We start from the raw sequence: 136,181 nt of genomic DNA on the forward strand, positions 1-136,181 counted from the left end.
AAACATGCTGACATTCATTGGCACTGAGTCCTAGAAGATGTAGCTGGCCAAAAGATTTCAGCCTGAAGGAAACCATGTGCAACACTTTTGGGAGAACATACCAGTCATCACTCAGGAAAAAACTGCTTCTCAGATGATATCACAGTCAGTCTTTATTGCCTATTGTTTGGAGATAAATAGCTGTTTTTCTCTAATGAGACATGATAAGTGACTTTCAGGGCTTTCCCCAGGAAAGGAAAGGATTTCAGAAAGAAAAGCTAAGTCATCTGCCTTTCCCTGGCTATATTTTGTAAGCAAGTCAGACTACATTCTTAGGATTTTTAAAACATTTTTTATTAATTTTTATTCCTTTTGACATGTTTTTATAGTAAAATAACAGAGAATAATGTATTACAATGCATATAGAGTGAAGTCCTTCAACAAGCTGCTTTAACACATTTGCTTTCTTGCAACATAGCCATCTCTCACTGAAAAATGGAAGTTTCAGGAATTATGGCTCATTAAAAAAAACTCAGAACCTCAGAAAAAGCAACCATGAGTGTGTTTTAAGACTCTTCTTCTAAGCCTCAAAATTCCTTACAAGTAAAGGAATGAATGTGATTCCTATTAATGAATAGAAATTATTTTTAAAATAACTAACAAACTGTGTTGGCTCAAAACACCCATCTTCTGATACAGCTCATCAGCTAGGTATGAGAACTGGGTTATGTGTACATTCCTGCTGGACTCCTCTAGGAAGGAGAATGGGGAAGTTCTCTGATGGGAACTGGGGCTGTGGCAGTCAAGTGGGGAACTACACCAGGACCTGATTTGTTGAAACCTCAATCCCTGGACTAAGGAGAATTTTGCTTTTACCCCAGTTTTTTCTGACAAGGTATCTCACTGTCTGTGGACTGTTTTCCCAAGGTCTGGGATGAAAAGGGAGCAAAATGATGAATTAGAATTTCCTTCTCTTGTTTTTGTCAAGTTTAAAAAAGGGAAAACTCAACTAAAATAGAGGCAGCCAGCTTGAAAGATTTAAAACTGGATCTAATGGGTCTTTTCCCAGAGAGAAGAGGACAGACTGAGAAGGTGGAAAAAGGATCATATTAACAGGATGGCATAATGGGAGGGAGAGCATGAGAGCATTGCCATACAAGCATTCACATTTAAATGCAGAAGGAGAGGGCTAGTACAGGAGCTTGAAAAAAAAAGAAATCAGCTCCCTATAGTAAAAGCTAAATAAAAGGTCATTTATATAAAGAACACTTAGGGAAAGAAGAAAAGCATTAGAAGGTGAGAAAGGCAGGAGAAGCTGGAAGCAAGTGGAAAGGGCAGAGTGCCTCTGGCCAAGGAAATAGCTGCGGCTGCAATTAGCTAAATGGTACAGGGCTCCGCGCTGCGATGGTGCTGCGGCTCTGAACGCTCCACGCTCACTGCTGCTTCTAATGGCAGCAGGGCTGGATAATAAAGGCTGTGCTCTGGACTGCCAACAGGAATTCATTCCCTTTAGCTTTGGTGCCCCAGCTATATTTTAACTGAAAACTGCGAGTTTTATTTCTGGAATAACAGTAGCAGATATCAATGGCACTGCCATGGATTTATATCAATGCTTTTTGTGTGGGGATCAATCATTTAGACAGGATTTGCTCTCTTCTCCACAATCACTCCTTGCTCCCATGAACATGTTCAGCCTAGGAAAGATAAGATAGGGGAAGGCAGTTCTTATGCAATGAGGCATCTTAAGCTAAAAGCAATGACTAAAAATTCCACCTCCTCTTATGAATACTATGTAGCTACAACAAACTTGCTCCTTGCCTGTAAACAAGCCAAAAACCCTTCCCTAATGCCAGGGGATCTCGGTGCATTCCCTGAACGTTTGAGTGGCTGTGGGTGCCTCACCACTGGGCAGCACTCACTGCCAGAGAGCAGCAGGCACAGATCGATGGGGTTAAGTGGATTTCTCTGTGCTTGTCTGCATGGACACATCCCGCCCTTCCCCTGCCTCCCCGCCTGCTCTGCTCTTACTTCTCTCTGGGGACACCGCTTGCCTGCTTGTCCAAACAAGCTCCAGAGCCTGAAATTGCCAGGGAGTGAAGAAAGAAAAGCCTTCCTACTTAGGAGGGGCAGGGTGAAGGGAGACTTGTCCTATGCTAAATACAGGGAAGAGAGAGCAATTACTGCAATATCATTTTCTGCTGCATGTGGCAGGACCGCTGGCACAGCCTGGTGACAGACCATAAGGATTCTCTGTCTTAATAAGCAGCAAGCATGTCCTGGGGAGCAAATGTCTCATGTAAATATGTATTGGCATGGGGACAGGTGTCACACAGGGCTTGCCATCAAAGGAGAGGAAATGCAGCATCATTTGGAGGGCTGCTTCTTTGGAACTGCAACCACAAAGGAATGAATAATAGGATTAATTCACTTAGCTATTGATCTCAGATGCACACATTTTCATTTAACATTATGAGAACAGCCAGACTCTCATGGTTCATAGCCTGTGGGCAGCACAGCAGAGACAGCATTTGCAAGCCCTTTTCCCCATTTGCTGATGAGGTAAATCTTAGCAGCACGTTCCTTATGGTGAGCCGCTGGGGAAGGATCTCCTATGGAAAACAGCCTAATGTCTGGACTGGTGTGACTCTAATGCTGCTCTCTACAGATGTACTCTGAGCAAATAACTGGTGGCCCAAATAACACGGGGACCTACCCATGGAAATTCTACATAGAAAGCTGAAGAAAGGAGGGAAGGAAGAAAACAGAATAGGCTGATTTAATTATGTCTGGACATACATGCACACAATATCTCAGCTAATCAGGGAAAAAGTTCAGATACAGCTTCCCCGTATCGCCATAAACATTGAAGATCTATGACAGTGAGAGAAGAAAGAATATGGTGCAGGGAGACATTAAGACATTTTTCAGTAGTTTCATCACATGGAACATGAGGTCTGCTCAGGGTCCCAAATAACTTCTTTGCCAAATTAACCTGCAAAGTTAAGTTTCTCATAACTAGCTCTTACAAAACCACCCTGCCCATAAGCAAGCGGATGCAAGGGCCAAAAGTAAGTGTCAAAGGTGGTAAAGACCATGCTGGGGTCTGTGGAGTCACCAGGTGACACCAGCAGAGATGCTGACACCTTAGATGATCCCGAACTGGGCCAGCTCGTGCAGTTCCAGATGGCTGAAAGCTTCCCATGGGCAAATCACGGTGATATCTGCAAAAGAGGGAAAATGACAAATGTGTTCTCGTAGCCCAATGCACTCCTTGGATTTATTTTTTTATTAATGGAAAAGCTGATTTGCTCAGGAAACATTAACAAAACTGAGATTCCGTTTGAAGGTTAAATGGGCAGATGAGCATTTCCAATCTGGTACTACCTGTCAGACCAAACGAAATCAGTGTTCTTTCTCTCTGTGAGCAAAAGCAAGCCAGCAGTTCCTAGTCTCTTCAGTGACTAGGTAAACTGGTGTAAAAGTTAATTCCAGTTATGTGGTTTCTCCTGTTCTTATAAATTACCTGTAGTCAAACTGTGATCTCCTTGAAGACATGTGCAGTTTCAGATCAGATGCTGAATAATTTGGCCTACAATATTCAGGATCTATAACTCTCTCTTCATCAAAACTTCAAACTTCTGACTGGCTACAGCTCATCCAATGCATGCTTCTCAATCCCAGATGGGTACATAAAATTCTTAAAATTAGGATTCTGATGACAACACAAACACTTGACCATCTGGGATTTAGTTTCTGTGATTTTTTGGTATTAATAGCTTAGCATTTAGCATTTATTTGAGAATCTCATGCTGCTAAAATTCTTAGCCAGAGTATTAGCAGAAAACAAACAAGCACTTCTGCAGCCCAGTGTAGGTAGTCTGAAGCTGAAACATACATAAATAGTCTTTTCTTCACATAGTGTATAAGCATGAATGTGGCAGCTTGGGGAGGCAGAAGTAGTCTTCAATGGTGACCCTGAGAGCTGCAGACAGGTCAGGGGAACAGAGGCCACCCCAGAATCCTCTCCCATGATCAAGTTAGTCTACGCTATGCTAAAGCAGGACATGACAACATCCTGCAGAGCTTACCTGTGCCCAGCCCCTCCATGCCTGGGATGTCATCTCCAAACCTAGGAGAGGAAAGAGCAGGTAAGGAGTGAGTTTGGGGCAGCAGCAGGGAAAGGGGAGATGCCCCAAGCCCCCAGCCAAGGAATAAGAATTGTGGGTAGGGAGCAGAAGAGGAGCAGAAGAGGAGCAGCTCCAGGCTGGAGAGCCGAGGGGGCAGGGGAAAGCCATCTCCTTGCCCAAGGAAGATGCACAGAAGCACAATGTAGCAGTGGGGAGTGACTCAACTAGCACGGTTTCTTTCCTCTCCAAAATTCCCTTACCCTCTTACTCCTTTTTTGGGGGGCTTGCTCTTGAACTGCCTTGTCTGTCTCTGCTTGAACTTGGGGGGTCCCTTGCGCGGTGTGGTGGGGCCGGTGGGAGCATCACCGGTGTTGAGGTTGGCGGCTGGGGTCTCGCTCATCGCTGGGCTGTGGGCAGCTGGCACGGGCCTCTCTCAGATCCCTCTGTCTGCAAGATAACAGCAAGGACTGGCACAACGCTCTGCTTATCTGTTCTAGGCATCAGTAGTCAGATGACAGAAGTATGGAAAATATAATTGTGACAGGATTAAAGATAATGGTATTATAGATAAAGAAAGACTGTAATGAGTACAAATTAGGCAGGGTAGTGCTGCCTTTCATCTGGCATGCTGGAATTAAGATGCCAAACAAAGAGCACTTGAGCTAAGGCCAAAAAGACATTTACCCCATGGTGCAATGTCTTGCAGAGCCATGGAGACTAACACCTCCTCTTGCCTCAAACACAGCTGCAGTCTTGGAGACAGGTTGCTGCAGAAGCTTGCCCCATAATTTAGGTAAAACTGGAAGTTTAATGCCAATGCTGGAGTTTTTTAATAGCTAGCTTTGGAATAGCATTGCTAAGGTTTTTGCTTACTGCTTCAGGACCTGACTACTGCAGGAGCCATGAAGACACATGTATGGCTTAGAGAAATATCCTGTCCTTGGGAATCACCATGATATTCTTCACCTGTTCTCATACTTGTGCCTAAGCATTACCTTTGGAACACTGATGGATGTGGGACGCTGGGCTGGAAGGGTCCTTTGTCTGCGTGGAGCTGCAATTAGGGCCCAACATTTGTCAATACCAAACTCATGGGAAATAGCACAAGATTGTTGCAAGATTGTGCAGAAGGCTAAGGCATCACACTAGAGACTATCTTTCAGGCAGAAGTTAATTTCATAAATTTCTCAGGATTTAGAGGAATAAAGCCTGTAACTTTGCCCAGGATATGTCCACTCTGGTATTTTTGAGCACTATATTACATGTGCTGACCCCTCTTCACTACACTGTACATGACCCAAACTCCACAGGGGATAAATAGTTATCAAGGAGCAATTTCTGTTTGGGAGACATGTCTCCTGTCTTAGACAGCAGAACTACTGCACTCTGAGCCTTTTGCTTCCTTCCCAGAGAGGACAGCTATAACTCTCACCAGTGCCCAAAGGGAAGCAACCAGCCCTTCATCAAATTTTGTGCTAATTAGTATGCCATTAGTAATATAATGGTCTGAACAAGTGCAATTATGGATAAAAATAAATGTAACTTCTTTCTTTCTTTCTTGAAGTCACGTTTTCCCCATGACTGTTATATATCTCCTATCTCCAGGTGATGTAATCGCTGATGGAATTAACTTCAGGATTTGGTTCTAAAGACTAATCTCATTAGGTCACCATAGTACTCTGGCTTAATCCCCAACATCACCTGCCGTGACACTCTGGACTTCTAATCTCAGCACTATAAATGTCATCAAAGATTTCTTTCCTTATTCTAAAGAGAGTTCATTCCTTTATCCTGAAATAGCCAGAACATTGGAAAGCAAATCCTTATATACAAGGAGAAAGATCATCTGAGCAATCCTCCTGTGTCACTTCCACATCCATGTAAGGTGAAGAGCCACATTTCTGTATCTGTGGCAGTCTGGAAATACTTCATCCAGAGCATCTTTCCATCTGTGGTGGCAGTAGGATGGTTCCAAATAATGGCACCTAGAGACAGGCTAGTTCTTCTGTCGCTTGTGGTCAGGCTTCTGTAATATCCCAAGCAGGAGACTGGACAGGTTCCAGCAGCCCCAAATGGAGCAGCAGATGGTTGTGTCTGAAGCTGCAGAATGCACAGATGCTATTCCCCCGCGTGTAACACAACGCTTCCTAAGCACACTCTGTGCCCACAAACACAAGGACCAGCTCAAACCCTGGAAGTTACTTATTTGGCTGTCTTCTCTGCAGTGCCTGAACAGTTGCCCAGTACTTACAGCTTTTTCCTCACAGCATGGTGGCAGGACAGGCAAACACTGTCACCTTCTTCTTTAACAGAATGAGAATGGAAATGCAGTGATAGGTATGATCTGGACTGTACTGCTGGCAGGAGAGATGAAATCTTTTGACTCACAGATTTTTAGGGCCAAACTGAGAGATGAAGGCATTTTGCCTCCAAAACAAATACAGAATTTTGTCCCTCTCTGTTACTCAGGATAGGAGGAATTCAGATGATACTGCCCTACAACAAAATGCTTTGCACCAGAAAGCTGCTCCATAGCAGGTCTGCTAATGTGCCAAAGTCTATTACTATGTCTCTTTCTCAGATGCAACTCTTACCAGCAGGTCTCTGTCTCAGTGCTAGACGCCACTCCTGAACTAAGAGGGACATGCATCCACTTTTAAGCACCATGTTACTTGGCACCCTCCTCAAGGGCTACTCCCAAAAGTACAACAGAAAAAACAAACCAGCTAACAGATTTCCATCCCTTAGGACTGATATTCAAAACTTGAAAGATGTATTTGTGCTCCATCTCCAGCTGAATTCCTGCCCGGCTTCAATAACCTCTGCTGTGCACTGGCATGTTACCTTAACCACAAATATGCCTTTGAGGGTGAAAACCTCTTTAATCCTCAAGTCCACATTTTGTCCCCAACTTCACTCAACAGAGGAATAGCTAATGGGAAGACTTGGCCCTTGAAGTTTCTTTTTGCCTCAGTCTGAAGTAGTTGTATCCATTTACCAGATATTCAATAACCCAGGATTTGGTAGAAAAAAGGATCTGCGCAAATCACACTTCATCCACTCTCACCTGCATGAATTCAATAAAGAGCACTCAATGAAACCTTTAGCTAGGGACATTTCTAACATTAGGGAAAATTCTAACTTCTTCCTTACTAATCTCCCTTTACCTCTAATTCTCTCCATGCATCACTACAAAATGACAGAGGATGGAAAGCAACCTTAATGCCACATAACATCTTTCCTCTTGCCACTGAAATCAAGCTGCCTTCCCACCATGGAACTTGTGGGACTTGCTTGCCACCATTAGAGTCAGAGAATCTCCGTTCATGCTGGAGTGGGCCCTGTCCCAGAGCATGGAAACTGCCCCAGTTCCCACACCTTGGGAACAAGCTGCCCCCACACACAGCCAGACAAGCACCCCAGGATCACAGACATGATAGAAATGCCAATGGCAGCTTCTTCCCATGGGAATTTCACAGCCTTTTGTCTTACCATACCTGCTTACTTGGATAGTCCTTGGTACCAGATCAAACAGGTGGCTTGACAGACGTTCTGAGTCTCCTCTAGACCTCTGCAAGTGCTATGCTGCCTTCTCCCAGTGTTTCCTGGTCTGCCAGAGCTCCTTTGCTCCTGCCAGCAGCAGCACACAGCTCCTGGGCAAGAGCTGATGGCTGTGGGTGCAAAGACTGTTGAGGCATAAGATCCTCTGCCATGCCCTTCCTCTGCTCCCTCCTCTGATGAGGTGTTACCTAATTGCCCCTGACAGCATTTCTGCTCAGTCGAGGGCTTAATCCTCTAGGTAAGAGCTTTGCTTGCATCTGAATGCTAATTATACCTAATACACATTAATGGGCTTATCTCAGTTGCGTCAGAAATCCCACCTCGGGGTTGTTGGCCAGGTTAATCATCCTTCTTTTAGTTTTATTTAAATTCAAAGGGGCTTGAATACTACTGACGAATGCTGACTCTTTAATCTGCTCCATCCTTAATCTCTGACTCCCTGTGGAAAATGTCTCTGGCAGATAATGTAGATGCATCACTTGATCTTCTTTTCTTTTTTCAGACCATTCTGGTGTAGGAACTTATCTTCCCCTGTCCAAAGCTTTCAAAAATACAGATTCCTCCATGTGCACATGTCTTACACTGCCTCAGGGTGTCAGACACAGGTCCTCCATGAGCCATGGCCCTCCATGCAGACACTCTTCTGTGAGTAGAGAGGAACCAGAGGGAAACATCCTTTTGCTCACATTCTCTTTATGGGTTTTTTGCATGCTCGGATCTTGGCCTCAGGAGAGCCACCTGCATCATCCTTTCAGGTTTTTGTCAGGGAGTATCAAATCCAGGGCCTTTGAGGAGTCTCACAGCTCCAGCCTCAATTGCTTGAGGTGGCTGATCATAGTGATGGGAAGAAGTCCATGCAGGTTCAGCCCTTTCTGCTCCTGTGTCTTACACAGGATTTCAAATCCTTCATTCTGGCAGCAGTTTTAAGACCAAGAACAGGTGAAAGAGGATGCAGTCTAAGAGACAGAAACTCATTTCCAGTAGAACTATATTCCCAAGTGGGATCACTTGGAAAGACTATCCCAGTTAAGAGAAGGGATTCAGTGGCAGCAGAGGTACAGCACCATGTTATGACCTCCTCATTGCTGTGCCCTGCAGGTGTGGCTGGGCACTGGGGCAGGGAACACCAGCTGCCTGTCCCAGCTGCTCCCTGGCAGCCCCCCAGTGCTGCTCTCAGCAGCCTCAGCCAGCTGAGGACACAAACCAGGGGGTTCCAGGGAGCCCCAGCCCAGGGGTTCCTCAGCAAGAGAACTGAGCAGCCCCTGCTTGTACAGCCAGGTTTGAGACAAACCCCTGCAGCAGCACCTGCCCTAATGATAGAGGAAGCAAAGCAACCACGCAAGAATCACAACTCCCTCTCCCAGCTACTCGATCTGTTCACGCTCTCCAAGCACCAACACCCAAATTTTCCCCCATGGAGTTTTAATCTGGACTTTTCTCTCCCCTGGGTTTTTCAGCCAGTTCCTTTTCCATCCCCCTGCCCCCCTTGCTATTGCCTTGAGCTCCCAGGGAACACTCACAGTGCCAAGGGCTCCTCTTGCAAATCATTCAACTCCCGTCCTCCAGCCTGGGCAGGAAGAGTCTCGAGGTGTCCCTTGTCCTCCAGATATACCCTGTCACCAGGTGACACCAGGCCATCCCTCGTGGGCGGTGTCTGCACGGCAGGGCTGGAAGGGGGGAGCACTGTGGGACCAGGGCTGGGCAGGCACAGCTCCAGCAAGGTCTGGAGGAGCAGCAGAGCCTCAGCACACTCCTGAGGGGTGATGTGCCCCTTCCTTCAAGAAGGTGGTGGCTTCTCTGGAGCTTCTGGGGGACATCTCTGGAGAAGCAAAGAGAAATAAAGAAATAACCTGGTCTTTGAGGGGTGCTGATTCTTGGAAACACAAGTGTCTGCACGGGCCAGGGAAGGGAGGATTCCCTATCCCTCTCTTGTGCTGGTGAATGCCTGGAGGGGTTTCCAGTGAACCTCTCAGAGGTGCTGCAGGGGTGAAGACACACCTTACAGAGCCATGCACACAGCTAGGCCAGTGCCATCAGGACTGAGTCTGCTCAAGGAGTCCTAGGGAATGCTGCTGAGTTGCTGCAGGGCTCAGGGGAAGCAGATGGGAAGGCAGGGGCAGAATGGGAACCTTTGTGTTGCACATGGGTGGCCAACCAGTCACTCCTGAGGCCCAAGGTGTTGGCCTGAGGGAACAGCCAGGTCTCATCTGGGTACCAGCACCATTGTCACTGGGAGGGGCCCTCAGAGGCAGGGCACAGGCCATTCTCCACCCCACCAAAACTCCAGGTGTGACAATGCACTCTTTTTTGGGTTTTATACCCAGCCCTTGGTATCTCCCATGTGTTCTAATAGCCTGCTGTAACTGCCTGGAAGATCAGTGTCAGATATGGGGAAAGAGTTGGTGGAGTCTCAGGGTGAAAAGAGAAGGTCCAGAGTCCCGCAAAAAGGTGCTAGGAGATCATACTCATTCTCAGCTGCAGCAGTGCCTCAGCCATGGCCTGTAACCTGTTAATCACAAGGCTAACAACCCTCAGGGGCTCTTGGGCCTGGTGAAGCACCTCACACTTACCCTTGTTGAGCATCCTCCTCACTGCACAAGATCAGGCCTGGCAGGACTGAAAATAATCCCAGTAAATGGAGCAGCACAGGAGAACCAGAGCAACACAAGGGCAGAAGGAAACCAAAGTGCGGAGTTGTTTATGATGGATGAGATTTGTGTTTGGGTGAGGCTGGAGGAGGGGATTTTGGAGCAGCCAAGCCAGCCAGGGGTGTGACTGTGTGTGGCCAAGGAGGGACAGTCTCTCACTGATGTGACAGGCCCTGGCAGGGAACACCAGGGCAGCACGGCACTGGTGCTGAGCAGGAGTCCCATAGCTGGGGCCTCTGACCCTTCAGATGCTGAAGTTAGACAAGATAAATCCTTCAGTGAGACTCAGCTTACATTAAAACAAATCAATGAGGTCCTAGTCCTTGAGTGGGCACTGAGAAGCTGGGAAGTAAATCCCAGCTGCAGCTGAGAGGCTTTCAATCTAGCAGAGAAGGAGCAAACACACATTCCCACACATTTGAGACAATCACACAGCTTTCAGAGGCTTGTGCAGTAATTTGTGGGCACAGGAAAGAGAACGGGGGCAGCATCTTGTTGGCATCCTCTCTTTCCCTGTGATGACTAGAGCTTGTATACAAATGTTGGAGATTGATTGCACTCATCCTCTTCTGACAGCAGAAGTGATTACTGTGGGCAGGGACCTGCTTGTGTGGATATAAAGAGGTGCAGCCTGCTGGCAGCAGACTCCCTCCCATCCCTGCTGCTCATTCCCATGCCTCCATCTGCTGCAGACAGGTTTCCAGGGGCTCCCCCTCCCTTCTATGTAGGTAAAGTTGCTGGGGAAATCGGCTGTACAGCCCTGTACTGCTCTTTCCTGAGGCTTCAAAATTTACATATGTTCAGGCTGTTTGTTTTCAAAATACTCCCTTTGTTTTCCTGTTTTCCCAATGAAATCTGTCTTGTTTCCCTTTAACAAAAAGTGGACTGTGGGAAAAAAATATTCCATGGTGTCACATGAAGATATTTTTTTACCACTGACAAAACATGACAGAAACTCCCTAAAGGGCTCCAGTTCTCATGTTCTTTCTTATCTCCCAGGATTATCAGTTCTCTCTCTCCATCCATACTCTCTCTCCCTTCCCCTCACAAAGTGGGTGGCATTTACTTTGCAGAGTTGTGGGTGCACAGCTTCCTTTCAGAGCAAGAGGCACTTGCTTCTGTTTGTGCCTGGCTGCTGTGCCAGATGGGTGACAAGTCCTGCCCAGGGACTGAGAGCCCAATCCCTGTCCCTCCCTGCCCAGGCCTTTCTTCCCCAGGAAGGCCAGTGCCAACTTTTTGGGCCACAGCAGCTGCCATTGGATCCAGAGCAGAACGCACCAGAAACCATGGGGTCCAGGTGGTAGCAGGAGTGCAGTCCTTGTGGCCTCAAAGGAAAACTCAGGAGCTTCATCACCTCCAGCCAGATTATATTCTGTTCCAAGGAACCACTTAAAAAAAATCTCCAAGGTTTCTGACCCTATTTATGAGCTGGTGTAGCCATGGAAACAGTAGTTATGCCAGAAATAGCAGCTCACTTGAATGACAAAGAAAACACAAGTTTACAAGACAGTGATTTTTCCAGAGGCTGACTGGGCTCATGGGACTGTGGGAGGAAATCCCAGCTGAGGCACAGACTCAGGGACGCAGCTGATAAGGGCTGTGGTCAGTGTGGGCCACAAGAACTTTTGAAATGTATCTCTACAAGCTTGTGCCACGTACTGGGAGACTTTATGCATTATTGATAGAGATTTATCACTTGCCACAAAGATATACCTAAGTGAAAGTGAGCAGAGAATTAAGCAGGCAGTGAAATGTTGGTTTCCCTCCCGAAGACAGGCAGCCTACCAAGGGCCTCTGGATCCCAGGTGAAGGAACCATGGTCAGACCTGGATTTAGAATGGGACTGTCTGTTGGTCTCACAGAAGATCAGTGAGGTTGTCATGTCAACAGTGTTTTGGTGAGAAGCTCATTGCAGTAAGGTGCCTGCAAATGAGGACTCAGAGGCTGGAATCCTCCCCCTGCAGCACTGACCATGTTCCTACGCCTCATGCCATTTGCGCTAGTGTAGAAAACAGGGACAGATACAGGGGACTGGGCTTTCCCTGCGCAGATACTTGGTTGTTTGACTGCATGCTAATCAGTGCATTAAAAATGCAGAGAAGAAGGCATGCTCGTGGAGAGTTTTATCATTTTTCCTTCGGGAAATCTCACACAGTTATTTTGGTGTTGGGATGAAAGATCCATAACAGCCTGCAATAAACAGGGTGTGCTGACTTTGGGAATCTGTGCCTGCTGCTGGATACAAAAGCTATGTTCAGTGTCCCTGAGCTCAGCTTGCAGAAGAGCCTGATCTTGATACTCCCACTCATACTCTGGAGGCTTCCCTGGCAATAGGGCAGAGAGCAAAGAGGCTGAGGTCTGTTTTTCCACTGCCAGGGCTGGAGAGGGAGATTTCCACGACCAACGCATAGAAAAGGGTCCTTTGAGGAAATATGAATTAAGTGATAAGGTTTTTCTGAACCATCATCAATGGCCCTGTCTGCGCTACAAACTGGGTATTGGGGATGTAACTAAGTCCTCAATCCAAATGGCCACTGCAAAAGCTTCTACAGGAAAAATGAAGTCCCTGCTTTTTTTATTTGGTCAAGGCTGTTCTACTTGCACATGTTAGAACATCATTACAGGCCCCAGGCTTCCAGGCACAAATGCTTTAGGACATTCTGGGGCTTTTTATAGCAGATGATATAAAGCCATGTAGTCTGTCCTACACTTCATTAGTTACCAGAGTTATATTTTCTTCTCAGCAGCAAGTCTGGCCTTTCTTGGAACAGATAGCCAAGTCTTAGCATCTCATACTCACAAGACTGCTGTTAGCATGATTTTAGTAACTTACAGAAACTTCTACCTGATTGGCATAAATAAAAAGAAAACCAAAAGAAATCCCTCCGCCCCTCTCTCTCTTTTTTTTTTTTTTTTGATAGCCCTTTTTACCATCAGATCTCAGGAGACAGAACTACATTTTTATCATTCTTATTTGTAAATATGGAAGAGATGGTGGAGAGAAAGCTCATGGACCTGCAAAGAAGATTCAGTCATGCAGGCATCTGCTGAGGAGACTGATGCTCTTGGCCATGCAGCACAAAAAGCTCAGTGTTTCTAACTGCTTTGTGATTCATTGTCTAAGAGCATCCCCATGCTCATTGCAAAGCTGTCCCAAGAGAAGGCAATATCATTAGTGAGCATCCTTTCTGTGCACTCACTTTGCTTAATGTCTGTATCCAGGCTGTTGGTGATGACAGAATAGGAATGACTTTGTTAGATTGTTTTATAAAGCATCCTTTCTTTCTTATTTTCACTCTACCCACAATTAAAATATCTGCTTTTTTCATTTATAAGATTATTTTTCTCCTGAATGACATGTACAGAACAAGCTCAACATTAATATATTGAAAAAAAACTTCGCATTTTTCCCTTTTTTATCAAGCCCAGGTAGTTAATGTGGTTATCTATGTGACTGCTATAAATCACAGTTTGTGATTGCCCTTAAAAAAATCAGAGTATCCATAGTATTTTCTCAAGACCCTTATTCAGATTTTTCTTTTCTCATAATTGATTCCTTCTGTGTGAATTACATGCCATGTACCTGTGAACAGTGATTAAATGGTACACTAGCACTCTCTAAAATCACTCATTGAACTAAACAGAGAAGTAATACTGCCTTGTTAAAAAAAAAGGGTGTTTTTATTTAAATAGAAATCAGAAAATCAGATTGCTCCAGAGCTTTGTTCAGTTTAAAACAGTGTAGCAAATGATTCAGTGTCACAGGGCTAAGAAGCAGAAACTGTACACAAGTCAGCTCCAGCTGTCTCCTTTCCTGACAGCTCTTTTTCTCATCTTTTTTTTTTTTCTTCTTCTTTTTGAATGATTGATTCTTTCTCCTTGGAAACCAGCATCCCAATAAAGGAAGGCTTTTCCTAAACATTTTGGTAAAATGTTTCTTTCTTCTTCTTAAGGGGCACATATCTTCCCATGGCTTTCACACCACGCAAGAGGCATTCTTCCTTCCTCCTCCTCCACATAAAAGCACTGCTGTGCAATCTCATTCAGTTCAGCCCTTTGCCACCATTATTATGATTTTCTTCATGTAGCAGTTGAGGCTTTCAGAAAGAAATGATTGCTTCTGGGGAGCATCTCACACTCTTCTCGGGAACATTTGACTAATGGGCAGAGGAGGCAGCTCTTCTGCTCCATTATCTTGTCTCTTGGGGTGCTGCTCACCTCCCAGACACATGGATGCTAAATGCTGTAGCTGCCATGTGATAGCAGATCCCTGGTGGATGTAACTGTGGAATAGAAAAAGCTAGGGGATCAAAATCTGAATAAATTAAAAAAAATATTTTCTCCTTTTATTGCTTAGGTGTACTGCTAATACAAAGCCTTCTGGTTTCCCCTCAGGATCTTGCACAACTGCAGAGCTTAATGTTGTAATGTTTGTTTGTTTGTTCATTTGTTTTTGTTTTTGATGGCCTTTCACTGTTAGATTCCAGCCTTTTTTTTTTAATTTAGATCCTCTACACTCTTGTTACCCACTGGGGGCACACACCTACAAATTGCTTTGAAGCTTCTTATTGGGAGGCTGCTAAGGATATTTCTGTGCCAAGGACCCGGAATTGCAGTTTGCTTTCTGGTCCAGTCAAGCATCAAAAACACAGCATAGAAGAAGTGAACTGATTAGTAGTCATCATTGCACGTGGGGCATGCACATGTTGCACAAAGGATGTTCTGACAGTTTTGTATCCATGAAGATTTATTTGTGGGACACTGACAGCTGATGGTGTACTTCATGTCTTGGAATGCTGAAAGTTATTTCTAGAAAGAAAAAGAAAATAAAGGAAGAGAGGGAAAAGGGGGAATTTTTCCCCGCTGGCCAGCTGTGAAGGGCAATGATGGGGTCCCATAGGAACAACCTCATCTGAGGGCTCTCTCTGATGCTGCAGATGATGACAGTGAAAGTGACCAGTAGGATGATTTCTTTCCATGCTTTCCCTTGGTACAATTTCCATCAAGACCCACTTAAAACTTCTATGGTTTATTTCTGGGTTTATTTCTGTTGGATCTGGGAGGAGAACGTTCATCATGTACAAATGTTGCACATTCATTGCTTGTTAATCTTATGTGAATATACAAAACTGGATAATATTTACTGAGAATTTCAATAGCCACTGGCTCTTCTGTTGAACACCACATTTGTTTTTCTCCTTTATACACTGAAGTCTGCAATATCAAAGAAAAAGAAGGAGTGGGAGGAACAGCAATTCTCACAGCAGTTCTTGCACGAGAATCCACTATAATAACACTGTGGGGGTTTATGGAGGCAGGGCTGTGAGAGCAATAATATGTGAACAGCACAAGTGCAATAAAGGAAAAACATTGCCACAGAGAGAGTGGTAATTATTGTCTTATGGCTTTGAGAGATGCTATATAGCTGCAAGCAGCATGCCCTGAGCTACAGGGATACAAGGCACCTAAGAGCTGGCCAGAGGCTGGACACAACCTGACTAGAAGCTATAAATTCTGGCATGCAATCAAGTTCCTTGTTGAGAGTACTGTTTAGCACAGGAATGTCAGGGCGCAGCTGGCAAGGGAGATTTCCCAAGGTCAGCAGAGGAGGAGAGGATACCACAGCTCTCCTAATTTAGTCCCAGCTTCAGCTCTGGCTGTTTCAGAAGAAAGTCACAACACAGGGAGGAATGCTTGAATAAATAACTCCTAACACCCTGCTTGGTGATCAGCTTAGAACTGAGATTTGATTACACTTGCTGAGATTTGACCTTACATAACCACCTGTTTTCTGAGAGGCCCTAAAATAATCCAGTCCCCTTTTAAATCCAGCTCTGGTGGGTGACTTCTCTAGGACACCTTCACCTGCAGAACACTGACTTCTGCCACGGCACCAAGTGAGGGATGGAGAGCAAAAACTGCTTTCCTGCATGCCAGGCTCTGGAGAGCAGGGGATGCAGAAAAGACACCTCTGCCTCCCCCATGACAGGGACCATCATCTTCCTTCACCAACCCCTGTGCTCTCACTCACCCCCTCCCACCAATTTAGCTCTCCCTCTCTGTCCTCACTGAGCTGCTCTGCCCATCCTCAGCCTTCCTCAGGCTAGACTCTGAAGGAAACTGGCTCTGTTTTGCCCCTACCCTCTCATCCCCCACAAAATCCTTTTCCTTCCTCTGTCTTCCTGTTTCCCTTGCTTCCTCGGGGGATTGTGAAGTGACATGTGAAGTCTTTGCACACCTTCAGGCTTGTGACAGGGGTTATGGGATTAGCACTTTAACAAGCCTGAAAGCTGCTTAGACAAGTATTAAATCTCCAATCTCTCCATCTTTCAAAGAAATCACTGCTGGAGGAGCTGAAGAGGTGGAACACACACTCATGTCTTCAGGGGTCAGCTCTTCATCCAGCTGAGAGCCCTCAAGTCCAGTGGCTAGGTGGTTTGAAAGAATTCTCATGGGACTTGGGGTTGGAAAACCGAGTTAAACCCTTACCAGGGGCTTTGTGTTGGCACCCCAAAGTGCCTGCTCTCTCCTTGCCCTCCATGCTGGCTCCCCTGCCTGACATTTTATCTAGCTTCCATCCCTTCCTTGTCTTCCCACCCCAAGGGCTGCACACTCCTTTGCAGCACTTTAGAAGGGGTGAGTAGCACCAGGGAAGAAGAAATTAGGCACCACCTCTCCTAGGCACACCAGGATCAACCTTGCTGACTTCTAAATGCTGACTTCTAAATGCTGACTTCAATGCTGACTTCTAAAGCCAGTCCTGGGGCAACTTGTGCCTGTGTTTTATTCAGAGATGAAGAATTCATGCTTCATTTGCTGTATCACCCTGTTTATCCCACTTAACTGAGAGTCAGAGAAGGCAGTGCTGGGATTAGCAGAGTTGGGTGGCACCTCGTGGTGCAGTGAATGCTCCCCACAAGGCAGGGAAAGCTCCTGTCTGAGCTCCTGGACCTGTCACCTTGCCGGTTCCCATCCCCTCGTGACTGCCTCAGGACAGGATTACCTCCTCCATCCCTGCAGGGAAGGGATCTCTGCCTGCAGAGAGGGACACCATCTGGGGACACCATCTGGGGACAGCACCTAGGGGGCACCCATGGCCAGAGCTGACACTCACCTTGCTGCACCTGATGATGAGAACTTGCTGAACTGTGAGATCGTCTTCCCAGCGTGTCACCTGCACCCTTCCTGGGACTGTAGAAAGCTTGAGGAGGAGGCAAAACTCATGACAGTGACAGCATTCAGCAATGTTATTCACTAGACAGAAATCATAGTTAGTAACTGTGTACTGAGTTCAGTGAAAATACAAATTAGTAGTTCCAAAACAAATCGTTTTACAAGATCAGCATTAAAGGTATTACTTTGTTGAGACTCTTAAAATTTCAAACATGGATTCCCTACCTGGACTGAAATTTATTTTTATTTTTCCCCTCAGAGCTTCCAGCCTGGTAAATTTCAACTCCAAATTAGACAGTTTTTGAATTTACAAGTAGGTGAAAATAACAGATTCTAACAGGTAAAATTTTACTGGATTAGTCACTTCTAAAGGTCATAAAGTAGTTCTGTTCCTCAAATGCAGTGAGCAACCTGTTCCACAGAAGATGGAGATGACATTAAGCAGCACAAAGCTGCAATGCACCACCACTGCAAAAAGTTCAAATCTAGAAATACTGGATACCTAATGGCAGCAATCCAAATTCAAACAGGAAAAAATGCCTGATTTTTTAAAATCATACTGTTTTTAAAAAAGTCAAGGTTTATTGTTTCCAATAGGGTGCTACAGACATATATGACTTCGGAGTACAGGCTTTGTAGTTGAAGGATATGCATTTAAAATTTTGCATAAACTTTTTGAAATAAACTTAGACATTAGAGGTTGATCACACCTATTATTGTGGTGTATTAATTGTACAATCAGCTGTAATCAATGGGGTAAAACTAAATAAGACCTAATCATAATATTCTAAGTAAAAAAATATTATTTTCCAGCTGAGAACACATTTGAAATTTTACCATGTTTTTTGCAATAAAGCAGGTACACCTTATGAGTTGTCCCTGCCTCCTTCTGTCACAGACAAAAGAACTGGCTGGGGTTGGGCAATGTCTGCCAAGAGATGATCTTCATGGCATGGCATCAGTTTGTCACAGATGAAATACTCAGTGGCAGGGATTTGCTGTCAGTGATGTCCTGCTCCATTGTGGTTCAAACCTTTCCTTCCTTCCAGCAGAGCAGTGACGTGGTTGCCCAGCAGGATGCTGGATATGCTGACCCAAAGGATCATGCCTGGCTTCTAGGTTCCCATCTGCTTGGCATGGTGTGATTCCAATGTCTACAGCTCCTTCTCACACTGCTTGTGAACAGGAAGAGGAGGCACAGAGCAGTTACATGATGTCCCCATGATTACATGCTGACTAATTTCTAATTTAGGAGTAAAATCTGTTTCCCCTGCATGCTAGGCAGATGAAGCCATGTAGGTTGAGTGCACATACATATGGTGGCACACAGCTACACATCCCTATACCTTTATGCATATTTGTGGATGAACTGATCTTAATTTATGCTCACATGTGTTTAGAAATACCATGTAAATATCTACACAAAGGCACGTGCACTCTGGTGTTTAACTAAAAAGAAGCCCACAAAAGAGACCAAGCTAATCTCAACTGTTCTTCAGCAAGAATGATTGCAATAACACTACTTACAGTGGCACTGTACCCAGTGGATAAAACCAAGGGAATTTCAAACCAAGCCATGAGTGAACAGGAACCTCAACCCACACCTCCTCCCAGCTAAACTGTGTTCAGTTTCTAAACTGAAATCAGAGACTTAGCAAAGAAACCAAGATGAGAAACTGTTGTACAAGACAGAGGGGCTTCCTCAAATCTTTCCACAGTAAACACATCCAACTCTTCACAGCTTTGCCAGGCCAGGACTGCTTACATGAACAATATGAACTGCCATAAAGTGGCACTGTAGTTGAAAGAATTTGCTCTGTTCTTTCCTCATCCTCATCCCCATCCCACTCAGCCACTGGCATAAAAGTTTAGTCCCATTTGTCCATTATAAACAAGTATGGGGAAACCTATCTGGGTTGAAAACTCACCAATGTATACTCACACATTTGCTTACATGTTTTTTCCCTGGTACCATTTGAACTCATCTAACTACTGCATTCAAGTCAGGTCCCTTGTGCTGGCCCAAGGGAAGGGTTAGTGTAGCAGTGAAAAGGAATGGCAGAGAATAAAATAATTTTTCTTGATGGTGAAACTAATTAATGGAAGCTTGAAATGTTTCTGAGGTTATAGCCCCTGATAAATGGGAATCCATTGTCAGACAGATATATGCTCTGTTTTTGCCTTGAAATTCATGAGGCAAGGATCATTGTGCCACCCATAACCTAAATGAAAGAAATATCTGGCTGGAAAAATCAATCCCCCCTGTTCTGCGATCTCTTAATCCCTGAAGAAGATCCCTTTCCCTCAGTTGTTCGCAACCTTTAAAAATTTGTGTACAATAAACACTTTTAATGGATATGTGGATCTGGGGCAGTGAATGTAAGCCCATTGGCAATAGATATGCTTTCCTTATTTTGCTGCTGTAAATGCATTAAGAGCAGTGTATCAGTCATTGCAGGGCCAGCTTTGTCGTTTGCAAAACAATAATCTAATTTGTGGTGCACTAAGGACTATGTACATGAGGGATTTATGTGACTGATGAACTAAGTGGGCACTCCATGAGGGGCAAAGAAAGAGGAAATCTGCTGATATTTCACAAAGTAAGGGGTGTAAAATCTTTCCGATCATTTAAGCAACCCTGGGAAATAAGAGCTTTTTCTTCCTGAGGTAGCTGATCTTGGAAACTGCTTCTGTGAGAAGGGCTGGGAGTTGGGAACAATAAGCTGATTAAGTGCAGCAGGTAGCAGGAAAAATGAGGTTCATAAGAACCTCCATTTCCAACACTGCTTATCTTCCCACGTACGCAGGAATACACAACCCGATTCTCCGCATATTTTAATCGGTGTAAATCAGCGCCACTTTTTGAAACCGACCATAATTACAGCAGGAAAATAAACAAAATAAAAGCCTGGGGAGGAAAACAAAGCCATCACCCCCTCGCTCCCGGGCACAGCAGCCCGAAGCGGCGCACGGCGAGCACTCCCGCGTCCCCGGCCGGGCTCAGCTCCGCAGACAAAGCCCTGCGCACCTCTGCGCAAAAGGAGCGGGCGCAGACAAAGCGGGGCAGGCGGCGGAGCGCCGCAGCATGCGGGGCCGCCAGGGCTTCCTCTGCTGCGGGTGGGCTGCTGCTGCCGCCGCTCTTGGTTTTTTTTTTTTTTTTTCGCTGCGTGTGAGTGTTATTTTTTTTTTTCTCTCTTCACCAACTTCCTTCCTGCTCCAACTGCCAGAGCTCGGGGCTGAGCGCTGACAGCAGAGGAGGACCCCGGCCGCAGGCGCCGCTCCGCCGGTGAGTGCGAGGGGCGGGCGGGGGCAGGGGCACGGACGGCGCGGCCCCGGCTCGCTCCCCGCGCTCTCCGCGACCCCGCTCCGGGGCTGGCGCCGGTGCCCGCTCCTGCCCGGGGCGGCGGCAGAGCCCTGCCCGACCCGACCCGACCCGACCCGACCCGAGGGGGAAGCCGGGCGGCGCGCTGCCATGGGGCCGGGCAAGGAAGGGAAGCGCCCCGCGGTCCCGGGCTGTGCCCGGCGCTCCCCGGGCAATGGGCTCCCTTCTGCACCCCGGGGCTTGGGATGGGGAGGCCGGGGCTGGGGGCGCTGCTGAGTCCGGTGCGCTTCTCCCCCTTCGCGGAAAATTACTTCCTCCCTGCTAAACCCGCTTCCTGGAGATTAGCCCTCGGCCAGGGGGTGGTTTGGATAAGTGATGAGCAGACGGAGGGCAAGTCAAATAGTGTCCCTCTGATAGCCCTTTTTGTGCCCCGTGGAGGCACGGGGGGTGAGGAGGTGCCCACCCTCCGCCTTGTGACTGCCCCTCCTGCTGCAGGTGCGAGGGCAGCTGTCTGTCCGCGGCACTGGCAGAGCCCAGCTGCGAGACGCTCCTCCCGCCAAGGCGTGATTCCGTCTTTGCCTCCTGCAGCCATCTCTCGCTACCAGGGACCCCTAGCCCTGCCCTTGCCCCCTCCCTGCTGTTTCACGGGTGCTGCCAGGCCTCAGGGATGCAGGTGACGCAGGACCGTGGGCTGGAGCTGCAGAAAAGCGAGAAAAATGTGGCAGGGCAAGACACCAGGCACACAGATTTCTCCTTGCATATAACAGTGTAGGGTTAATTTTCTAAATTTAGTGAGGCTCTTGGTCTGAATGGGGGCTCCGTATTAGCCTGGGCAGTGGCACAGAAACTCAGGAATCCCCGCAGCAACATGGTGTCTCTGGTGCCTGAGCTCAGGAATGTGTCTCAGCTTGCAGAGAGCACCAGCAAGTAGGGGCAGGAGCAGCTGAGATGGGAGCTTTCCTCTTGGTCACCGCCTGCCTTGGAGTTTGGCAGGAAGGCAGCGTCAGGTCCATGGCTTGGGGAAAAATGCCAGAACTTGGTCTGATCGGTGCCATCCTGAGGCGCCTGTGAGCCAGAGGTTGTTCATCCCAGACAGTCTGGCTGGTCCTGTTCCCTGCAGGATCTTGCTGTTGGCATGGCAGATTGTCTGTGCACCTTTCAGGGAGGTTCAGAACCTAAAAGCATTCCCCCTCAAGTGAGCCACCCCCGGGGGCTGGCAGGGACAGTCTCTGTGGCATGTGTGGTGCAAAGGGAAGGTCTGAGCGATGAGGAGCAGCCAGCAGATCCAGTCCTGACTCTGCCTTTTCTCTGCAAGAGGGCAGAGATGCCTCTTTCCATCCCCTGTGATAAACTACAGAAGGTGGGCATGGGAGGATGGGGGCAGGCAGGCGCCTGTGCTCGTGCTGGTGGCAGATGCAGCCTGGTGTTGTGGAAAGCTCGGGTCAGTGCTCAGACCTGCAGCTGGAGCCCAAGTGGAAGGCAAGCCTTGGCACTGGCTGTCATGGCTAACCACAGCCTCCTCCTGTGCTGCCAACGTGGAATGGCACTGACGGGATTGTGAGGCTTTCTAAGGTGACTCTGCTGGGGCTGCAGGATGCTGGGGCAGGTGTAATTGCTGCTTTAGGGAGGGAGCTTTTGGTTTCCTTTCTCGTGAGGACAAGCTCAAGGGCCTTTCCTATGGTATTTGGGTATTTCACACTCCTAGGTCTGGGCATGAACTGAACCAGGGCTATTCAGCTACTGGGACCTGTTTTTTTTCCTGTTTGTTTGGGTTGAGATTCCCTTTTATTTCCCATGTGCCTATTCTGTACTAGTTCCTCATTCACCACAAAATTGCAAAGTTGTCTTGCAATGGCCATTTCCAATTAAAATAGCTGACTGAATCTTCTTGTTTGTGTGCTGGTCAGTTCTTTTCTGTCCTTTTGCAACGTGCCAATGTACCACTCCTTGATTATTTTTGTTCCCTGCACTGGAATTGCTCTGAGAGGTCTGCATACTACTCAGAGTTGCCTGGCACCACTTGATGATTCACCTTAAACAGTTGATTTTTCCTTTTTTAATTCTTTTTTGTGTGTGTTTCTTTTCTATTTTAATAAATGAAAAAACTATCACATTAGCTCCCAGTTTAACTTTTGGGAGCAGGGGCAAATGTTAAGGCCACACAGTTGCAGAGAAAGACAAATTATTTGTTTGGAAAATTGCAAATAAGGAAGCAAAAGGGGACTTTTTAGTAGGAACAGTCTCAAAAAAGCCTGAGTGGAAGTGAACTGAATGATCTGTGTAGCTTGACCAAATCCTTTTGCTGCCATAGACCAAGGAATGGCTCGCCCATGTGTGACAGCTGTTCCAGGGCACTGCTCTGTTTTTCAGCCTTTCTCCCAGGAGTGGGAAGGTGGCTGGGACCATATGGCTGCCTCCTGGAGGCAGACACAGCACTGCTTACCTCTCCTGCCTGCCTCCTGCCCCCATCCCATGCTCTGCCCCTTGGTTGCTATTTCCCTGCTCTGGCTCCATTTGGGGTGCCAGCCCAGCAGTTTCGCTGCCCGTGTGCCATTCAGGACCAGCCCTGCTGACTGCGGCTCAGCTCTCCTGCCTCTCCCTCCGAGGGCACCGCTGGAGCAGCACGGCTGTGCCTGCTCCTCTGGGCTCCCATCCTGCTCCCTGCTCAGTGGGAAGGGCTCCTGCTGGGTGCCTGGAGTGAGCTGTTCGTGGGAGCGCAGGCAATGCCAGCAGATAGACTTTGCTGCCCGCTTCCTTGAGAGCTTCAGCTGACTTGCTGATCTGAGAAAGTGGCTGTCAGATATTCTATCTTTCTGTGAAATGAGGGTTTTAACCCTTTATGAGAGGGTGGACGAAACATCTGTCCTTGGCTTTATTCGTGTTTCTCTGCACTCCAGCGTGTGGCAGTGGCTCTTTGTGCGAGCCCTGTACGATGGTTTGTAATTGCAGGGTTGCCGGCCACAACTGTGCTGCAGAGTGGCTGTAAATCACTCTGGCTTCAGCCTCTGCTCCCGCACCTCCTCCCTGGGAGCGAATAATGGTGTAGGTCTGCGAGTGCGCGTGGAGCCTGCAGGGAGAGGAGCGGGGGTAGGGGGGATCGTGTTGGAGCCAGAATATCAGCACAGCAGTGTCTGGGTTGCAGCCGATCGCCGTCGCCATTTGCCTGTAGGAATCCCGCTGCCTTCGGCGCTGGGTGGGTGCCTGCCTGCCAGGGCACTGAGCCACACTGTGAGTGCCCCCGTACTCCCAATCCACAGCAATCTCTCTGACTGCCCCCTCCTCTGTCACCCAGACCAAGCCACCATGACTGAGAAGACGCAAGAGCCTCATGTGGAGGATGATGATGATGAGCTGGATGGGAAACTCAACTACAAACCTCCTCCCCAGAAAACACTGCAGGAGCTGCAGGAGTTGGACAAGGATGATGAAAGCCTCGCTAAGTATAAGAAGTCCCTGCTGGGAGATGGACCTGTGGTAGTAGGTAGGCTGGGGCACACTGGCAGGGAGGGACTGCAGAGATGTACTGCAGCAGGGTGCTGTTGCTTCAGAGAAGAGGGATCCTGTTTGCCCAGGGACATGCACTGCTTGTCCTGGAGAACTGGGGATGGGCAGCTGGAAAGTTGCACATAAAGGAAGCACGGAAGATGCTCAGAGTGTTAGGAGTTAGGAGGATTACTGGGGAGTGCTGGCATCAGAAAATGACTTGTGATGGGAGGTGTGTGGGTCTCAGAGGACTTTTGGGTGTTTTGAAGGGGTCAGCCTATGCTGAAAGGTGGTCTTGTTGCTCAGAATGATCCTAAGAAGGAAATTTTCTGTGGTGGAAAGACCACCTCTAGGTATTGTGATGGAGGCCAGAGGGATCCATGTGGAAGGACTGGGTAGACATGTGGTCCTGTTGTGCTAAGGAAGCCTGGCATTACTGGGTGTTAATTGAAATGCAGTTTCTGTGTGGCAAGGCATCCCTATTTCTTCAGTGTCATTCCCCTCTGATTGCATCTAATTTTGCAAGCTGACAGCTTCCCCCTGACTTTTCCTACCTGCAGACCCAACAGCTCCCAATGTGGTGGTCACCCGACTCACTCTGGTTTGTGACTCTGCTCCAGGACCCATCACCATGGACCTTACAGGTAGGCACAGGCTCTGCCCTTGGTCATAGAGGGGAACAACCAAAGGCCCTGGCATGCTCCAAGTCAAAAGAGAGTTTGTCCTTGGGATGCCACAGTGGGTTTTAGAGGAGCTCTGAAGTCATCTTAGCCTTGTTTCTTATTTTAAGGTATACACATATAAATAAAAAAGAAGGAGATGTAACAGAGGAAAATATTGAGGTATTTTCCTTCATCTAGACTGCTGTAGGAGCTCCTGGGTTTCTCTTGCCATCTCTGCTTGCTTCCTTCGAATGACACTTCATGAGCACAGGGGATGTGCATGCATTTGGGTAGCAGGCTGTATTGAAACTTCAGAATCGAGCAATACTGCAGTTCCGGCTCCTGGGGGCATGGGGAGAGAGCCTTATAAGGGCTTTTCTGCAGAGAGAGGAAGCTGGGCCTGGAGAGGCAGAGAGGCTTCCTGTTCACCCAAAACCACCCAAAACCCCTGTGGGGCCCAGGCAGCCTTCCAAGCTGGGCTGGAGCTGTGGAACCAAGCTCTCACCAAGCCAGGCTGGGCATGGATGGAGCATAGACACACTGCTGCATCTGCTCTACAACAAGCCTGTGCACAAACATCTTTGTGTACATGTGCTCAGACCTGTGTGTGCTCAGGCATTATCTTCTGTGGGCACAGATACATACGAGCACCCAGGAATTTCTGTGTGTTTGGTCACACAACTCAATCTCACAAGGATGTCTGCATGCTCATTTTACAGGTGTCATCCTTTGAAGGGATGCTCACCTCTGGCAGCAACCCCACTCCCATCTTCCCCCCTGTGCCTGGTCTCTCCTTGCTGAGACATCTCTAGCTGACACCTTGATTCTCTTCTTGCAGGTGACCTTGAAGCACTCAAGAAAGAGACCTTCGTATTAAAGGAAGGGGTGGAATACAGAGTTAAGATCCACTTCAGAGTGAGTTGTTTTCCTTCCAGTTGCTTCTTATCAGTTGCTAAGGCCAGTCAGTGGCAGTCTGTCAGATAACTAGAGCCAGACTAGTTAACTAGACAGAATGCCTGCCCAAAAGCTGAACACTTGCAAAGCTCCCCTAGCTTCAGGTGTTGTTCTACCCAACAAGGGATGAGGTATTTCCAGGAAATCATTTCTGCTTGCTCATCCCTTGGAGGAAGTTGGTTTCTGTTTGCTCACACTGATAAATGAGTGGTTGAAAAGCCACATGGGTAGTTTTGGCTGGGTTTGGTTTTGCTTCTTAGCCACTGGAAAATCTTTACTCCACACTAAGTGGAAATTAACTGGGAGGGGAAGAGAGAAAAGAGAAGAGAAGAGAAGAGAAGAGAAGAGAAGAGAAGAGAAGAGAAGAGAGGAGAAGAGAAGAGAAGAGAGAGAGAGGAGAGGAGAGAGAGAGAGGAGAGGAGAGGAGAGGAGAGGAGAGGAGAGGAGAGGAGAGGAGAGGAGAGGAGAGGAGAGGAGAGGAGAGGAGAGGAGAGGAGAGGAGAGGAGAGGAGAGGAGAGGAGAGGAGAGGAGAGGAGAGGAGAGGAGAGGAGAGGAGAGGAGAGGAGAGGAGAGGAGAGGAGAGAAGAGAAGAGAAGAGAAGAGAAGAGAAGAGAAGAGAAGAGAAGAGAAGAGAAGAGAAGAGAAGAGAAGAGAAGAGAAGAGAAGAGAATGGCTATTCATGAAGTACCGATTCAGTCAGTAATACTGGGCTTCATGTACACATTAAGAAGATGTAATATTGTAGCACTTGGCTGAAGATGCCTGAATTCTTCAGGTTGTGATATACCTAAATGGGCTTATTTCTCCCTCACTCCCATTAATCAGTGTGTCAGCCATTTCTTCTGTTTACAGCTGAAAATGGAGCTTGGCCACGCTGCAGTGTGGCATCCAGCACTGAACCGATTATCTCTGCAAGTGCTTACTTCAAAGCTGGGCTTGGAAGAGAAGGCAAAAAGGGAAGAAATAGAATTCTCCTGAGACAGATGAGGGAAAGTGTTAATACTGTGGGCTCTGTAGGGCAGATTTCCCTTTTTCTCTGAGGCTTGCTGTCTCAGAGATGAATGCCCCCCAATGCTCTCCCCTGAGACACCTCCAGCTCTCTTTTGTGCTGTGAAATATTTCCATCTGTATCTGTGCCTTGTTGACTGGAGACACCTGAAGCTAGACAGGTTATTCTAATTTCCTCCCTGAGTTCCATGGCTGGTAAGGGCTGGTACTGTGGGAATTCTACCCTGGAATGTAAAAGAATCTGTCCATCTTGTTTTCAGATTGAGTAGTGTACACTGTGGGAAGGCAGTGTATGCTGGAGGGGAGGAGCAGCACTGGATACATCCAAGCTATCCATGGGAGATTTGAGTAAAGATTTATGAAAACTGTCCCTGTCTTTTGAGAAGAAACTTGCCAGCTCCCCATGGAGCTTAGAGAACACCTGGGAGCTGCCCACCCATTGGGGCTGAAGGGATGACTCTAGTTACCCATGATGGTTTCCAATAAGAAAATTATTAAACAGGAACCCCTTGCTTCACTTTTCTTTGTCCTTATCAGCATGTCTTGAGAACCTTACTGGTGTGCTCCAGTCAGCTTCAAAGCTGGGCAAAGGACAGGGAAGTACAAGAGCTGCACAGAGGATGCTAAAGGTCTCCAGGTACCTATGGAGAAGTTGTTTAGGGACCTGTTCAATGTCCCCTGTGCTGAGGCTCCCTTCTGTAGGGAGCCAAAATGGGTATGTCCTTCACGAGGGAGAAAATCATCAGGTACAGAACCAAAGCTCCTCTCCTGACACTTCTGGTTCCTTCCTGCAGGTAAACAGGGACATTGTGTCGGGACTGAAATACGTGCAGCACACCTACCGGACAGGGGTGAAGGGTGAGTAAGAGCCCTGCATGCCCTGCACAGCACTGCTCCTGCCTCTGTGTCCCTCCTCTGGAACAAGTGTTCTGCAGCTCTGGGCTGGGGCAGACGCCCCCTTGGTCCCAAGTCCCACCCTGTGCTAACACTCAAGAGGTGACTTCTCAGCAGAGTGCCTGCTTCACCCAGGTCAGTGGTTCCTTGTTCTGTGCACACTCAGTGTGAGCCAGCTCTGGGCTCTGTATGCTACACCCCAGTCTGCAGCAGCAAAGTCCACAGAGACTCTGCTTGGACAGTGCTTGCCACAGGTTGCCTCTCCATACAGAGCTCTTCTCCTCCCCTCCACCCCCTGTGCAGTGGCTCAGCCTGTGTGGAGCTTCCCACCCTCTGAAAGCTCTTCAGAAGCCTTTGGTAAAATTCAGACCTGCTCTGTGGAACTTCCCATTGTGTGCAGGACCCTGTATTTGCCCCTGGGTTCTCCTCAGTGCTGCTGGGCTTGGACAAGGCAGAGGAAAGCCCCATTTTGCACACACACAACCCCCACATGCACTTTTGTGCAACCACCTCTAAGGCTTCAGCATCCTGTTCAGCACACATTGCTGGTGTCTTCTCACCAGTAGAGAGAAGTAGTGGGAAATCAAGGTAGATCTTGAGCCATGTGCTGGGTGTACTCACGGCCAGAATGTTCAGCTTTCTCCCAAATTTCTCTCAAACCAGGACAAGTACATGCATGTGAGAGTGCACAAACTGAGTTGCCTGATCACCTGCCCATCCATCTGTGTTATCCTTCCAGCTGTCCTTATGCTTCACTAACCCACTTTTCCCCGTGATTTTTCTCTCCTTTGCTGACATGGGCTGTTCCTTTCTCCCCCATCTCCTTCCTGCTCTTTTGCTCATGGCTCTCCCTCATCATTCCCCATGTGAGGGGCTCATTCCCTGTGGATTGTTTTCTCCTAGTGGACAAAGCCACATTCATGGTTGGCAGCTACGGGCCACGGCCAGAGGAGTACGAGTTCCTGACGCCCGTTGAGGAGGCTCCCAAGGGTATGCTGGCTCGAGGCACCTACCACAACAAATCCTTCTTCACGGATGATGACAAGCACGACCATCTCACCTGGGAGTGGAACCTGTCCATCAAGAAGGAATGGACAGAATGAGTTCACCCAGTTTGCCTTCCCCCTTCCCGTCCCCTTGCCTCCTGCACCAGTCTCCAGGCCTTTGCTGCTTCTTCTGATACACTGAGAACAACCCAGCCACCACCCCATCATAACCATAATGGGTTAAATTGGGAAAGCACCTCCCTCCCTCCTTCTCCCCCAGTAATTCCTCCTGTTGTCCCCATCTCTCCCATACCAACTCCAGTCCTGGAAGTGCCTTTTCGAGGAAACAAGATCACCTGGCAGGGGTGGACTGGTCCCTGGAAAATCCCTCTCTTGAGTTACACTTGCCATGTGCTCTGACTCATTGTAAAGGGTTACTTACCTCCCGTGATGGTCTCCTGGTCTGTGTCTGGTGCCCTACCCTGTTAAAATCCATCCTTGTGCAGGCAAAGCCAGTCAGGGGGAATGCAGCTAGATGCCGTAACAAGACTTCAGTGTCTGAGAATAAAACCAGTTTCTTTCTTCTTTTCTGCATGAGTGTCACATTCTTTTCTAGAGCATATTTCTCAGTGCTGTGTGTGTGGAGAATGCAGTATAGGAAGGCTTAAGAGCATATTTCAGCAGGGAAATAGCCCTCCTCCTTCAAAGCAGCAGCCTTACTCTATAAGCAAATTATTTCAGAACAGTTTCCTTCAGGGATTTCATTAATTCTTTGAAGCCAAAGTCTGGCTGTGATGAGGGTAGACTCCAGGGGTGAACAGCCCCCACCTCTCATCCCAGATGGCTGCTGAATGAGCCAGGGCGGTGTAACATACCCTTCTCATGTTTAGCACTTACCCTAGCAGCTGTTCCCCGGAGCTAATTCAAGAGTTGCACGTCCTCGTGGCCAGCCTGCAGGCCAAGCACAAGGGAACATCAGCCTCTGGGATCCAGCACCTGGAGAGGGCTGTTCTTAACCCAGCTGGGGTGTCTGCTCACAGAGGTGCAGGGCAGCTGCCAATGCCAGTGCTGTGGTGAGGGCACACCATGGCAGTGTTGGTGCAGCTCTCCAAGGCTGATTCCTGCACTGCAGGGAGGGGCTTTCTCTAGCCAGGCACTTAGGAGCTGGAGGCTTTGCCCTGGGCCAGCTGCTCCCTTCCCACTGCCCCAGGAAGCCTGTGGGTCCCCACAGCAGCTGACGTGTCTCTCACTGAGGAGAGCACCAGAGCAGGGTGGCATGGCGAGGAGAAGGCGAGCTGGAGCCATGGGCACATCCATCTTCCCGTGCCTCTTTGTCATCCTGCTTGCCAGGTGCTCCCCAGCAGGGTGTGCTGGGGGGAGTGACTCTGCATCTCACAGTAAGTGAGCTTCCTTCCTGCCTTGGGGAAAGTGGGTCTGCTTCAGGGAGTCCTCCTTACGCTGCACAAACGTGTTTGCTTGCAAGAGAGGTGTGTGAGTGAGCTTGTAAGGTTGGGATGCTTGTGTAAGAGCTGTAAGGTTGGGATGCTTGTGTGTGTGTTGGGGGGATCCTCTTTGAGCTGCTCCTTGTGTACACTCTGCCCAACCCTGCCCTTTGCTCTGCAGGCACAGCCAGCACCACAGACAAACCCATCCTGTTAGACAACATCCCAGATGCCGAAGCCTTCATCAGTGGTGCAGAGGTGGCAGTCATTGGATTCTTCCAGGTGTGTTCACAGCACCTCCCCTCTGCCAGTTGTGGGCTCTATCCCACCCTGCTGAGAGCATGAGGGTGAATGTGGTGTAAACACCTGCCAAAGCAGCTGTTGTCCCAAAAGTCCCCACAGTGCTGGGGCTGTGACAGGCATGTGGAGGGATTGGGTGATGAGTAACAGAGAAAGCACAGGAAATTTGGTCTGTGCATGGAAAAGGAGATGGAGCAAGAGAAAAAGATGAAGGAGGTTGTAGGAGCCCTGGAGCAGGAGAGAGGGAAATGCTGCAGGGGAAGGAACAAAGAAATGTACATGGTAGAGAAACAGTGTTGGTGAGGGGTGAATGGGAATGTCAGTTATTTGCTGTAGTCAGCAAAGGCAGAGGAAAGCACTGCCTGTGTGACAGGGATGAGGAAGCCAAGTCTCAGGGAGAAGTGATAGTGCAGGCCCACTGAGGTCTGAGAGAGTTTGGGCTCAGGCTGAAGCCTCTTCGTGGGGAGGATGTAGGCATGGTCTCTGTTTCACTTCTTTGTTCCCCAGAGTAGGAGTAGATACCCTTGAGACCTCTGTCTCTTTTTATCTAAATTTCACTGAATTCAAAGCTGAGCGACAGCTATGAGTCCCTTGCCTCCCCCCAAATGGCATGAGTATTTTTCCTCAGAAAATAAAAGGAAAGCATTTATTGAGCTACAGCACTGTAAAACAGAGGCCTCTTAAACAGGATCCTTATCACTTTTAAGTCCCCAAGTTGCACCTTTTTCCAGGTTTCCTTTGAGCTCTGTTCTGCTCTTCTGCTGTCCACACACTGCCTCATGTCAGAGAAGGCTTCAGACTTTCAAAACCGAGTCCTTCTGCAAGCACCTTCCTCCTCCTGCCCTGTGCCTGGGGCTGGAGGGCAGCCTAGGGAGGGCATCGTGCTCTTGGTGCAGGGCAGTGGCATCTCCCAGGCCAGCCCAGATACCCCCAGAGTGAGTGAGGGCCGATGGTGCTGCCTGTGCAGCGCGGCAGCATCAAGTCCGTGAGCTGTGAGTGCAGGAGGCTGATGCCCCAGGGCCCTGTAAGCGCTGATCACAGAGCCCCAGCCGCCTCCACTTCGGTGCCTGCAGGCGATTGGAGCTCCTTGGGGGTTGCTCTTGCGGCGCTAAAGCTGCAGTGCAAAGCAGGCAGGCAATCTGCACACGCAGAACGAAAGTGCCGAGAGTGCCGAGGCCTCCTTCCCCGAGGGCAGCAGCTGGGCCTGCGGCAGGGCTGCGCCCCGAGCCGCCTCCTGAGCTACAGCAGGGACACGGCTCCTTCTGAGCTGTGCCACCGTGGCCTCCCTCTGCAGGACTGCATTCTTCAGAGGCAGACGGAGATGCTGCCGTGCAGCCCCAGTGCCAGGAGCACGGGGCAGCCACATGTCGGGCACTCGGTGCCTGAAGTGCGGCCGGGCTGCATTTGAACAGCAGATAAAGACGTATGTGTGCCATGAAGGCTTGGCTCTCAGCCTGAAAGCATATTCATCCAAATAAAGCCCGTGTTCTCCGCTCACCATGAATTACTTCTCTGCTGCAGCCTCTCAGTTCGCTGCAGAATGTGGCTCGGCAAGCTTCCCGTATAATGAGCACGGCCTCCCCGACTGGGAACAGCATGCCGTGATGGAAACACGGAACACTGCTCCAGAAACCCCGCGTGTCTCTGAGAAAGGGCAGTGCTCAGCCTGATTAAACCCCAGGTTTCCCAGGAATGCTCCAAAACTCAGCGAGATTATTCCCACCCTCGGCTTTAGCGTTCTCACCAGAGCAGTTGATGCATTGGCATTTCCAAAACAGGTCATGAGAGATGTTTTTCTTTGGACGAACAAAGAATTTTGTTTTCCATTCTCTCTGGGCTCACAAACAGCTGAGCTGACAGTTCAAACTAAAAAGAAAAACAAACCAATTTCCAAGCAGAGACCATGTCTTGAGAATTTATATCCAATAAATAGAAGCATCAAAAATACATCATTAAAAAGTTGGGAACGGGAACAGCAAGGAAGGCTTTAATACAGGCAAAGGATAGCTGTAGTTAATGCTCTCTGCAAGAAAGAGAACTGACCTCAAAATACTGAGCACATTTCTATCCTTTGATGCACCTGAATTAGCTACTTTTTACAGGATGTATCTAAGATGTCCCTTTAAAAGGAACCATGATGCTGATAAGGCAAGGTGCTAAAAATTTAATCTAGAATCAAGGTTAGCATTAAAATGGCCATGTTTTTATATATGTATATATTTTGGAAACTCACACTTATATATACATGCGCATATATGTATATATATATTTGTTTGTTTTGTTTTATTTTGTTTTAACGAGCTATGTTCTGGCGCGTCCTCAGGGGCTCAGCACCATCCTGGCGGGCTCCTGAATCCGCACGAGGCGGCGGCAGGGGCCGCTCCCGCGGGGACCGAGCTGCCGGCAGGTGTCGCGCTCGGTCCGCCCGCGGCCGCGGCTGGTGCCGGTGCCGGTTCTGGCTCGGTCCCTCACTGTCCCTGTTGTGCCCGCAGGACCCGCAGAGCCCCGGAGCGGAGCAGTTTCGCCGTGCGGCCGGACAGGTGGCGGAGGTGCCGTTCGGGCTCAGCAGCAGCGCGGCCGTGCTGTCGCACTACGGCGCCGCGGAGAACACCGTGGTGCTGTTCCGCACGGTGCGTGGGAGAGCGGCGGGGCCGGGGGCATCGCGGGCCGCTCCCTCCCGGAACACCCTGCCAGGCAAAAACCTGCATCTCCAGCATAAGGGTCTGGGTCCGGGTCCCCGGCGCGCTGGTGTGGGTGGGAGAGGGTCTTGGACGAGTGCATACAGCAGTAAAAAGCATAAAACGCATCTCTCCTTAGGGCAAGACAAAAATACGGTTGTCATTGGCAGTCAGGCTGCCTGATCACTTCAAAGTACATCCCTCTTCTTGCCCCAAAGAAGGCTTTTGCTTTTCAACTGCAGAGCGCCTGTCACTGAGGGATGGAGAGTTAATTACACCTGGTAAAATTCTCCTGTTTAGGTGCTCTGGGTCAGCACCCAGAGCTCTGCAAAGAGCAATGCCTGTGTTTCTACATGACCTGCCTGGAGCTTGGCATTAACTTGGATGGGGTTTCTGTGGTTTTGGAAAGGGTCCTGAGACACATGAAAAGCGTCTAGAGTCATGTCACAATGGATCAACACAGCAGGCTTGATACCAAAACTTGGCAAGTGTCACTGCAGGCAGGCAAAGCTGTCTCCTAGGGTACAAAACTTTTCCAATGAAACAGAAAACACATCCAGACTAAGTCTCTGCAGTTAAGAGATACTGTGCCACCCTACACTGTGGTTTGCAGACTAATTTCCTAAATACACTTTAGGCATTAGAAGTCCTGCTTTGGAGTTTCTTAGGGATGGATGCTGTGCTAGATCATATCTCATGACTTCAGCTCTAAGTGCAGGTCGCTCAGTATAGCCTCATTGTAGCTATATTTGCTGAAATTTAAGGAGATGGCATTGGGAAGAGCCACGTGCTTGCTGCAAAAGTACCAAGAAGAGCTAAGAGCAAGTATTCTACTGGTTACATCAATTTCCCCATGTTGCTCCTTCTTGCACAAGCATGGCAGGGGCAAACTGCAGAGGTAGGTGTGTCTGAAGAGGAACGGCGCCCCAGGCAGCACAAGATGTCCTAAAAGCCAGTGAAGTGTTGTGACACCAGACCTCTAAGTGCTTGAGGTGGGGACAAATGGGTACACACCACATGTTCTAGGGAAACTAAATATGGCAGCTTGGCCAAATTCTAGATCCAGTCTGTACAAAGATTGGACAGTTTGTTCTCTTTTCCCCCCTCATAATTTCCTGCACCATGTTTACCACTGATATTATCCAAATGATTAAAAAAGAATGATCTAAGAGTGAGCAATAGTTAGGCAGATCCTTTTATTTAACCTTTTATTTGCTAGATGTTGCAATTTTCAGCAACACCCATTTCAATTTTGGTTCTTAGTCATTGTGGTTTTCTTCCAAAAATATTGAAAAGATCCTTTGTTTTTGCACTGTGGAGATAGTGAGGATGGCTGCACTGGGAGAGAGTTTGATAAAATAAATTGTTTGGATTGTTGGAATTCGTGTTATATTGAATATTCTTTGTTAAGAGCCAAGTTTTTGCAACTGAACTCTTCTTTAATATGGAAAAAAAACCAGCCAAGAAAACAATGCACTAGTCAGGTTCAAATATGGTTGACAATTCACTTGTCTGATTGTCAGTTTTTCTTAAATTATCAGACACATTATTTTTTCTTTTATCCTGTGATGAATAATGTGTAGGAGTAAGAGGTCAGAGATAAAAAGGAATTTTAAAAGAACGGATACAGGAACTTGGAATCAAATACTCATTTGAAGGATACAAAGATGCGTCACCAGGATAGAAGTGAATCAGAGGCATAAATTAATTTTTTTCTTTGCCTTTGCAGTGTATGAAACACTTACAATGCTTAGAAGTTTAAACCATAATTACAGTAGTAGGAGGGACTGTGTCAACTGGTGAGACTTCTTTGTAAATAGGGGAAAGAAATAGATTTATTCTAGTAAGAAATCCTGATAGACCTAAAAAGAACATAGTTAACAGATGCTAACCACCTAATTATATGGAGTGATAAAGACATTTTGACTAGAGCTTCAACTATTAAATGCAGGCTATTTTCCAACCTTATTTTCTTAAAAATATAAATGTTGAGTGCTGATTCAAGATGTTATTTTCCCCACATGGAAGTCAGAGGTTTCCAGAAGCCCATGAAAGCCAAGAGAAGACTTTCTGTAGAGTCCAAGCTGCTTCAGACTGGTTCTCAAGGCCTGTCTGATCTCACTGCCCAGGTGTTGCACTGTCCTGATCTTATTTACTTGAGCAGAGCTGCCCTTTCATGTTGTGCAGGAGGAAAACCTGTGAGAGGAATCAGGCCACACTGTCTGAAAATCACCAGTTTGTGTTGTCAGACAGGGCGGGTGACTGGTATCAAAGACCTTGCCAATGACCACAGAACAGCAAAAATTACTTTAGATGTCTGCACACCACTGGAAAAACTAACACAACAACTTTCAGAGGTTGTCCACATGCAGAGAATAAAATCTGAGGTGTGCATGTGGACTGCTTCTCAGCACCAAGAACCTCATTCAACATGTGTATCAATGGCTTTCAAATCCCCAACTTTGATCCTACTTCATGTCAGAGACCACTGCTCCCATGGCTTAGCTCCATCACGTCCTGTGGTGGTACTACACAGGAACCCTGCCCTTAAACCCTAGTGTATTGCTATCATTCAGTGGTTGCCTGCTTTTTTCTGTTTATCAGGTCATGAAAATCTCAATAAAATCCCATCATTTTGAGGGGATGAAGTGTGGGAAGATGTGTGGCAGGATGAATTTTCCTCTAAAGCTGAAATATGCTGGGTTTAATATTTTTTATTTTATTTTTTTTTCTTTCCTGCTGTACTGGAAGAAAAATCCTCTTTTTATTGGAGAGATTTCCTGCTTGCACAATGTTTCCAGGAATTCCATACCGGGCGATGCCAATGTTTATTACTTGTAGAAGAAACAGAATGAGCAGATGAAGATGTTTAAAAGGGACATAAAGCCAGTATTTATGTGAGGAGCTAGACTATTTAATGGCCTCTCTCCACAATGCCCAGAATAGTTTGTAGCTAATTCTCCCTGTCTCCAGCGCATCGAGAGCTGGTGGTGTAGGGATGTCTGGAGCCCTCAGAGATTTCTGTTATACCATGAGTTTGGCTTGTCCTTGGGAGGCTGGAGAAGGCTGGGAGAGCCTTATCCCAAAGTGCAGGCTCGTTCCTGTGGGTTCCAGAGCTCCAGAATGGTGATGGGAAGAGGTGGGGATTGCGCAGCGGGGGAGAGAGGATGGTGGTGTCCCAGGGGTGGGTGTCTCTGTGAGTGAGGGCAATGAGCACCTCTGGAGGAGGTGCTGGGAGGAGAGGACAGCTGTGACTGCAGGTGTCTTTGCCTGACTCCAGGTGGACAATGACCGTCGGGATCTGGACATGAGCAGCGCAGAGGTCGACGCCAAGAAGCTGATCCGCTTCGTTCGCATGAACGAGCTCCGCCTGGTGACAGAGTACAACCCTGTGGTAAACACCACCTCCCTGCACCCTCACCCTGTGCTTGGCCTTCCTCTCATGGTACCCTCTGGGCCCAGTTTGCGTATCCAGATGGATGTGATAGTGTGATGGTGTAGATGGGACTGGGGAAGCCACACAGCTCTTCACTGCTGCTCCACATGTGGACTGGAAGCAGATTTGCTGGGGCATGAGTGTGGTGGGAGAGGAAGGGACCTATCGCAGTCTCTTTGGCTTTCCAGTAAATTTGGGATGTTGAGGGACAGAGAACTCCATTTCTTACTACTCTGCAGGCAGTGCTGCTTCCTCCCGTGGACATTTGCAGTGTTGTGCCATGCCTGCAGAGCCAGCTCAGGCAGAATGCCCTCTCTTTGACAAGCCTTGAGAAACATGGAAGCTCAAATGATCTGCTCTCAGAAGGCAGGATTTATGCATCACTCAGCACATAGGGCATGATGTAAGCCCAAATATTTGAATACATATTGAAGAGCAGGTTGGGAACTTCCCAAGCAAAATCTTTCCCATCCCTTCCATCGTTCCTCCAGAATTCATCAGCTCAACAACAACTACCACCACCAAAACAAACAAACAAACAAACCAACAAACAAACAAACCACACACAAAATCAGGCTTAGAATGCTTCCATGTTGGCCATCTTCACTGGCTCACCCATCTGACTGGCAGTGGCAGGGTCCCAGCACTCCTTCCTGCTGCAGAGATTGACCAAGGATTTAGGTTCTTCTGAAATCTTAGTGGTTCCCTGGTCTCTTTGCTGTGGAGTCAATAGGTATTAGAAGCCCCAGTTGCTGCAAGTCTGAGATTTTATCATTGCTGATGGGGTGTTTTGTGGCCTTCTGGATAGCTATAACAGCTCTGACCAGGCTCAGTTTGTATCAGAGACGAATGCTCCAACCTGTTGCAGAGCTATACCTTTTCAAGATAAACTCAAGGATCATCCAAGAGAACCCAATGCATTCAGTCAGTTCAGTTGCAACCCACCAGTACGAGAGTATTTTGTTTTGAAATGTAACTTTTTTTACATTTTCCCCCCAGTGAAATATGGTAGGAGTTTGTTTTTTTCCTGTACAAAGAAAAAAAAAAAGTTTTTTCATCTTTAAAAGAGAAAATTACATTTTGAATTCAGAAAATATTTCTGGGGACTGTTATGTCCTGCTCCACTGGCCTAACAACCCTTTAAGAATACCCAAGTCACATCAGCAGGGATGATGGTCTCGTCTTTGCAATTTCCCAGACCCTCTGAAGCCTTGGAGCCCCTATTAGATCCTTCTGCAATTCATGGAACAATTTCTCTTTCTTGATGCATTTTTGTTGATGCTTTGGGCTCTCACTGCATGGTGTCCTGTTTGGCACCAGGCTGTCTCCCTGACTGAGAATTTCTCAGCTGTTCCGCTGGTCCCCTCCACCCTGATATCAGTATAGATGTTGTTGCAGTTTCTTTCCCAGATGCTCTGGAGCTCTATCAAGGTGCTGCAATTAACAGTGCCTCCTGCAGTCCCTGGCCCAAAGCCGTCCCAGCTTCCCTAAGGTAGCTTGGTTTTTCATAAATATTTATTCCCAGTGCATATGCTGTTTGCATCCAAAAATGCTTCAGGTCAGCAGATAATGGGGTCACATGGCTCACACCAAGCGCTGCCAAGAGCTCCTCTCCCCATCCTGGGGCCCTTACTGTTTCTCCCACATACTTTAGAAATTTTTAGGCAATGTTTACCCCGTGGGTTTTTCAGGAGAGTCAGATGTTATGCAGCCCTGCTGATGAGTTCTGCTGATTGCTCTTGCACAAGGTTGTGTGGACAAGCACACCTTTGTGCGGAGCTGCTGGAGGAATTGCTGCTCCCTCCTTGTCTGCTCTCACCCCAGCCTTGTCAAGGCGCCTGCTGCTGGCGGGCTTCATCCTCACCTTCAGCCTCATCCTCTCCAATGAGGTCCTCTAACGCTTCCCAGCTTAGCTTGCAACCCCTCCACTGTTCCCCACCTCAGCTGCATGCCATGAGAAAAGTGAAGGGATACAAAATATCTGATAAATATTAAGCAAACAGCAGAGTCCAGTCTGCCAAAGTCTAGATGCTCTGTTATTCACGGCCCTTGCCAGCATGCACTCCCTGACCCCTTCCTTGTTACTCCTGGAGCATGTGGAAACTTTGTGCTGCCACTGGCGGGAGCTGCACAGGCTGTGCCTCTGTGGTTTCGGGGGCACTAGGGAGGCAGCAGGTCTGGCCCCACTCCTGTTTAATTTGAGGGAGAGGCTGCAGGCCGGCAGGAAGCAGACAGAAGTGAGATGAGGAGTGAGCGAGTTCATGGAGATGGTGCCGTGGCTTCTTGGGCAGTGCCAGCCCTGGTTCCTCACAGAGGGCCAGTGTGCAGTGCCCATCTGGCCCTTGCCCAGGGTCTTCTCTCACCGTGGGACACAGAGACAATTTTAACCCTCAGCACTCAGGAGTGTCCAGGCCCTCAGGCTGCTGAAACTGTGAACTCATCCCCATCCTACATACTGAGTAACACCAAAGAAAGAGAATGAGGACAAACACCAACCTTGACACAACAAATCCTTCCCACTTTCTTACTCATATTTCAGACAAGTGCTGGACCTCAACGATTTAGGACACCCTTATATTCAGTGTTTGCTGGCCTTGCTCTTCACATCTTTAGTCTTCCTGTGTTCTGCCCTACTCCTACTCCTCTTGCCTAGTCACTGTCTTAACGCCAGTGATGGATCTTTGTGGTCTTCAGACTCTTATCTGGAGAATGAGCAAAGCCAGAGAGTTAAGAGCTTCTGCAAAGAACCCAGATTGGATCCCCCTGCTTTAAAGAAATCTGTCCTGCTTTTGATGCTGATTTGCAAAGAGGCCACAGCTGAGCCATGTCCCACTGACACTGCATCCAATGCCAACTGAGTGTTCTCAGTCTCCTTGCCTGTGTTTCTCTCTGTGCTGGGCAGACAGCAGTAGGTGTGATGCAGAGCTCTCTGCAGTTCAACCTCCTCCTGATCGCGGACAAGATGTCTCCAAAGCATCCCGAGCGAATGCGCAAGTTCCGGGCGGCGGCAGAGCTCTATAAGGGCAAGGTGAGTCCAAACAGAGAAACAGGGGCTGGTGGGAGGAGAAAATTTCTGCCATGAGTGGGGAGGGCATAATCTCCTCTGTGAATCATGAGAGCAAAGGTCAAGTAGCAGGAAAAGAGGATTATCTGGATAATTAAATGGACAGGCTGGTTCTGTTCACCTTTTGCCAGTTTGCCATCTCACGGGGTAAATCCCCTCTGTATCCTGCTCTCTGCTCTCCTGGTGAAACATCGGGGACTTTGTGGCTTTTAGCCCAGTTTTGTTCCCTTTTACGGGGAGAGGACACACAGCTGCTGCTCTTCAGTCTGGCAACAGTTGTGCTCTACTGATGTGAGAGGTGAATTTGTATCTACAGCCTGCAGGACGCCAAGGCAGCTTATATAAGTGACCAGAGAGCAAATAATGTCAGTGCTTCTTAACCCTTTCACTTCTGGAAATGGCTGTTTTAAAGGAGCTGCAAATGTATTGCTTCGATTTCCCCCACTAAGGTGATGAGATAGATGAGGTGTATCAGAGAAATTTTGTCTGAATCTCATCCCTCTGGGAACTGAGCTCCCCAGACAGTAAATCATCCGATGTCTGCTTCTCTGCCAGCAGCTGGATTACAGTGGAATTTGTGTCCAAGGAGCAGAGGAATGAACTTGCAAGCAAAGGAGGATTGGGAGCAACAGGAGGCATTTGTGTCAAGGGAGAGCAGCAGATGGGAGGGGGCAGAATGTCAGAGAAGTGGGGAAGGATGAGTTGAGAGCACCAAGAGGTCTTCCTCTGGGAATTGTGGAGCTGGAAAGATTTGGAATCTGATCACTAGAATATCTGTATGCATCTGGTTTTGGTATTGAAGGAACAGATTATAAATCAAGAATACCCTCACCTTTGAATTCAGGGACCACCTCAGATCCATGCAATCTCAAAAGTCTTGAGACTTGCTTAAGGCAGAACTACTTTGGAACTTTTATGTCTTTCCTAACCATTGTCAAGAGACTAGGCAGAAACTATATATCAAAAACAAAAGGTCTCTTCAAAAATGTTTTGCTTTGATGAATATGTAGTTATAAAAGAAAACTCATTTATCTGTAAAATTCCATTTATCTATTGAGATGTATGTTGAAGTGACAAAATTAACACTGTTCTCCATGAGAAGCAGAGTCTGATACAGGTCTCCACCTAGCAGTTACTTCTTCCAACACAATGATGTTTAGCATCAGTATCCTTTGCTGATGCAGCTGCATCCAGTTTTCATGTGACTTGCCTAGATCTGAGTAAATAGCTATAATTTTCCTAGAAATACTTCACAAAACATTGGATAAAATGTTCTACTGAAGTTCAGACAATTTATGAATTCTCAGCAAGCCAAATCTTTGAGGTTTTTTATTTGTTCAGGCACGTTTCCAAACGAATCAGTCAACAAGTTTGCCAGAGTAAAGTACAAGCATTAGAGATGTGGGGATTTGACTAATTATTTCCACTTTATTGCTGTGGTACTTCAAGTCACAGAGATGAAGTGACCTAGAGTCTAATAAGTTATTTTTCCCAAAGGAGTGGCACTGAGGAGTAAATTGTGTTTTGGACTGCCCTCCTAGAAAGGAGTGAGTGAGAGCTAAGATCTCTCTGCTTGGATTTTAGGTCTGGATAGAAAGGAGTAAGCAGAGTGAAATGCCCACTTGGGTTTGTCCCCATTGCTCTGCCATATAGAAAGACCTGGATTAGTTTGGGTGTCAGTGGCAGCCACTGCACAACAGTGGCAGCCACTGCACAATGCCATGAAGATCCCTACTGGCTAATTTTCCTTTGTGAAGTTATGTGTTGTTGGAACTACCAAGTTAATTGAGGTTTGCTTCAAAATAGGTATTGATTAGATTTTGCCTTTCAGCAGCTTTCAGTCTGAGAATAAATGCAAGATTCTTGACTTGAATTTTGTTCAGGATTTCCAGTGAATAATTCCTGTCCTGTGGGATAGTGGTGAAAGGTTTGTTTGTGCCGAGGGGTCAGTGGTACCAGTGGTTTGAGCAGGGAATCATTGCTGTGCAGTGGAGAGATGTTCAGGCTCCTGTGAGCACGTTCCACTGCATCCAGCACTGCTCTACAGTGACTGCAGAGTGCCAGAACAGACTGGGGGTACTTGGGGTGCGCAGCATTTCTACAAGCCAGTAGAACACAGAGCCTCAAAAAGGATCCCAAGCAGGAGAAGGGGAACTGATCCTGTCACTCATCTCTGCTGCACGCTGATGGAAGAACAGTCCTTGTCATTGCCATCACCAGTGGGAGGGAAAAGAGAAACTTGTCGCATGGACAGAGAGATGAAGAGGAGCTGATGCTGATGATGAATGACTTGGTTAGTTTTTCTTAACCCCAAAGAGTGAAGAGAAAACATGGAATTGTGAAATCACTGAGGTTGGAAAACATCTCTAAGATGACTGAGTCCAACCTTTAATGGATCATGAGGATGTGATTCACCTGCCAGCTTCTGGATTATGGTTCTTTCACCTCTGGTTTATGATATTTTCACTTCTGCCTGAGGGACAGCTGAAATTTTCAGCTGGAGGATCCATGAGGCAGGATGTTGAGGACTTATATTTGAAAACAGTCTGAATTGCACCTGGAGCAACAGTCAGTGCCTGGAGGCAGCCTAAATTTTCTAGATTTTATTGTGGAACATGAACCCTGTATAATGTTGGAGACAAAAATGCAAATAATAGATGATGTTAAACCAGCAGAAGCTGATCACAATAAGAAGAAATATGGTGGTTTTCTAGCACTTTTTGAGGAACAGTTGTGGGTGGATAACAGCTAACAGAGTTCAGAGCACTGCAGCTGTGGGAATAAATCCCCAGCCTTCTTGGATGTTCAATCAAATATGTGCTTATTTGAGAAAGTACTGCCAAGAGTCCAGGCAAGGAGAGGAATTGCGCTGGAAAGGAGATGTCAGGGTTTGAATTGCTGAGCCAAATTAGAATACTTATATTCAGTTTTCTTTCCACTGTATCAGAGTATAACAAGATAATTACAGCTGGTGTAACTCATGGGTGTTTGCAGAAGTCTCAGCAAGGTGATGTTGGGAATAACAAACGCAGCTTTTGTTGCAGCTGACTTAATTTCCAATGTCAAAATGATTTGGGTAAGGATGTTTGTAAACTCCCTTTTAATTTTGATGTAGGTCCATTTAGAATTGGAGTTTGAGAAACTCCTGTTGTCCTTCAGGAGTTGTTCCATGAAAATGAAAAGATGATGCCCTTTCTCTTGCAGACAGTCATTTGTACAACTTTTATTCTTCTTGTCAGACACTGAGGGATCCGGAACTGAGAGAGATAATATTTAGAGATGCCTTTTTTAGCCATAAAGAGAGAAGCCTGTAAATACAGACTTTTTATCTCACTTAATAGATATCTGCAGTAAAGTTGGTTTTATAGCTGTCTTTTATTTTAAATTCATGACTGATGTTTTTGTTTTGCATTGATGCACTATGATGTAAGAAATTACTCAGACATCAGAATTTGATCTTTTTGCTTATACAAAACAATGAAATTCAGCCCTCTGAAGTTCAAAGTCAAACACTGGATATAAGGCTTCACCATCCTTTCTGTTTGTCTTTGTTGGAGGAAAAACTAAACAATGGCCAATTGGTTTCTATCATTGCAGTGCTATTTTCAATTAACTTTAATTCCCTGGGCAATAACATCATTCCATATCCACCAACTTGATGTTCTAAAAGCACTGGGCTGGGAATCAAGTTGTTAAGACATCAAGACAGCACCAGTGTAGAAAATTTATGAAAGGTGGTTTATTGCAAGTGACAGTGCACAGAAAATATCATGTGTGAAGGGGACATTTTGTGTGAAGGGGTTTCTCATTAATGCAGGATATCCTTCAGTGCCTGAAGCAGCAGATCTCTGAGCACAGGCAGGAAGATTGCTACAAAATGAAAAAAATTATGGAAATAATCTCAGAATTTAAAACACCCAACCAGCTGTTGTACAGGATGGTATGAAATGGAAAGGGAACTTCCTGTTTGGGATGGAACTAACTGATCTCTAGCAGTGACATTAGAGTTGCCATTATGAGTGGGATTTAGTTTTGGTGAATTCTAGCTTTGGTGGGTCATCTGAGTAAATGTTTTAGGCTCTTTTTAGTACTGAGAGAGAAACAAGGGCATATGCTTCCTTCCCTTCTAAAATGGGTGGAATTAAATGCCTGTCACTGTTTATTGTAGAGATTATGTAGATGACTGACTGAGACAAGACTAGGATCTGGATGGCAGAGGTCAGGCAATGTGAATCCTGCCTCATGGTCAACGTAATTTTCCGTGGTTACTGTGTTCATTTTTTTATGATTGCAGCTGATTGGGAATCTCAGAACAAAATAAATTCCTCATGAGAAAATTCCAGTTCCACAAGATGGCATCTTGTCATGGAAATGTGACAACTGAGAAATTTTCTTGGTTTTCAGCTGCTGTGGAGATCAGGCTTCCAGTCCAATGGCCTCTGGGCCAGCACATCCTCCCTTCTGCCCCACAGGTGTGACCCTGAGACCACACAGGTCCTGGCAGGGCTCCTGGAGCACAACCAGCAGAGGTGGGCCCTTCTCCCGAAGGAGGACACATCCCAAGTCACAAACCTCCCGGGAATGCACCATTCTCATAGGCATTAAGGGGTCTCCTTCTGAGCTACAGTGGCCAAGTGCAATTACTCTCTTTCCCGTATTTTTGAATGTAGGCAGAGAAGCAAACTTTGCTGTGCTTTGGCACACTGTAGCTCTATGAGCCAAATGGGAGTTGTTGACAGAGATCCAAGTCAATAACTCTGAATGACTTGATGGTATCTCAGCCTCTCTAGCTGAGGGGCCAGATTGTGTGTTTCTGTTTGCTCCTGTGAGGAAGAAGGCATTTGGAGTTCTAAATCTCAACTTTTTTGCTCTTTTATTCTTACTCTATTCTTGGTATTCATGGATAAAGTATGTAGATATTTTTAGTTTTGGGTGTTTTAGCAAAGTCTGGAAACTTGATGAAGTGAAGAATATTGACTAACATTTATTCATGTTACTATTTTAAAATACTATTTATCTGTTTTAAAGGTGGTGGAGATTTTGTATAGAAAGTGATGCAACAATACTTTTTTTATTTTAATTACTTCTTCTTTAATGTTTGATTTAAGAAAATATTGTTGTGTAGTCAATCTCTTATGGAGAAACCCAAAAGCTGTTGAATGCACCATGAAAAGCAGTACCGTTTACTGTACTGACACTCTGAAAGTGCTTCCCTCCAGCACTGGCCTCTGTTTCCAGCTTTCTAGTTGAAAAGAGAGCCCTGAAACATTTCATACTGCTGTTCCATCTGAAAGCCTCTTAGATCATGTCCCTAGACCTGTGAACCTTAAATATGTGACCCTTTTCTAGCTTGGTGTTTTTTCCTGCAAAAAGACAAATTAAGTGCTCTGGGAGAAGTACCCCACCACCTGTCTCCTCACCAGCTTTTTGCTCTTGGGGCACAGTTGACTTTTGGAAGAAAAATTACAAATGGTGAATATCACATATCCAGTGAAAGTGCTGTTCCTGTTTCTGTATTTCACTAAAAAACTGAAGCTAAACCTTACAGCAGCCTAAATACCCTCCTTCCCAATAGACTGTTGCCTAGGAAAGCTTTCAGATATATTTGTTTTTGTAGAACATAAATTTAATAAGTAAAGAATTTAGTATTTATGAAGTTTATTTATAGAGAAGAAAACAAGTTTGGACCTAACTTGAGTGTTCTTCATTGAAAAGAAAGAAAAACATGAGTCACAGCCTGGGAACTGGGCACATAATCTTCACATTACATTGCTTCATTTTTTTTTAAGCTCTTATTTTCTTGTGTAAGTGAAGCCATAGCCTTGTCCATAGGTACACTGAATATGCTAGGCCGAGTAGATTGCACAGGATAAAAAGAAGATAAAATTACACATGCTAACTGGGTATTTTTTTCATTGACTTGGATCTCATCTGCTGAGGGATTCTATTTAATCAGGTCACTGATTAAATTGTTTAACTGCTATATTTATTTTCTCTTATGAATTTTATAATAATGACTGTAGGTCATTCTCATCATGTTGAGCTTCTCCCCTCAGGTCTGAATGCTCCACTGAGCTGGGCTGTATGGACATTTGTGTCTTGCCAAAAACTTCTGTTTCCCAAATCCTTGCATCCTCACTTCTGCTCACTTCAACATGTCCTTTGGTTTTGGTACTCTCATGTTCTTGTCCTTGCAGGCTCCTGATGCCCTGTACTTCATTCTCACATTCTTGCAATTGAATTTGATTCTTCCCACACCAAAACCCCTTTTTACACTGGGTCTTGCAAGGATGTGAGCATCTTATCCAAATAACATGCAAGTAATGGATTCAGCTTCTTTGACATTTGCTGTTAAGATAAAAAACATTTTGTTTCCTTATCTTTTAAGAGAACAGAAGCTAAGACTCCCTTCCTGTCATTCTGTAGATATATTTTTAAAGAAGGTGAAAGAAGACATTTTGTTTGGTAGTGTAAGTCTGGACTTGATAAAATACAGACAAATGTACTGCATGGAGCTGCTAGATAGTGGCCAAGGAAAGCATTGTCCTAACAGAATATGGATGGTTTTCTCAAAATCTTTATAAAAATATCACTGTTAATCTTCATATGACCACTGCTTGGGGATCTGTTCTCCGTCTCAGCTTCTGTTTTTCTCACGTTTTCTTTCGTATTTCCACCACAGATCCTCTTTATCCTGTTGGACAGCAATTTGCAGAGCAATGAACGAGTACTGTCGTACTTCCAGCTGAAGAAGTCCCAGCTGCCAGCTCTGGCTATATTCCACACCCCAGATGATGAGCATGAAGTGGTGGCTGTGGATGACATCTCCATTGAGCGTGTACAGGACTTCTGTAATCGTTTCCTACAAAGAATGTCAAAGGTAAAGGGCGCCCTGATGATTTTGATTACCAGGCTCTTGGAGAAGATTACTTCAGCTCCTTGAACTCCTCCCCATCCCTGTCACTTTCTCTTTCATGTACATTTCCACCTGAATATCAGAGAAACATTAGATTTAGGGCAGAGCAGAGGTGGATGTTTTTGCAGAGCCTCTTTCTTTATTGACCTCTGCCTTCCAGCAAGAAGAATTCACTGATCTCTGCAGCTGTATGAAGGTCTCTGTGAAGCATCTATCTTTTAGGAACAGTTAGGGAGACAAAGTGAAGGGTGCTTTTGGATACTGAGAGGGGAGGTGGTGGATGGCAGCATATGAGTGCAGGTCAGAGAGACCAGCGGTGCGCGGGGGCGTGAACGGCCCTGGAATCTGGCTATCTGGTGAGGGGCGAAGGCCAGGGCCCCTGCGCATCAGAAAACAGCCCCCCTCGGCGTCTTTGGCCTCGGGCTGAGCTGGGGGATAGCTCGGAGCAGCGCGGTGAGAGACGAATTAGGAGGCGACCACTTGCTGGGGGTAAACTGTCGGTTTATTACAGAAGAACCAACAAGGAGGGGAAACACCCAGCAAATGGCCCCGAACAAGGGGCAGGAGAGGGTTTTAAGGGAAAAGGGGGGAAGAAGGCAGGGAAACCCGGCTATCCAATAGAAATACATATTTGGAGGTACGAAACATAACTGATATACTAAAGTAACCAACTGTTATAAATCATAGGAGGGGCTCCAGGGCTACAGCCAACCATACCTCCCAGAGAAAAGAAAATTCTCGAAACCTGGGAGGAGAAAAAGAGTGATTGACTGACCCCAAGGAGGAAACAACTTTCACTTTATAAGAGAAACCAAGGGAGGAGCAGTTTCATTTCCATAGCAACCTAACTGGCAGGGTAGCAGCAGGAAGTAATACAGAAAATGGGGGGAGCAAACTAACGAACTTAAGAACACACCACAGCACAGCGGCATGGATAGGAATTAAAACTACCAGGAAGACTACAGAACAGAGTGTACAGATTGGGCCTTAGAACTCTACCAGTGGTCTCTGCTGGGAGAGGCACAATTAAATCTTCATGTTCATGCAGTGTTATAAGTTCTCTCTCTGTCAAAATTCATCCTTCTGTAGCACAGAGTCTTAGTGTTGTGTGACAGAAATTGCATAGGGCAGTGGCATAGACAGCAGAGGGAGGCATTTGAGTTATTTTGTTTTCGTTATCCTTATGCTGAGAAACCAAGTAATGTCAAAACTGATTTCATCCCTCTGATGTGTTTTAGAAAGAAGACAAATCTGAGGAGAAGCCCCCCAATGAAGAACTCTGATTCTTTCTCAGCCAAGAGGATGACTGTAGCCAGAGTCTGTTTCTGGTCTATGAAGAGTTCACTCTGCCTTACAGCTCAGCAATTCCTGAGCCAACTCAGTCGTGGATTCCCATCATCATTCCATGTACATACACACTGTCTGTCCTCTCCAGGAATCTTTTCTCTCTTATCTCTTCTCATTTGTTGGCTCCAGAGCTCTTTTTTCAGTACTTCAGGACCTCTGGTATTGTCCTACAATATGTCTTTCTGTGCCACTGTTGGAGCAAAGGGTGGCACAGTGAAATGACAATATCTAAAGTAAGGCTAATCTTTCCAGGGATCTGTTTCCCTCATTCTTTTGGGTTTTGGTGCCATGCTGGGATCCACTGTCAGCCTTGCCTGATACTACAAAGAGGTTTGTTGCTTGATATCACATGAAATTTTCCATTTATTTTACTAAATAAAGCAATAAGTGAGTGGCCTGAATTTTTATGCAAATGTTTTTTCCCACTCCCCTTGTCTTTCACTTAAGGACAAAGTCTCTCTTTATGAGTGGATAAACTCAAAAAACTTCCTTTCTCCGAGTGTAACCAAAGCAATGCCTACCCAGTCAGGTTGGTTGCTAAGAGTAATTCCCAATGGAAATGGACCCATTGTCAATAGATATTTCCACCAGGACAGGAGATATCTGAAGTTTTGGGACCAGATCAGCACTAGGTAAGCAGGTCTGAGATGGTGCAGCAAAACTGAATGAGCCTAAGATGTTGCAGTCAGTAATCTTATCCAGGACAGGCTGTTGTGGATCAGAGCAAGGCACGTTCTCACCATCTGTATGGCCAGGGAAGAGAACTGTCTGCACCAGGTGACCTTTTGAATGAGGGTGTGTACAGGGATAAAATATATGTCTGAATTCTGCTGGATGCCCTTGTGGCTTTTGAGCATTGAGAGAAGACTGTAGAAGTACAGTACAGATGTTAAGAGTTGAAGGCTGTGCCCCAGAGAGAGGGGAAGGGTCTAAGGTGTCAGAATACCTTGCTACTTTTGCCCTGGGAATGGGCAGAGGTTGTAGCACTGGGCTGGAATGGCCTGTGAATGAAGCAGCTTTGGTGTTATCTGTGTGAAGGTGTGAGCACAGGCATCAGCCCCTCTGAAACACCGGGGAGCCAGAGGGTCCCATCCTGGACCCTGTCACACTTCAGCTGTGAGGAGGAGACATGGCTCACCTCCCACTGGCCCAGAACCCAGGCAGAGCAAACTCACACCCGCCTTCCAGAATCCTCATGGCAGTGACATGTGATGGGCCTGAACTCCTGGTTCTATGCCAGCCCTAGAATGTGCAGGGCTGTATCTCCTGCCAAGAGCCTGCTCGCTTTCCCTCAGTTGGAAAAGTGCTCCTTTTTACAGCAACAGCTTGCTCCTCCCTAGGAAGGGTTTATTCCTTTCTCTGCAGTCTGACAGAGAGGGAGAGGTCTTCTGGGGAGACATCTGGGAGAAGCCTTAGCACAGTAGGTGTTTCCAGCACCATGCACATCTGTCTGTGGCCCAGATCAGAGTGTGGGGGCCCTGAGCTGCTGCACGAGCACCTGAAATCTGTCCTGGCCAGCTGCAGAAACTGGGCACAGCGACGTGACTTTCTCAGTGCTGCAGGGAAACCAAATAGGACATGAATGAAGTTGTGGTTCTGCAAACAAGCCTCAGAGTAGAAGCAGGGTCCCCAGTGACTGTGCTCACTGTGTACACAGCTAATTATAGGGATAACTTTTCAGGAGCTTATGTACACTGGGGACTTTAATTCCCTCTGTACCTTCCAGGGCTCTGCATCTAACCAACAAACTTGGGAGCTGCAAGCAAGGCACAGGAAAAGCCTCCTCCTCATCCTTCTCCTCCTCCAGCAGTTCTGCAGTGCTTTTCGGGACTGACAGAGCACAGACAGCCCTGGGGTGCTGCATACAGATGTGCACAGATGTGGTGGCAGTGGAATGAGGGGGTCTGCCTTACTCCCTGTGCTCAAAGGCTTCTGCAGTGCAGCTTTGGTGGGCTTAGCCACTGCAACAGGGCTTTGGAGGCAGAAACCAGGGGCAGAATCATGGGCATGGGTCAATCTCTTGTTTGCTTTATTTTTGGGTCTTGTGCCCCGTTGTGTGATCTCTGACCTGAACTTGTGATGGATGTGGCCCAGATGTTTCGAGCTGTCTTGGGAGGCTGGTTTGGTTTGCAAATGGAGGAAGTGCTAGATGCAAATTGACAGAGGGCAGGGTGAAGGGGTTCCCTTTCCCCTCAGCACTGCAGACATACTGTGGTATGAGAACCCCTGCTCTGCAGCAGCATCTGATCTCAAAGGACTTTCAAAATATCTTAAATGAAAGCTCCATTTGCCTAACAGGAAAGTGAGGCTGCAGAGGCGTGTCAGAGCTGCTGTCGTCACCCCGGGGAACAGGGAATTGGGTTGTATTGTGTAAGATGCAATTTCATATCCATCTTTGGTGGGAAAGGATTTGAACATCTCTAGAAGCAGAATGTTATAGAGACCTGGAGGTTCAGCAAGGGGACCAGCATTTTCTTATTTTATTCCCTGAACTGTTGTGTATGACATTAAGCAATGAAATGTTGCTTAGACATGAACTAGCTCTCATCTGCTTCAGGATGAACCAAGACTTTGTATATGAAAATCTGTGCCTCAGCTTTGCCACTTCGGTCCCACTGCACTCAGAGTTATGGCTCTGGCTGCGGGGGACTGCTGAGCTGCAGAGAACCTGCCTGCAGAAGGACTGAACAACCTTTGCACCTACTCTGAAGAAGAGGAGCGGGCACTGTAAGTGAGTCTGCCTTTTCTGCATTGCTCCTGCTCTTGGCAATGCCTGGGAGGTGCTGAGAGGCCTCTGACAGCCAGGACAAAGGGAAGAAACATCTCCCAGGCCAGGCAGGCCTGGTGCCTTATGCATGGAGAGGTCAACCACCAGCACAGCAAGGCAGGACTGAACTTCTTCCTTTCTTCTAGCAATCCTGTCAGCTTTGAATATTTTTATTTTTAAATCTCTCAGCTATTTCCCAGAATAGCTATCACAGAAAGAAATTTATGGCGCCTAAGTCAGATCCCATCTCATGTACAGAAGTCCAGCACTGAGCTGGGTCTGAGTTCCCGGGACAGGGAAGAGACAGTGATGATTTAGAATGACATATGGTAGGAAAAATTATCCTCCTTATCATAAACAGATGAAGGGCATGGCTGTCTGACACCTCTGTTCACAGAATCACAGAATGGGTCTGGTGGCAGGGACCACAGTGGGGTCATCTGGTCCAAGCTCCCTGTTCTAGCAGGGTCATCCCGCAGCACATGGCACAGGATTGTGTCCAGATGGTTCTTGAATATCTCCAATGAGGGAGACTCCACAGCCTCTCTGGGCAATCTGCTCCAGTGCTCAGCCACCCACACCATATATTCAGATAAGTATCTCAACACATCCTTATATTCAGATAAGACTTCCTGTGCACAAGTTTCTGCCCATTGCCTCTTGTCCTGTTGCTTGGCACCACTGAGAAGAGTCTGAATCCCTCCTCCTGACACATCCCTTTCTGATTACAAACATGGATGATGCCCTTTCAGCCATCTCTTCTCAAGCCTGAGCACGCCCTGCTCCCTCAGCCTCTCCTCAGGAGAGAGATGCTCCAGTCCCTTCATCCTCTTTGTTGTCCTCTGCTGGACTCACTGCAGGAACTCCACGTCTCTCTTGTGCTGAGGGGCCAAGGGGAGATCATCTGGAAGGAGGCTAAACCAATACATCTGGGCAGAAATATTAGAAACAAACTCCTACTGGGAGACAGATCACAGGACTTGGTCACTCTTAATCACCTCCACACAGGATGATTTCCTCTCAGTACCACAAGTGACAGCCCACAGGACAGCACAGACCTGGGGACAGTTGACACAGGAGGAGGAAATATTGTCTGAAGGATACAGCTGGGACAGTGGTTTGCAGAACCATGAAAGAAGAGGGCAAGGAAGAGCCAAAGGCTGTTTTGAGAGGAGAGAACTTGCCCAAGGAGTGATGCGGCCAGCAATGGGTAAGGGTCAGTGAGGGAAGGTGCTGGGTGGATACCACAGAGAACTGATAATGGTGGAGAAGAGAACACACAAGTGTTTTTTCTAAGGCTGTGAATCAAATACCTCTTTGACCCATTTTGGCTTAGTCACTAAGGAAACTTCAGAGGAATTTTTTCAGTGGAAAAATCTGCAAAACCACAAGATGCACACTGAATAAGAGCGTACTTGTTCTCTCATTTGAATCTCTCCCTTCTCTGCTGAAGTGCCTGCAAATCCATACAGGCAGGTGGGCTAGTTGCATGATCTGTAAAGCAGCAGTTTTGTCTGGGTTAGAGGAAAGGCCCATGGATAGCTGCATCCCTGCCTGCACCAGGCCTCCAGTATGGCAGCTATGCAGAGCTGCCCTCTGCACCCCAACTGCAAACAGCGCTGTGTCCTCCTCCCCTTGAGCTCACCAGGGCTCATTGGATATCCATGGATCACAACAGCCCCTGGAGAGCCCCACAAGGTGTCCACATCCAGGCTGAAATGCCAGCCCCATCCAGTCTCCAGCCTGAGCACATGGGCTGTATGAGCACTCCAGGTTTCTCCTTACCCCTGTGTTATGAGTATCAGATATTCTTTGTGTCTTACACCTTCCTCTCTTCCTAGGCAAGAGCCCACATCTCATCATTTGTTAGGGATTAATGTAATTCTATGCCAGCCATGTCATGTGTTCTGTCTGTCTACATCACCAGCATTATTTCTTGCCTTTTACCTTGCAGATGAGGCATTGCAATCTGTAACTTTCTCAGTCCAGCTTAGTACAGCACATCATTACTTCCACAGGTGCCAGAAGACATTCTAGTCCAATTCTAGTTCCTTTGTTTGTGTGAGCAACTGCAGACAAATGTCAAGTCCTTGAATATTCTAATCAGCTGTCAGAAGAGCAGGTTTTTCTGTTTTCTTGCTCTGTTAGTTGCTGGAAGGAATAGAATAATCACCTCAAGAAAAAATGTTCAGCTGTTTTCTTCTCCCCTAAAGGAGGGGGAGATAGAGGAAGAAGAGAGGGCTGTATGCCTAAAAGATTGCATTTTAAAATACAGAGGTGATGTTTTCAACATAAATCTGTTGTGCTCAGACTATTCTTTGGCATCTTGGAATTCAATGTGGGTGTTGATCCTGGATATATCACGACTTCCCATTGCAATCAAGACTTTATTTTCCTTGGCCAATTTTTTCTGTTCTTTGGCTGAGAAACAGAAAAGACAGACAGTAACTTACCCCAGGCTGTTGATGAAGCCTGTAGGCAGAGCTGGAGACAGAGCCCAGATCTTCTGCATGCAGATCTCCTGAATGTAAGCCATATGGCCACACTTCCCCTTCACCTTCCCTCTCCCTGTGACTCCCAATGGCTATTTGCTGAAGTTGAAATGGCAGTATTTCACCATGAGTAGAAAGCTGTCTTGTTTTGTTGCTTGTTTGGCACAGCTGAAGCCAAGCAGATCAGGATTGTTGTTTTCCCTCCATCTCCCACTCCTTGCCAGTGAGACCTTTCCTCGTGGATGAACTTCTTTATTCTTTTGGGGTCTGATGGTGAATGGGCTTCCTGGCTGCATTGCTTTCTCCAAGCAGTTGGCATGCTTCCTTGGATCCCTGGGCATCCTGGGTTTCAGACCAAATCTCGTAGCAACGTTTTCAGGTTTTTTGCTCTGTTGAGATACTAGCAATAGAGAAAATACTATGTTAAGCAGATAATAAGAAGATATATTTGTGTCATCAATGTTTAAATGTTATTTTGTATAATTAGCAAATATTTGAATATTATTGTGTTTAAAATATGTTATTACAAAGATATTAAGAAGGCATATTTGCATAATCAAGAAGTACAGGTGGCAGGTGAGAAGAAAATGTGAATGAACCCTTGCTTGGTACATTTTAGTCATGGCAAGACAGTAGCAGAAAGGAAGGTATTGTTAAAGTGAAAGGCAGTTTCTCATGCTATAACTGAGGTAGCAATGCTTATATCAAATGATCAACAGTCTTTAAATGTTCATCAATCTTCTTTTCACAGACCTGTTCTGCCATCCAGGAGTCTGGATACTGCCATGCTTAATGGGGCTTTCAGGCGCTTCCATGTTTCAGGTCTCTAGCATGGGAACAGCACATCTTTGAAGTCTCTGCTGTGACCAGGTTGCTCACAGAGACACAAACCACTCTGGAGAGATGCACTGCTCCCACAGAGCAGCAGGCAGAAAGAGGGTATCCTGAAAATCACCCTGGTAAGATTGTTCTCAGGATCCCAAACCAGGATCTCTTCTTTCTCTTCTTTCTGCCTTGCTATCTGCAGGCAGCATGGAGACTTGAGCATACAATGCATTCCACAGGTTTCCTCTCAGTCTCCAGGACAGGGCTGGCTCTCACTGCACCCTCCTCCTCCTCCTCCCTGCTGGCCCCCTGTATCTGTGTGAGTGACAGCTCCTCTGACCCTGGTACGATTTTATTTCTCTTTTTGCCCATACCAATGCCCTAGAGGCAGCTCTGCCTCAAGCATAACACTGCTGCTCCCAGGAAAAGTGCCTGCCTTATCGTTTGTGCCCCAGGCACTCCCTTTTAAAAAGAGCAAATATCCTGTGCCAAAGGAGAACAGAGAGAACCCACCAGGCACCCTCTGTCAGAGTGGTGATGAAGAAAGACTTAAGCAACACAAGCAAATGGATTAGCACTTTGCCTGGGGCCCTGTTCAAAGGTTTCTGAGAGTGGTATTTCAGTGGACTCCTTCTTGGCAAGTCTGGCTTTGTGATTTGGGACAATAAAACTCTTCTTCTTCTAACAACAAAGATAACTGCATCCAGAACATTTCAAACTCAAGAAACTGCTTTACCAGCATTTTACAAATAGGGTGGGATTCTTTCATTGGCTATTCCTATGGAAATGAGGTGATCTGTGTGTCTGCTTGTCCTGTCCCCACTTTCAAATGATCAGACACACCTGACAGTAGGGCAGTGTTAGGTATTATGGTGCTACTGGTTTTGTGAGACCATGTGTTGGGCAGAAGTGGAAAGCCCCAGAACTGCATGATTAGGTTTTTCATGTCAGGGCTACTGTAGTCTTACTCATAACATGCCCTCACATCCTTGCTGGGACCCTCAGGTCCCCCAGGATGAGCTGCCTGGAGCTGCTCCTTGCTCCTTGCCCATTGTCTTCAATGGTACCGATGTTCTCTGGCTCACTTCAGTGCCACCTTCCTGAACATTCATGCAGGATTGTTTACTTCAGTTTGGGCTGGGTTTATCTGAATGTCTGTCCTTATGCTGAGAATCCATCAAGCATGCAAACCCAAAGCTCCTGAAGTAGTTGGCTTCTATTTCTGGCCATGACAATCAGCCAAAGACTTGGCGCTGCTTTATTTATGTTTGTTATATTAAATCTGTCTGTGAATTTCTCTGTGACAGACCGAGATGTCACAGATGGGCAACATGTGTGGGAGGGGACTGTTTCTGGACAAGCACCATCCTCCTCTGCTTCTCTCCAAGCTCCACCACCCACTTAGAGAAATCCCAGGGAGCCCATTCCCCAGATCACTGACAAAAACAGCAAAAGCTCCCACTAAGAGCAAGGACAATGGATGTTCCTGGGGCCCATGAGCTTTTCAGGGAGCCCACACAATTTGGCAGAATGAAGCCACCAGGCTGGCAGGGATAGGCAGGAAAAAACTTCAGCAGAAAGACATCAGGAATCCTTTTCTCTAGAGCAGCTTAAGGTAAACCCTGTGCCTCAGTGCTAAGTTTTGCATGGAGGAGGCAGAAACCTGATCTGAGATTTCAGGTGCTTGCTGACAGGCAGGAGAGAAGAAGATAAGCCACGCTCTCAGCTGTCATGCCAGCCTTGCAGATCTCTCTTCAGTGGCAGTACAGAGCTCCTCATAGCACTCCTGCTGCTGTTTCACTGATGGTGTCCCCCTCAGGAAGTGAAAACTCAGTTTGATAAATTATTTTCTTATGCTCCTACTTACTCAAGATCTTCCCAGATAAGGTAATGACAGAGATTTCTATTTAGCAATCCAGTGCTGCAATAGAGGATTGGGGCAGTGACAGATCATTGTCAGAGTGACAGGACAGAGAGCCCAGAGAGATCAGACAAAGCAGAAGAGCTCCAGGGGATAAGAAAGAGAGTGAACTTGGGATGCCTGTGTGTCACTTGTCACCACCAAGCCCCATGCTTGGGAAGGCCAGGCAGTGATAAAAGAGCCCTTGGCTGAGGGAGGTGCTCCTGCCAGAGCTCTGCTCCTGTGGAGGGCTGAGGACAGGCACATAGCCACAGGTCTCTCCCTCCTGCAGCTTGTGCAGCACTTGGCACAAACAGGACCTTAACCCTAATGAGATCCCTGGGCATCTCTAAGGAAATGCCTGTGCTGACTGCAGTCCTTACTGCTCATTTCAGGTCTCAAAATAGACAAGGGTCTGTTTAGAAGATAGTGGGTATGTCTTATTTATTGTGTAGTGTTGTTATTTTATTTATTGGATCCTCCAGTAGGTTTGTTAGTTCCTCCTCCAGTTCACTAGTGAAATGACCATCAAGAAAGACAATCACCTGCCTCAGAGAGATGAAGCAACAGACAAATGCTTGGGCAAGTAACTCGGGGGAAGGTGTGTTCTACAGATGTTTACAGATGTTTGGTATATAATATATGCACAGCAGAGATTCTCATTCAGTGTCTGCTGTATGGAAATGTATGGTAGCAAACAACATTGTCACTAATCTTGGGCTTAGCCAGCCAGCAGGGCTGTAACTGCTTGTGTACCCAATATGTGACTCATGAAGTGTATTTTCCTGATAAATGTACAGTAATATTTTCCAGTGGCTGTAGGTGGGAGACAGTGAAAAGAAATCCCAAATAATACAATCCAGTTGGTGCCAGGAAGTATTGTAAGCAGATTCTATTACTGGAACAGAGGGGAAGAAAACATTGGTTAAAGACCAGGAAGGACAAAAGTGTCTTTGTTGGCAAAAGTCTTTAAAGGAAGATTCTGCTGTGGAAAATAGCAGAATGCAATTTCTATGACTGATACATGTTGTAAGTCATATGTGTGTTTTTTTGTGATTTTCGACGTCTGTATCGAATCTTAAAATTACGTCCTTCATCAGGTAGGTAGACAAAAAGGGACAGACAATTTCAGCAGAAGAGACCCTGGTCAGATTTTTCTGAGCAAATGAGGGGAAATGTTGAATCCAGAACCTCATGCCTGCAGCACTGGAGTCTTGCTCTTTTTCTTGTGCACCCATCCTGGTTTTCCTCACAGTGCCTGGCTAAAAGGATCATGAGATGAAATGGAAAGAGCTCTGAAAGTAGCTTATTATCAAGCAGATGACTTCCAAAGCTGTGGAACCACTTGAGAGGGGTTTGGATAAAGAGTTTTCCATACTAAGGACATCATAAGAGGTCTTTATACTGCCTTCTGATACATCATTTTGTAGTGATTATTGTTGCAATATTGAAGTAAGAGAGGCCAATAGAACACTATAGAAACCAAAGGTTATTTTATTTCAAACCACTCTGATTTCACTCATTCAGACTAAGATCCTCATAACCACATATTCATAGGCAACAGAAGGCATTTGTTCATACTATTTCATTTTCTTGCAATCACATAGAAGGTTTAATTCATGGGCTGTGGAGTTCTTGTCAGGTCTCTGGTGTTTCTCTTAGTTTGGCCACCATATGCTCATTTTAGATGCATCTTTTCCATCGTGCTGGAGTTGGCAGTAACTGTTGTATTTTGCCTCCATCCTTTCCCACCTCTGAGTATCACTAGAGCTCATCCTCCTTTGTCTCCTCATCTATGTATCTTAGAGCTCAATCTTGTTTTTCTTCCAAGCACCATCATCTCCAGACATCTGACATCTAATTTTTTTTTTCTTTTAATAAGTCTTAGGTGTTTTGCCTCTTGTTTTAGGACTTACCTGGTTCTAAACTGTGGTTTATTTCCCCCTCCCCCGCCCCCCATCTGGATATCCAGAGGATCTGTGTCAATATGCTGGGATTTTAATGACCTGATAATCCAGCTTCCATCAATATGGGCTGTTCTTGTAACCCTTCTTATGCCTTTCTTCCCAGTGCTACTGCACCCAGACCTCTTCTTTGTTCTCAATTTCTATTATTTTATTGTTTCTTTTATAATTTGAAGAAAATCGGGACCACTAATGACAAAGACACCTCTCAGAGAGTGGTGGGTTTTGGAGTCCAGTGCCATTTTAGGAAGAAGGAAAAACTAATCTGAAAGATCTGATTTATCACAGAATCATTGAATATACTGAGTCAGAAGGGACCCATCAGGATCATTGAGTCCAGCTCATGGCCCTGAGCAGAAAACCCCAGGAATCACATCCTAAGCCCGAGAACATTGTCCAAACATTTCTTGCATTCCTTTTATCTTTCCTTCTCCTTTTAAAATTCTTTCCTGCTTTATGTGAACACAACATTTCTTAATAAAAATGCCCAGTTGCCAAGTTTAATGCAAATAAAATAAATATGTATCCAAAAAGCATATAAACAGTTTGAAATTAATATTAAGGAAGGTCATCAAGTCAAATGATTTGACTACCATGTGGTGTTAGGAACATTAATATAATTTGTAGTTATGCACAAGAAGATAAGAGTAATCAGATTTCATGCTTCAATAAATAAGAATGCCTTTCTTCTTGCCACAAACAGCATTTCACAATTAGCTGTGTATTGTGTATTTCCCTCCACTCCCTAGCATTCCTTTGTACTCTATCTGATATTAACAACAGAGGCCAAGACCAGGGGCTTGATGTGCCACAGAAAAAGTTATTTGCATATTTGCAAGTTGTTGCTCAAGACAACATTTATGGTCCTTTAGATACTGAACTGAGATAGAACAAAGAAATGGATATAATGCTACAGGGATGCTTGTAAATACTTCAGTGGCCTCCTGCATTCAAGACAGACAGAACATAAATGTTTCAATCCAGTCTTGGCTTCACAAGGGCTGGCAGATTTGGGATCTAAGATGCCATCCTAAGTATGTTGTTAAAAAAAAAGAAGAAGCATTATTGTTTTTTTTTTATTTACCAGATGGATGAGAAGAGTGAAACCACAGCTGCTCTTATCTCTTCCCATGTCTGTACAGGAAATAAGGCGGCTAAATCTCATCTGATCCCAAAGAATTAAGCAGGTCAGGACATTTTTGTGTTCATGTGGTGAAGCAAGGGGGATGGGTGTGGAAAAAGAAGAGAGATTTCTGTTCTCTTTTCCCATAAATGCAACCCAGAAGCATGCCTTGTTTATATAGACAAAGCTTGAACATTTTGCCTGCCCTGTTTTTCATAGGATTCTTCAAGTACAAGAAATGCAATTTTCTTATATGGGTTATTTAATCTCTGTGCAAGAACCTCTGCCAATTTTTTCAACATCCAAGTAATATTAATATTATCCTGTCTCTTCCTCCTTTCCCGGATTGAAGGAGAAATATGCTGATCAGGGGATGTGGACATGTGTGGGTGGGTGGGGGTGAAGCCAAAGGAAGCAACAGAGTTAGCTCTTAGCCCTGAAATGTTTTCGTTGCTTTATTCAGTGAACTGAATAACCTTGGTCTGACTTCTGTGAAATTTTAGTCTTCTCTGCTCATGAACTTCCTATTACCAGCCAAACACAGCTGTTCTGGCAAGTCCTGGCCAAACAGAGATAGTCTTTGAGGTAACTCAGTGATATCCCATGGAGTGTGCAGAGCTTTGCACTTGAAGGCTTGAGCCAGGCTCACTGTTTTCCAGCAAGCAGAACTGGAGAGCAGTGAGTTCCCATTAGGCTGTACTGCTGACTCCAAATGCTCCTGTGTTCATAGCCAGACAGAGATTTTTCTAGGACACTGGGCTTTGTTTTGAAGCTTGACGGATTACAGGGAGTAACTTTGAGGATCACAGCTGCATAGAGGTTGTGTCTGGACACTAATCTCTGAATTTCAGTAGAGTACATGAAATTTAATTTTCCACTAACTAATTTGCCATCACTAACACAATGCAGTGTTAAAAGCCTCCCCAGTTTACCAACCAACCAACCAACCAACCAACAAACCAACCAACCTCCACAGCTCACCAACTTTAAACCTCTGCTTATGGTCATGATTAATGTGGAGACAAGCCTAAATTCTCTAAGTCAGAGCAAGTGGAAGAAGAATTATCCTCTCACCCTCTGAATTTGTTCAGGGAAGAAGGATCTGGGCCTTTAAATGGTGTTTATTTTCAGTCCTGGTCCTCAGCCCTGGGAGACTGAGGGACCATTTGTCCCAGAGCCCAGAGTGACATCCTTCAGGCTGGACATGCAGGTGTACTCCACATCCATGGGCAGGAGAAAGTTACTGGAAGTTATTATGTAAGATGGAAAGGGAAGCTTCTAAACTGCCCAAAATGTTGGAGGAAGCATGAAAGAAAAGAGAAGTAAGATGGTGTGGTAACCCTCCCACCCACAGAAGACTGACATTGTCTGTGAACTTCAGACAGTGGCTTTTACAACACTCCAAAGACTAGATCCACATTGTTAGAACCAATATGTATTTTCACACTGGAAACTTTTATTTTTGCAGAAAGTTGTAATGCTGGGGGCAAAATTTTCCACAGGGGAAATGTCAAGACAGGTCAAAGATATGTGTTTAAATATTTTGGAAAAAAAACCCCCATCACTTATTTGTTATGAAATTACTCTTTTTTCCCCATTCCATCATGGAAGTGGAAATTAGTCATTGCAGTTATTTTGAAAAAAAATGTTTGATTGATATGAAACTAGATTTTCCTGTTTATGTGCTCACCCATTCTTTTAATCTTTAGAAAATTTTAAATCTAGTTTTGAAATGGTTTTTTTCCCCCGAGGTTTAACTAGCATTTGAAGTAATTTTTAATTTTGAGAGGCTGAGTGAGTTTTCTGCCAGAGCTAACACACATTCAGATATGTATATCAAGTTCTTTAAATATCTGAAATGTGTTCTGTTTATTTTTATTTCATAGTTTTTTGACTAGCTTCTGTGTTTAAAAAACATCTCCCTTTCTAAAGCTTAGTGTCAGTATGCTAGTTTTCAGCACGATTTATTCCATGAGGTTGTTGACTTTAATTATATTGTGGATAGTCAAACACTCTTACTTAGTGGCTCAATTATTCTTGCTTCTTGGACCAGTTCCTAGGTATTACTTAGGACTAAATGGAAAAGTAAAAATAAAGTCTTGTTTTCTCATGTGCTGTAGAACTAGTTGTTCTAAGAAGCACTTGTTTATCAGGTTGAGAAATCTCTCCGTAAGCCATAGACCATGTGGTGGCTGACTAACTTACATCCTGAAACACAGAAGCAAATTTGGAAAGGACTGTCCAGATTGGTAAGTCCAGTTACTGGATACTCAGGGTAACCTGGGTGTGGAAACCTTGCTCAGCTGCAGAGCTGATAGGATTTATTCCCTTACTGGAGCGCTCAGCAACTCTGCTGAAGTCTTCCTAGCATCAGCTGGGCACTCAGTGAGGGAGACATCGATGTGGATCATGGCTAAAGACAGAGGCTGGAGATGGGACTTCTCCTAATGATGAGAGCTGTGGGCTGTGACACAGCCCCTGTGGGGGACTGGAAACAAAACCTGACTGCTCGTCCATTGTCCTGATGGAAAAAACACCTGACTGCTTGTCCACTGTCCTGCTGGAAAAGCCTTGAGGTCAATGCAGGCATGGAGAGGCTTAGCAACTCGCACAGGCTATGGTGAAAAGATGTCATTTTGGGTGTGAATGCAAATCATATTTAAGTCCTCATCTATAGCACTCCCAGCAGAATTACTCCATGAAGGGCGTGACCTGGGCCATGCAGAGGAATCCTGCTGAGATCTCCTTGGTAACTTATCCAGTGGCACCAACAGATGCCCATGTCTGCTAGTACATTCTCAGTAGACATCTCAGAATGCTGTGTCCTTACCTTTATGATTGTTCGTTCATAGTTCTTCTTTTTGTTCCCCAATTATTTCTAGCTTATGAACTTTTAATTTACAGCAGGATTCTTACTGCTAATTCCAATGGCAGACCTTGCCCTTGCCCTACTGCAAATGATTTTGTTCCTGTTAATGAAGATTTAAAGGTCATACTTTTCATCCTGTAGGAGCTCTCAGACTTCCTTTTCACTTCTGTTGATCTCTTGCTTTGTGTTATTGACAAAATTCCTCAACAAGCATTCATTTTTAAAGCCTGTCATTAAAAGAAGTAATGTAAATCTAGTCCCAAGAGAAATTCAATTGGTAATTTTTCATAATTTCTCCTTTTCACTGCTTAAGTTTTTGCCCCATTTGTCCAGTTCCCTACTATCTTGCCATTTTAATGCCCATTTCCTTCCCCTTAACTAAGAGTTTGCCAGATGGCACTGGGACCAATGATTTACCAGTATCTAGGCAGATGAGGGTGACCAGATCTTCTGAGTCCTGATTTCTTTTACAGTTCAGCATGTTATAGAGTTCAAACTTAGATGACCCCAAAGGGTGGTAGACAAGGGCAAGAAGTGCCCTCCTTTTGCACTGCTTTCCAAAGGTGGTTCCTGATCAAGTGCCCTTTGCCTTGAGGACAGTTCAAGATTGCTGTCCTCAGGCTCTAAGGACCAAGAGCTGCCTGTACAAGGACACAAATAACATGGTACTTCATTACCACAGTGAAGTATGAACCTTCCCCAAATTCATAGAGCACTGAAGGAGCTAAAGATAAATCCCTTGGACAGGAGCTGCTCACTGTTCTCTGTCCAAACAGTGGTGGTTCTTTATCTCCATGGGTGTGCTATCATTCTCATTTTGGGCCAGGAGCCCAAAGCCCAGTCCAGCACTCACAGGTCCTGGGCTGTCCAGCTCTCCTGTGAGCCCCATGTGAGCAGAGGGGGCACCTCAGGGGATCGGATTTGTGTGTAGCTCTGTCACTTTTGGGGGTTTTGGAGCTGACACCTTTGCCATGTGAGTTTTCAGTCTGATATTAGCCTGCCATTAAGAGAGGGATCAGTTGTAAAAGCAGCATGAACTGAGATGGGAGAAGGCTCCTGGCCTACTGTTCCCTGCAGAAGAACAGGTGCCGTGGCTAGCACTGTAACTTGGGACAGAGTACAGTCAGAAAAGGAGGGGGTGAAAGGCAGGGGGGTTCCTGCACCAAAGAAGGAGACTGGAGCTTGTTCTCATATCTCTGTTCACTCACTGCTCCCAGGCACAGAAAAGCCACCTGGATGTGGCTGTGTCCCCTCTAGCCGCTGTGTGTGCTCTGGCTCAGTCCCTTCTGGCTCAGCTCTTTGATGTTGCTGGCTTCCCGGCTGTGGGCAGAAGGTGGTTCTGATGGTAGCCTGGGGGTGGACCAAGAGTGGGAGAGGGGAGGAGTCACTGATCGATGCTAGTGAATAAAAGGTCCCTCTTCTTCGGTCCAGGGTGCAGGACGCCAGGAGAGCTGCCCCCTGAGACAAGAGCTGCAGACTGGCAGGGAAGCAACAGCTTAGTGAGTATTCAGGGACTGCCTTGCTTTTCCTGGACAGCTGCTTATTATCATTGCCTTGCTGGTGCTTCACCGCTGTAAAGTGTCAGGAGTGATTGCTACAGCGTGTGTAGTGCTGTGATTTTCCACTCCAGCAGCAGACACATCAGGGCTGCTTTTCTGAGCCCTCCTTTATTTGTGAGTCTACAGAGATTTCCCTGGCATGTGCAGGTTTGTCTTAGCTCCTTTCTGTATTTCTAACCAGTGGATGCTGAAAGAAAGCAGAGGGATTGGGCTCACTGTGCTGCATGGTATGTTACCCCCAGGGCAGCCCACTGCTGCTGAGTAGGGGAGATGTGTGCTGGGAAAGCATGGAGTGCAGGGGGAGCAGAAAGAAGTATTTTTGCAAGAGGAAGAATTCCCCGAAGGAGATTTGTTGGAATAGGGCTGTGTAGCTGGCATGCTCATTCATCCCTTGAAAAATGTATTGCTTCCGTGGTAACAAATGAAACATTGGGGTTAAAGTGGTGTTTGTGGCTGTTCTCCTGTGGTTGATGGCAGGGTATGCTCCAGGCATTCTGGGATCAGAGTCCTCTGAAATGGGAGCAAAGTCTCCTAGGGAGCAGAAAGCTCTGCCCTGAGTGAAGGCAAATAAAGAGGGTTTGGCTCGAAAGCGTGTTGGAATTTCTCACTGGGCAGCTTCACTTTCTTTCCAAAGTACACCCAGCATCTTCCTCTCTGTGTCCCACTGCTTTCCCACTGGAGTCTGTCCTCCAGCCTCTCCCTCATGTTTTTCTTTATTAGCAGCTACTGTACAAGACGTTTGGGAAACCTATAAAATTCACATTCAACAATAAGTCCAAAACTTCTAAGTTCTAAGAAATGAAAAGGATCCCAGAGCAGAGAATTTCCTTAAAGAGACTGGAGTGGCAGGGCACAGAGTGGCAGCAGCAAAGTCTCAGTTCCTGTTTCACCTTGTGTCTATAGCAAACTTATAGCTTTTTCCCAAGTTTTCCTCTTCATTTCAGGCTAAACTCTAAACAGGCAAGAAGTGGATGTGTATGGGGGGGGCCTTGTTGGTGCAGGACTGAGCTGCTCTCCACATGAGATGAAGAGCAATTCTTTCTCCTTGGGCTGAAGTTGAAGTCTCTGGTCAGTTTTTCTTCTTTAGATAAGAGACTTCAGGTAAGGGGCATGAATTTGACATTGAAAGAGTAAATTGCAAAGCCCAGAGAAATCTTTTTCTAATGGATTTCACTCCTCATTGATTAAGTGTAAGGCTCTGGCTAGATGCCCCAGTGGTTCTTGGCTGTGTTACCTTCAGTGTGGCTTCACGGATTGGCATCTGAAGGTGACAGCAGTGACAACAGCACAGTGGTTTGGGGAAAATGGTCTGCAGCCAGAGTGCCTTCACTTTGCATCCTGCCAGTGAGAAATCCTGATAGCTGCATATACACAAAGACAAAACAGGCAGTAGTCACAGCTTGGATGAGACATAAGAATGGTTCCTGTGGCAGAGGTTCACCCCCAGGCAGTGTGTGGGGTTCCAGCCCCATCACTGCCAGTGGGAGGGCTGGCAGGCAGTGGTGCCCACACCCCTACCTTGCCTCCAGCAAACTCCTTCCTTCTCACCCAGCAGGGACAGCCATCTCTGTAATTCCTTTTCTCTTTCACTTCTTTCTGCTGTTCCAAGAGCTGGAGAGTGGAACACCCCATGTTTTGTCCATCTCTGCTGCCCATGTTATTGGATCCAGTCAAACTCTTCTAGGTGTTAAAGGCAAAGTAATTCTCCCTGAGACTGCTGGCCTTGAAGATTCATCCCAGATGAAAAACCTTATGTTGGCTTGTGACTTCACTGCTCATGAGGCAAGGACTGCTAGTGCTAGACCAGAGAGGGAAATGTTTGCATCTGACTCCACCAAGATGTTCTTTGGGCTGCAAGAGGAGTCTGGGGTCAGCCCCACAGTGAGAGCCTTCAAAGACGGAGTTCTGGGTGCTGCTGCCATCTCAATGCAAAAATCATGATAACACCAGCAGAGGGATTCTTTCTGTCACTCCTGAAGCAATAAAGTAGGAGATGAAAAGGGGCAGCAGGTTGTATTCCTCCTGTGATAGCTGGCAGGCTGACATTGCAGCAGAGGGCAGCTGGAGAGAGGGGGACTGAGTGGGACAGGAATGTTTGAAGCCTCATGCTCCATGTCTCCATTGGCAAAGTTGACAGAAGACTTGGGCTGGTTGAATCCAGACAGAATATGGTGAGGGCAAAGAGAGCAGATCAGAGGAAAAACCAGAAAAACAAACATTTATATTTGGGATCAACACACACCTCTGCCTTTGGGGCCCTGGCAGCCTGTGAAATTCCTTCCACTTGCCTAGGCCAGCTTGTCTGAGTGTGGAGTGCTAGTGACATGTTTGCCTCTGGATCATGTCCCCCAGCCCTGAGCTATGAGGGGAAGGGGGCATGCCCCTTCCTTCCCAAAACCTAATCCAGTCTAATAGAGGATGTTTTGTAGCAGCTCCAAGAAGAGTGTGTACCAGCTAGCTGTCACCTTGCCCAGCCTCTTTCACAGGCTCCCTCCTCACTCTGTTTTCATAATAAACATTCCACTGCTAATTTTGCAGTCAGCCCAGGATCTCCAGCTACCCTCAGTGAGGAGAGAGCAGAGCCCAGTGAGAAGGACAGAGTGAGAGGTTGGTCCCTGCCCTGGCACAATGCGTGCTCTCGTCGTCCTTGCGCTCCTGGCTGTCCTGGTGCTGGCTGCCACTTCCTATGGTAGGTGACCTTCATTACTGGGTAGAATGAAAACTCCAAACCTGCAGACATTTATGAGTCTGTTCAGATGTTTGTTATTTAACTTTGTGCCTTCTTTGCCCTTAACTTGATCTCTTGCCTGCTTTCCTGCGCTTGTGTCAGACCCTCCTAGCCCTGATCCAGAGCTGTTACCTCCAGCCTCTGAAATTCACGGTCCAGGATGCTTCGATCCCTTCCTCTCTGCTCCAGCTCACCTCACAGGCTGCTCCTCTTTTTGTCCCTTTGTTGTCTGAACTATGATAAGTGCTAATTCTTAATTATTCCTTGCTAATTTTTTTTTCTTTTTCCTTTTGTAATATCATCCCCTTTTCCTGGTGAGGCACACAGTTCCATACTGGTGGAATTAAGATGCTGCTTCATGTGAGAGTCAAGTGCATTTCACTGTGCTAATCCATCCTCTAAGAACACATGCAAGCTTTGAAGGCAAATTGGTATCCTACCACTGTAGTGTCAGGAGCGGAAGGTGAGGAATTGTGCTGGACAATCAGGCTGGATGACCAAGTGTGAGTCTGGTAGCACTGACTAAATCACCAGGTAGCTCTATAATAAACTCCTGAGCACTTTAAACTCCTCATATAAATTCTAGGTCACACCACTTATCCCTTTCTCTTCCTTTTAAACACGTGCCTCAAAGCCTGGCTTGTCTGATTTCTGTGTGTGTTCCATTGACCTGTGGTGTATGAAATACTGAATCCCATCAATACAGTGTCATAATACATGTTTCATTCTTTCTTTCCACAGAGTCCCATGAGAGCATGGAGTCCCATGAGTATCTCAGTAAGAGACTGCTTTACTATTTTATTGAATTTGAAGAGTGCTACAGACATGTCCAAGATCATTTACTCGTACTCCTACTAGGGATAAGATAGGTAGAACAACTGAGCCCAGGGAAATTGAATTTACTGAGTGCTGGAGTTTCAGAATGAAAAGGGAGAGAGTTCAAAGAAGACTTCACATTTTTTGGCACAAGCTCATACCATTATTTTGCATGGAATATAATGAGAATTGGAAAAAAAAAATTGAGAACAGAGCTCAGGTCTCTGTTACATGTACCAAAACCATGTTAACTGACATAAGAAAGGGAATTGCTCAAAAAGCTCTACGATGAGCATGGAAAGAGCCACTGTAGAAGCCACATACAGAATTTATTCTCCCCCAAGTACAAGGAGAGCCTTACTCTAAGCACCTTGGAAGCAGGCAGGGTGTGTGAATAGAAGGGATCCTTTGGCTGGAAGAGGGAGAGAGAGTGTCACAGGAAAAGCATGAAAAGGGTGAAGAGTCTCACTTTGGAACAAGCAATATCCTGGAGACGTTAGAGAACAGGTGAATCAAAATGAAAATAAATTAGGACATTAGGACATCTGGAAGAAGGACTTCACAAAGCAGACAGTTAGCAACAGAAAGACATGTGACATCCACAGGCTCCTGAACTCTGCAACAGGACTGTGATGTTTCTCAAAAATGTCAGAAGGAACTTTCAGGCCCCCCAGTCCAAAACTGCCACACAAACTTCTCAATGACTGTCTAACCTTGGAGGCAGATTTACTCAGGCCCTTCCTGTGCATAATTTCACAGTTCTTGAGGTTCTTCTGAGCGTGCTCAGATGTTCCATGGTCTGTGTAGCTTGGTGCCTACCTCTTCTGGGCCAAGCTCCACTCCATCAGAGGGGCTGTGGCAGCAAAATCACAGTAACATTCCTCTGGGTGATTTGAATAAGAACAAGACCAGCATGGGTACTTCTGTAGGCTGCACTGAGAGCGCCTGCACATGAACCAGCCAGGGGACAGGAGGGAATATTAAAAAGTCCTGGATTTAATTGTACACAGGAGGGCAGACAAGGAAGCTGTTCTAAAGGAGGAAGCCAGCTTTTGTTGAACTCTAGCATTGACAAAGTGCCAGTCTGAATAACCCCTTGCTTTTTCAGATCCCTTCCTCAACAGGAGAAGGGCCAGTGACTTCATACAGTCTGACACCAGGCTCAGAGGCATCACTCAGGAGAGGTATGTCATGGCCTCAGGAGGCTGAGCTTGGGAGGGGGGAGACATTCCTCCTAGCCAAGGCAGGCTGTTAGCAGGGCTGAGCTTGGGAGGGAGGAGAGATTCCTCCTAGCCAAGGCAGGCTGTTAGCAGCGGTGGCAGCCATGGTGACTGGTGAGAAACCTCAGTCTCTCTTTTAATGTGAGGTACCATTTCAGTCCCCAAGCCCAGGAAAAGCAAGAATTCAGACAACACAGAGCAGGTCCTTTGATTTGGAGACATGTCACATGCTGAGAAGACTGATTAATTTTTCTGAAGGAAGCACCAACAGAAGGAGAGAGAATGAATGTGGGATGGTCCAAAGGAAAGCTCAGTTTAGTCCTCAGCTTTTTTTAGTCCTCAGCTCTCATGCAGAACTTGCATGACCTTTTCTAAATCAAAGGGCCATCTGAGGGCCTCCTTGCCTCATTTATAAAATGCAGGGATAACTAATTTCATGCCTTATTCAAGGCTTGTGAAAATAAAGATTGAAGCACAGAAATAATCTCTTAGCAAGGCATAAGGCAAACCTTCTCCTCAGTAACAGTTGATCCCTTTGCAGAATATGTCAGGTCTTTTTTCTATGTATATGTTTGGGGAAGAGCAGAAGAGATCAGGCTGAGGAAGGCTGCAAAGGGAGGACCCTTCCTCAACTTGAGGCAGGAGCCGTTCCCCTCTTCCCACCACCTCACTTAGCCCCTAAATAAAAGGTTGCCTGAGGAGGCAAAACATTCGTGCTATAGTCCCTGGGTGTAGTAAACACAGAAGCTGGTGTGCTAAGAGCTCTGTAGCTGGATGACGGACTCTGATGGTGGATCCTTGTGGAATTTTTCATCACTTCGGGTCACCAGTTGTGGTAGTGTTCACAGGGGTCCCAGGACGAGGGAAGAGATGAGAATCTTGACTCCATATTTCAGAAGGCTGATTTATTATTTTGTGATATATATTATATTAAAACTATATTAAAAGAAAGGATTTAATCAGAAGGCTAGCAAGGAATAGAAAAGAAATGGAATGATAAAATCTTGTGACTGACCAGAGAGTCCGAGACAGCTGGGCTGTGATTGGCCACTAATTAGGAACAACTACATGAGACCAATCAAAGATGCACTGTTGCATTCCACAGCAGCAGATAACCATTGTTTACAGTTAGTTTCTGAGGCCTCAGCTTCTCAGGAGAAAAGATCATAACGAAAGGATTTTTCATAAATGTGCCTGTGACATTTATGAAAAATGTGCCAGATCCTTAATCCAAGTGAGGAATTCATGACAGGAAAGGGCTGCAGAGAGGTATTTAGGATGGCAGCACTTACCCCTCTTCTCTCCTGCCTTTCCAGGATGAGGGAGCGCAGTAAGGCACACTATGAGCACCAGAGAGAGCTCTGCGAGGACTACTACCCGTGCGAGATGTACGCCTACCGCCACGGCTACCCCGCTGCCTACAAGCACTACTTTGGGGGCAGGAGGAGGACCAAGTAAAGGACGGCCCATCCCCACCCTGGGGCCTGGAGTCCAGGGTATCCTCCCCAAAATTGCAATGGCTCTGAAACATACTCAGTTGCTTGTATCCCTGTATGTTATCCTGCCTGCTGCTTCTCTCTCATGTAGCCATGGATTCCGACACTGTGTTAATTAGCGCTGAGCTGATGTAGCAGAGATCACGGAGAGTTCAGGATGTGGGTGTTTACTACAAAATAAACTGCTGGTTTGATACTATCTTCTCATGAGTCACAGTATTTTGGAAGGGGGGTATGCAATTTTCCACGAAGGAACTGAATTTGTGTATCATACATTCTGTTGCAGATTATGGGAAAAAACATCATTACCTGGCAAGTATATGGCTTTGGAAGAACCTATAATGTTCTTGTTCCAGGTTCTACAAGTAGCTTCTTTCAGAGGTCACTGGACAGTTTCAGCTCCCAGTCTTAGTCTAAAACCAGCGGGGTGTTCAGAATGTGAACGCACTTTTTGAAAATCAAATCTTTCCTCAGTTGGGGAAACAAAATCCAGAGGGCACCTATTTCATCTTAAAACGAAGTCAGAGTGAGACTTGGTGACAGAAAAAGCCTGTAAATTGCCTCTTGTTTATCCAGCTACCATCAGGTCCTGATGTCAGGTGCTCCTTCAGAAAGGAGTGTGTGGTCCAGACTTAACTTGTATTTCCTTTTGCAATCCCCTTTCAAAACACTTCCATTTGAAACTACTCTGGTAGCATTTGAAAGCTGCAGAAATCAAAGCTGGAGAGGGGCTCCTGGTGGTAAATAAAAAGAAAAAAAATCCAGTGTTTGGGGTCAGAACCAACTTTGTTCACATAGAACCGTTTCATTTGACTGTTCACAAATAGTTTGAAACAAAGATGTGGCTCGACCCTGTGCACAAGTTACTCCACAGAGCTCCTCCTAGACCTCTGAGTATGGCTGCATTCTGCTCACCATCACCAGGGCCTGTCCCCAGGCCAAAAGGCACCAGTGCTGGCATGTCCAAGAATTCCGTGCTGCTCTGGGCTTGACAGCAGCCACAGCAGCTGGGACATGCCTTGGTGAGATTTGTGTGGGAGACATAACTTCCATCTCAGCTCAACACAGATGGTTTCAGCACTCACATCTCCAGGCTTACACAGGCACCTGCAAATTATAGGAGCTGGAAAGATGCATGGCATGCAATCAAAGTCTGTGATGTACAGAGTATCCCAGTGTTGACTAACCTGTGAAATTAAGTCTGGAGCCAAATCTACCTGGCTCATTAGAAACATGCATTTCCTTCCAAAATATGCTTCAAGGTTTGCCAGCTTTGAAACTGAATGTGATTTATTTATTGAAAACACTTCTGATAGGAAACTCCACCCTGACAGTTGCTAAAATTTTGTCCAGAGGAAAAAGTGAGAGAGAAATAATTTTAAGGAAAAAAACCTGTACAGATTAGGTATATTCACACACACTTGCTCTCTATGTGCTCAAGTAGGTGAATCTTGTGATTGCCAACTGAAGCAAACTCACATATGCTAAAGTCAACAAGTCTGCAATGTCTGGGTTTCACTTGACACTGCAGTGACACCACCGCAACAGAAGGGACAAGGTCTAGTGCTGTCTGGGTCTGTGTCCAGAAATACCCAGTGATTCCAATCCCCAACTAACCAGTATAAATAATGAATAACACCTGAGATTTCTGTGGGATTTCATTAGCATAGGCAACAACCAAACAGATTTAAGAGACTACATGCTGGTTAGAAAGCTTGGGAAAGGATGGGAGGATAAATAAAGCTGTTTGGGTTACTAGAATTGTCCATTTATATGTTTATATTATTTCAAGTATTCATCTGGAAGCATAACTTTCCTAGAATACCTAATATTTTTAGATGTTTATTTACTTTTTAACTCTTTTGCTGGAATACTATATATACAAGACTTTTTGCTGGACGTCATTAGTATATATATTCAGCTTTCCTGACTGTAGAAAAGTTAACAGGGACAAAAGTTAGGGTTTATTTTAATCCTGAAAATTCTCTAAGCTGAAAGACAGTGTTTCTAAGAATTGGAAAAATCCCTAATGGCTCTGATTTTCCTTGGGAGCCTCTTAAACTTTACTTCTGTAGCCCTGCACAAGGATCTGAAGAGAACTGGATATGAAGTGGAGGAAGATTATATCTCTGCTACCAGAAAGAATGAGCACACTTGATTTAAAAAAAACACAAAACTACCCAAACTTGGTCACTTGGTCTGTTCAGCCAGGAGGAGACCTCATTGCAGTGTTCAGCATCCTCCTAAGAGGCACTGATCGCTCTCTGGTGATCAGTGATAGAACCCAAGGGAACAGCTGGAACTGTGTCAGAGGAGATTTAGTTTGGATATCAAGAAAAGGTTTTTCACCCAGAGGGTGTGTGGGCTCTGGAACAGGCTCTCCAGGGAAGTGGTCACATCACCAGCCTGACAGAGCTCAAGAAGAGTTTGAACAATGCCCTCAGGCACAGGGTGTGAGTCTTGGTTATGCTGTAAGGCCAGGAACTAGAGTTGATGATCCCTGTGAGTCCCTTCCAACCCAGCATATTCTGTCATTCTGTGGTTCCCATGCTCTTTGTGGGATGTGACTTTGGTAACTTGGGTGGTGAGTTTGGGGAGTGTGGGGTTATTGACACGTAGCCCATGCAAGGCTCTTGTTGTACCAAGTAACTTTAGCAATCAGGTCCTGAAGAATAAAACAGTTTTGGAGTCTAAATGTCTATTTGACTTTTAGCCAAGAGAAGCCAAGATAAGTCTTCTAAATGATGAAGATTTCCAGGAGAAAAATAGAAAGGCCTTCCCTCAAACTAAGTTCCAAAGTTCCTAAAAGTATAAAAATCTCATCTCTACAAAGTTATTTGGTGTAACTGTGAAACTGTCTGAAAAACTACAGTGTTTACCCTATGCAAGCTGATTTACAGGTTTCTTTACCCTCAGGGTAATGAGTCAAGGTGGGGTGGAAGAAAAGATCACCATTGTGTTCAGTCTCATTTGAGAAACTCCACACGAGAGAGCCCTATCACGTGAAAAGAATTGCTCTACTTCAGTGTGTGCTGGTCTCTCCCCTGGCTTTCCAGCATGACATAATGACTTTCAAGTTTGTAAGAAAAATGATTTTTTAAAATCCAGTTGTTTTTCTTCAACAGCCCCATTCAAAACCTCAGATAACATCTTCTGGAAATGCCCCGAGCCATGAGATGGATGCCAAAATGACTGCCAGGACCCGGTATCTCCCAGCCCAAAGGACGGGCTTTGTTTTGGAGCACACACACAGGAACACAAGCCAGACCCCTGATCTCTCCAAGAAATCACAGGATATAAACTGCTGCCCAAAAGCAAGCCCTGAGAACTTCAATAACCTCCAGGAAAGCTCTGAGGTTAGGGAGACTAGCACAGCCAAAGAAGACATGAGGAGTCTGCTGGCACTGCTGATCCTGACTCTGGCCCTGGCAGCACTCTGCTGTTGTGAGAAAGGTAAGGGGACATCTTCCCAGGAAGGCTCTCAGACCTGCTGAGCCCTGCAGCTTGCTGTCAGCCTCCCTCCAGTCTGGGAGAGACACAGAGCTCTGGGGGGAGGAGATCACCCCCAGCCATTGCACAGCTTCAGGTCTCTGCTGGAGAGTCATGGATGAGAGAGGGCTTGGCAGCAGAGACCCCCATCTTTTGCTGGGCATCTTCTTCCACTGGTCACTCACCCCCACCTCTGCTGCATATTGAATTGCAGCAGGGAATTTGAACATTTTTAATATGTTTAAGATTTCAACTGGTTTATCATTTAGTCTCTTTCTAAATGATGGGTGTTAATAAAACCATTTTGGGAGAAACAGAGCTTCTATGTAAGTGGGGGGAGCAGGATCAGTCAGTGGTGGGATTCAGTTACAGAGGAGGATGACTCACAAGCATAGAAGGACTCACAAGCAGACTCCTTTCTGTCTGTCTGTCTGTCTGTCTGTCTTCCAGATCCCAAAGAACCCTCAGGATCTCTCAGTGCTGACAGTGAGTATATCATTCTGCCTGATGCTCAGCTTCATTCTCCTGCATCTTGCCTTCTTTCTCCACTTTGACATGTTCAAGGGCTGAACAAGAACCATGCTGAGTCCCTCTCTAACTCTTCCCTTTTCACTCCCAAACCCTGCAGTCCCTGAGGGGCAGGAGCATGTGCAGCAAACAGAGCCCCTCTGGTGTGAGCAGATGACAGGAGGGCAGCCAGTGCCCCTGCAGCAGCAAGGCCAGCACTGCTCACGGTGTGCAGGTGGTTGGCAGAGCCTCCCTGCTCTGACCTGCCCTCAGAGAGCTGCCCAGAGTGTCTGCTCATCCCCAGGCTGCTCTGAGAGCAGAGGCTGCCCGCATCAATGGATTGTGACATCCCTGCCAAATCCTGCAACAAGGAAACCCTGAAAGAGGGGGGCTTCCTTGGCTGCTCCCGAGTCCCTCCTGTCAGGTCACCTGGGATGCTGGGATTTGCACACCTTGGGTTGTTCGCAACTTCTGCAGCAAGCTGATCCTGGCAGAAATCTGTATGGAAAATCCTTTTTGTCCTCTCATGTCTCTCCTTTCTCACACTTTAAAGGATAACATTGCTGCTGAGAAGCATGAAAGCTGGTATTTTTCCAGCGAGCCAATACAAACACAGATTGGAAAAGAGAAAAAAAGATGTAAAGACTATTCAGGGAAAGGTGATATTTTCTGACAATTCATTAACTGTCAGTTTCTGTGTAGTCAGTATTTTGATCCAAACTAAAGCTCAGTTTGCTTGAGATGGGGTACCTCTCACCTCCAAAGAGAAACACAGCCAAACACTCCATGATGATGAGGGAAGGGACAAACCCCACCATCTCCCCACAGGCAGAGATCTGAGAATCTTTTTTCCCCCAAAGACAGCAACAATTTGGCAGTTTCCATGCTGAAATGTGTATTGGTGTGCTGCTGCCTGTGTTGCTGCTGTGCCAGCACCTGTGCCTACCTCAGCTGTTGTGGGACCATCCCATGGAGTGAGGCTGGGCTGTGCTGAGCCCTGGCTGGGGCTGGGAAGTGGCTGTGCCTGGTGTTTGTGGGGTCCTTCACAGCACCACGGTGTTGGCACAATGACAAATCAAGGGAGCAAAGAAGAAATCTGCAGACATAACGTGTTAGTGGAGAGCAGGGACAAATGCTCTCATGGCTGAAACCTCTGTCATGTTCTCCAGGTCCTGAATGCTGGAATCTTTACACATCTTGGGTGAATTTCTCACTGGGTGATGTTTACTGTCACTATTTTATACTCTTCACCTTTCACGGAACTCTGTACATGTGAGCACTGGTATTTCTGTGTGCTGCTTGTTGCTCATGGCTCATTGGAGGTGCTTTAAGGTCTTGTGGTTGCTATCCCACATCATTCTCAGTCAGAGTCCAGACACAGAAAGGAAGCCAGGACTCTAAAATTAACTAGGCCAGGGAGAGAGGGTGCCATTCTCCTAATTTTGTTCTTATTCATATTTTATGCCTTCTGCACATTTACTGCAGACTCAGATTATGTTCTGTGATAAGGAAATTGAGTTTATGAGAGAAAAAGCCCTTGCTTCACGGAGATATGAAGGCTGCAGTGAAGAGGGAGCTATGAGTGGACCGTGGAATGGGGAGAGATGAATGGAACACTAGGATGGTTTGTGGAAGTAATTTGCTTGTGAAGAAAGCAGATTCTGCTTTTCAGAGTTTGGACTGGTGTCACAGACATATTTTATGAAAAATCCTTTAAGTAGGATTTTTCTCCTGAGAAGCCAAGAGGCCTCAGAAATGAAATGTAAACAATGATTATCTGCTGCTATGGAATGCAACAGGTGCATCTTTGATTGGTGTTGTGATTGTTTTTAATTAATGGCCAATCACAGTCCAGCTGTCTTGGACTCTGGTCAGTCACAAGATTTTATTATCATTCTTTTCCATTCTTTTTCCTTGCCAGCCTTCTGATGAAATCCTTTCTTCTATTCTTTAGTGCAGTTTTAATATATAATTTTCTTTTAACATAATGTATATCATAAAATAATAAATCAGCCTTCTGAAACACGGAGTCAAGATTCTTGTCTCTTCCCATGCTGGAGTTGCCTGCGAATTCAACATTTGGTGACCCCGAGTGAGGATCAGTTCCACAGACTGGTCTGTGTGTTTCAGTGCTGCATCTCTAACCTGATGTGCTCTCTCTTGGCAGGCATCAAGATCAAAAAAGAAGTTGCCAATGCCTTTGTGAAGAGGAAGAAGAGAGCCAGTCCTTATGAATGGTAACAGCTCAGGAGCTGGGCTGAGAGCTGGACCCTGGACCTGCTCTGAAGAAGGGGTGGGAAGGTCATAGGGCATGACAAGGCCTATGTTGTATATCTATATTTTATATATATATATAAAATATAGTATGTATATCTATATTTTATATATATTTTGTTGTATATCTATATTATTACCTTCATGTATTGAAGGAGAAAGGCTGTAGGAGACATTCGGTAATGGAAAAATGGTTCTTTTATTCATTAAAACCCATTTGAAGGCTCATAGCTGGACTCTAGTATTCCTCCCAGGGAGAAAGACAGCACTACTGTGCTAGCTATGGAGACAGCAGGGTACAGATTATAAGGTGCTCCAACCTACAGGGTCATCAGAACCAATTTTTAGGATAATGAGAATCATAGAGCCTTGGTCATTGCCTCTGGTTTCCCACAACAGCTTTGTTGCAGGAATAAGGCTCGATCAGATTGTCTGTTCTTTCTAAAGCTGTAGAACATGTATTTACTTGTGCCAAAAAGTAGGCTATTTGAGAAATTTCAGATAATGAGGGGAAGTTCATACATTTTCTGGAAGAGGTTATTAAGCTACTCTTTCCAATACAGAAATTCATGAGGTGCTGGTGAGATATCTGCAGCGGTGTATACCGTCTTCAGGAAAGATTAACCAAACATAGAAGAGGAATTGAGAATGACATCCAAAGTGTACAGCTGAGACTGTACACTTTGGATGTACAGTGAAAATATTTGGACTTTCTTAGCCTGGCAAAAAAGAAAAGAAAAAACTACATGGAGATAATGCTCCTGTCTACAACAGAAGTGAGGATTGTTAGAGAGAGGTGTTTAAGCTAAAGGAAAATAATGGCTAGTGGGCAAAAGTAAAGGTAAGCAAGAAATAATAAAATAAATATATAATTAAATAAATAACAAAGGAAAAAAATTCCTGCGTAGGTGGTGAATGAAATTGAAGACAAAAAAAAAAGCCAAATCCTTACAGCTTCTGTGGTATCCTTTGCTGATAAAACCTCAAGAGCAATTGATTTAATTTGGGTTCAACCCCATATTTCCCAGCATTGATCAAGCAGCCTAACCCTGTGCAAGCAGATGTTTAACTCAGCATGACCAGTGCTCTGCTGGGTCTCCCTGGAGGACTGCAGGGAGCATTGCTCCAGAGGATCACTTCTTTCCTGTCAGTGTCAGGTGTATGAGCAGCCCCCAGTGCCTGGGCTGAACCTGCAGAGTGGTGTCTGTGTCTCCTGCAGGTACCTGGAGTACTACAAAAGCCCGATGGAGCAGATGCACGAGCGCTGTGAGAACTACCCCCCCTGTGACTATCTCTCTGACCAAGTGGGGTTTGCCCTGGCCTACAACCGCTTCTTTGGCAGGTACTGACCATGGCAAGGTCTCTGCTCCTCGGCTTGGAGCACTCCAAACCCCACAGGAGAAAGAAGCTGTGCTTGGGAAGGAAGGAAGGAAAGCATCTGGACTGGCATCTTCTTCTGTTGTGTCCCTACCGGCTGGAATACCAAGGCTGGGATTATCCCACTTGTTGAGCTTCCATTAACTTTCTTTCATCAATAAAGTCTCTCTTTAAACAACTTTTATTGTATTTTGAGCTTCACCAGAAGACCCTGTCTTATTTCTTTCCACCTGAATCCCCAGCAAACAATATTGGGAAAACAGGGATTAATTTCAAGAAAACCACTGCATGCTTTAGAAACATCACTAGATCTCTTATCCTCTTCTGCAAAATACAGGAGGATTATGGAAGAAGAATGTCACAGTGTGTGTAAATGTGATGGATCTGATCCTGGGATGCTCGCTGTGAAGAAGGAAGAACACCTGCCTCCTGTTCCAATTAATGAGAAAGTTCAGTATTTTCATGTAGTATAATCACATTAAATATGCATCACAGTAGGATCATTTGTAAAGATAGTAGTGTGCAAACACTGACCAATCAGCTTCTGGTACACTCTTCTGATTACTCTGTCATAAAATTTGCTGTATAGCAACAATAAATAAATCTCAAAAGATGTGTTTAAGGAGTCCTTTTAGATGATCCCAACATTTATGTACTGCTTTTCATGACTGTAAAAAAAGACTTTGAATTCTCTTGGTTTTTCTGGTCTTTTGGTTTTGGTTTTGTTTCTTTTTTCCCCAACCAGCTCCTAGTGAAACTAAAAATACCCAGCAGAAAAAAAAAAACCCCAAAAAACAAATGCTCTTCTCCTCTGTTGCTTTTGCATTTGTGCTTGAAGTACCTAGACAGCTAAAAACAATTAAAAAAAAAAGAAAACAATGCTATAAACATTATGAAATTTTAAAAAAAAGAAAATTTGTTCAAGGATGAATTGAAATTGGGGCAGCGTTTTGTTTATTTGAGACAATTGGTAGCTATATATATATATATATATATATATAACGTACATGTGTTTTTATCCTTTTATCCACATATCGTCTTCCCTCTGCACTACTTCATTCTGTCCTCAGACATTAATATTGTACCTTAGCAGCTTTCTGCATAACCTTCCTAATTTACTCTGTCAGCTTTCCTTCCCTGAGGGGTGGACAGCAGATCACACCTCCAAGGACAGGGACTGCGGATGCTCAGGAATCTGGCAGAGTCAAATCTCTGGTTACATGTGAGCTGGTGCAACCACCCTCAGCTGCTCACTGCAATAAATACTGCTATGTAAAGCAGGCTGGTCTGCTGCTTCTTTCTGTTCCTCTGTACAACCTCTACCTGAGGTAAAAGAGATGCCTGGAAGACACGGCCTGCTTTTGTGAAGCCTGAGGAGCAGGAACCCAGTGCATGAGGCTTCCTTCTCCCCTCCCATGCCCCAGAGTGAATTAGAAATGATGACGCTGAAATTTAGGTCATAGGTTCAGCACTCTGTGACACTGAGGGAGAGGAGGGCCAGAAAAGCCTTGTCCTGCAGTAAGGACACAGGAGAAGTCCACAGAGGTGGCTGCTTTACTTGGCGAGCTGCTGTGGCTTGCACTGCTGACACTGATTTTGGCCGAAGAGAAGACAATAAATGCCTTCTCTGCATGTCTTGGTCCAGCGCCTGTGACTGGTTCCTCTATTGACATAAACTAACGGGGCTTCACTGCTCACAGTAAAATCCTCCTCTGAACGCCATGTAGTAAAAATTAACAGAGTGCTTAATTGAAAATAGTGAAATTTTTGCTTGGAAAAATACCAGAGAGATTAGCAGAATCCTCATATCCAGTGTACTAATAGAATAGGGGTATTTTGGTTGTTGTATGCTTTTGTTAGCACAAAAATTTTCCTGTCTCTATTTGCATCTTTCTGTTAGTTTTATATTCTTTCTCTCTCTTTCAGTAAATATTTTTTTCAGGCAAAAAGAGTTACACCCGGAGGCCTCCATTATGTCATCTGCTCTGTGTCATCAGATCTCTTCATGGGCTGAAGTCATTATGACCTTTGGGGATCTGAGCACTCAGATCGCGTTACAAATTTACTGCTGAAAAGGAGGAATTCGATTGTCACTTGGTCAATGCAGCGGTATGCACCGCCACAAATCCTCTGCTGCCATCTTTCGGCCTTTGTATTTGTTGTCGTTAATGATAACTTGCGTTTGGAAATAGAAATTCCTGTCCTCCTGATTCCCTTCATAAGAAACACTCACTTACAGGTCAGAGGGGAAAACCAGGGACATAATTTACAAGTGGATTATATGCAGCTGAACTGACATTTTAATGGGGGTGTTTATCATGACTGCCAAGCCCCCAAGGGAGCCTGTCCCAGTTTAGGTCTGTTTTATCTCTACACAAACAGAGGTGGAGCTGCCTCTGAATAAATTCGTGAGCCCTCCTGTGAACTCACTTTTAGCAGTCAAACAACCACTTTGTGAAATACAGCCCAAGGTATCAGAGACATTCCAGGATGGAGAAGTAGGTAGTCTGCATCCATCACTTCATGGCACTTCATGGCATCATCTCATGTCACCTGCAGCAACTGCCTTGAAAGGAGCCCAGTATGAGACCTTCATGTTGCCCCCCACCCTATCTCAGCAATATTTTGTAGATGCTCTGTCCACAGACTCCAAGCAGCTTCACAAACCTCCCTTATCTCAGGGAATCACTCCATGTCTGGAGGCGCCCTCTTCACCCAAACTATCATTACCAGGCAATGGAAAATGGGCTTCACTTTTCTGTAGTCAGAACCAAAGCCTTGACAGTTCTTGGCCTTTTTTTTCCATACAGAAAAGTTATCAGAGGCCATGGGGCTCTGTGGGTGAATAACTCACTGCCAGTATTTGGAAGGGTGTCCAGAAAGCAGCTGCTAGAGAAAGGTTTGTCTCAGCACAGGATCTGCTTTTACACACTCATTTTGGCTGTGCCAGTGCAAACAGTCCAGCAAAGTGGCACTCTGCAATGCTGTAGGAGGAGGATTGGCAGCACAGGAGTAGAAAGCAGGGGGTGATAAGGAGGAGGAGAGTTAGGTTATCACTGCTTCCAGATGAGATCCCAACCTACCCTGCACTTCTGTGTTGGCTTTATCAGAGTCAACTTCTTTAAAAGAGCTTTTAAACTCTTAACCAGGGAGCAGTCACCCTGACACACCCCTCCTTAGGAGGAGTGCCTTAGACTTCTCCAAGCCATGGTTTTTTTCCGATTTGCAAGAACAACACCAAATACCTTGGAATCAAAAGAACTGTCAAGGTGATGGACATTCATGCCAGCTGAAGTTGGTGCAACCAGACCTTCCTTATGGATTTTGGGCACATTTCTACCAGTAAATTGTCTGCTTGGACTGATTAATGACTTCTGAATTGCAGTGAGAATTTGGCAAATGATCTCTGGTTGAAGAACAGCCACGAAAAACTCAGTGAAAATTACAAACTGCAGAATTTTCCAGTTCAAAGAAAAACAGAAAGAAATAGGTGCAAATTACCTTTCCTTAAAAAAAATGTTCTTTACAGTGTCTTGGGTGGACTCTGGGAAGCTGGTGACACTGGGCAGCCTCCTGCTGCTGATCTTCTCACAAATATTGATAAAAGAGGTAAATATTGTTCTTTATTTGAAATAATGAAATTGCTTATACCACAGATTTTTTTTTTTCCATTTGAAATGTGTTCTTTAAGGAGTTTTGGGTTCAACTTAAACTTTTCTGCTTTCAGTTCCTCTGTTCCATTTCTTACCTGTCTTAATTTGTTTTAGTTACTTGGTTGGAATTTTCCTCTTGTTTGCAGCCAGATTATTTCATAGAGTGTTTGTGAGTAGACCTCATGGAATCTTTCCTCTCATTTTCCAGCCTGTCTATATTGACCAATGCTCCTGGGAGATTCTAATGTAGCACATCCATATCAATTAAGAACTCTGTCATCCTGACCTGTGGTGGGGTATAGACAACAACCTGAGGTTGCTCAGGAGGGTTTTGCTAAAGATTTGCTACCTGCCTTGCTTGCTCTGCCAATAATGACAAAGAGGCAAGGAAAGGGTAAAGAAAAACTTGGCTTGCATCTACAAAGATAAACAAGAAATTCACACTTCTGATGCTTATCTTCATTTGCTTTTGTGTTGCAGGCTGTATCCCCCATCTCAATGGATATGGCTCTGCAAGCGTTTGATGACCAGTATCTGGGGTGCAGGGAGGAGATGATGGAAGAACTGGAGCAAGGAGACTATTTCCAAAAGGAAATAGCTGCTAACAAGGACTACCTGCGTCTCTGGAAGAAGGCTCAGGAGGCTTTGCTGAAGAGCCCTGTAGGTCTGCTGAGGGAAATGCGTGACAGCCATGCCACAGCCCTCATGGCTTACTCCATGAACTCCTCCCTGCACTCCCAGCTGAACTGGGCCACATCCACAGCAGGAATCTCTCCAGAGCACTACAGACACAACTTCAGCTTTAAATACTTTCACTTCTACCTAACAACTGCTATCCAGATATTGAAGGAATGGCAGAGCAGCATGGGGAAACAGAAGTGCTACCAGGTGCACAGGGGTGTAAAGGATTTATATATCGAGGCCAAGGAAGGCAGCAGGGTGCGATTTGGCCGTTTCACTTCTACCTCCCACCTCAGGAGTGAAGCTCAGAAGTTTGGGAATGAAACTTTGTTCACAGTGACCACTTGCCTGGGAGCAGCTATGCAAGGCTTTTCTTACCACACATCTGAGAAGGAAGTCCTCATTCCCCCTTATGAGATATTTCTTGTCAAAAGCTTCCTTCAAACCCAGCAGGGTAACCGGTTGCATCTGCATTCTGTGGGGAACTACAGCAAGTACCAGTGCCAGCTGGTGGAAGGTATTGTACACAGGCTCCCATGCAAGGGGACACAGGACAGGCTGCTCTCCACTGCCCCAGGCAGCCCTCACCAGCTGCACCCACATGGGGCCACACTCAAGGCCAAACCTGTAGCTCACCTGCTGTGTTTGCCTATGAGAACCCCAAGACCCAGCTTTTACCCTGTTTCAGTTTGCTGTGAAACCTGGGACAATCCCACAGCTCACTAAAGAAGAATCAGCAGGTCTCAAGGTTCTTTGCAGCCCCCATTTATCCCAAGTGTTATTGCCAGCCCCCATTTATCCCAAGTGTCACTGCAAGGATGTTGTAGGACTCATGGCTTTGGGTCCCCAGCATTGTTATTGCAAGAGTGGGTGAGATTTGCTTGAACCAAGCAATCTATGCTGGTGTCTTGCAATGCTGCTACACTTCACATTTCAGGACTGTTCTAGGCTTTGTTTCACTACAACAGTGGCAAGCTAACACTTCCACACTTATCTCTGGCAAGCTGAGAGAAGCGTAAACAAAGCTACTGTCATTTTAGCAGTGACCTCTCTCCTAGCAGGGACAAAAGGTATCCTTTGACAAAGAACACACTGAGTTTCCTGGTTATAGAGAGAGCTCTATGCTGGAATACCTCATGGGGCCTATTTCACATCCCTGCCTTTCTGTGAGTCTACCACCAGTCCTTGCTTTTGTCTCTTTGTTCAGCAGTGTGTCAATGTGATCTTTGAGCTCAAAACTATAATTTAGGAATGAGGGTTTGTGCCTCCAAAGCCAAAATAATAGACAGAGTTGAGAAAAAGGCCTTTGTGGGCAGAGGTTGTGTTAGCAAAACCAAAAAGCTTTAGGCAGTGAATAGAGGTCTGAATGACTGCTCTCTTTATTTTCTTTCAGCTTCAAGAAGCAAGAACAGTGGTTATACTGCACTCGCCTCTGCCATTCTCCCAAGTGTGCTTGGAGTTTCCCTGTGCTTGGCCCACAGTCTCTGATTTTCTGGCTGCATCCAGATATGTACAAGGAGCCTTTGGAGTTCCTGCTGCTACAGAAGGTTCAATCTTCCCTTTGCTTTCAGCTGCAACTCAGCAGCTGAGACTGGAACATTCAGCCTGGTTCATCCAAACAGACATTCCCTGTACCATTCAGGTAGGAGGAAGGTTATCTATGGCCTTTCTGAAGACTAGATCAGGGATGACCTTCACTGAAGACAGCTTTGTCCTGAGGCATTCAAGAAAGATACACAGGGACTTTGGACTCCTTACAGATCTCTTCATAGCTTTATTTTTAGTGAGAAAGAGTCAGTCTGTGGGATGTGGAAGGCACTATGGCAGTAAATTCAAGTGGGTAACTGGGCAGCTGTGCACATCTCCTTTGGGGGCAGAGAAAGGTGGTGCCAAGATTGCATTGAGGAGTTGGATTATTGTGTTGGCTGAAGAGACAGAGAAGTGCATTAAGTTGTGCAGATTCTGGCAGACCCTGAACAGCCTTTCTTTGCCACTCTTAAAAAAAAGATGAACAAATATTTCTGGAATGATGTCTGACTCTCAAAAGCAAACAGAGGAAATCCAGAAGTTGTTATTACAGGGGAATTACAGAGGAATAAAGGTGGATATATTTTTTGCTAGATTGTGACATTTCTGAAATCAATTTTCCAAACTGCTAGCCCAGCTGACCCATTCTTCCCCAAGACATTAATTGGAAGAAAACACAGAAAAAATTCTTGACAGCCTTTGCTGGGACCTTGCCAAGCAGCCAGAAAAATATGGCGTAAACAGCTGGAAGTATTCTTTCCCTGATGGCTGCAGGAAGTATGACTTTGACTTGCATTCTCCAAAGTAAGGGAAGTGCTGTAAATTAATTATTCTTACATTGTGATGGCTTTTGGTAATTTTGTGCAAGTCCTAGAAAACAACTACTTTGCATCATCCTCAGAACTATAATCCTTCAGTTTGCATATACTGGTGGGTCTACACAGAACTGAACAGTCATTTTTGGGTGGGGGGAATAGACACAGCAAAGTCAAACTCATAACATCTACATTCAAGGGACAAAGCAATTGAAGACTGAGTAATGACATGTTTTGTCATGTTACAGTTCCCTTAAAATGATTTCTATTAGCCAGATAATACACTGACTAGATGGAGCAAGCATCCCTTGGTAGGTGTAAGCACAAAACATTCTCCTTGCTTGGGTGCCCATCATGATACCATTTTGACTGCTAAGAAAGTTATGTCCTTCTGCTTGCACCTCTGAGTTCTCACAAGGCCAACCAGAGATACACTCCTGGGATAGTGTGCAGCTCAGAGACTGCTCCTGATGTTGCCTTTGCTTGTGCCAGAGCCCTGTAAAGCTGAGCTGGTTGCAGCAGACATTGCATCAGCTATTGTTGTGGTTAGATGTGTAGTCAGAAGTGTTCAAGCAATTGCAACTTCCTGTCCCACTGTATACTTTCAAAACCTTATTTTCAGAACTCAGTTCAACCATCTGCCTTTTCCTCCATTTCTTTCCCATGGCAAAAGGGGTCTGAAATTGCACGAAATGGCAAAATTGATTTTAGCCTTCACTGCTGTTCAGAGCTGAGTCTGGGCCTCCACACCTCTTCTACTCTCATGGCATCAGAGACCTGGCAAACTGCAGCAAGGAAGGATGACTGACACCCCATATCAAGTATTTTCCTCCAACTCAATAGGCCTGCAATAATAGCTATTAATCCTCCCAAAAGATTATTAATCCTCCCAAAGCTATTAATCCTCCAAAAGCAGGAACAAAACTGTCTTCATATTGTTCAAATTATTTTCTGTCTTGTTCCAAAAGATGAGGGCTCTAAAAGAAAAGAATTTGTATCCACTGCAAACACAGAAGACCTGAAATCAGTTTCCAGAATGTGACCCACAGGCAGCTGCCAGCCTGATCAATTCAATTCACTTCAATACTGCACGAAGTATTTCAGGACTACATGGCATTCTCAGTGGAAAATACTCAGCAGTCACAAGCAATTGACATTTCCAGAACTATAGCAGTTAAATCATTTAGTGTTCTCTTGCAGCTTATGTTCTCATGCCCACAGCTCTGACAACAAGAGAGTTTGGCACTCTGACTGTGTTCATTAGAGTTGAATACAGCAGCTCAGCTTTCAGATGAAAACACGTTAGCGATTGCAAAGTGCACATTTTATGCTTCACCTTATATTTTCATCTGAGAGCTCAGCCATCCTCTAGAGTGGAAGCAGTGTTCCTAGTAAGACCCCTGTGGGCTGCAGGTCCACCTTTCTAAGGACAAGAGCATAAAATATGTCTAGCTTGGTTGAAGGCATATGTACACTAGCTTGTACACATAGGACAAAAATAGGACAAAGCCTATTTCCACTCTCTGTGGTGTCTATTCTTCAGTTTATGTGGGACCATTCAATTTTTATTCTGTAATTTGCAGGTGTACAAAAGCAGTCATTGCAAAAATGCATTATTTCAAGGCATAGGTGCAAGCACGAATGTTTATATATACAAACACTAGAAACCAGTAAAAAACATAATCTTGTATCTGTTTGAATTAGAAGTGCTGTCCTACACCTTTTATGTTCTGAGGACAGCAAGTAACACCATCCCCTTTCAGCTGTAGCTGCCTGTGATGGCACCTCTGCAGCAGGCAGGAGGGATTTGTGCAGTACCCATTCTCTCCAGGAACAGAAGGCTTTGGAGAATCTAGTAATTGGGAACTAGCATTGAGTAAACTGAATTCTCTTAAAATTGGAAGGAAGGGAAGAGGAGGAAGAAAATGAGATGAATCTGGGTAAACATCACACAATAGAATTAATGACAGGCAGGCACAGGATGCAGCTGAAGCCCAGCCTCTGGATCCCTAACTCATCACATGCTGCTGGAAAGCACCAGGCGAGCAGAGGGGAAAGAGGCTGAAGTTACTCTCCCATACACATTTCAACAGGAACATTCAGACCAAATCAGGTAGGCAGTGTAAATGTTTAATTAGAAAAGTTTCTGTGGTAAATCTGCACAGAGAAATCTCTGGAGAAATAGAAATACAGAAATATATGTGGCCTGCCTAATTCTAAAAGGAAAATATAAAAGCTAATGAAAGTGCTAATGTGAAGAGTAAGAAGTAATTTTAACATTAGTAGATATAAAATCTAGAGCAGATGTAAGAAGTTGAAATAATCATATGTAATGAACAGATTCTAAAAGTCTTCTCCACACCTGTCTAGTATGTAAAATGCTTGTTGAAGTGCTATTCCTTCTAAAACAATTTGTCTTCTCACTTTCTACCAATAAGGGAAAACAAATGACCTTACAACAAAACAGCACTGGAGTGGAAAGGTTTTAGTATCACACTGAGTCAGAAAGCAAGCCAGCAATATCCCTGAGGCAGGATTGATATGAAATCATAGCCTGCATTATCATGGCTTTATGTTTCCAGAAAATCCCAAACCTTTACTGTAAATGTATTTGGCTCCCTACAGCTTGTATAAGAAGATGTGTTAAGCAGTTTATTCTCTTGGCAGAGATTCAATGTAAGTGGCTGAAAGAAATATACAGTACTGTGCAAAATATTGGGGGAGAAAAACCTCTTCTCAGACTGGCTTGTGTTTCAACACTGAGATTAAAAGTTGGCAGGGGATTGTGGAATTCATTCTGGTTTTCTACAGTGACCTTGTGGGGGAGGGTGTGTTTAGTAAAATACAGCTGGGTCAGTGTCAGATGATTTGCAGCTAACAGATAGTGCAAGAACTACAAAGGACCAAAATGGCACAAAGGTATCTTTTCAAGAAGAAAAATCTGGGTAGTCCCCTACACATAACTATTTGTAGCTCTAACTGCGATATGTAGGCACTAACAAGAAGAGAAACATCTTAGAAAAATGCAAAGCACTGCACAAAAGTGGCCCAGATTTGCAAAAAGAGGGCTGAGACCATGAAAAGTACCAACAAAGTAATGAGTCATCCTATTCATTCATAGTTTTCCCCTGTAGCAAAGATGCTTGCATTTAAGATGAAATAATGTTAAAGCACTTTCACTTTGCAGCTGGTGAAAGGTTAAAGGAAGTGACAGTGTTGATTACAGAATCTTAGTCATAAGGAAATCCTCCATGATCACTGTTAACTCAGTCTCTTTGGACTCTATGTTGGCATGCAGTTTATGAAGAAATAAATATCAGGGAAGGAAATACAGTGAGAGATGTATGTAAGGTGATATAGGTTAGGATGGGGTTATTATAGACAATTTTACTATTCATTATGAATTCATAGGCTAAGCTTCTTAGTATAAGCACAGAAGGCTTATATAGTATCATTTTCTCTTGAATGTTAGAAGAAAAAGGCTATACTGGCATAAAATGCCTTTACTGTGGCACAAACCATATCCACCAATCATCAGGGTTGCTGAAAAATTGAATGCCACTAAATGGATGTAATAGGCTGATACAAAAGAGTGCCTGGACCAACCCTTTAATCTTTAAGCCACATCTTTAATTTTGCTGATTAGATGAGATTGTTCCATTTTTTATTCAACTAGTTCAGCTTCTACCATCTTCAGTTTCCAAGGTTCATTTTCAATCTCAATCTTCAGTTGCCAATGGCTCACATCTATTTTTCCAACCTGCTCATTACATATTTGTTACCTATTTTTGTTGCTCTGAGCATAACTAATGTCCTACAAGGTGCTTTTCCAATCACTTGGCAAAGATCCAGAACAAGAATTAAGATTTCTACATTTACAAACTATGCCTTGGGATTTGACCTGCTCAGTATGAAAAGAACCAGTGGGGCAGAGACAAAGCAGAATTCACTGCTCTTTAGGGGCTATGGTTATGGGTGTTAATCAGAGTAAGAAATGTCTTTTCTCTCTTGAAGTAGCCTACTTCTGAAGAATGGCATTGAGTGACCTCCTTTACCCAGATAATCCCAAGAGAAAGCAAGAACTGATCCATCTGCATCAGGAATTGCTTGACTGTATGTCCACAAATTTCCATGCAACAAACGAGCTGGTTGGAGTGCTGAATGAGCACCTGGGCTGCGCCATTACCCCCATTGAGATGAGAGAGAGCAGTACAGTCAAGGAAAACTGTGAGAACATCATTCAAGTGATGAGTGAGATTCAGCACCAGGTGCAGAAGATTGACAGTGACATGAAGGACAAGCTCGAGCCAGTGCTGTACCAGAAGCTATATGACATCAAAGAGCCCGAGCTGGAGAAAATTGCAATAGCCCAGAGAGTTTTTTCCATAATTTTTGGAGAAGCAACTTCAACAGCTGCAATGGTAGCTATCAAACTTCTTGGCTCCAATCATTTAACTCTCACTGTGAGCAAGCTCATCAGCGTCCTTGCGCAGATTGGGGCCTCTGTTCTTGGGGGAGTTAGCATCACCATCATTGGGCTGGGCCTGGAGATGATTCTCCATGCCATCCTGGGAGCTGTGGAGAGGAGCCAGCTGCTGACAGCTGTGAGGAGCTATGAGAAGCACCTGGCTGAGTTTAAAGCAGCCTCAGAAAAGTACCAGCGTGCCATACATGAAGTGACTTCTTTGGTGAGACAGCAAGTTCAGTAAATGAAGGTGGAGTTCTCTCTCCTGCTGTCACAGCAGCTGCAGCAGCTTATGCCTGCAGAAACCTTTTTGATTCATTATGACAAACAAACTTCTGATGGATTTTATTTTCTTATTTGTGGCAGCAGAACAAGAAAAGAGACAGTTCAGGAAACTGGCACTGAAATACATTAGTAAAGAACTGGTTTACAGGTGATTTGGGGGGCAATGTTTCAAATACTTTGCACCTTTCCTTAAGCTTATTTTCTGGGAAGCACTGTAGGTAACCTTGAACTGTAATTCATACTGGAGACAATAATACAGACTGCTGGACTGGTAGTGGTGAGAAGGTGTGTTTCTATATCAAAGATGACAACACAAAGGGAGAAAACAATTTCAACAAGGCAAAGCATCTGGAGGCTTTATGAAGACATCTGTGGTTGCTAAACCCTTACTGTGGTTTAGTGCTTAATCTGATAGACTGAATTCAATTACAAGAACTAGCTGAAGCATATTTAACTGCTATTTTCTGCCCTCCTAAGGAGCCAGCAAGAGATCTTCTTTAAATAAACTCTAATCCCAGTAGATTGGCAGGTAAGAGAAGCCTGGGCCTACATGCAAACAGACACAACCTTGCTCCACCACTGAGAGAAACCAGCTGCTGCATTCTGGGCGTACCTGGCCATGAATAACCTCTTGTGCTTGTGATGCTCTGCTCCTGCCAACCCACATGTAAAAAATTCTGTCCAAAGTTGCTCTTTTGTTGACTGGAGTGGGATTATACACACGTACAAGTGCCTGCAGGATTGCAGCCCTATTAAACTAAAGTTATTTTCAAGTCTTTACCTGATCCCACCAATGTGGGACTGCCAAGAATATGCTCAGATTCTTCATTTCACAATATACTACCAACTGTCCTTATTTTTCAGATTTTAAAACCAAAACTGGAAGAAAGAACATTATTTGTAGTGTCTTGCTGTGATTTGCTGTGAATTGTTTTTTCTTGATCTTAGAAAAAAAGGTAATTTAAGAATTAATAAAAATGTACATGAGTATTGGAAGACTTCTCTTTTCTGTACTTGCTTTGTTTTGTTTGAGGTTTTTTTTAATCTGAAAACCAATCTTAAACCAAATAATAAATAAGTATTAGAAGCTTCATTATACAAGCAATTATTTTTTTTTTTTTAAAATCAATGATAGACCAATCTAGGAGGGTTGTGCATAGCTTCCTTTTTTTAGTACCCACGTCCCCCATACTAAAATCATATTCAAATTCATACATGTTTGCTAATATTCAATATTAGCAATCTTAATTTATTAATAAGTAGATAATCCCTGTGAAATAAAGAAATGGGTAAGATTCACAACCCTTCCACTCTGGGGTTTGGGGGGGGTTATTTGTTTATTTTGTTGGGTTTTTATTCTCTTCTCTCTAATATTTTCTGACTCCTGTTTTATGCACAAAAGCCACTAGATGGCAATGAAACTGCTGGTACCCAGCAGCTCTGCCAAGTCATCAGGGAGAAAGCCCGGGGATCAGGAGCAAAGATGGGTGCCAGTGACATGCCAGGGCCTGAGAAACTGGGACCAGCTGCAGACTGGGCTATGTGAGCCAGGAAAGGCACTCCAGCGGTGGCAGAAAGCACTGCCTTGCCTGCACGAGGTATTGAGGTGGATAACGTGGTGACCTGAGGCGTCACTTCTCCAAGATGGAACATCTCCTGTCTCCTGACACAGATGGCACTCGGTTTGGAGGTACTCCTGCAGAGGCAAGAGACTGTCAGTCAGCAAAACAGCAATAGCTGTGTGTTGGAGAGGCAGGAGTTCCTGGCTCCTGTTTCTATGTGCAAATGTACACTCTAAACTAGGAATTAAAATCAGCTCTTTGAGAGGTTGCCAATCACTGCTGTATGAGAACAGTGGAGTCAAAGAAAAACAAATCTGTTGTATTTTTCAAGCAATTTGCCCACACGTTCTTGAATGCAAATGCTAAGCAGTGTCAGGGGAAGTGAGGTACACAATGAGGAACACAGAGCTATAAAACTGCCTTTAGGTATATCCTTGTTCCTGGTGGACTTAAAGGAAAGCAGGCTTCTCCAAAACAGATGTAATTCCTGCTCTCTCTAATGCTCTGGCCATAGTCCTATGTTTGGTGGTCCAAAGATGTCATAACCAGTCTGTTGATATTTCCCCTCCAGACTCCTTCAAGCTGCCTCTCAGTGTGACAGGAGTACCAAGTGAAAAATGTGAGAGGACTATTGTCCTCCAAATCGGCCGACACTGCTGAGAGAAAGCAGTCAGGGCTGAGGCAGCTCCACTGTCCCCACTGAGCCCAGGAGTGCCAGGACAGAAGACCCCAAGCCTTGTGAGGTGCAGCTAACCTTTGAAGACTCAGCCATCCCCCTCTACATGGCATGGCATGGCACCTGACAGGAATATGTATGCCCACAACTTTCCATCACATCCTCTTGAGTGTTCTGCTTTCACTCAAGCTGTTGTTCTGGAAAAAGTATTAAGAATTAAAACTGTGATATGTTTTCCAAATAAGAACAGCCTCAAAAAAACTGTAAACCGGCCCAAACCAGAGTAAGCTGCTTCCAAACCTACGTGGAAAACCAGTATGGTTTAAACCAAAATCTGCCCAGCTGAATATTTTTTTCTGGTGACAAGAATAATATGAAAAGAACATGCCAAAGAGGCACAAGGTGAGGGTGACCATGCTGTGGATGTGGTTAGTAAGACCACTCTGTAGGCACTGAGAGCTCCTGAAGCCTTGGCTCTGAGGATGCTCCTTGACTTTGACTTTGTGCAGCTTGTGACTAAATACTCTAAATGCTGGCATTAATGTGATGTACAGCTTATAGTCCTTTATCCATCCTGCAATGATCCTTACAAATTAGCCAACTGCGTCTCCATTACTTGAAAAATTATAACAACATTGTGTTGCACGGTATGCTCACCAGGAGCAGGGAGTCTAGAAATCCTGCACAGGAATCTGACCACCTCTGCTCCCAGATGCCACCTGTGCAGAGAAAAATTTCCTTTCTACATCTCCTCCCCAACATGCTAGTTCTTTAAGCCTGCACCCATACTTTTTTGTTTGCACATTGATGTTTTGTGCACCTTCATCCTGGTTCTTCACACGCTGTAGACTTTTGCTGGAAATTGTGCTTTGGACGATGACACAAAACAGCGCCCACCAGGTATTCACCAGCCTCACCAGTTCACCACGGCGGGGGCTCTAGGAAGAGACAAATAGCAGAGTATCTTCTGTGGTGCCCGACGGCACCAGATTTTCATCAGATTTTGTACAGAGGGGTCCCAGCGCCGCTCGCAGGGGAGCAGCGCTGCGGGCCCGCAACAAACCATGGAACGGGCCTGGGGCTGTGGGCAGCCCCTGCCCCCGCAGCGCTCTGCACACACGGACAGCGGCTTCCCACACGTCCCTCGGCTCTGCCTTGTTTCAGGGCACGGGGGGCACTTTGGGGGATCCTCCTGGAGAGCGTGAGGGAGCAGAGGCCGCGTTCGCAGCCCTGTTTCCAGCGCAGGCCGTACGGGAGCATCCCTCCGGCACCGCGTGTGTCCACCCGCTCCCAGAGCCCGCCGGGGCCGCCTGGGCGCTGGTCTCTATTGCTATCTCTATCGCTGTCTCTATCGCCATCTCTATCCCTGTCCCTGTCTCTATCTCCGCCACTCCCCGCTCCCGCCCCGCCTTCCCGCCCCTCCCCAGCCCCAACCATAGAGTTGAGGCCTCCGAGGGGGAGCGAGCGGCGGCGGAACCATCGAGCCGCGGCCGCCGCTTCCGGAGCGCGGCTCCGCGCCGCCACTCGGTGCCGGTGCAAGATGGCGGCGGGACCGCGGCGGCGGCGGGCGCGGGGCTGAGCGAGGCCGCGGCGGCCCGAGGGAGCCGGAACTGGGCCCGGCCGGCCCAGGGGTGAGAGCGGCGCGGCGGGGCTGGGCTGCGGGGAGAGGAGAGGCGGCAATTCGCGCTGCCTCATTTTCTTCCTCCTGCCATCGGGCGGGAGTAGGATGGGGGGGGCTTTCTGCCCCGTTCCTCTGTGGCCAAAAGAATAATGAATTTAGTGCTTGATTTTATATATTTACTTTTTTCATCTTCAGCCGTTAACTTGTTGCGTTGAAACTCTTTAGTCTGGGTCCTTTGAAGATGTGAAGTCGAGGTTTCAGAAGTTTGTTCTCTTTCTCTTGGACCTTTAAATATTAGAAGGATAGGAAATAGGGGGTGTAAATCTAACTCCTGCCTGTATTTACTGAGCTTCCCACCTAAGGAAGCGATAGTGTCTTGAAAAAGCATAAACAAACCCACCCCGGTGCTTTGGCAGGGAAGTAGTTTTGGAGGGGAATGGAGAGAAGAAACATCCCTGGCTGTGGTTTGGACACTTATGTAGTCATCTGTAAGCTGAAGAAATATCTAAAGACAGGAAATAATTTTTTGCAGAATAATCCTACACTTGCTGATACAGTGGGGGCTGGGGAGAGATACCAGGGGCAGTTAGAAGTCTGAGGAAGGGAGGAGGTCTATGGCGAAACATTTGAAACAGAGGAAGGTGAAAACTGGAGAGCACTTACAAGAGTGAAAGAGAAGATAAACTCTGATACACTCTTGGAAAGATAAAATGTGTGTTTTTCCCTGCCCTGCAGCCCTCAGTACTGTAAGCACAAAGCTTCTTGGTTTGAGTTGTAATGTGAATAATAACAAACGCATCAATTAGCTTGAAATTATAAGCTACTAAATTAGCAATAAGTAGGTACTTAGTTAAATAGTAGTACTTTGTTGGTGTAGGGCAGTTTTGATACAGGTGCTGAGCTCATAGTCAAACCTTAAAGGTGTTTGGGCTCTTTGAGGGAGTAACTTGCTGATAGACAGAAGAGAAACAAGCGTCCTCAAGCTACCAGTGTGTAGGACCTGATACCATGTTATCTTTTCCAGGTCCATCCCTCCTTTTTAAGTTTCATTTTTTGAGGCAGAAGAAAAAATATCAAAATGGGGCGGAGATCTACATCATCCACCAAGAGTGGGAAGTTTATGAATCCCACGGATCAGGCCCGTAAGTATCCGTGAAAGCTGAGCAGGGAGGAAAGGGGACTGCCCAGAGGAGCAGGTAAAAAGCTTTCTCTGAGGATAGAATCCTCAGGATAGAACTGAGTTTCTCTAACTTGAAAAATATTATCTCAGTTTTGTCTGGGAAGACTGCTTGCTTTCATGCTCTTGCTTCTCTCAAGTATTTACCTCTTGGGTCCCCACTGGCTATCAGTGTTGGAAGGCCTTTGTACTTAGCTGCTGGATAAACTGCAGGCTGCTTCCTGGGACAGAGTTAATCTGTCCCAGGCAGGAATCTAAAGTTTTGCAGGTGCTCTGGTTAGATGGGGGAGTTGTCTTACTGTTTTGTCTATTTTTGGTAACATGCCAGGTGCTATCAATGCTCAGTGAATAAAGAAAATCTGGACTCCCACAGTGGATGTGCTTTATTTCAGAGGCATTCTCAAAGCCTACATATTTTTAAAGTGTGTTGTCTGATGACTCTGTTTCAGCTTCTGTGCAGCAATCTTTTCATGATTGCACCTATCACTATGACTTTGGCTGCCTATTGTTCTTTTTTGTATGGCAAAAGCCTTGCTTCTGCAGACATGAAGACTGTAGTATCTTTTTTTTTTCCTGTATAAAAGACAAGAAATAGAAATCAATTTCTATGTTCTATCTATGAAATGATATATTTCTCTTTCACTGGGAAGCAGTAAGTCTTTGTAAAATGAGTGAGCTGTTGAGAAACATCCCTAGTCTTGATGAAAAAAAGGTTATTCATTAATTTGATTTTGTCTTTCAAGTTGTTACTTTCTTTTTCTTTTCCCCTGTAGGGAAGGAAGCTCGGAAAAGGGAACTAAAGAAGGTAACTAAAGAGATTAGGGAGCTTGTAGTTGGCATTTCCTATACTGTGTATTGTGTGTGTGATTGTAAAGGGCCATGAATAGACTATGGATATTTTAATTGATATCCTAAGACTGACTTTGGAAATACTATCCAAACATGTAGTTCAAAAAAACATAGAAGTCTTGTTTGGAATAAAGATCCCCAGACATTCTTTAACTTGTATTTATTTTTGAAATATTGCTGGAAGTACTTAGAAATTAAAAAAACCCAAAATGACAAAGCAAAGAAGCAAGCAACAAACCAAATTAGAAAAAATCCAAGCATCCAAGAGTCACACACTTCTTAGTGTGTCTAATGTATTTTATCAGTTGGTTGTGTTGATTGCACGTGACTTAGTTGGAGTGAAGGAATGATGGTAGCATTTGCAATTACCAAGATAGCGGAATTAAAATTACCAGAAGTTTTAACTACATTTGCTGCTGATTTGTGCCATGGTGAATGTTTTCAGGGCATTCTGAGGTGTGATTTTTTTTTTTCTTCAGACTGGAAATACTGGGAAAGGGGTAACAGATGTTTTGTGTCTTTCTACTGTGAAACTTTTCTGTCTGCTTGATCTCTGATCTTAGAACAAAAAGCAGCGGATGATGGTCCGAGCAGCTGTGCTGAAGATGAAAGATCCAAAGCAGATTATCCGGGACATGGAAAAGTTGGATGAGATGGGTGAGTGAGTGAGAGGTACCAGGTGCTGGACTTAGGCCATGGTTTATGGAGATGCACAGTGTAGTTTTAACTGCCAGTGGGGGAGACTGAAATAGAGTAGTTTTTTTTTTTCCCTTTCCTGTAAGAAGGGGGGATCTGTGAATATCTGGGGATTGATCATTATTTGAGATGTTGTGATGCCATCAAAGAGGACTTTTTTCCCAGAAGATGATTGATAAGAAAATCAAGTAGTGTGTGAGTGCTACTAATGTAGAATTCAAGGAGGGGATTGTCAAAAGGCTGCAGACTTCCTGAAAACAGGGATTGGAACTTGCTTTGAAATAGTTCCATTCATCACAGTTGTGCAGTAGAGTGATTTGCAAATTTTTGTCTTTTTGTTTTGCTGTCTTGGATCAGAGTTTAACCCGGTACAGCAGCCACAACTTAATGAAAAAGTGCTGAAGGACAAACGCAAAAAGCTCCGTGAGACTTTTGAGCGTATCTTGCGTCTCTACGAGAAGGAGAACCCTGACATCTACAAGGAGCTGCGCAAGCTGGAAGTGGAGTATGAGCAGAAGAGAGCACAGCTCAGCCAGTACTTTGATGCTGTCAAGGTAATGCTTACTGTATCTCAGTCTTATAACTGTGGTAGTGTATTCTGTTTGCTCATTAGCTGTGACTGTTACAGAGGAAGGGAGATTTGTGTGAATTCAGCATCACGTGGCCCATATGAAATATTAATTTGCATGGTACCTCAAAAAATTAGAGCATTTCAGTGAGGACAGTGTGGTGGTTGTCAGGTCACTGTTTGTCTCTGACATGCTGATCTCATTCAAAATGAAGGGAGGAAAGGGAAATTTGTATTGCAAATCAACAATATCAGCCATTTGTTTTCTCTATTAAAGAGAGCGAGCTCGTGAGTGGGCAGTTGGTATTTCTGTGAATTTCTGCTAAATCTCTTGCTGGAAATAATGAGAAATCTTTGGCATTCTTTAAAAACCTTCCTCTAATATTCCTCCCTACCGTGCTGGAGAACATAGTGTTTTGCAAGTGCAAGATTCTGTAAGACTTCTTTTTTTTCCTCTCCTTTAGAACATGCAGCAGTCTGTGACTTGAATACTTAAAAAACACAAAAGCACAGCCATGCTCACCTGCAGTCTCTTCATTTCGTAGACTGAAGGTCTAAAAGAAGGTGAAAACCTGACTCAGTTTTGACTGAAATACTAAAGCTGTTCTTGGGTGCATTGCAAGTTCTTTGGTTTGCATTGAAGGTTTTTGCTGTTAACACTTTCCCAAATTTCTTTCATGGACTGCTGCAAGATAACACACCCTAAGAACAGGCACATTTGACAAGTGGTGGCAGGTTCCATATGTTCTGTACTTTAAAAAGTAATGAGATTGTGCAGTAGCTTCTGTGGAAGTAACCTATTCTCTATTTCTATTTTCCCCCTTCCCTTTCAGAATGCTCAGCATGTTGAAGTGGAGAGTATCCCCTTACCAGATATGCCTCATGCTCCCTCCAACATCCTCATACAGGACATTCCCCTTCCAGGGGCTCAGCCACCTTCTATCCTCAAGAAGACATCAGCCTATGGGTTAGTGGAAAAATAAACTTATGGAGGAAGTAAAATGGAAGCACTCATATTATGGGGGAGGAGCTAGGGGTAGAAGTAGAGGAAATATTGACTTGTAGAAGTTGGGAATTCTATGCAATTCTATTGCTCTTTATTTTAACCAGAGCCCTTCTTAATCTTTCCCCACCATTAGAGCTTTTTGTTTAAATTTATTTGAGTAATACATTATTCCTTCTAGTTTTTGTCTTTTTCGTATCAGGAATGTAGATCAGTAGCAGTAGTATCAGTCCATATTGGAGCCCTACTGTTATGAACATAAATGCCCTTTAAATTGCCCTATGTGTGTTCTGTTGTCCTGCTGCCATATTCAGTGTATATGGATAGTTCATATAAACTCCTAGTTTGCTTGGTTTTGTTTTGGTTGTTTTTTTTTTTTTCATTCTAATGCTATTTTTTTCTATTTCTTTCTGAATAGCCTTCTGTTTTTACCAACTCTGTGATTATTTCATTCTTCTTCTGTGGTAGGATTCAACAGCTGATTTTTTCAGTATTGTCTTCAGTTGCTTTCTGAGCAGCTTTTGTCTGATCTTCTTCAGTCGTGTCTTTGTATGATGTTGTAAACTCCTTGTGTCAAATCTGTACTTTCTATATGTTCATGTTTCTTTTTAGAAGTCTGCATAAGCAGTGGTGAGAGAAGGCTCAGTAATTGTACTAAAGGCACATTTGATGTAATTGTGTTCCTGCATTTCTCATTTCCTTTCATACTTCCAGCCCACCGGTTCGCTCCATTTCTGTGCTCCCTCCCCCGGGGCTCGGTGTTCCGCGTTTACCTCCGGGCAGGAAGCCCCCAGGCCCTCCCCCAGGGCCGCCCCCTCCTCAGGTGCTGCAGATGTATGGCCGCAAGGTGGGCTTCAACCTGGACGTGGCTCCTCGAAGGCGAGAGGAGGAAATTTCTTACAGTTCTGAAGCAGGTGAGGGCTTCCCTATTCCTCTCTGCAGTTTTCCTTGACCTCTGTTCTGCTGTGGATGGTCCTGCTGTGAATGCAGCGTGCCCCAGACAAAATGTTCTCTGGCAATATGAATGTTAGCACTGTTTGAAGGACTCTTACTAAGTGATTGCTCTCTGAGGTAATTCAGATAGATTCATAATATCTGCCATTTTGCTACCAGCTGTAGTTTTAAATGTTGAAACTTTTAATTGCATGTCTCAATACTTTTTTTTAGGTTAGGTTTCACAGATTAAATTTTTTTAGATGAATCCTTAACAGTGCTGGAACACTGTTCATATTAAAAAACCCACTCTCAGAGAAATCGTCTATTTAAAAAACCCATCAAATAAACACCCCCAAACCAAAACTACCACAAAATGAGCTTGGATGTGCATTTGCTAGGAGAACATAGGTCCTATTTTTCATACAGTTGCTGTATCATCCTTAGAAACTTTTGTGACTTGATGAATTAGCTTTATTTCGTGCCAGAAGACATCAAAATATTTCAGTGTTGGGCAATTGCTGAATAGAAGTTGATGAATCAGTTGCAGTAGCAGTTGCCTTCACTCTTCTGCTGTGTAAATTAATTAGCAGGTTAATATGAAATCTTACAGATTTTCCAAAATACCCTTTAAAAATATGTGCTAAAAAGTAAAGGGATGACAGTTTGTCAGTGCTTTTGCTAAGGGGAATGTTGTGACTGCAAACATATACTGGTGTGAAGGAATATTTTGTATTTGGAGTTGATGCATTTCCCAATACTTTGCTTTCTGCAGGACAGCGAGGCCATGATGATGACATGTCCAGCACCAGTGAAGATGAAGGTTATCCTGAGGATATGGATCAAGACAAGCACGATGAGAGCAGCGATGACAGTGACAGCGATCGGTCGGATGCAGACAGTGAAGGAGAGGACTTCCTGCATCGTGATAATGACAAGGAGAGGGAAGGTGGTGAGGAAAAGAAATCAGGTATGAAGGGGAAATGAAAGACAGGGAGTTACTTCTAAAGAAAAATACTACTTGATAGAGCTGAGGGTGTGTGTGCAATTTATTTAGTCAACTAACAATGTTCTAACTCACCTAAATTCCAGCTAAAGGATTTTTAATAATAAATGGGTCAGAAGGAGGCTATCTAGAAGTAAAGCAACTTTCAGATAAATCTGTTTTCTTAAAAGTTGAGTTAGCCTATAACTCGCAAGCCATTTTTCACCTGAATCATTGCAAAATTAAGCCTCAATATAAAATATGCTCACTTGCTTGGGTGAGACCTGTTGGTAGAGAATACTAGGTTAGCAAAACTTGAAACAATCAGAAACACCAGTGCAAACTCTTATCTAAGAAGCATCATTATGTTAGACTGATGGGCTATCCATACCAGGTATCAACATAGCTATCTGATTTTTCTTGTTTTTTCCCCACTTTCTGTCACCCTTATCCTGCTTTCCCCAGGTCACAGTGTCCGGTTTGCAGACATGCCTGGCAAGTCACGAAAGAAGAAAAAGAACATGAAAGAACTGACTCCACTCCAGGCCATGATGTTACGAATGGCAGGTGAGTCAGGTGGATGTAGTATGTGGTGAGATGCCTTTAGGCTTTCAGCTAAGGTTTCTGTGGGCAGCTTACTTTGCACAATTTTTATTTTATAGAGTAAATATTTTACTGTCATAATGTAGCCTCTGCTGAGAGTATCAGCTCTCATTAGGTATTTGAGTTATAGTTTGGTTTTTGCTCTTTTTTTTCTTTGTTTGTTTGGGGTTTTTTGGTTTTGTAGGTTTTTTTAAAATTTATTTTCAAGTAACATGTGTGTTTTGCATAGCAGAGTTGAAGAGTAGCAATTTACTTTTTTTTTTCTTCTAAGCCTTTTCTTGATTAGCTTTTAAACAGTTGTTCAAATGAAGTACAAATCTCTTTCTGAAAGAGAAAGGGTAACATTGTGTATGTGCTCAGCATGTAACCTGTAAGGATTTGTACTCCCTCAAAATACCCTTCTGTTGAGATAAGCTAACCAATAAAACAAACTTTGTTTTGAAAAGAAACTCCAGTATCTTTCAAAGGTGCAGGAGTTTCTTGGACATGGGGATTTTGTTTATTGTGGCGTTGTGTCCGCAACCCCCTGTTGCCTCGCCTCCCCACAAACTCCTTTAAGGCAGAGATTAAATAGCAGAACTTTGGGCTGGTGGTACAAGTTTCAGGTCCCAGAGGAACACATAACTCTTGTTGTCAGAGGTCTCTCTAGAACAGCAATGATTTTTCTGTTATTATTTTTATTTGTTTTCATTTTATGTTTACCAGTAAAAAGTGGTCAGATTTCTTCCCTTTGAAGTAAGGTTTATCTTTCTCTTGCTTCTTTTTATTTAATTCTGTGTACTTAGTTTTCTCTGTTGTTCACAAAGATGTTAGGTGTAGACAGATTTTATAAGGGTATCATCTCCATATCTAGGCCAGGAAATTCCAGAAGAAGGGAGGGAGGTGGAAGAATATTCAGAAGAAGAGGAGGAGGAGGAAGAGGACTCAGAGTCTGAAGAGACATCACAGCAACAGCAGCAGCAACAGCTCAGTGAGGAGGCACTTGCAGAGACCGGGTCATCCACTGCGACTTCCCAGGCGCAGCAGCAGCAGCAGAGTGCCCAGGCTGTGCCTCCAGCTCAGATACAGGCGCCTCCCATGCCTGGGCCTCCTCCTCTGGGGCCACCTCCAGCCCCTCCACTGAGGCCCCCAGGCCCACCCACCGGCCTTCCTCCTGGCCCTCCACCCGGTGAGTGCTTGGTTTGCCCTGCTCTGAGGGGTGCAGGCTCTCAGGCAGTGCTGTCAGTGAGGGACTCTGGAAGCTGCACACTGGGTTGCAGATGGAGTATATGTATCCGCTTACTGAGACCTGTGTGTCATCAGTCTGCATCATTGTTGCTGTACCTTGCTTTTGAGGCATCAGGCTCCTGTAGCTGTAGCCTTCCTGATGGTTGTCTTTGTTAGAGCCAACACTGGCAGACAGGAGCAGAGCCAGTGTATGAAGTGGAGTAAAAGAGCAAAAGTTCCTTAGTCGAAAAGAAAAATCAAATGCCGCAGAAAAGGGTTTATGGCTATTTAAATTCGAACAAACTCAGCTCAGAAGCTGTTACCAGTTACAACTTAATTATATGGGGAGGAACCCTTTTTCTATTATACACTTTGCCTTCATAAAGATGCTTTAAAACTGCAACTGCTGCCTCTCCTTGAGATTTTTAGAAATTCTATTTAATCTGGCAGCTAGATAATACAGCTTTCATTGGTATGTTGAAGATCTTTATCCTTAGCTGATGAGAAAGTTGCTGGGACATGTTTTTGACTGTGAATTAAATTTCTTGTTTGTTACATGAACGCTTTCAGGAGCTCCTCCATTCCTGAGACCTCCGGGGTTACCAGGGTTGCGAGGGCCTTTGCCTCGGCTGCTGCCACCTGGTCCTCCCCCGGGGCGACCGCCTGGTCCTCCCCCAGGCCCCCCACCAGGCCTGCCCCCGGGTCCTCCTCCACGTGGGCCTCCTCCTCGTCTGCCCCCTCCTGCCCCCCCAGGTAAGGGGTTCTGTTTGTCTCAGTGCCGGGTCCCTTCTTGCTTTCTTTTCGCAGTCTTGGCTGTGGTGATCAAGCCACTGAGGCATAATTGGCTGCCAGTTGGCCTTTGTTTCCTGGCTGTGGCTGCATTGTGCCGTGTGCTATTACATTGTTCTGTGCAGTAACAAGGAAGTGCTGTGCATAGTTTGGTAGCAAGAAATCTGCCCTGAAAAAAAGGGAATTTCAGAGTTTAAATTTTTACTCTGCTGGACTCTTTCTGAAGAGCATCTGGGTGCTGTAATGGTGCTCCACTAAATGATTTGGAGATCTGAATATTTGTCTGTTGTGCCTGGGTCAGACATTTCTAATGACTGAAATTCCAGTGGGATGGATTGTCAAGGAACTTTATTCTCAGATTATAACTTTAAATTTAAAAGGGAGTGATTAAAAAAATTAAATTTTTAAATTTAAAAATTAAATTTAAAAGGGAATGATAAAAAGCTTCTGTGGCTTTCAGAGCCTGAAGAGCATCATTTTCAACCTGGCATTTAGTGCAGATTTGAAAACCTTCTTATTTTTTAAACCAGTGCTGCTGCATCTTGTTGGGGATTATTTAATTTTGCTTTTTGTTCTTGGCATTCTGAGCCTGTGCATTTTTTTCCTCAAATATTTTGAAATTCCCAGATGTGGAGACAGCTCTCGCTTTCTTCTTCCAGGTATCCCTCCTCCTCGCCCAGGCATGTTACGGCCGCCCCTGGTGCCTCCCTTAGGACCTGCCCCACCCGGGCTGTTCCCACCAGCTCCCATTCCAAACCCTGGGGTGCTGAGCGCCCCGCCCAGCCTGATCCAGCGGCCCAAGGCGGACGACACCAGCGCGGCCACCATCGAGAAGAAGGCCACGGCCACCATCAGCGCCAAGCCGCAGATCACCAACCCCAAGGCGGAGATCACGCGCTTCGTGCCCACCGCGCTGCGCGTGCGCCGCGAGAACAAAGGCGCTGCTGCTGCTTCCCAGAGGAAGCAGGAGGATGAGCCTGCCCTGCCCTTAACCAAAGCTGCCCCTAAGGCTGGCGCGTCTGCCCCTATCTCTGTACAGACAAAGGATGATGTGTATGAAGCCTTCATGAAAGAAATGGAAGGTCTCCTGTGACCTGTCGTAGTCCTGGTCAGCTGTCCTGCCCCTCTGAACACTGTGGAGGGAGAAGAAGGGAAAGTCCTCCTGCAAGCAACGAAAGGGCATGACTGGAAATAGTTCCCTACCCACAGGTTAACTTGCCAGTGTGCTGTGAGCAGAGACCGCTGCAGCTGAGGTGTGCCTGGGCACCTCCTTTCAGAGCCACCACGTCCACCTGGGCAAAGGAGATTGCAGTAAAGGAGGCGATGCTGCTCCCCTCAAGTCCTCCCCCTTCCTTAGAGGGAGATAATGATGCTCTGGGGACGGGGGTGACTATTCCCTGCCAAAATCCCCAAAATCCTTACACACCCTGAGTGCTCTGGTGAGGGTAGTGGAACAGGTTTTTAAGGAGCCAGAAAAGTGTTAGCAGCATTTCATACACAAATGGTTGTCCAGTTTTTATTTTCTGTACTGTTTTTTTTTTCTGTAAATATTTTATAATCATGTTTTTAGTTGCAGTGAGGTTGATCAATCATCTTTCTTCCAGGGTAGTCAGGGAGGTAATTTGTTGCGTATACTGTACACTGGAGTTTTGCATCCTATCCCCTTTATGGTCATCTTGATGGGATTTTGTTGGCTGGGGAAACTTCATTTTGTCTCGTGAAAGACAATAAATGTTCAGTGTATCAAAATACCACTTTCCCTGTGATTTGTGAGAAACTAACAGGCAGGTGGAGAGGGAGGGGGGAGGGTTTTTAGCTCACCTTGGAAGATGATAGAGGCATTCAGAACCTCAGAAAAGTAATAATCACATTATAAATAACATATACTTACTTTTTCCCACTAAGCTTCTGCTATGCTAAATTCCTAAACATCCCTTTTAACCTTTATTGGTAGTTAGTAAAAACTTAAGTCCTGATATACTACTAATAATTACAAAACAATTTATTTTATATACTCTGATTGGAAGGCTTACTTCATATCAAGCCTCAGATAACTGCTGGGTGCATCATGGACAGGATACCTTAAGTAAAAATTAGCAAATACTTTTAATGTTAAAAGATTGACTGACAATTTTAGTAGTGGCTGGTATTAGGATACCAGACTAGCAGATACCTCAAACAATACATTCAAATTGGCTGTAAGTTTCAGGCTCAGCTGAATGCACCGTGTTTTGTGCTTAAATCTGCTTTAAGAAGACAAAGTTATTAGTTAACCAAACTTACACTCAAAAACCTTGAATCTGTTTTCACAAATTCTGGACACAAAAATGGTTGCACGGCAGTTTTCTATACCGACAACATGTAAAATTTACATGAGCCCGCCCACCTAATGCATATTGTGTGATGTAACTACACAATCCTTGAAACACGAAATTTTGTTTATTAAGCAACTTCTGTTGTGGAAGTTAGCTGATGACATCAGTTATGTTTACCAAAGTTGAGAAAATTCAGCTTGAAGTCAGATAATTCAGTTTGAAAACACCAATGTGAGTGATTGCAGCAATACTGAAGTAATTCGTCTGTAGGATCAGAGAAACGTCGTGTATTATGACTCCCTGCCTAGTTTCTACACCTATCAGTAGTGCTGGGGTGTATATGCTCCTAATGAAAGTAAAGCTTCTCTTTTATGATAACAATAACACATTTTTAAAGTAGCCCTGCAGGTTTAAAATACAGGATTATTTCTGAACCGATAGCCATGGCAGTGAGCGGGGTTTCGCTGGTTCCGGGGAGGCGGCTGTGCTCCTGTGCTCTTTTGGTCCGGCCGGGCTGTGCTCCCGCGCTCTCCCGGGCCGGCCGGGCGGAGCCGTTTCCCCGGCGCTGCCCTCGCTCCCGGAGCGGGGCCGGGGCCGGCGGCAGGGGCGGCTCCGCAGGAGCGGCCGCCGACGGCTCCCATTGGCCGAATTTGGATCCGCGGCGCCATTGGTCGGAACGAGACGGAGCGCACAGCAGCCAATCAGCGAGCCGGCGGGGCGCGCGCAGGAGCTATAAAAGGGGCCGCGCACGGGGCACGGAGGCACGTGACCGCGTCAGTCGGTTCGTGCGGAGGCGGTGTCGGAGCGGGAGCCATGTCCGGGCGCGGGAAGCAGGGCGGCAAGGCGCGGGCCAAGGCCAAGTCGCGCTCGTCGCGGGCCGGGCTGCAGTTCCCCGTGGGCCGCGTGCACCGGCTGCTGCGCAAGGGCAACTACGCGGAGCGCGTGGGCGCGGGCGCGCCGGTGTACCTGGCGGCCGTGCTGGAGTACCTGACGGCCGAGATCCTGGAGCTGGCGGGCAACGCGGCCCGCGACAACAAGAAGACGCGCATCATCCCCCGCCACCTGCAGCTCGCCATCCGCAACGACGAGGAGCTCAACAAGCTGCTGGGCAAGGTGACGATCGCGCAGGGCGGCGTGCTGCCCAACATCCAGGCCGTGCTGCTGCCCAAGAAGACCGACAGCCACAAGGCGAAAAGCAAGTGAAAAAAGCCCCAGGAGCGCTCCCAACCTCAAAAGTAACCCAAAGGCTCTTTTCAGAGCCACCCACTTCCTCATAAAAGGAGCTGTACATCCTAGCAAAAAAATAAACTAAACACCTCCCTTCCACCTCCCCTTTCTCAGAAAACCTAAAATGTAACTGAAGCGAACAATCCCCCTAAGACGTCCCAAATCCTTTTAATCTTAGTTCTTGGAAAAAATCCAAAATCAAACCGCCCTAAGTACTTTTCATCTTGGCTCTTAAATAATTGTCAAAACTTTGAAAAATCTACTGTGTCGTAAAATAAATCACTTCGCGTTAATTAAAGTTTGTTAAAATTGTAGGAAAGAACTCCCACCCCCATCACGCCTCTCCTTTTTCAGCTCGGCCCTCTGTGAAGTTCAGGTAATTCACTGATGTATTTAAAAACAGCCCTGTCCCCTCTGAACAACTTTTAGACCTACAGATGTTGTTGAAAGTTTTTTTGTTTTCTTTGCGTTTTTTTTAATTGGTTTAGTTTTGTTGTTTTGTATTAAAAGGCATTCTGAGTTACTAATACTTATTTCTCATTAAAAATCTAAGCTGCTGGGCCCATTTTCCGCCTCAAATCTGAAGGAATTTGAGAATAATTGTTCATCACGACACCCAGACAATCTGAGGTGAAAAGGACTGTTGCCAGTTTTGATTCCATCTTCTACATAGTACTAAATATAAACCATAAATATGCTGGAATAGAAACAGAAAATCTGCTATTATTGGTCAAAAACCATATTTTAATGATTATCCATTTGATAATATAAATTACTTGAATCATAACATTGTCCAGAATTTTAGTATCACCAACAGTTACAATATCAAGAGGTAAAAAGGAGGTTACAGGCCTTTGTCAAAACAATGGGTTGTAGGCATTAATAAACATGTCAGAGAATACTTCTTTTTATGCTTTGTACTCTGAAAAACAAAGTGCATTTATTTTTAATCGAAGCTTGGTTTTGGAAAAGAGCTTCTGAAGAGTGTTCCCCCTCTTGCTTAGCAGCCAGTTGTTCCAGTGCAGCAGATCCATCAAGACACGCCACTTTTAGCATTAATTCCAGTGTAGAGAGCCATCACTGGACAGTAAGAAAATGGAATATTTAGGAAATTGCTGTGAAAGAGGAATCCTGACTGATCACTTGAGCAAGTTTTAATTTGCTCAAGCAATGGCAAAATCAGCAGCAGCAGTGTTTCCTTAAACAACGATGACTCAGATTTTTGCCAATCCAGCTGTATCAAAATAAAAACACTGACATACTATGAAATGAGAGGCCACTGGTTATTATTATTAACAAAAATTGGCCGTGTTAAGTTTTTATGTCACCTAATTTATTGAGAAAGTGAGTATTTCTGTGGCAGAGGACGAGGGAACCATGTCTGCATTGTGTGCACTGAGCAACACAGCACAAACTGCTGTGCTGTAAAAAGTCACCTCCTTCGGTGGGACAAAAAGCCCTTCACGGGACTTTAACCCGCTCCTTGCCTTGCTGCATAACGCACCAATTTAATTTCTCTTCATTATTTTGAAAGAGGTAAATGGTTTTGGACAAAGGAGCTAATTTCTAATCCATATTCAGTGCTCAGGATGAGCCTGTGTTACTTACTCCTCTTTGAAATCAAATTGCGACTAAAATATCGATCTAAATCCCTCCTTTTCAGTTCAGATTAAGAGAAGACCCTTTAAAGAACATTAATTAATTACTTTGGAAATCTGGTTCCCCACATCGCGGATTTTATTTAGAAGGAAAAACAAAAGTTTCTGTCTCCCGAGGTCTGTTCAGGTCCAGGACTCGGTGTTTATCGCCTCTTTTTTAGCTCACCCGTTGCCTCTTCGAAAGGAAACTCGGCCGAGGGGAACAAGAGTCTTTCTTCTCCACGCCGCCGCCAACCGGGGGGGGGTCGGTGGCGGAATTTCCGCTAAAAAGGGCCCTTTTGGGCTCCTAAGAAACACAAACCGAGCGGGGCGAAGGCACCTTCCAGCCGGCCGCCGGGGCGGGCCCTGCAGCGCACCAATCAGCGCGCGGCTCGCTCTATAAAAGCCAGGCCGCCGACTCGCTGCAGGCCCAGTGCTCTGCCCGGCTCCGGACCCGGCCGGCACCATGTCCGAGACCGCGCCCGTCGCCGCTCCCGCCGTCTCCGCGCCCGCCGCCAAGGCCGCCGCCAAGAAGCCGAAGAAGGCGGCGAGCGGCTCCAAGGCCCGCAAGCCCGCGGGGCCCAGCGTCACCGAGCTGATCACCAAGGCCGTGTCCGCCTCCAAGGAGCGCAAGGGGCTCTCGCTCGCCGCGCTCAAGAAGGCGCTGGCCGCCGGCGGCTACGATGTGGAGAAGAACAACAGCCGCATCAAGCTGGGGCTCAAGAGCCTCGTCAGCAAGGGCACCCTGGTGCAGACCAAGGGCACCGGTGCCTCCGGCTCCTTCAAGCTGAACAAGAAGCCGGGGGAGACAAAAGAAAAGGCGACCAAGAAGAAGCCCGCAGCTAAGCCCAAGAAGCCGGCGGCGAAGAAGCCCGCCAGCGCCGCCAAGAAGCCCAAGAAAGCGGCGGCGGTGAAGAAGAGCCCCAAGAAGGCGAAAAAGCCGGCGGCTGCAGCGGCCAAGAAAGCGGCCAAGAGCCCCAAGAAAGCCGCCAAGGCCGGGCGCCCCAAGAAGGCGGCCAAGAGCCCGGCCAAGGCAAAGGCCGTGAAGCCCAAAGCGGCCAAGCCCAAGGCAGCCAAACCCAAAGCGGCCAAGGCGAAGAAGGCGGCGCCCAAAAAGAAGTAAGGTGCCTGAGAGAAATTGAGTCTACTCATCTAAATAAACCCAAAGGCTCTTTTAAGAGCCACCCACTTACTCTCAAAAAGAGCTGAAACACTATGGTCCTACATCAGCAGCCCCAAATCACTCACAGATTTTGGTGGGAGTTTACAGGGCGTTAATAAAGTTCAGATTTTGGGCACGAGTGCCCTCGGTAGCGCCTGCGTGGGAGATTGGGGCTCCCTTTAAAAGACAGCGTGTCCCTGGGTGCGTTTGGGAGCGCTGCGATAACAGCTGTGCCCGCCCCGCCCCTGCCCATTGACCGGAGCCGAGGGAGGCGGTGTCGGCGGAGCGGCGAGCGCCCTTTGCTCCGGTGCCCGGGGCCGTTTGAAAGTGCCGCCCTGGGCCGCGATTGGGCCCGCGCCGCCTTCCCGCCGCTCCGCCCTCCGGGGCCCCGACCCCCCCCGCGGCCCCAGCCCGGCCGGACGGTGACGCGCGGAGCCGCGCATCGGCCTTCCCTCCTCCATTCCCTCGCTCCCTCCTTCCGAGCCGGGGGGGCTGGGCAAGGCGGGCAAGGGGATCGGAGCACGGACGGGAACGTGCGGGCCGTGCCGCGGCCCCGTCCGGCGGCAGCTGCAGCGGGGGTCCGGTGCCGCAGCGGAGCAGGAAGGGCTGCGCCCCACGCTCCGGTTCTCACCGGCTCCCTTTAAATCCTGCAGTAAATCACTGAGAGCCCTTTTCTCGGCAGTTATCTATCTCCTGCGTGACTGGGACCATGGGTGTTTTAAGCCCGAAATGCCGCCGTTGAAAGTCTAACCCTACTATGTATCCAGACCCACCTTTAAATTAAGCCGCCAAGACAGAAAAAAACCTTTTTTTATTTTACTGCTTTAGTGCATTTAAAGTATGTGCTACGTGTTTTGCGTAAAAGGCATTTAACCCTTGGAAAATGTAACCAATTTCACCTTCCCCACGGGACTTGGGATTGGACAAATTGCTGCTGCTTTTTAGTCTCTTTTGAGAAGGAACCGGATTAGAGGTTGTGAACAAGTTGATATACCGCGCATAGGCAAGTTAAACTTTCTAAAAATATTAGTAGGTATTTAAACTTGCTAGAGCACCAAGTGATCTAAAAATTAACGTGCAAATGCAAAGCTACTTACATACCTCCCCACTAAAAGCATTGATTCAGCTCTTTTATTGAAAAAATTGGTGGCTCTTAAAAGAGCCTTTGGGTTGAGAGTGACGGTCCGAGGCGCCCTACTTGGAGCTGGTGTACTTGGTGACAGCCTTGGTGCCCTCGGACACGGCGTGCTTGGCCAGCTCGCCGGGCAGCAGCAGGCGCACGGCCGTCTGGATCTCCCGCGAGGTGATGGTGGAGCGCTTGTTGTAGTGCGCCAGGCGCGAGGCCTCGCCCGCGATGCGCTCGAAGATGTCGTTGACGAAGGAGTTCATGATGCCCATGGCCTTGGACGAGATGCCCGTGTCGGGGTGCACCTGCTTCAGCACCTTGTACACGTAGATGGAGTAGCTCTCCTTGCGGCTCTTCTTGCGCTTCTTGTCGCCCTTCTTCTGCGTCTTGGTCACCGCCTTCTTGGAGCCCTTCTTGGGCGCGGGGGCGGACTTGGCTGGCTCGGGCATGGCTGCTCTCCCTGGCTGCGCAGTCACAGCGGAGTGCGGGATAATGCGATTACTGCCGTATTTATAGGGCCCTTATGCAAATCGCTGGTATCAGAAAGCAGCGCTTTCATTGGACAACTACCGTAGTGACGTTATTCTCAGACCGAAGTGCTCTGCTATTGGTCCTTTTTAAACACCACACTAGGATTGGTCGCTGATTCGAATACTATCAGCCAATCAGAATGGGCTCTCTCAATCCCAGCCCTGGTGCCGAAGCTCCGCTGCGGCGCGGCCTCTCCCCGGCCCGGGGTCTCCCCCCAGCACCCGGCGGGTTCGGAGCAGCAAAACCTCCTTAAGGGCATTTCTGAGGAAAGAAAGAAGCAAACCCAGATACAAACAACATGTGAGGGGTTCTGCTACTGGTTTTTTTTTCTTCCTTTTTTTCTTTTTTTTTTTTTTTCCTACAAGAAGGAGCATATCTTCATAGAACAGTCTGTAACAGCCACGACATAAATGTGAAAGGGAAAAAGATGCAACAGATGCAAGAAAAGATATGGAGTCTGGAATACAAGCACTGTTAATTGTGTTTAGAACTAATCCTTTTGGCCCATAGAGTGTGGTTTCTTTTTCATCAAGCTGTGATGGAAGCTGTGATTTAATTTGTAACATTAAATGATTAGATTTCTTCTCAGATGGAATAAGTATTGGAAGTATGTGTTTAAGCCAAAACCATGATAACCCTAAAAATTAGATGTGGATTTTATTCTGCAGTTTGAAATTATCACAAACCAGAAAATCAAGCAGTTTTCTTGTTAATATGAATTCATTGTGCAAGAGGAAAATATGATTTTATTTCCTTTTGGAAACTTTAAGGACTGTTCAAAGAATGGACTTACCTGGTATCAGAGGAGAAAGGTTTCTTGCGTAGGCTCATGCCACCTATCTGGGACAAGGGAAAAAAGAGATCTTAGCAAGCTGGTCTTGCTTCTGCTCTCTTTTCCTTTTTACCGTGCTGAGCAGAAGCACAGATCCACAAAGATCTCTGGTCTCTTTGCAAAGTAGTGGAGTCTGAAGGGAAGCAGACAAAGAAAGGGTGGAATATTTTTCCTTCCCAGTGAGAAAGGTTTGCTTGAAAGTGCTTCTGCTGTTCATTTCTCCTAAACTGTGGAGGCAAAGCAGTGTTGAAAAGAGCAGCTCAATTCTACCTTGGTTATCTCACTGCTCTGTTTTAATACCTGCCCTCTCTCCACACCCTGCTGCCTCTCATCCACAACAGGGATCTTTGTTGGAGATTTAGATTAATTTCTGAACATAACTTTATTTTTTTAGTGTGGTGTAATTTCTTATGGGGAACACAGAGAAAAGAAAAGGTAAAGAACAACTAGGCCATCAAGGGGAGACAGCACATAGCAATAAGGAAAATTGCAAATTTACTGATGATGAGAGACATCTGTCTTGTGGTTGGGATTATTTGGGAAAATTTTTAAAGTGCATGAGGAACCTTAGAATCCTATTTGAGAAGCTGGGTTGCAAGGCTGTGGGCAGCTGTTGTAGATCTTTCAGTTGTTGAGACTGAAATTTTAGGCATAATTTCATGATTTGCTCCATACTTTGTGGCGTGTAGCTGCAAGTTTTCTATTCTAGTTTTGTAAATTGTTGAGTGTTGTTATCATCTGAAGACCCTGTAACTCCCTGGAGAAACATTAAATATATGTGTCATTTCAACAGCAAAATTTAAGTGTACTAAAAAAGACCAAGAGGAAATAAAAAACAAAGAGCAAAGAGGGGAAGGAAGTAAACCATGCATTTTCAAAAAAAAAAAAAAAAAAGAAGAATGAACATTTAAAACTATTAAATACTAAAGGTAACTAAGATGATGGAACTCATTAAAATGAATGAAATGAATGCAGCTGTAGGACAGCAGTAAGGAAAAAAATACTGGTTGTGTTCAAAAAGTAATATTAAATGAAAAAAAAACCAGTGAAAGGAATAGTTCAATAGCTTCAGTAAAGAGTGAGACTATGAAAATCACCACCACATGCCACTTTTTAAAAGCACATGAAGTGTGGTATAGGTTTTTTCATAGGTATAGCAGCAAGAGGCATAAATCAGCTCCTTCATCAACACATCAGACCCACAAAAAAACCAAAGTTATGTGATCATTAAGTCTGGGACATGGGACACAAAAAATAATTCCACCACGGTGGAAATTTAAAGAGTTGCCCTGACAGGGAATAAAACAAGCAAACACATGCGTAGCATCTTACTCCCGTTTCTGAGCTCTCGGCAGAAAAGGGTTCATTTACCGCTGAAGCGGGACCGCTCTGTCCCCCTGCCGGGCCGGTCCCTTTGTCGGGCACATCTCGCTGGCGGCGGCGCAGCGCGGGCGGGACGCGGCTCTGCCGCCATTGGCCGGGCTGTGCCGCAGCCCCGCGGCCGGCGAGGCCCCGCTCCGTGCGGGCACCGAGAACCCTCGGGGGGGGCCGGGCAGGCGGGGGGAGCGCGGCGGGCACGGGGAGAGCCCGGCCGGATCCGCTCCGGGCCCCGCCGGGTTCGGGCTCCGGGGGCGGGGCCGGGCCCGAGCCGGGAGCGATGGCGGCAAAGGCCCGGCCCGCGGGGGGAGGGGCGCGAACAGAGTCCGGCCCGGCCCCGCGCAGTCCTCAACCAGGTCGGACCGCCGCTCATATAGACCCGCGCGGGGGCTTACTCCTCCTTTACTGCTGTCGTTGTGGGGTGCGTGTAAACATGTCTGGCCGGGGCAAGGGCGGCAAGGGGCTCGGCAAGGGCGGCGCCAAGCGCCACCGCAAGGTGTTGCGCGACAACATCCAGGGCATCACCAAGCCGGCCATCCGCCGCCTGGCTCGGCGCGGCGGCGTCAAGCGCATCTCGGGGCTCATCTACGAGGAGACGCGCGGCGTGCTCAAGGTCTTCCTGGAGAACGTCATCCGCGACGCCGTCACCTACACGGAGCACGCCAAGAGGAAGACCGTCACGGCCATGGACGTGGTCTACGCCCTCAAGCGCCAGGGTCGCACCCTCTACGGCTTTGGCGGTTAAATTTAACAAAGTTCTAACTCGTCTTGTTTTAAACACCAAAGGCTCTTTTCAGAGCCACACACAAATTCACGATAAGAGCTGTTAATTGCTGATCCTTGTGTCCGTGTTGATAAGGTTATTAAAAGGGTTCTTACCTAAATCGGGTAAGAACCTAAAAGTTCTCATGGGGCTAAAGTCATTGGTGGTGAATACGCTAGTGAATGTTCACCCAGTGCAGTTTGCATCACGCGCTGCTTTTCTGTTTTTAGACCCAGGACCGTAACTGCGGCACGGTTGTGTAAATGAAGCGCCTGAGCTCTGGCGGTTACAGGACGGAAGTGCCTGACGTTACGTTGGTACTTTCTACTCCAATAGGAGTGGAACAATTACGATCCTATAATTTGCATAACGCCGTTATAAATAGGGGGGGTAGGCGCCATTTTCGATGTTGTTGTGTTACGGGGAAGATCCTGAAAGAAAACATTAAGGATGCCTGAGCCGGCGAAATCTGCTCCAGCACCGAAGAAGGGCTCTAAGAAGGCGGTCACTAAGACCCAGAAGAAGGGTGACAAGAAGCGCAAGAGGGCAAGGAAAGAGAGCTACTCCATCTACGTGTACAAGGTGCTGAAGCAGGTGCACCCCGACACGGGCATCTCGTCCAAGGCCATGAGTATCATGAATTCTTTCGTCAACGACATCTTCGAGCGCATCGCGGGCGAGGCCTCGCGCCTGGCGCACTACAACAAGCGCTCCACCATCACCTCGCGGGAGATCCAGACGGCCGTGCGCCTGCTGCTGCCCGGCGAGCTGGCCAAGCACGCCGTGTCCGAGGGCACCAAGGCTGTCACCAAGTACACCAGCTCCAAGTAAAAGGATATAAATTATAAACCAAACGGCTCTTTTAAGAGCCACCACACGTTCATTATAAGAGCTGTGATTGCAAATACTATTTTTTAAAGATGTGGACTATATACTATCAATTCCCAGAACAAACAGTATAGGCTAGAAATATTCAACAATTTTGCAGAATTCTTATCCTCTACATTACTGGTTTAAGTAATTACAAGCTCTATTTGTGAAATTAGTGTGTGGCTCTGAAAAGAGCCTTTGGTGTTTTAACAGTGCGAGTTAGATCTGTATTAAGTTTAACCACCGAAGCCGTAGAGAGTGCGACCCTGGCGCTTGAGGGCGTAGACCACGTCCATGGCCGTGACCGTCTTCCTCTTGGCGTGCTCCGTGTAGGTGACGGCGTCGCGGATGACGTTCTCCAGGAAGACCTTGAGCACGCCGCGCGTCTCCTCGTAGATGAGCCCCGAGATGCGCTTGACGCCGCCGCGCCGAGCCAGGCGGCGGATGGCCGGCTTGGTGATGCCCTGGATGTTGTCGCGCAACACCTTGCGGTGGCGCTTGGCGCCGCCCTTGCCGAGCCCCTTGCCGCCCTTGCCCCGGCCAGACATGGTCACACGCTTGGTTCAACTCCTCACCGCACTCTGCCGTCCTCCCTCAGCACCCCTTTATTACACGGGAGCCGACCTGGTTGAGGACTGCAGGAAGAGGCGGGGTCTCCTCCCCGGCCCCGCCTTCCCCGCGCGGCGCGACCGCGGCGCTTTCCCGGCCCCGCTCCCAGCCCTCGCCTCCCTTGGCTGCTCTCCCGTCCCGCCCCGGCCGTGCCCCCGCTCGGTCACAGCTCCCCGGAGCTCCGAGTCTTCGCCCGGAGCAGGAGCCGGGATCGCCGCACCCTCTTCCGGCGCCCCTTCGCCTCCCTTCCCCGCTGCCCGCGGGTCTGCGGCAAAATCCTGCCAATGCGGGCCCTCGCCCTGCGCTCCCGCCCCGCCTCTCCGCTGCTCTTGGCCCGCTCATCCCGGCTTCTGCTCCTGCTTTGGACGCTTCAAGTGTTCCTTTTTGATTTTTTGGTTGTTCGCATGTGCCTGCATGGACACCTTCCTCGGGAGAATTTATATAATCTCTCTGCCAACCTTGTCCTCTGCGACCTACAGCTTCTTTCTAAGTTCTTTTTGTTTAAAACAGCAGGGGAAGGAAATGCTCAAGCTGTGTCACGGCTAGGGGATTTTTTCCTTTTTTCCTTTTTGTTTTGTAAATTTAATGTCGAATTTCCTCAGTGAGGATTAAAGCGTGAAGAGTTCTGTAGCCTGTGTTTGTTTTACTGGGCTTTGTTTGTTTGTTTCCCTGGAAACACAAGCACACACATGTGCTAACACGTACATCTTGTCTGTTATACCTTTACCTATCCAGGGTATTTTTCACCATTTCTAGGAAAGCTGAAAGCACAGAGAATTATACAGTAAGTGACCATAAGGAAGAAGTCATTGCTTGCCACAACAGTTTTCTGGGAATGCTTCTTACGAGGGAAGTAGGAGGCCTCTTCTTGCCCCACACTGTAATGGAAAGACAATTCCAAGTTTCTCTCGTTTGGGTTATCACCTTGCTAAACATGCACCATTTAAAATAGGAATGCTACTCATATTTTTACAGTCAACACCAAAATACAGATGAATGTTCCAGTACTACTAAGTTTCCTGGATTAAGGCAGGATTTCATAAACTAATAAATTTTTCCTTCCTGACATAGATACTGTTAAACTAATTTATATTGAGATTAAACTAATTTTCACAATTAAAAAACATTTAGGGCCACTTGGCATTTTCTTTTTCTAATTTTACAGCAATTTTTTTTTCAGAAATTTCTATTGATTTGGGGTAATAATAAATAATCTTTACAGTTACTAGAGGAGTATTGACATAGAAATAAATAAATCTTTAAAAATATGAAAAAAGATTTTCCCAAAGAACCTTTTAGGGATTTTGTTTCGGTGTGATTTCTGTTTTAATTTGCAGTTAGTCTTCATATTCTGAGAACTCTTATCACTATAAAATATTTTCACTGGGACGATTTTGTGTAACTTTGAAAAAGAGAAGGAAAAAAATGTGCTGCTGTAACAATAGTCTCATTCCCTAGGATCATTCTTTCTTATTAATGACTCAACACATTTTAGGGTAAGAAATTTCTTTCTTTATCTCCTCTCATTTATCCCCTCAAAAGTGTAGTAGACACATGTTCAAAAAGGAATCTGCTGTCTTTTTGTAAGACAGATTTATCCAAACTACTTTTTCCAGACACAGGAACATGATGAAGCAAATCTGGGTTTGGTTGAACTCCCAGTTCTGGGAGTTCATTTGTTTGCTTGCTGGTTTTAATATCTGTGGTTATCTTTTAGCTTTTTCTATTTCCCTCTGCAGCAGACAACTTTGCTTAAAACTCTTCAGCCTTCTTTTATGAAGCTATAAACTTACTGATAGAATCTATTCTATAACTCAGGCAACTGCCTGGTTTGGAATTGTGACTCAAGCATTTAGGGATGCATCATAGTGCATTTGATTTTCATTCTTCCCTAACATGAGGCCCTCTTGGCTTTCCTGCTTGGTCACCTCCTGATAAGCACCACCAGCCAACCTTCTGTTTGATTCCTACATTTCAGCTGGAGTCTTCCACAGGACAGCGATCCATCCATTTGCACCTGTGTGACACCCTCCCGTCACATCAGCCTGTTACACTTAAAAAAAACCATTTAAAAAAACCCTCAAAACAACAACAACCCCCCCAAAAACAAAACTAAAAACCCAACAAACCTCACCTTCTAAACTCCTGGGGATAAAAAGTTTTAATACTCAAAAATGCTCTTAAAATGAAACATATACAGCTGCTTGCAAAATACTGTGTGTTATGAAATACCTCTATAATAAAGTCTTGCTGCCATGCATTTCAGGGCCTTTAAATTAGATGAATTTTATAAGGATGGTAAGAAATTCTTCCCATTTAAAGATCCCAGTTACAGATCTTTGAAAACATATAACGACTGCATGCACACATATAACAATTGTAATTCAGTCCTCACATCATGGAATCAGTATTGAACTCACTTTTCATTTTATTTCAGTGTAGGCTGCACTTGTGCTGCTGCTGCTGTGAGGTGAACTCAAACTCTGCATGCACCTGCCTAAACAACCACAAAACCCAGCAAGGACTGGCCTGGAATTGCTGCAGACTCTGTTACAGTTTTCAAGCATTGGATGCAGAGCTGAGGAGACACTTCTGGAAATAGTTCAGTGTTATACTGGCCTGCACTGAGAATATCAAAGGAGCCTGACAGTGACAGATGTTGGCAGCATCTCCATTTTCCTTTGCTGTCTGTATATTTACCACTCTTGGACTCTTAAATGCATCCCTCCTGGAAGTGAACCAGTCCATATTCATGTAGTGATCTTAAATTTTTCCAAACATGTTCCTTTTCCCTAAAAACCACAACAACCTGTCAGATGAGTCTGCCTGGAAGAACTGATGGGAAGTTCAAAACTGGCCCAAATAAGGGAAATAACATTTAATTTCACCAACCAACAGCATACTTCATTTAGGAAAAAGGAGGGGAAGATAACCTTCCTTAATGTTCTGTTTCACAACATAACTAACTTGAATTGCTGCTGGGTCTGTCTGTTGCTTAGAAGTGTTTCAATCTCAGTGTGACAAGGATTTTGACAGAGATAGTTGACTGCAGCAAAGCATTCAGAAATTCTGAAGTGCTACCTCTCATTGCATTGGTGCAGTGGACATCTTACCTGTTTTCCGTACATTATCAGTAGCTGGAATTAATTCAGGAAACGTTCAGACCTCAGCACACTGAATTGGCATCTAACACACATAGAGATTTACATTTGACTTTTTGTTGTTCCTGAAAATCTGTGTCTCAGAAACACTTTTTTGTTTTGTTTTGTTTTGTTCATGTGTTTTTTGTTTTTTTTTGTGTGTGCTTTTTTTGGTCATGCCTCTCACATCATGCCTTCAGCTCTAGATCCATCCGTTCATTACAGCATTGGCACACTGTCCTAAAATCCATGGGACCATAGGGAACACTTACAGAAAAGTATGTCGTGCCCTCTGGATCAATTACTTTCCTACTGATGGCATCACAAGTGGAAGCTCTTACAGGACAGAATTTTGTGTGGCTTCACAGATCCATCCTGATGGATCAGTGCTGTGCTTGGAATAGCATAATAAATGAAAATCCATGTGCAGAAGGAAAGGGGATACCCATAAATACATCAAATACTCCTGGCACTAGATCTTCAGAAATAGAGAGTGACGAGCAAGAATAAAGTGTAGAGAGAGAAGCAATAAGGACACAGAGGATATATAACCTGTTTTTTTAATACCTTAACTACATTTAACCCCCCTATGAGACAGATGACAGCACAGCAGGGCACAGACTTGGCTGATGTGTAAAGACAAAATGATCATTAAAAAAACATCTTCATTTAATGGACTAAAACCTCACAGTGATTAAGGATAAAAGAACACAAAGGATGGGGAACCAGATATGGAGCTGAACATTGTCATTCCATGTAAAGCACTGGATAAAGCACCAGAGGTGACCCAGATGAGAGAGGTGAGGAGGGAGCAGTGTTGGGGCCACACTGCCCTTGTCATGTCCTTTGCCACCCCAGTGTCCCTGGAGCTGCAGGATTTGTTTTTCTGATCCCTATCACTCATCACAGACTTAGGCTGAAGCCCCCAGCCAGATGGGCTTACCCTGTCTTATGTACAAACATGTTTAATTCAAACTTAGTTTACATTGGTTGGATACATTAATGTTCCTTTAGTTTGTTTTCTTTTTATTACTGAACCCTGGTATTGCCATAACAACTTCACTGAGAACAGAGCTTTCCATCTTGTGTTACAGGAAACTTTCATTAACTGCATTCTGCATACTCTCATGGAGTATTAAGTAGTTTAGCATTAGGGGCTGGAGTGGTTGTAGCATTAGGCCACAAGAGCTGACCAAAATAAAAGGTTTTGTTAAAAGCTAATGGTGCTAAAGTAACCAAAGCAGAATCAAAAAGTTAGGGGAAGACCAAGGAAACAACTCCAAGAATTGAGCCAATGTCAGATAAAAAAACAAACAAACAAACAAACAAACCCCAAAAAAACCCCCCAAAAACCCAAAAACAACAACAAAAAAACCCCCCAAAATAAAAACAACAACAACAAAAAAAACCACCTAAAATCCCAATCCAAAACAAAACAAAAAACCACCCCACAACCCCTAAAACAAAACAGACAACTGACCAGAAACAAGTGATGGACTTGGGAATTGAGTGCTGGTGGCCTATGTGTGGGATTGAAGGTTAAATTTTGGTGTAGTGGTCGCTGTTCAGAGCCACCCAACTCAAGCTGAAACCTGAGAACCAATGAAATACAAATTGGAAACCTTCACTTGGACAAGTGCATTAATCAGCAGGATTCCAGGGTCAGACCCTGCTATTGTGGCCAGTGTAATTAATGCCATCACAGGAGTAGCTGACAAAGTACTTTCTAATATTGAATATAAAATTTTTATAAATGTCCATAGTGTTGTGACCATGCTGTTTGCACATCTACAATCTGACACGTGCTGGTGCCCAGGCTGAAGGTAGAATGTGACCGGAGAGGAGAAGAGAGGAGAAGAGAGAAGAGAGGAGAAGAGAGGAGAGCTGGCCAGGCCTGTAGGAGAGGTGTGGTTGGCCAAGTTCAAACTTGACTTCGGTGGAATCAACAGGTGATTCAGATTGTGAAGAAGCCCTCAAGAGGGACTTGCAGATTGAAACATGTTTAGGACCTATCTTTGCACACTGGCCTGCATGGAAAGCTCCTTTACAAAATACTTACACTACAGTAGTTAATTCAAATGAGAGCCTTGCTTTCATATGAATATTTATCTGGTCAGATTTTTTCAGAAGCTAATAGCTGTCAAGTAGGACTGACTCAATATCTTTTTTTTTTTGTTCTAGAAAGATGCTGTCATCAGACCTTTTATGTATTTGTATGAAATGAAGTATTTCAGCAGAATGTCAGTAGTGATACTCTATTTTATCCATTGGACTGATAAGAACATTCTTCCAGGCCATGATTTTGAGCCAGTTCATCCATGGAGGATGATAAAGGGCCAGGAACAGTCCTAGCCAAGTGTCTCGCTGAGCATCTAAAATCACCTGCAAAAGCACCTTGATCACCAACAGCAGCTCTCAAGCCTCAGCTGCTCAGCACAGAGCTCTTGCTCACATCCAGCTTTGCCTTGGCAGCATTCTTTTATCTCAGGCTCCCCTGCAAAAAGCAAAGAAATGCAGCTGAACCTTGCTGGCACCACAGGAACCTCCATGTTTATTCCCACTTGGACTTAGGGTATCTTGCACCACATCACCTGTGTCTGCCTGCCACCCATTTGCTGTGCATTGCACCCCAAAACTACTTTAGGCTCAGGCATTATAATTTAGAGTTTGTATGAGCCCTGAGAAAATAAAGGGCACTGCACATGTTTCTGTCTCGGCTGATGAAGTGATTAGTGCTTTTTTTCTACCATTTGAGCATGCAACTCTCTCTGAATTAATCCAAATAATATTTAATTTAGTAAAACAGTTTGAGGTCTTCAAAAGACAAGAGGAAAAGAGAGAAGAGATGAAGGCAAATAAAACCTGTCTCCCTGTCTCACTGCTTAAATATAATTTGTTTCTTCAACATGCAAAAAAAACCAAAAAGCCAAAAACAAACCACAAACCCAAACCAAAAAACCCATTAATTCTGATGCTACATTTTTCTGAAATGTAACTACTCTGACCAATAGCTTCTATAAGATATCAAATATCTTCTAAATAAACCGCTAGAAAAAGCGATTTTACTTGATTTAATGTTTATTTTTCCTATAAGCATATGCAAACAGGTCCAGGTAAACATATCTTTGGCCATATCAGAAAATGAAATGAGTTAGCTTTCACTACATCTCATTTCTGCAGTCCCACTAGTAATCTACAGGAATAAAAAAATCTGTTTGGAAAAACACAAGTCATATGTCAACGACTAAATCTGGGGGGATGGATGAATAAATCACAGCAGAGACTCCTGAATTCCCAAAGCCCGGCTCCCGATGCCTTCTCCCCCCTCACTTTTAACCCTCCGAGGCTCAGAAACAGAAAATGGCTGAAAGTGAGAAAAACAGAGGAAAGAAAATGGTGTCGAGGCTCTTGATTGGTCGGATTTTGCTGCAGAGTCCAAGTTTCTCACAGAGAGAAGGAAATATTCCTAAAATGAAGGTTTTAGCAGCAGTTAAGACTAAACTGAGCCTTGCAATCTTAGGCTTTCTGGGAGATATATTTCCTCTAAGCATTTCTCAGTGGCTCCTTATTTCCTGGCTTAAATGAAGGCTGTGTTTAAGCTTCCTAAAGCCACCGGTACTCACTGGTAGCATGGAAAAACCAAAGGGACATAATTTCCAATAATTCAATGGAACAGCAGGCTCCCCAGATTACCTAAATCTACCTGTAGCATTAATATATATATATAAAGGGATCAGAAAGTCCGAAATAATTTTAGAAATGTACATTTTTCAGGCAACTACACATCTAATGACTAGGAGAGCAGGGATGTGTGTGTGTGACTCAATTTACAGTAAGGGAGAAATTCGTTTTCGGGGTTCACAAAAATCACTGAACACGACGAATAGGGAAGAGCCTCCATTTAGAAAATATACTAGACTTGCTAAGTTTTCAAGCTCAGATGCTTCTTGGAAAACACTCGGTCTGTGGTAACTCCAAAAAAACCTTTTTGGGAGCCTGGATAACGACAGAGAAGATTGATGCAGCCAAAAATCCGCAACCATCCTTTAAAGATGTCACACGTGTAGTCCTAGACGAGACTCCAGCAAGGAGCAGGCACAGGGCTTGGGAAAAGGACTCTGAAAACATCCTTGCCTCCACCTTGTATCCCACCCGCCCCCCACCGCTTTTGGAAATATTTTATCTCGGGAATAAATTGTAGCGCTTGAATAGGGCTGGAAATGCCCGCGGGACGTCGCTCACGACCGAGTGGTGGAGCACTGAGGAAAGCACCGATGGAGTCCTTCCATGGAGGGCGGGAAAGGAGATTTTGCGCTTTCAGAAACAAAGCGAGTCCCACAGGCCCTCGCAATATCAAAGCAATAAAAAGGGTAAGGGGGGGCGAGATACAAGATACAATATTGCCGGTGAAAAACGGTGAGGTTAAATGGGGGACATAAAGGCAGCACATTTACAACACACAGGAGACGTTCAGAGCGCATTTAACTTCTCCAGCCAGGGGAGCAGGATTTCATACAGAACTTCCCTTTACGAATTCAAACAAATGATATCAAGACATGCTAACAGATAACCCACTTATCTTTTAAGAAGGTATTTTCCCTTTGAGAACAGTGAAGGTTGTTCCCTAAGAACCAAAATGACGCGAGAAAAAAAAAAAATTGGAGCAGTATTCAACCCTAAACGAAAATTTGGCTTAGGAAAATCACTTTAAAGGAATTACTGTACAACAATTTTGCAAAATTCAGGATCTGACTTCTACAAAATACAGTTTATGCATAATTTCATACTTACTTGACGTGCAAGATCCTCTCGACTATAAGCCACCCAAAAAACATCACTCTTTACACATAACTAGGATTTTACAGCTCCTTAATGACGTTGTGGTGGCTCTTAAAAGAGCCTTTGGGTTTTCGATGGTCTGAATCTTCAGTCTGCCGACAGCTCAGGCGCGCTCTCCGCGGATGCGGCGGGCCAGCTGGATGTCCTTGGGCATGATGGTGACGCGCTTGGCGTGGATGGCGCACAGGTTGGTGTCCTCGAAGAGCCCCACCAGGTAGGCCTCGCTGGCCTCCTGCAGCGCCATGACGGCCGAGCTCTGGAAGCGCAGGTCGGTCTTGAAGTCCTGCGCGATCTCGCGCACCAGGCGCTGGAAGGGCAGCTTGCGGATCAGCAGCTCCGTGGACTTCTGGTAGCGCCGGATCTCGCGCAGCGCCACCGTGCCGGGCCGGTAGCGGTGCGGCTTCTTGACGCCGCCCGTGGCCGGCGCGCTCTTGCGGGCAGCCTTGGTGGCCAGCTGCTTGCGGGGCGCCTTGCCGCCCGTCGACTTCCGCGCCGTCTGCTTCGTGCGCGCCATCGCTGCCCGCCGAGGATCCCGAGCCGCGCAAGGAAAGGACACTGAACCGACAGCGGCCACTGGGGCTATATTTATGGACAGCAGCGCGCCGTGATTGGCCCCCGCGCAGAGCCGGGCTGCCATTGGACAAGGGCCGAGTTTGAAAATCCCGCGCGGTGCGGGCAGTGGGGGGGCTCTCTCCTCTGTCGTCCCGCAGCTCCGCCCTGCCGAGCGGGACTGGCGGCGGCCCGGAGCGCTCGCACAGCTGCAGCCCGCAGCAGACATGGAGATTTTACTCTCTCTCTGCGGTGGGTTTCTGGCAGCCTCTGCCCGGGACATACTAGATTTAAACCGCTTTTAAAAGGCGTTTACCCAAATGCAGCCTTCCCTGCGCATCCCGAGCTACCTGAGGTTCGTTATAGCGCTCATCCTCGCTTTTTTTTTTTTCCTTTCCCTCAAGTCTCTTATATTTTCTTCTAATTTCCTATTGTGTTGTCACTTACGGGTTTCTTAATTCTGCTGCGTTTCCACTGCACGGTGGTGTATTTTACCAGTGTCTCCGACGTTATAAAGTACACCACTTCTTTGTGAAATCTCTAGGACTAATAAAATTATGCTGTTCTCTATACCATAATGCACCTGCATTGCCTGTCGCTATTGGTTTCATTAAATATAGTCTTTAAATCATTACAGGTTAATCCCTAGTTTCCCGGTAAACAAGCCACTTTGGCTTATGGCCAAGTCACTCCAGAATGACATCTCGTATTTAAAGGGGACAACAAACTGTCTTTGTGAATAACTAGCACGAATAAATAGTCTGAAATTAAGACAGAAACCCTTAATGGCTTTAAAACTCTTTAGGGGCTTAACATGCTTTTTTTAGATCTGCGGGACTAACTGACAGAACAGAACAGACATGACGACCCAAATCTTTCTAGACACTTAAACATGATAAAAATTTTTCCCTTATTTTCTGACAGCGTGTTCTAACCCAGTAACTCAAACAGTATAAGCACCACTCACCGATAAAAAACTGTGATCGACTCTTTTACTGAATATATGGGTGGCTCTGAAAAGAGCCTTTAGGTTGAGAGTGACGGTCCGAGGCGCCCTACTTGGAGCTGGTGTACTTGGTGACAGCCTTGGTGCCCTCGGACACGGCGTGCTTGGCCAGCTCGCCGGGCAGCAGCAGGCGCACGGCCGTCTGGATCTCCCGCGAGGTGATGGTGGAGCGCTTGTTGTAGTGCGCCAGGCGCGAGGCCTCGCCCGCGATGCGCTCGAAGATGTCGTTGACGAAGGAGTTCATGATGCCCATGGCCTTGGACGAGATGCCCGTGTCGGGGTGCACCTGCTTCAGCACCTTGTACACGTAGATGGAGTAGCTCTCTTTCCTAGTCTTTCTACGCTTCTTGTCACCTTTCTTTTGAGTCTTGGTGACGGCTTTCTTAGAACCTTTCTTGGGAGCGGGAGCGGATTTGGCTGGTTCCGGCATTTTACGGGTCTGTCTACACCTGGCTACCACAGGAACGACGTAGGTACAAAACAGGAGCCACCCTTATTTATAGAGACGGTATGCAAATGAGATGACTCAACACTGCCCTTCGCTATTGGACAGCTAGGCTCAATGATGTCAAATACATTGCATCGTCCATTGGTCGACTTTCTCATCTGCATTCCCATTGGCTAAATTCTCAATCCCTCTCTCCTCCAATCAGAAGTCCAAGCTAGCCTCAACAGGAAGGTATAAAAAGGCAGCGTTTAAGCTCTCTGTGCATTTACTCATTTTCGCGACGTCTTTTTTTGCTGTCGCGCAGCTCTTCCCCGTACTCGGCTTTTTTATTTTAATCTAGCTCCGTGAGCCATGTCGGGTCGCGGGAAGCAGGGCGGCAAGGCGCGCGCCAAGGCCAAGTCGCGCTCGTCGCGGGCCGGGCTGCAGTTCCCCGTGGGCCGCGTGCACCGGCTGCTGCGCAAGGGCAACTACGCGGAGCGCGTGGGCGCGGGCGCGCCGGTGTACCTGGCGGCCGTGCTGGAGTACCTGACGGCCGAGATCCTGGAGCTGGCGGGCAACGCGGCCCGCGACAACAAGAAGACGCGCATCATCCCCCGCCACCTGCAGCTCGCCATCCGCAACGACGAGGAGCTCAACAAGCTGCTGGGCAAGGTGACGATCGCGCAGGGCGGCGTGCTGCCCAACATCCAGGCCGTGCTGCTGCCCAAGAAGACCGACAGCCACAAGGCCAAAGCCAAGTAAATCTCATCTGACTAACAACCCAAAGGCTCTTTTCAGAGCCACCCACATCTTCCTAGAAAGAGCAGGAACGCTTGATCCCAGGAATACACGCTGTGTTGATGTATCTGAAAACTTGAAATCTTAAGGGGTGGGGTCTATAATGTTATGTGTCTCTGGGCTCTGCCTTGGTGTTCTGTAACTTCCTCCCTTTTTTCCTAGAAGTTACTTATGTAAGCGTGCGTCAGTTAACCTTTTTGAAAAAAATCAATAAAAGGCTGCGGTTGCCAGGGATGAAATCGGTCACCGCTGTATGGTTTGAGAAGAGATGTGGGCTCTGCAAGGCTGCGCTCGCTGCCTCCCAGCCGGTGGGTTCCGTGGGGGGCAGCGCCGCTCCCCGGGGCAGGAAGGGCGGGGCGGGCCGGGGCGGCCAATGCGGCCCCAGCGCGGGGCTTTCAAACCGCGGGGAGCGGGGCCCTGCCCTCGGCTCCAGGGCCTCCCGCATAGGGGTTCCTGTTGCTTGCTGCTTTCTGTGCTTCTCTTTTCTCTTACTTGCAGCTTAAACCTTTCAGGCTTTAATAAAACCGTAAGTGCTTTCCTGGGGCGCAGTCTAGGAGGGCTTCCAAAAGGTGGCATCAGGTATTTTGAATTAAGAGTTCATTATTGTGATGGGTGATGGTGACAGCTGCAGAACTGGCTCGAGTGTCAGTTCGTGTAGGAAAGTCACATATGCCCGGGAAGGGAGTCAGGATGTACTAGTCTGGCCCTGAACTGGTGTTTTAATTCTTTCTCCTTCATCCTGGCAGCATGAGTGGTGTTTAGGAGTGCTCTTGGCGTTTTTCTGCAAAAGTTTCCTTTACTTATAAATTATGTTCTCCTGGATCCTGCTGCCTTTGCTTCTCTGAGCTCTTAAGTACCATTTTTTGCTTTGGTAGCCTTAGTTGTCATTTTAGGGCCCTTGGTTGCTACAGCTGCCTGGGCCTGCTTGGCTGCGGGAGCCCCTGGCACCCCGAGAAGGGGGCACGGCCATGGCGATGTGGAAGCTGTGTTCTTTGGAGCTGCCAGCCTCTGCATCGCCCTTCTCGGGGTGCCAGGGGCTGGAAAATCCCGGTGACAGGCGAGGGATCGGGATTGGCAGGGAGGAGCTTCCGCGCCATTGGTGCCTGCGGGGCCGCGCTGCTGGGGACGGCGGCAGCTCCTCTCTCCCTCCTCTGAACAGGGTAATTTTGGGGGTTTTACCTTTGTTTGTTTGGGTTTTTTTTTTTATTTTTAATTTTGTTCCCGCTGTAAATAACATGGCCTTCCCTCCTCTGTTAGAGTAGGTGTAGATAAACGACGCTGTAGCTTGGTTTTCTTTCAGTAATGTTTTATGTGGAAAACTGCCCGAAGGGAAGGCAGGAATGCAGCGCCGGGAGCCTCCGAATGAGGCTGCCCAGGGGCTGGGGAGGGGGCTTTCTTTGTTCCTGAAATCCTCCCTTGAGAACTAAGACGAGGAAAACTCTGCTTTTACTTTTCCCTTTTTTTTCCTTTTTTTTTCCTTTTTTTTTTTTTTTTTTTTTTTTTTTCCGGTGTTGTGCCTCAGGAGGCGGAGGAGTGAGTCATTGGGGCGTTGTGTTAATGGAAAATGTTTTTCAGGCAGAGGGAGATAACGTGGGAGTGCCCGGCTGAAATCTCGCTTGGAAACAAGATAAGAATCGTGGGTCTGTTTCTAAGCGGTATATGATTCTTAAACAATTTTCAAAGGTTGTGTTCTTTTCCGTTGCTTGGTGATTTTTTTTCGTTGTTATTGTTTTGGGCTTTTTTTTCTTTTCTTTTTTTTTTTTTTTGTGGGTTTTCTCCATGTTTGTTATTTTGGATTTTCCTTTTCTTTCCCAAAATAGACAGAAGACTTTCCCCCCCTCCTCTTTTTAAATAATCTCTGTTCTGCTGGAGAAATTGCATTAGATATTAATAATCTACCATTCAGAGCTGGACTTTGACACAGCAGGAACTGCAGGACTTTATTGGTAACCATTCTGAAATTTGATGCTAGAATTAGGTTTTAAACACTTCAGGGTTTTTTCTTTTTGGTTTGTTTGTTTCATAATTGCAATTTTGCTTTATTTTGCATATTTGGCAAAATAAGCTTCCATTGGTGTATATTTAGTAGAGAAGGAAGAGATTATGTGGGCCTGGAGAAGGGAGTTGATTTGTACAAGGTTCTGATTGGGCCATTTGAAAATCCTGAAACAGAAACCTCTCTCGGGTTTCATTTTTGCCCTTGAACGCAGGGTGTGAGGAGGGAGCATCTCTTTTCAAGAACAATATTCATATTTCCTTCTCAGGCACTTCAGTGTTTATGTTCTGCTTCTCTTGGAAATCGCATGTTTTGGTTTTGTTGGGTTTATTTCTTATTTCCTCTCTTCCCCCCCCCCCCCGCTGATGTTTTAAAAATAATTAGAAAAATGTATTTTAACAGTTTTCAAATAAGATATGGGTAGATTGTATTGTAGTGGGAAGTGTTTGTTTTGTTTTTTCTATCATGTTCCTCACTAGACACTTGTTAAGCTCAGCATTGTAATCCATTAAGTTCACGATTTTCTAGCCATGTTTCCTCCTTGAGACAGCTCATGTAATGAGCTGGCTTTCCTTGTACAGAGATTTTAAAATATTGTGACATTCTCTATGCCACCAACAGGATTTTCATTATGAGTTTAAGTATATTTTTGTTAGTAGAGGAGATTTGATGAGTTCTGTATGCTAACTCCTCTTTTTCTTCAGCTAAATTATGCCTGGAATGTTTTAATGCAATTGCTGCATATCTGAATTTCTCCTGGCCAGTCATTCACAACTAATGGAGAAGGGCAATATGTTCTTCTGCCTCGGGTAACTGCTTGTTATAAATGCACACGTTTTCTGTCTGCATACCACAGTTAAATGAAAGACCATTTCAATATATAAAAGGTTTTTACATATTGAAATAGAAGAAAGAAATGTATTATATGACCTCTTTGAGTATGGGACAAATGGGAGTTAAAAGTGGTAGTTGTTTTAAAAGCACAATATTTTATTTCATTGCAGATGTGGAATTTCCCTTCCCAGATACAGTTTCATCTATCCAGCCAACCTAAATTCTCATAAAGGAGGAAGGCCTTAGATTTAAGAACAGTGCATCGCAGATGCTTTTGATCATGAAATAAACATTTAATATCATATGACCCTAATTTACTTTTGAATTTTAGGTCCACACAAAATATATCCTTATGCTGTTAAGTACTAACCATAACATAGGTAGGGTAATCTCTCTGATTGCTTGCTCCCATGTTATTTAACTTGTAGTTATCCAATAGCTTCTTGTTTTTTTCATAGAGCAGGGAGAGATGATGTGCAAGATAATATTAAAAAACCAAAAACAGTCCCAAAGAAAAACAAAACAAAAAACCCAACATGAAACTATGCTCAGTTGCAGAAACATTCAAAAGGATGCTAAGAATCAAATTTTAAAAACATGATGTTATAAAAGAACATTTACTTTTTGGCTTTGTCTTAGTAAATATAGAGTACCAGAAAAAGTCCTTGGTAATTAATTTCCTTCCAAAAATCTTATTCACATTGTTTTTGCCTTGTTTTTCGGTTTGGTTTTTTGGTTTTTTGTTTGGGTTTTTTAGTTTGTTTTATAAAAAGACTGTCTATGCTTGATGTTTGTCTAGAGACTTGATTGAGGACAGGATAGAAATACTGTTCCAACTCCCTTGGTAGTAAGCAGTCTTCCAAAGTCTTAAGAGGATGATCTGATTTTAATTTTTTCATTTGTTTGTTTCATGAGAATTTGCTTTAGGTTAGATATTTTATTGATAATGTAGGCAAGCTAGAGTGTTTACCTAGACCAAACTATGAATTGAATGGAATTAATTACTTCATACCAATGCTATCCCCACGATGCTCCAGGCTTTTCCTTGCAAAACTTAAATGAACATTTGCATCACATAGTCTATGCAATGGTTAAGCTTTTATAATTCTTTTATTAAATTGCTCTCACATTCCTTCACTAAAAGTTTTAGTTTCTTTAGTATCTTTCTGCAATACCAACATAAAATACAGTTGCAGCATCTTGCAAATCTCGTGTTATTCTATGTAAATAATTGGAATAATAACATTAGTAATTTACTTTTCTTAAACACTTAAGCCCAGACCTGCTTAGGCACCAAAAGTACTTTTTAAAGAATAAGTTACTGTTTATTTCTCTAAAACACACAGTACAAGATTAGTCTATACTTTGGTAAACATGTAAGAAATTCGCTTTTCTCCATCCACACAATTTTGAAAGCCTTGATGCTGACGCTCAGGAGGTTTGTATCCAAGTAGAAGCCAACTGCAGCTTCTACAGCTGTAGATATGCAATGGCAGCAAACTGCGTCTGCAGGTCACAGAAATGCTTTGAGTCTGTTATGTTTGTGTGAATATGATATGATATTCAATATACATATATATTGAAAATATAATATAATATAATATAATATAATATAATATAATATAATATAATACAATATAATATATTGTATAATATATATATGGTATATTATATATATGTGTGTATATATATATATATATATATATATATATAATTTAGATATCAGATGTAATATATCTGATACCAACAGGACAGCGGATTGCCGTGAGCCCGACCCTTGTGTGCTTTCCCTTCGCCTCTGTGACACCCCTGCCGTTCCCGTGGCTCCATCGCTCTGGAGCGCTTCCCCGGGGCCGTATCTCGGCCCGGCGGGGAGCGGGGGCCGCAGGCACCGCCCGCCTGGGCTGCAGCAATTTCCAACCAATCCTGCCCGGGAAGCAGCTTCCCTCCCTCCCTCCCTCCCTCCTCCTCCTCCTCCTCCTCCTCCCCCATCCCTTCCCCTCCATTCCCTGGCTCCCTGCCCTGCCCCCGACTCCTTTTCCTTTCCCTAATCCTCAGCCGGTGACGATGGATCCACTGGAGGACACCGCGATGAGTGACGAGCATCTCGCCCTGCCTGCTGTAAAACCAGCCCGTGTCTTGAAATCTTCCAGTATTCATTTTCTCAACTGCTAATTTGTGTTTTTTTACTGCTGTTTTGTTATACCGTGGCTGCTGCCCGGCCTAAAGCGGGAAAAACCCCAACTACCGAACAAAAACAAACAAATAAAGCCCTAAACAACCCACCACAAAACCGAAACAACCCAAAGAGCATTGGGGATGTTCCAGCTTGCTCTGTTAGGAAATATTATTTTGGTTCTGCAGGCTTCAAAGCTGAGAGATCAATGGTCCATACTACATGATAAAATACTTCTGTCAGGAGCTCCTGATCATTGCATCCTTCCCTTCTCCTCGCCCATTCCGTCCTGGAACACTCAGTGCATGGCTGCAGGTACAGAAACAGCCCTGCCACAGTAACAGGGCTGATGCAAACAAACCTTTTCTCCTCCTCAAGAGGCACCTCTGTGTATCAAATCTTGGAGGGGTTTGATTGTTTCAGGCCTCTGCACTCTTCATACAAATGATGCCTCTTTTCTCTTAAATAGAAAACAAGTCCTCTTCCTGTAGAAGCTACAGGTTTTTCCTGTCGTGGGATTCCTTTATCGCCTTCACAAGTATTTTCTGAGGGAATCATGAGAATACCAGCACAAACCAGGGTGCCAGCAACCTGGAAACCCAGGGAAAACACAAAAAAGCAGAAGTTAAGGACGCAAATAGGAGCTTTTTTGAGGGTGAGTTTTTTGTTTGTTAGTTTGGTTTTATGTTTTGGCCGGGGTTGGGAGGGAGGAAAGGGTAGAGTCACTTTTTTTGTTTGGGACTGGTGTTTTTTGGGGAGAGGATTTGGTTTTGGTTTTTTACCTTACCAAAAAACCAAACTTGATCCTAAGGACATGCATGTAGTGAAATGGATCAGTTTATGAACTACTTACCACCAGTGTTAAGGCTTGTGCAAGCAGCTGTGTAGTGCAGAATTGATTTCTGTGAGGAGAGAGATGGCACCAATTTCTTCTTTCCACACAATATCTTTCTCTCTTCTCTCTGATTTGAAAAAAACCTATAGAGTAAGGATCTATTTACTTTTAAAAACTGCCTAGGAAATTTAGACAGCATTTCTGATGTCAATAACCCTTTGGCTGTAACTAATTAGATTAGACTTCATAAGTTTGATATATATTTAACTACTGACCTCCTAGGTAGTAAAGGTAAGCAAGAACATATTCACTCAGTGGTCATTGATCTGAAGGTGTCCTAGTAAGCTTAATAGAAAAGCCATTTTAAGCATTAAATCAGCTTTATCACTTCTCTCAGAAATTTCTTTGCCTCTTGCAATAGTTTATTTATTTAGAGGCCAGAAATGTGCACACTGCTGGGTGGAACTATTTCACACAATGCTACAATGGCACAAAGATACAAAATCCTGTTTTATTCTCTTTTCCTTTTCTGGTGATTCTAGACATTCAAGTAACATTCATTGTAGTGCTTCTGAGCATTGAACGCATTTGTTCAATTTATTTATGGTTTTCAAATGTGGAAGATTTTTTTTATTAGGATCAAATTGGAAGGTGCAGTAAAGGTGGAAAATGGTGGTGAGAGAGTTCTGAAGAGTGAGTTGGGAATCAGGCACAAGGGGAGGACAGGCAGTGAAATTGGAAGCCATAGTTGGAAAAAAGTAAATAAATGAAAATTTAACTTTAAAGATTCTGGTAGTAATTTAGGTGCATACTGAGGTGTGGAGGGTGCGATTCTCCTTTATTGTGTGCGGGTAACCACAGGGGCTGCACAGGGATTGACAGCTTGGAGTCTCCACATCAGTAGGGTGCACAAAGCCTTAATTTTGCTTGTGCTGCAGCTTTCAAAAGTATTTTCTTTTCCTCTCAGTGGAATTAGACAAGTTCTGTAGTATCTAGTCGTGTTGATCATCACTCTCAGCAAAAATCCATCTCTATTTTTAGCTGGGCTTGTACATTTCATATGAGAGTGCTCTGGGATGCTCATCTCCCTAGGAAGATGCAAAAAAAGATAATTCCTTTCCCTCACAAATGTTTCATCTAAATTAAGTAGCAGTATCATAAGCTTTTCCTTTAGGAGATGAACCAAATCTGTGTCTGTGATTTCAGTATTTCTATCAGGATACTTTTAGCTGATTTAAAAAACATACCACAGAGAGTTTCTAAGTTAATATTAATTCTCCTAAGGATGTAAAAATACATGTGCTGGCAGATCCACTGAGAGATCAGTGACTCCTTCAGCTCAGCTAACAGCTTTCCTGAAAAGAAAAGCAGATCATTAAAGAGAAAACAAATTTGAAAATCACATTGTTTCAACAGCCTCCTCAGGGGGATAGTTGCCTTTGGGGATGGACAGGAGTGTTGGGAGGAAAGTCAGGATGAGAGATTGAAAGCAGATGCAGAGGGGAAGAGAAGTGCTGAATTGTTGGCACTCCTAGAGTGAGCAAAGAAGTGGAGGCACTCTCTCAGTCATTCCTGCCATCCCCAACCTGTCCTGCAACACTGACCATTAAACATGAGACTGACCATAAAGTAAAAGATGTCATATAGGAAATGAAGTGTTATTTCAGAATTTAGTGAATTCAGATTGCTTAGAACTCCTTTTCACTTTTTCATAACATTGAAATGTTTGAGTTCCTGTAAACAGGTTGTTTGCTTCTCCTTTTGGTTTAATTTTGTCTATCTTCAGAAGTGTCCTAATACTTCAATAATATACACACTGTTAATTTGTACCCACTGATGCTGGTAAGAAGTTTAAAAAAGCAATACACAAATAAAGCATGCTAAAATAAAACCAAGAAAATTAAACTACATGGTATGGGAAAAGATAAATTTGGTAAGCATTACACGGACAGCCTTGAAATATAGAGTATTTCCCTGAATAACCCAAGCACACTGTAATGCATGAATGTGTTCTATGTACTTTTATATTGCTGTCATACCTACAAGGATTCTATGTAAAATTCGCCATAATAAAAATTTACTCTAAATAATCTGTGGAGTTTATTCTTTTGAAGCTAAAGTATTGCTTAGGAACAAATTAGACTGATACCTGATGTAGTTCTTCATCTGAGTTTGTCTTAAGAATACTTAGAAAGTGAAGGACCCTGGATAATGATAAAAACTTGATTATTTAAGGTGGTCTAATACAGAGAAGATCAAGAAAATATGACTTAAAAGTAAGCAAAGGCTAAATTTGATAGAAAAAATATTAACTGCACAATAAACTCCACACAAAGAGATCTCGAGAACTAAAAAGCATCAAGAAATGGATTCTAAAAGAGATTGCAAGTTTTTGACAAAATGCCAATTAACACTGGACAAGGAAGGTGAACTGGGCATTTTGCAAGGCAGAATAACTATACTCATTAAACCACATAAATGAAATTAAATACTTTAATTGAATAATTTGCATATAAATATCTGGGTTTTTTTTCTTGAGTAAGTGTAATGATAAATACTGTGCAAAGACAGTGATTCTAAATCTGTTGGTCTTGGCTGGGTTGGAGTTAATTTTCCTCACAGTGGTTTGCATGGGGCAATGTTTAGCATTTGCGTTGAGCACCAGGTTGATTAAATAGTGATGTTTCTGTTGTTACTGAGCAGGGCTCACACAGAGCCAAAGCCTTTTGTGATGCTACAACGGGTGAGGAAGCTGGGGATGCCTGGGAGATTTTAAGAACATACAGCCAGGACAGGTGACCCCAACTGCCCAAAGGGATATTCCAGACCTTATCACTTGATGCTCAGAATATAAAGCTGGGAGGAGGAAGTAGGAAGGGCAAGGCATTTGGAGTGATGGCATTTATCTTCCCAAATAAACATTACAGTGATCAGTGCTCTCCCAGAGATGGCTGAACACCTGCCGGCCCATGGGAAGTGGTCAATTAATACTTTGGTTTGGTTTTCTTGTGTGTGAGTGCAGCTTTTGCTTTCTCTATTAAACTGTCTTCGTCTCAACCCATTAGTTTTCTTGCTTTTACCCGTTTGATTCTCTCCTCAGTCCCACTGGTGAGTGGGTGCCTGCATGGCTCTTGGTTGCTTCCACGACAACTGGAAGAGTTTCATCTGTCCTACAACCATCATCAGTGTGGCAACTCAAAGATAAATATGTGTTGCCTATACCTGCAGAACAAATAATTTTGAATTAATAGGTATAAACAGATGCATACACTGCCTGGCTATCTGCAAATGAAAATACGTATCAGGGTGGTGGCCAAGCATAACCTGTATTAAATAACATGCATACAAAAGACCTACAGAGAGAGAAAAGTAAATCTAAAAGTCCCCATTATCATCTCCCCTGAGAAGGAGAACTTTTCAGCAAAGTGGTGAAAAAGGACAAACAAAAAAACCCCAGGGATGGCTCAAATGTAAAAATGTGCAAAATTACCAAGCAAAACCTTTTCACATTCAAGAAGCATTGCATAGTAATAGGCACTGGAAATAGGAAAAAGAGGGGGAGGATCAAACAAATTGAGAAATAGCTGACCAGCAAAAATCCCCAAACCTGTGCACTGCACACAGGTATAATTCCCAGAGGATAACTCCTGCCAAGAAAGACAGTATATAGCTACTGTATGGGATAGCATTTATTTGACAACCCTTCCAGAACAAAGTAAAAATACCTCAAATTTATATTCATAGTAAATTTAAATAATACCGCAGAATAAATAAAAGTAAGTGTGTACATGCAAATCTTGAAGCTTTTTAGGAGTCATTTCAGCAGAATGGACTCATGCAGCCAACAGACAGCCCAGCAAAAAATAACACCACCAGACCACCTTTTTTGTGTTCAAAAAGTAATAAATTGTAAAGAAGGAAATAAAAAAAGTAATGCTTTATTATGTTTCAATAAAGAATAGGACCATGACAATTATCCAACATTTACATCTTAAAAAGCACAGACATAATGCAGATTGTTTCACGGGTACAACAGTAAGAGATAGAAATCAGTTCTTTCATTAGGTCACCAGTCCCATAAAAACAGCAAAACCACTTATTAAGTGGTTAAGTATTAAGTATTATTAAGTCAGAGATGTGGGACAGACAAGGCTTCCCTATAAGGACCAAAAAAAAAAAAAAAAAAAAAAAAAAAAGAATTCCCACTCAAAGGGGAAAAGAAATAAAAATCGCAAAACATTACAGCACATTACCCGCTTTCTCAGCCTTCGGCAGAAAAAGGTTCATTTACGGTAGAACCGGGACCGCAGCGCCCACTCCGTCCCCTGCCGGGCCGGGCCCTTTGTCGGGCACAGCTCGCTGGCGGCGGCGCAGCGCGGGCGGGACGCGGCTCTGCCGCCATTGGCCGGGCTGTGCCGCAGCCCCGCGGCCGGCGAGGCCCCGCTCCGTGCGGGCACCGAGAGCCCTCGGGCGGGGCCGGGCAGGCGGGGGGAGCGCGGCGGGCACGGGGAGAGCCCGGCCGGATCCGCTCCGGGCCCCGCCGGGTTCGGGCTCCGGCGGCGGAGCCGGGCCAGAGCCGGGAGCGATGGCGGCAAAGGCCCGGCCCGCGGGGGGAGGAGGTGCACACAGCCCGCCCCGCCCCGGGCCGGCCTCGGTGCAGTCCTCAAACAGGTCGGACCGCCGCTCATATAGACCCGCGCGGGGCCAGTTCTCGTTTACAGTTCCGGCTGTTGTAAGTGCGTGACTATGTCTGGCAGGGGCAAGGGCGGTAAGGGGCTCGGCAAGGGCGGCGCCAAGCGCCACCGCAAGGTGCTGCGCGACAACATCCAGGGCATCACCAAGCCGGCCATCCGCCGCCTGGCTCGGCGCGGCGGCGTCAAGCGCATCTCGGGGCTCATCTACGAGGAGACGCGCGGCGTGCTCAAGGTCTTCCTGGAGAACGTCATCCGCGACGCCGTCACCTACACGGAGCACGCCAAGAGGAAGACGGTCACGGCCATGGACGTGGTCTACGCCCTCAAGCGCCAGGGTCGCACTCTCTACGGCTTCGGCGGCTAAACTCGTTTCCTGCAATAGCTCGGCGTTTCTACAACACAAAGGCTCTTTTCAGAGCCACCCACAAATTTCAAAAAAGAGCTTTAAATCATTTTTCCAGTAATGTTCTAGGATTTTTGGGGTTGGGAGGAAGGGAACAGGGATTTTGTTCTTCCCAACTTCCCCAAAGCCCATGCTGCTTGGTCCACCTTTTCTGCCGTCTAGGGGGCAAAGTCTCGCATTCAACGGAGCGACACTATCCTTATTTACTCGGGAAACGAAACGAGGGCAGCCGCTGTTGTGCTTGACTGGGGCTCTCGCTGCTCTAGGCAAATACTCCCTGAAACCTGCATCCTTTATTTCCCCCCTTCCTCTTTCACACCGAGCACCACCCGCTAAACACACACCCTCTTTCCAAAGGACAAGGGAAGCGACATACAGCCGACAAAAAACAAAGCCGGGGGTGGGTCGGGGCCAGACGCTCTTCCCGTAGCCGCTGGCGCGGCACCGCTTTTACCGCCACAGCCTGCAAGGGCAAGGGAGGGAGCTCCTGAAATGGCGGCGCTCTTCTCTCTGCCATCCGGTGGGCGGGACGGAGCGGGAACAAGAAACAGCCA

General features: G+C 45.6%; 17 protein-coding genes across 28 annotated transcripts in view; 12 read left to right on the plus strand and 5 right to left on the minus strand.

The window, feature by feature from the left end:
- Positions 1-312: 312 nt before the first annotated feature.
- PDE6H (phosphodiesterase 6H) lies at positions 313-9,262 on the minus strand. 4 transcript variants are annotated; one of them, XM_064731722.1, is made up of 5 exons: positions 9,188-9,225; positions 5,102-5,160; positions 4,367-4,553; positions 4,068-4,108; positions 368-3,200 (listed from the first exon to the last, which is right to left on the minus strand). In XM_064731722.1, the coding sequence occupies exons 3-5, from the start codon at positions 4,504-4,506 to the stop codon at positions 3,124-3,126; spliced, it is 258 nt and encodes an 85-aa protein (XP_064587792.1). In that variant the 5' UTR covers positions 4,507-4,553; positions 5,102-5,160; positions 9,188-9,225; the 3' UTR covers positions 368-3,123. The 4 variants fall into 4 exon arrangements, with proteins under 4 accessions (XP_064587783.1, XP_064587792.1, XP_064587773.1 ...); XM_064731713.1 differs by lacking the exons at positions 5,102-5,160; positions 9,188-9,225 and adding an exon at positions 7,604-7,879 and having other exon boundaries at positions 313-3,200; XM_064731703.1 differs by lacking the exon at positions 5,102-5,160 and having other exon boundaries at positions 9,188-9,262.
- A 10,907-nt stretch (positions 9,263-20,169) lies between these two features.
- ARHGDIB (Rho GDP dissociation inhibitor beta) lies at positions 20,170-29,383 on the plus strand. The gene is made up of 6 exons (XM_064702177.1): positions 20,170-20,774; positions 24,103-24,291; positions 24,854-24,937; positions 25,794-25,870; positions 27,713-27,776; positions 28,716-29,383. The coding sequence occupies exons 2-6, from the start codon at positions 24,114-24,116 to the stop codon at positions 28,913-28,915; spliced, it is 603 nt and encodes a 200-aa protein (XP_064558247.1). The 5' UTR covers positions 20,170-20,774; positions 24,103-24,113; the 3' UTR covers positions 28,916-29,383.
- Positions 29,384-30,074: 691 nt separating this feature from the next.
- ERP27 (endoplasmic reticulum protein 27) lies at positions 30,075-48,382 on the plus strand. The gene is made up of 7 exons (XM_064731741.1): positions 30,075-30,195; positions 30,422-30,522; positions 33,033-33,170; positions 36,499-36,612; positions 39,557-39,682; positions 46,401-46,598; positions 47,873-48,382. Exons 1-7 carry the CDS (start codon positions 30,075-30,077, stop codon positions 47,915-47,917), a joined length of 843 nt encoding a protein of 280 aa, XP_064587811.1. The 3' UTR covers positions 47,918-48,382.
- A 14,931-nt stretch (positions 48,383-63,313) lies between these two features.
- MGP (matrix Gla protein) lies at positions 63,314-69,939 on the plus strand. Its single transcript, XM_064731754.1, has 5 exons — positions 63,314-63,420; positions 66,019-66,169; positions 66,950-66,985; positions 68,133-68,208; positions 69,561-69,939. Exons 2-5 carry the CDS (start codon positions 66,109-66,111, stop codon positions 69,700-69,702), a joined length of 315 nt encoding a protein of 104 aa, XP_064587824.1. The 5' UTR covers positions 63,314-63,420; positions 66,019-66,108; the 3' UTR covers positions 69,703-69,939.
- A 3,114-nt stretch (positions 69,940-73,053) lies between these two features.
- LOC135457279 (osteocalcin-like) lies at positions 73,054-78,086 on the plus strand. 2 transcript variants are annotated; one of them, XM_064731763.1, is made up of 5 exons: positions 73,054-73,193; positions 73,680-73,715; positions 75,904-75,973; positions 77,230-77,276; positions 77,353-77,669. In XM_064731763.1, exons 1-5 carry the CDS (start codon positions 73,127-73,129, stop codon positions 77,529-77,531), a joined length of 399 nt encoding a protein of 132 aa, XP_064587833.1. In that variant the 5' UTR covers positions 73,054-73,126; the 3' UTR covers positions 77,532-77,669. The 2 variants fall into 2 exon arrangements, with proteins under 2 accessions (XP_064587833.1, XP_064587843.1); XM_064731773.1 differs by having other exon boundaries at positions 73,060-73,193; positions 77,230-78,086.
- Positions 78,087-80,903: 2,817 nt separating this feature from the next.
- Positions 80,904-83,209, plus strand: ART4 (ADP-ribosyltransferase 4 (inactive) (Dombrock blood group)). The gene is made up of 3 exons (XM_064731787.1): positions 80,904-80,996; positions 81,521-82,238; positions 83,115-83,209. Exons 1-3 carry the CDS (start codon positions 80,904-80,906, stop codon positions 83,207-83,209), a joined length of 906 nt encoding a protein of 301 aa, XP_064587857.1.
- Positions 83,210-88,094: 4,885 nt separating this feature from the next.
- Positions 88,095-88,772, plus strand: SMCO3 (single-pass membrane protein with coiled-coil domains 3). Its single transcript, XM_064731800.1, has one exon. It carries the CDS (start codon positions 88,095-88,097, stop codon positions 88,770-88,772), a length of 678 nt encoding a protein of 225 aa, XP_064587870.1.
- Positions 88,773-92,548: 3,776 nt separating this feature from the next.
- Positions 92,549-103,230, plus strand: WBP11 (WW domain binding protein 11). Its single transcript, XM_064702178.1, has 12 exons — positions 92,549-92,682; positions 93,697-93,814; positions 94,623-94,654; positions 95,262-95,355; positions 95,752-95,948; positions 96,796-96,929; positions 97,680-97,879; positions 98,674-98,868; positions 99,349-99,450; positions 100,340-100,654; positions 101,263-101,445; positions 102,141-103,230. Exons 2-12 carry the CDS (start codon positions 93,751-93,753, stop codon positions 102,572-102,574), a joined length of 1,950 nt encoding a protein of 649 aa, XP_064558248.1. The 5' UTR covers positions 92,549-92,682; positions 93,697-93,750; the 3' UTR covers positions 102,575-103,230.
- A 1,347-nt stretch (positions 103,231-104,577) lies between these two features.
- Positions 104,578-105,059, plus strand: LOC135442413 (histone H2A). The gene has a single exon (XM_064702201.1). It carries the CDS (start codon positions 104,610-104,612, stop codon positions 104,997-104,999), a length of 390 nt encoding a protein of 129 aa, XP_064558271.1. The 5' UTR covers positions 104,578-104,609; the 3' UTR covers positions 105,000-105,059.
- A 2,046-nt stretch (positions 105,060-107,105) lies between these two features.
- On the plus strand, positions 107,106-107,845 carry LOC135442403 (histone H1). Its single transcript, XM_064702184.1, has one exon. It carries the CDS (start codon positions 107,127-107,129, stop codon positions 107,781-107,783), a length of 657 nt encoding a protein of 218 aa, XP_064558254.1. The 5' UTR covers positions 107,106-107,126; the 3' UTR covers positions 107,784-107,845.
- Positions 107,846-108,964: 1,119 nt separating this feature from the next.
- Positions 108,965-109,457, minus strand: LOC135442423 (histone H2B 1/2/3/4/6). The gene has a single exon (XM_064702210.1). The coding sequence runs from the start codon at positions 109,395-109,397 to the stop codon at positions 109,017-109,019; it is 381 nt and encodes a 126-aa protein (XP_064558280.1). The 5' UTR covers positions 109,398-109,457; the 3' UTR covers positions 108,965-109,016.
- A 2,656-nt stretch (positions 109,458-112,113) lies between these two features.
- LOC135442434 (histone H4) lies at positions 112,114-112,568 on the plus strand. Its single transcript, XM_064702221.1, has one exon. It carries the CDS (start codon positions 112,122-112,124, stop codon positions 112,431-112,433), a length of 312 nt encoding a protein of 103 aa, XP_064558291.1. The 5' UTR covers positions 112,114-112,121; the 3' UTR covers positions 112,434-112,568.
- A 318-nt stretch (positions 112,569-112,886) lies between these two features.
- On the plus strand, positions 112,887-113,323 carry LOC135442405 (histone H2B 7). The gene has a single exon (XM_064702186.1). It carries the CDS (start codon positions 112,902-112,904, stop codon positions 113,280-113,282), a length of 381 nt encoding a protein of 126 aa, XP_064558256.1. The 5' UTR covers positions 112,887-112,901; the 3' UTR covers positions 113,283-113,323.
- Positions 113,324-113,500: 177 nt separating this feature from the next.
- LOC135442431 (histone H4) lies at positions 113,501-113,883 on the minus strand. Its single transcript, XM_064702218.1, has one exon. It carries the CDS (start codon positions 113,867-113,869, stop codon positions 113,558-113,560), a length of 312 nt encoding a protein of 103 aa, XP_064558288.1. The 5' UTR covers positions 113,870-113,883; the 3' UTR covers positions 113,501-113,557.
- Positions 113,884-121,948: 8,065 nt separating this feature from the next.
- The window catches only part of LOC135458448 (uncharacterized), a 15,023-nt gene continuing 790 nt past the window's right edge, over positions 121,949-136,181 (minus strand). The window contains exons 2-4 of the mRNA XM_064733617.1: positions 134,848-135,616; positions 124,438-124,611; positions 121,949-122,756 (exon numbers count right to left, since the gene is read on the minus strand). Coding sequence (XP_064589687.1) covers positions 122,013-122,756; positions 124,438-124,611; positions 134,848-135,616 — 1,687 coding nt within the window. The 3' untranslated portion in view covers positions 121,949-122,012. The remainder of the gene's footprint in view (positions 122,757-124,437; positions 124,612-134,847; positions 135,617-136,181) is intronic.
- LOC135442427 (histone H2B 8) lies at positions 123,437-123,912 on the minus strand. Its single transcript, XM_064702213.1, has one exon. It carries the CDS (start codon positions 123,892-123,894, stop codon positions 123,514-123,516), a length of 381 nt encoding a protein of 126 aa, XP_064558283.1. The 5' UTR covers positions 123,895-123,912; the 3' UTR covers positions 123,437-123,513.
- LOC135442410 (histone H2A-IV) lies at positions 124,191-132,620 on the plus strand. Of its 8 annotated transcripts, none has more exons than XM_064702191.1 (4): positions 124,191-125,849; positions 126,265-126,344; positions 127,390-127,494; positions 129,270-132,620. In XM_064702191.1, the coding sequence occupies exon 1, from the start codon at positions 124,264-124,266 to the stop codon at positions 124,651-124,653; it is 390 nt and encodes a 129-aa protein (XP_064558261.1). In that variant the 5' UTR covers positions 124,191-124,263; the 3' UTR covers positions 124,654-125,849; positions 126,265-126,344; positions 127,390-127,494; positions 129,270-132,620. The 8 variants fall into 8 exon arrangements, with proteins under 8 accessions (XP_064558261.1, XP_064558266.1, XP_064558263.1 ...); XM_064702196.1 differs by having other exon boundaries at positions 129,578-132,620; XM_064702193.1 differs by having other exon boundaries at positions 126,265-126,329.

The sequence above is a fragment of the Zonotrichia leucophrys genome, chromosome 1A (assembly GCF_028769735.1).
Source record: "Zonotrichia leucophrys gambelii isolate GWCS_2022_RI chromosome 1A, RI_Zleu_2.0, whole genome shotgun sequence".
Lineage (NCBI taxonomy): Eukaryota > Metazoa > Chordata > Aves > Passeriformes > Passerellidae > Zonotrichia > Zonotrichia leucophrys.

Coding starts and splice junctions, on each gene's coding strand:
- LOC135442410 (XM_064702191.1), top strand. CDS start 124,264: ATGTCGGGTCGCGGGAAGCAGGGCGGCAAGGCGCGCGCCAAGGCCAAG.
- LOC135442413 (XM_064702201.1), top strand. CDS start 104,610: ATGTCCGGGCGCGGGAAGCAGGGCGGCAAGGCGCGGGCCAAGGCCAAG.
- LOC135457279 (XM_064731763.1), top strand. CDS start 73,127: ATGAGGAGTCTGCTGGCACTGCTGATCCTGACTCTGGCCCTGGCAGCA. Junction 73,194..73,679: donor ACTCTGCTGTTGTGAGAAAG/GTAAGGGGACAT, acceptor TCTGTCTTCCAG/ATCCCAAAGAACCCTCAGGA. Junction 77,277..77,352: donor GGAGCAGATGCACGAGCGCT/GTGAGAACTACC, acceptor CTTCTTTGGCAG/GTACTGACCATGGCAAGGTC.
- LOC135442405 (XM_064702186.1), top strand. CDS start 112,902: ATGCCTGAGCCGGCGAAATCTGCTCCAGCACCGAAGAAGGGCTCTAAG.
- LOC135442403 (XM_064702184.1), top strand. CDS start 107,127: ATGTCCGAGACCGCGCCCGTCGCCGCTCCCGCCGTCTCCGCGCCCGCC.
- ART4 (XM_064731787.1), top strand. CDS start 80,904: ATGTTCTTTACAGTGTCTTGGGTGGACTCTGGGAAGCTGGTGACACTG. Junction 80,997..81,520: donor CACAAATATTGATAAAAGAG/GTAAATATTGTT, acceptor TTTGTGTTGCAG/GCTGTATCCCCCATCTCAAT. Junction 82,239..83,114: donor CCAGTGCCAGCTGGTGGAAG/GTATTGTACACA, acceptor ATTTTCTTTCAG/CTTCAAGAAGCAAGAACAGT.
- ERP27 (XM_064731741.1), top strand. CDS start 30,075: ATGGCGAGGAGAAGGCGAGCTGGAGCCATGGGCACATCCATCTTCCCG. Junction 30,196..30,421: donor GAGTGACTCTGCATCTCACA/GTAAGTGAGCTT, acceptor TTTGCTCTGCAG/GCACAGCCAGCACCACAGAC. Junction 46,599..47,872: donor TCCTACAAAGAATGTCAAAG/GTAAAGGGCGCC, acceptor GATGTGTTTTAG/AAAGAAGACAAATCTGAGGA.
- PDE6H (XM_064731713.1), bottom strand. CDS start 4,506: ATGAGCGAGACCCCAGCCGCCAACCTCAACACCGGTGATGCTCCCACC. Junction 4,109..4,366: donor CCCAAAAAAGGAGTAAGAGG/GTAAGGGAATTT, acceptor TTCCTCTCCTAG/GTTTGGAGATGACATCCCAG. Junction 3,201..4,067: donor CATGGAGGGGCTGGGCACAG/GTAAGCTCTGCA, acceptor CCTCTTTTGCAG/ATATCACCGTGATTTGCCCA.
- WBP11 (XM_064702178.1), top strand. CDS start 93,751: ATGGGGCGGAGATCTACATCATCCACCAAGAGTGGGAAGTTTATGAAT. Junction 93,815..94,622: donor GAATCCCACGGATCAGGCCC/GTAAGTATCCGT, acceptor TTTCCCCTGTAG/GGAAGGAAGCTCGGAAAAGG. Junction 100,655..101,262: donor TCCTCCTGGCCCTCCACCCG/GTGAGTGCTTGG, acceptor GAACGCTTTCAG/GAGCTCCTCCATTCCTGAGA.
- LOC135442423 (XM_064702210.1), bottom strand. CDS start 109,397: ATGCCCGAGCCAGCCAAGTCCGCCCCCGCGCCCAAGAAGGGCTCCAAG.
- SMCO3 (XM_064731800.1), top strand. CDS start 88,095: ATGGCATTGAGTGACCTCCTTTACCCAGATAATCCCAAGAGAAAGCAA.
- LOC135442431 (XM_064702218.1), bottom strand. CDS start 113,869: ATGTCTGGCCGGGGCAAGGGCGGCAAGGGGCTCGGCAAGGGCGGCGCC.
- LOC135442434 (XM_064702221.1), top strand. CDS start 112,122: ATGTCTGGCCGGGGCAAGGGCGGCAAGGGGCTCGGCAAGGGCGGCGCC.
- LOC135442427 (XM_064702213.1), bottom strand. CDS start 123,894: ATGCCGGAACCAGCCAAATCCGCTCCCGCTCCCAAGAAAGGTTCTAAG.
- MGP (XM_064731754.1), top strand. CDS start 66,109: ATGCGTGCTCTCGTCGTCCTTGCGCTCCTGGCTGTCCTGGTGCTGGCT. Junction 66,170..66,949: donor GCTGGCTGCCACTTCCTATG/GTAGGTGACCTT, acceptor TTCTTTCCACAG/AGTCCCATGAGAGCATGGAG. Junction 68,209..69,560: donor AGAGGCATCACTCAGGAGAG/GTATGTCATGGC, acceptor CTGCCTTTCCAG/GATGAGGGAGCGCAGTAAGG.
- ARHGDIB (XM_064702177.1), top strand. CDS start 24,114: ATGACTGAGAAGACGCAAGAGCCTCATGTGGAGGATGATGATGATGAG. Junction 24,938..25,793: donor CATCACCATGGACCTTACAG/GTAGGCACAGGC, acceptor CTCTTCTTGCAG/GTGACCTTGAAGCACTCAAG. Junction 25,871..27,712: donor GAGTTAAGATCCACTTCAGA/GTGAGTTGTTTT, acceptor TCCTTCCTGCAG/GTAAACAGGGACATTGTGTC.